The sequence below is a fragment of the Bos mutus genome, chromosome 3 (genome assembly GCF_027580195.1).
Source record: "Bos mutus isolate GX-2022 chromosome 3, NWIPB_WYAK_1.1, whole genome shotgun sequence".
Taxonomy (NCBI): Eukaryota; Metazoa; Chordata; class Mammalia; order Artiodactyla; family Bovidae; genus Bos; species Bos mutus.
Genome location: NC_091619.1, coordinates 112,288,897 through 112,432,128, shown reverse-complemented (window position 1 = coordinate 112,432,128; position 143,232 = coordinate 112,288,897). Strand labels below are relative to the sequence as shown.

General features: G+C 51.2%; 1 protein-coding gene across 7 annotated transcripts; it reads right to left on the bottom strand.

Annotated features, from left to right (window-relative positions):
- Nucleotides 1-28,457: 28,457 nt before the first annotated feature.
- Nucleotides 28,458-127,057, bottom strand: SH3BP4 (SH3 domain binding protein 4). 7 transcript variants are annotated; one of them, XM_070368533.1, is made up of 8 exons: nt 126,772-127,057; nt 85,133-85,207; nt 81,009-81,066; nt 53,156-53,198; nt 50,055-50,305; nt 41,906-44,265; nt 31,648-31,836; nt 28,458-30,403 (listed from the first exon to the last, which is right to left on the bottom strand). In XM_070368533.1, exons 5-8 carry the CDS (start codon nt 50,170-50,172, stop codon nt 30,179-30,181), a joined length of 2,892 nt encoding a protein of 963 aa, XP_070224634.1. In that variant the 5' UTR covers nt 50,173-50,305; nt 53,156-53,198; nt 81,009-81,066; nt 85,133-85,207; nt 126,772-127,057; the 3' UTR covers nt 28,458-30,178. The 7 variants fall into 7 exon arrangements, with proteins under 7 accessions (XP_070224634.1, XP_070224633.1, XP_070224632.1 ...); XM_070368532.1 differs by lacking the exon at nt 81,009-81,066 and adding an exon at nt 58,011-58,096; XM_070368531.1 differs by lacking the exon at nt 81,009-81,066 and adding an exon at nt 58,032-58,096.
- Nucleotides 127,058-143,232: the final 16,175 nt, after the last annotated feature.

The window sequence follows — 143,232 nt, the reverse complement described above, 5'->3', positions numbered from 1 at the left end:
TCATGCACTAAGAGGGAACAAGCATGCATCTCCAGACAGACGCTAGGGCCAGCCTGCTATGGAGGTGACAGCATGTTACCTGGAGAACACTTTTCCTTGTTTATGTCCCATCCCTCTGGGACCTGGCAGCTGAAGAATACCTGTTGTTATCCCCAGATCCCCATAGCATGGTTCTCAGGAAGGCTTCACGCTACAAGGAAATTCACATCTGATTAATGATCACTTTTTGCCTGAGACAGACAGCCCCTGCAGCCTGGCTGTAGTGGTCTGTACAGAAAATGACACATTTTCAAATGCTCGTTCACAAACATATTTCACTCGGAGCTCATAATCACCCCCAAGGGCAGATAAAAATATGTGTTGCATGTGAGAAAATAAGGCACTGTGACTAAATAAAAGCTTGCCCAAGGTCACTCTGCAGCTGAGACTAGCTCCTGAACATCCGACTTGGGGGCCAGGCTCCTCGACTGTCCTGGGGATTGCTCTGAATGTTTTCAGTCTGCCTGACCTTGACCTGACCAGGGCAAGAGCAGAAGCAATTGGAATTTGCTTGATCCACCACGGTCTTGCTGCTGGTTGAAAAGTATTTGCTGGAGGGGGTTGTGAATGGGAGATGGGGACGGTGAGGTGTTCATGGACACCATCAAAATTCTGTGTCTTTGCAAAGTTATGAAACCTGTGAGATTTACATGGCCTTCAGCAGATGAATATGGAGATCTGGCCCTTCCTCTGTCAACACAGGGTCCCAAGAAAACTTAAAAAATGGGGATGGGGTTTCTAAATTGGCCTGGAGGAAAGTCAGCCAAGGATTCCCAGGGCAGAGGCTTCATGTTCTCCTTCTGGGGCAAATGGGCCAGGGTCTGCCCCTGACCTTCTTTGGCCTTAAGCAGAGAGTTTAGAGTTGACTCCAGGCCCTGAGTGGTCCCCTATAAACCCGATTTTCTGTGCTTTTGACAGCTGAGCTTCATGGCTCAGTGGTAAAGAGTCTGCCTGCGATACATGAGACTCGGGTTGGATCCCTGGGTTGGGAAGATCCCCTGGAGGAGGAAAAGGCAACCCACTCCAGTATTCTTGCCCAGAGAATTTCATGGACGGAGGAGGCTGGCGGGCTACAGTCCACGGGGTCATGAAGAGTTGGACATGACTGAGCCACTGAGCATACACAGCACACGTCTTTGGTGAGTGCCCCTCCTACTGTTGCACGTGGGGAGGGATCAGTTCAGTTCAGTTCAGTCGCTCAGTCGTGTCCGACTCTTTGCGACCCTGTGGACTGCAGCACGCCAGGCCTCCCTGTCCATCACCAAGTCCCGGAGCTTACTCACTCATGTCCATTGAGTCGGTGATGCCATCCAACCATCTCATCCTCTGTTGTCCCCTTCTCCTGCCTTCAATCTTTCCCAGCATCAGGGTTTTTTCCAATGAAGCAGCTCTTCCCATCAGGTGGCCAGAGTATTGGAGTGTCAGCTTCAGCGGCAGCATCAGCATCACTACCAAAAGCCATCTATTAATAATTCCAATTTTTTCTGTGGCTCTTTTGTCCTCAAAATATATCCCACTGGAGGGTACACAGAGTAAACTTTTCAGAAATTACTTGAATTCCCTGTTACTTTTCTCTGTGGTTAAAGTATCAGTTTGATCTATTGTTAGAGTCATCTGTTTCTGCTTGCAGTCAACTGTATTTGATCCCAGTTACAAAAGCCCAGAAAAATAGAAGACAGTTACTTTATATAAGACATGTACACATAGAACAACCATGAAAAATATTACTCAGGAAATGAAAATCAGTTTCAATCAAACAGAAGATATTTCTTAAGAGATTTACTAACATAGGCTGACCAAACTTATGATATGTGCTTTTCCACCACTTTTTTAAAAATTTATTTGTTTATTTTGTTATTTTTTGGCCGTGATGGGTCTTCTTTGCGGCACCCAGGTTTCCTCTAGTTATAGTGAGCGGGGGCTACTCTTTCTCATCACGGTGGCTTCCTTGTCGCGGAGCACAGGCTCTAGGGACTATGGGCTTCCATAGCTGTGGCTCCCAGGCTCACAGTAGCAGTGTGCATGGGCTTAGTTGCTCCTTGGCATATGGGATCTTCCTGGACCAAGTATCGAACTGGTATCCCTTGTGTTGCAAGGCAGATTCTTAACCACTGGACGCCCAGAGAAGCCCCTCCATCACTGTTCTTTTGAGCTATCTTTGAAGATGTGGGAACTTCCTAAATAGTCACACAATAAACAAGGGCCAAGATGAATCTGAGATGTAGGGAAAGTCCTGAAAGGTGATCATGGACCAACCAAGCAAGGAAACATGCTGCCTGCAGAAGAAACACACACACTTAGCAGTCTCAGTGGATGCAGAATAACGTGGAATAAACCCAGGTGTGCACCGGACATTGACTGGCCAGACTTTTTTTTTTTACTTAATACCTTCTATACTAAGGTGTGGAAGTAACTGACAAAGCAGGGTCACAGCAAATATGCTGTTGCCTCGTTTCTTCTGGAGACGCTGCTGCCTTTGACTCAGAAATTGTTCTGATCAAAATTTGGCAGCTCAGTGACTTCTTAACATCTTTATTTTCCCAAAGTATAATACATAAGGTTAATTAAAATTCAATTCTAGAGTGATTCATACATTCCGTAATTTTCAAACTTTGTGATCCGAATCAGGCTGACCTCCCCCAAGGAGCTACTGTATGTACAACAAGGAAATTAAAATGTCAGATGTGAGTGAAATATGCTTTTCTGCCTTAATAAACAACTGAATACATGCACACTGTGAATTCAAATCTTTTCCCCTGTGTGTCTTCAAGTTACCTAGCAAGACCACGATTCATCATCCTGGGTTTCCCTGGAAACCATTGATAAGATTTCAAAACACTTCAAAACAATGTAACCCTTCTCTGGAGATGTTTCCTTGGTTGCCTAGGAAACCTGTCTCTTGTTTTGGCTCCAGAGTGGATGGAATGAGATTCCTATGCCAGGAGCAAAATGGTATCTGAAAATTCCTGAAAGGTGGGTTGGCCCCAAGCACCTTAGGTATTTCTGTCACTCCGCCTCCGGGATTCAGTCCGCTGTCCTGTTAGGGGCCCTCCCACCCAAGACAAGAGGGCTGCCTGCTCCGAAGTCCACCGCCCTCATTCCTCACCATCTTCCCGCACAGCTGGAGACGTCAACTTTGGAAAATGTGTAGGTGATTCAGTGTAGTGGTTTCCTGGCTTTCCTGCTGTTATCTTGGTTTCTTACTGTTATCCAGATAATTCACAGAAACTGAGTCTGCAAATCCAGGTCCCACCGTCCCCTCTTGCTCCAGCCCAGAAAGTTGTGGTTGTGGGCAGGGGTCTGGGGTGGGAGGCAGGAAGTGGTTAATGACACAGGGAGGAAGTGATCACCGGCATGGAGAGCAGAGACATCCATCAGAGCCTTGTAGGTCCCTTCCAGCCAGGGTTTGGAGCAGAGGGGGCATAGAGCCAAGGTGAAGGTCAGCTTCTTCCTGTGGTCTGATCAGAAGGTGCCTCTGGGCTGGGTGGTGGGTGGGGTGGGGTGGGTGTGGGGTGGGGGCAAGTGTCCCATGGGGATAAAGACAAGGGTGCAGATGGAAGGAACTGCATGGAGACCCAAATGGCCATGTGCATCCAGGAGTGGATGTGACCGGGCAATGGGCCAGGATGGGCTGAGACCAGAAGGACAGGAGTCCAACCCCTACTGACGGGAGGCTCCCTAGGGGAGGGGTGGGAGGAGGGGCCCAGGAGGAATGTTCCAGAAGGAGCTGGAAGCATCCGTGTCCAGCCACGGGGTGAAAAGCCTCCTCACAAACACATAAATCCACTTTTTAGAGAAAGCACAGTACTTCTTAGGAAAGTTGAACTGTGTCTCTCAGGCTCAGTTTGAATGATGAGTTTGACTCAGAGTGAGGCTTGACTCCCGGGCACCCCAGCCCTGTCTGGGGGCAGCAACAAGCCCACGGTGCCTGGGAGGGCAGAGGTCAGCTTTGGGAGCCTGGATGCCCCTGGGCACACAAGGTGACCGGACACTGTTGAGTCCTCAAGAGACACAGGCAGGTGGGTAGGGGACCTGGGGACACTCATGGGGCAGGAGGTGCTTGCATGAAGCCTGAGGTCAGGTGCCCTGTTTATGACCCTTGAGAAGGAAGGAAGACTGTCCAGGAGCGATGTGATGGGAGAGTTGGAGGCCCAGTGTCCGGAGCTCCGGTTTTCGAAAGGGGGAGATACAGGTGGGTCCCGGCAGGTATGGGAAGCCTCGGGGTCCCTCTGTGGACAGCTGACAGAGCCCACAAACCCATCGGTGGCTTCACAGCTGCTGAATATGCCCAGCTTGGAAACATGGGGGATTTTCCTACTCTCAGGAGAAGGGGGATGAAGGCAGGATTTGGAGGAACCGCAGGCCGGTGGTGGAAACAGCTGGCGTCTGGGGTTTTTCACATCCTGCAGATGGGCCAAGGCTGCTGTGTGCACAGGCTGGTGTGTAGGGGAGCCTCAGGGTCCCAGTGAATCCAGGCACTGCGCTCCTCTTACTGAGGACACAAGTTGTTGGGCCGGGACAAGGCTCCTTCACAGGCAGGGCTGATGGATGCTCAGCATGTGGAAGGAGATTCAGTTTGCTCCCTCAGCTCCCTCCCTCCTCCTCAGGGATGTCAGTTCCAAATCGCCCTTCATTCTGCATTATCAGTGTTTCCAGCTACGGGGTTATCCCCATTAGCGAATAAACTAAACACACACGCACACCAACAGCAAAGTGGTGACCTTACCTGCTCCTCCGACCACTCTCTTGTTTCCTCCTCTCCTTCGGCACTCAGCTTCCTGAAAGAGCTGCCTTGATTGCTTTCTGCCTCTTTTCTCCTCCCAGCTCCACACTTTCCCTCTGTGCTAGTTTGAGCCCCATATACACAGAGCTGGATTAATCACGGTCCTCGATTCCTGCTCTACCCTCACGGTGGATCCGTGGGTGAACCACACTGGCTTATCTACTCGTTAGTCACCCTTAAGCTCCTTTGGACTCACCGCCCAAAGTGAAAGCTGGCGCGCTGACAGCGACCCACCTGTTGCCACCTGCTTTTCTCTGCTTCGGAGAAGGCAATGGCACCCCCTCCAGTACTCTTGCCTGGAAAATCCCATGGATGGAAGAGCCTGGTGGGCTGCAGTCCATGGGGTCGCTGAGGTTTCTCCGCTTGCCCATCCTGCTCCCGGTTCCTGCTCCCAGAGGCTGATCATCACCCTGAACCTTGAGTCTGTCTTTCCCCAGCTTTCCTTCCTGTGTGGCTTTACCACCTGGCTGGGTGGCAATGAACAGGTCATCTCTCCCATTGACCAGCATGAGGTTGTTCCCACGTCTGTGCTAAGGCCCCAGGGCTGCAGTGAATGTTCCTGTACAAGTTTCCTGCTGCACAATCTCGAGGGCTCACCTCTTTTCTTTTTAAAACACTGTATCCAGAACTATCTTCAATGCACACATATCTTTCTTCCTCGGGAAATGCACACGACAGCATGTCCTGTTTCTACCGTCCTCATGTAACGTGGTCGCATGAAGTGGTCACAAAGTCCACTTCATGGATGTGGCCCTTTACCTCTAACTTCCTTACTGTATGACTCATGGCTGATGCAAATGATCCCACCTTGAGTGTACTGACGGCACAACTTCCTGTGAATTCAGATTTGTGTCCCCTTTCCTTTTATACCATCGACCCCATGGACTATATAGTCCATGGAATTCTCCAGGTCAGAATACTGGAGAGGGCAGCCTTTCCCTTCTCCAGGCAATCTTTCCAACCCAGGGATCGAACCCAGGTCTCCTGCATTGCAGGCAGATTCCTATCCCTTCTCCAGTGGATCTTCCCAACCCAGAAATCCACCTGAGGTCTCCTGCATTGCAGGCAGATTCTTTACCAACTGAGCTATCAGAGAAGCCCTCACAGATACTTAAAGAGTAGTAAGTGGAAGTTTAGCAAATAACTAAAGCAAATGGCTAAACCGGGACCTTTCAACCCCCTCGACTGTGTGGATCTTCAAACCCGCCATGGGTTTTCTCTTTGGCTTGTTTTCATAGATCTGTAGGGGCTGACTATGTTTTGTTAATAAATAATTGAAAGGCGCTCCCTTGGTTTCTTTAGGAAGGACAGGAAGCGTGCAGAACTCCTCCAGGCATAACAGATGTTGGGTGAGAGAGAGGGATGCATCAAGGAGATGAAAGACTCTCCACCCATGTGCGAGACTGAGGAGGAGAGCTACCAAGCAATGCCCTAGCTATTTTGCTATAGAACCAAACTCCCTGAAAAGTCGAGGTGGAAAACAACATCATCATTCGTGCGGATTTTGTGGGTCAGGAATTGAGGCAGGGTAATGGGGAAGGCTCATCGCTGTTCTACCATGTGACTAGGATCTGTGGAGGCTTCTGCACTCACATGTGCTTTGAAGGATGGAGTTTGACCAGAACTGTCCCCATGGCCTCTCATGTGATCTGGGCTTCTTACACAGGTGCAGCCTCGTAGGACTCCTTTTGTGGCGGTCAGGACATCAAGTGTCTTCTGGAAGTCGCAGACACTAGGGGGCCCTCCTGTCCTGGCTTCAGATGTCACATAGCATCACTTGGCCGCACTCTGCAGGGTGAGGCAGTCACAGTCCATGTAGCTTCAAGGGGAGGGTGCAGAGAATGCAGAGCAGGCTGGGAGGAGGGACCAGGTGTCATTTTTAAATTAGAGATAGCAAGGGAAGGAAACTTGGTCTCAAAGGGCAGCTCTGCTGTTCTGCGAGTCCCAGGAGAGAGCAGAGTGGGATAGAAGTGGGGGTGCTGGGAGCCCAGCCTGGGGAGCTCTGAAGACTTCGTGCCTTGATCACATTCTCCCAAAACATGAGAGCTGGGCGGCTCCATGGCATCCTTAATCCAGCCAGGCAGGGAGAAGGGCTGACTGTCCTGATTCGAAACTGCTGAATGGTCCATGATTTCTGCTCTTCAAATGTCCTCAGCACTGTGGTCCAGGCTTGGCAACCCCTTCCAGAGTAAGATAAAATGAGTTGAGAGTTCACTGGACTAAATGCATTCTAATGAGAAAGAAAGCCATGAAGTTAGAAGACACTTGCTCCTTGGGGGAAAAGCTATGACAAACCTAGACAGGATATTTAAAAGCAGAGACATCACTTTGCCAACAAAGGTCCATATAGTCAAAGCTATGGTTTTTCCAGTAGTCTTGTATGGATGTGAGAGTTGAACCATAAAGAAGGCCTAGGCCAAAGGATTAATGCTTTCAAACTGTGTTGCTGAAGAAGATTCTTGAGAGTCCCTTGGATTTTAAGGAGTTCAAACCAGTCCATCCTAAAGGAAATCAACCCTGAATATTCATTGGAAGGACTGATGCTGAAGCTTTAATAATATTTTGGCCACCTGATGCAAAGATCCAAGTCATTGGAAAAAATCGTGATGCTGGGAAATACTGAAGGCAAGAGAAGGGTGTGGCAGAGGGTGAAATGATTCAATAGCATCACCAACTCAATGGACATGAGTTTGAGCAAACTCTGGGAGATGATGAAGGACAGGGAAGCCTGGCAGGATGCAGTCCTTGGGATTGCGAAGAGTCAGACATGACTTAGCGACCAAACAGAATCAACAATGAGACAGAAGAGACTCTGACAACTCTAGTAAAAGAGTGTTTGGGATCCACGGTCTTTGTGGCAGGAGAGAAGAAAGAAGGCTGAGAACCTGGGAGGGGAAACAGGGAGGAAGGAGGCGTGCAGTGGCTTTGATGGAGCCAGGAGCTGAGCGGGCTGATAGTTTCTTAATAGTTAAGGTGGGAGTAAAGGGCTCTACGTGGATATCCTGAAGATTAAATAAGCATCTTATGTGAGTGATTAGTAAGAGACTTGTGTATCCTTCATTTTTCTGGTTTTTAAGATGTGGTTTACCCCTGGGGATCTTTTTAAGAGAAGTTCTGAGACCTGGAGCCACTCAGGGACCAGATCCTGCCTTCACAGCACTCTGGACTCAACCTTCTCTGTGCGTGTATAAGCGTCAGTGGTGCCCTGGTCACTAGCGGGGTCCATCCCTGTGTCCCTCATCATTCCAAAGGGGACTCTGCATTGGAATCCCCTCAACCAGTAGATGACAGAAACTGGTAAGACACACACACACACAAAATGCACTCAACTCCAAAAGATGTCCTTGATGAGGGCCTGTAGCTCAGGGGGGCCTCCAATGGAGGGAAATGGAGACTCTTGTCCTGGAGGGGTCTGACACACTCTGCAGGTGGGGGTCGGGGTGGCAACAGTCACAACAGGGTTTCTCAAGTTTTTCTTTCCTACAAAGTTCCTCAGGGGATTTTCAACATTTTTCACAAAGATGCCTGGATTACTAAAAAGAATTTTTGCATTGTTTTCCTTTGAAAAAATCTTCTGGAAAAACATTCTTTTGGTAGCAGCACATTGTACCTCTGAGAGTACTGACCCTGCTGTTTATTGGGGTCAGGGCTCCTGTGGGCCAGACTGACTTGTGCTCATCCCAAGATCCAGACAGACTTGGGCATGTGTCTGCAACCTCTGGGCTGACACCACCAAGGCCATATTTGCTGAGAGCCTTTGGAACTTCCTGCAAGGTAAGTCATCTGAAGAAGAAGGAGAGAGGAAGAGCACAGGGTGACCTACAGCTAACTCAGGAGGGGTGGGGCCGCTGTGATTCAGAACGGCGTGTTCCACAAACTGTCCACAGCCCAGGCCTGCATCTTAGGAAGAGGTTCTGGAAATGAAAAAGTGAGTAGGAATGAACAGACTTAGTGTTTCACTAAACTTCTCCCATTTTGCAGTGTGGACCATGGTAGGGAAAGGATGTGCGGTTTGGTGGCTTTGCAGGCTGTCCATTAGGAGCTGGAATCAGGGACTGACATCTCATATCTCCCTGTGACTCAGAATATGGAGACAGTTCCTAGGAGCTGTGCATGGAATGGTTTCTGCATCAAGTAGTCCTAAGGGCCTGAGGAGAAGGCCAAGACAAGAAGTAGACCAGAGATGGTCAAGACTCAGTGAGGAGACTTGAGGAGGTAGGGAGATGAATCACAGAGGAAACCCTTGACTTGAAAAATAAGCAACAAATAACACCAATTAAAACAGAAGGCTCCCATTTCTCAGCTATGACACTGGCAAGGGTTTTTAAAAATTATTATTCTAAGGGACATGTGAAACTGTTAGGTGAAAAGCTGGTAGGCTGACAAGGGCTGATCCCACTCATCTGTCTTAATGTTGCCAAAAGTGGGACTGCCAGACATCAACTACCCACTGAAGCTCTGCAGTAGGAGGGTTACAGCCCCACCGGTGAAGTATCATTATGGAGAGACTGAACCTGAACCCGATCGAGCCTCTAGACCTACGTGCCCATTCATAGCTAATGCGAGGCTGAGAAGAAATTTAAATGATGCCCAGTGAGTCAGCCGGCCAAAGCCAGAAGTGAGACATTCTGTTGGACAAATGACCTGGAAAATGATCAGATTGTTTCTAACAAATCACTGGCGTGGAAAAACCAGAAGAGGAGGCAAACTGCTAAGATTACAAAAGAATTAAGAGTCACATTATTTGAAAGCAGAGAGTAGAGCAAATGAAACCTAAAGGCACTTCTGAGACAATCAGGAAAAATTATAGATTGGTTTTCAGGCAACATAAAGAGATTATTGCTAATCTTTTGGGTGTAATATGGTGTTACATGTGTGTGTTTAAGCTTTGATCACTTATTTCTTAGAATGAACACTTGAATATTTATAAGTGAAATTATATGATATCTGAGATTTGTTCTCAGTACTCCAGATTTTTTTTTAAGTGTTCAGAGGCCAAATGAAACACAAAATAGAATCTGGGTAAATGCTGGAAATAAATGACAAGCACTGGAAGACCATCACCTTCTTTTCAACACTCTTGTGAATGTTTGCGATATTTTCATAAAGATAGAAAGAAATGGCTCCTCTGGATTGGCAAAGGTGTGGAGAATTTTCAATTTCAGATTTGTGTTATCCATCTTACTTATCAGTTTCCTTTGGTTTTATCTTCTATTTCTCTCTTCTTTATGTTCTTATTTTCCTTAATATGCTTAAGCATATTTATAATAAGGTTTAAAGTCCTTCTCTGCTAATTCCATCAATTCTCCATTATCTGCACCATTTCTGAGTCTGTGTCTGTGACTGAACTATCTCTTGGTGGTGTGGCACATTTTCTTTCACCATTGCTTATCTAGTAAAATTTGAGTGGATATTGGACATTATGACTATTATGTTATTGAATGTCCAGATTTTTTTTTTTTTTGCGGGGGCAGGGGGGTGGCTTCCTTTAAATAGTATTGCAGGGTTTTCTTTTTGGCAGGCAGTTAAATTATTTTTTAGTCAGATTGATATTTTTGAGTCTTGCTGTTAAGTGTTTAGTAGACAGGTTTACTCTTGGGCTGTTTTTATCTATGACTAATGCACAAACTTTCTGAGTTCTTTTCTGAATGTCTTGTACATTCAGTGAGTTCTCTCCACTTGAGTGGTTGGGACTATGTGATCTCTAGAAATGGTTAACCTTACAAATCCCCTAATATTGCTCTTTCCCTGACTTTGGAGAGTTGGTCATATGTATGCACAATATAATTTCCCTCACAGAGACTCAAGGACATTGAAGGAAAACTCTAAAAGACCTTTTTTTTTTTTTTTTTTCCTGTGTGGTTTATTCTACTCCAGTACTCTGCTCCATAAAATTTGGCTTCCTTGACCTCTCTGAATTCCAATTCCTAATGCTCAAGTCAATTAAACATCTATGACTTGCTTGGATTCCCCCTCTCTCTGCTGTGGTCCAGAAAGTGCCTCCCAGTGGAAATCTGGGGCCATGGTGGCAGTCACCTCATTTGTTTTCCCTGTCTCAAAATCATGCACTGACAATGCCATTCACCATTGCAATAAAAAGAGTTAAATATCTAGGAATAAACTTACCTAGGGAGACAAAATAACTGTACACAGAAAATTATAAGACACCAATGAAAGAAATCGAAGATGACATAAACAGATGGAGAGATATTCCATGTTCCTGGGTAGGAAGAATCAATATTGTGAAAATGACTATACTACCAAATACAATCTACAGATTCAACATGATCCCTATCAAATTACCAATGGCATTTTTCACAGAACTAAAACAAAAAATTTCACAGTTCATATGGAAACACAGAAGACCCCATATAGCCAAAGCAGTCTTGAGAAAGAAGAATGGAGGTGGAGGAATCAACCTTCCTGACTTCAGATTCTACTACAAAGCTACAGTCATCAAGACAGTATGGTACTGGCACAAAAACAGAAATACAGACCAATGGAACAAGATAGAAAGCCCAGAAATAAACCATGCACCTATGGGTACCTTGTTTTTGACAAAGGAGGCAAGAGTATACAACGGGACAAGACAGCCTCTTCAATAAATGGTGCTGGGAAAACTGGACAGCTACATGTAAAAGAATGAAGTTAGAACACTTCCTAACACCATACACAAAGATAAATTCAAAATGTATTAAAGACCTAAATGTAAGACCAGAAACTATAAGACTCTTAGAGGAAAACATAGGCAGAACACTTGATGACAAAAATCAAAGCAAAATCCTCTATGACCCGCCTCCTAGAGTAACGGAAATAAAAACAAAAGTAAACAAGTGGGACCTGATTAAACTTAAAAGCTTTTGCACAGCAAAGGAAACTATAAGCAAGGTGAAAAGACAACCCTCAGAATGGGAGAAAATAATAACAAATGAAACAACTGACAAAGGATTAATTTCCAAAATATACAAGCAGCTCATACAGCTCAATACCAGAGAAACAAACAACCCAATTGAAAAGTGGGTGAAAGACATAAATAGACATTTCTCCAAAGAAGACATACAGATGGCTAACAAACACATGAAAAGATGATCAACATCACTCATTATTCAGTTCAGTTCAGTCGCTCAGTCGTGTCCGACTCTTTGCGACCCCATGAATTACAGCACGCCAGGCCTCCCTGTCCATCACCAACTCCCAGAGTTCACTCAGACTCACGTCCATCGAGTCAGTGATGCCATCCAGCCATCTCATCCTCTGTCATCCCCTTCTCTTCCTGCCCCCAATCCCTCCCAGCATCAGTCTTTTCCAATGATTCTTTTTTCCAATAAAGTCTTTTCACTCATTATTAGAGAAATGCAAATCAAAACTACAATGAGATATCACCTCACACCAGTCAGAAAGGCCATCATCAAAAATCTACAAACAATAAATGCTGGAGAGGGTGTGGAGAAAAGGGAAGGCTCTTGCACTGTTGGTGGGAATGTAAATTGTTGGTGGGAATGTAAATTCCAGCCACCACGGAAGACAATATGGAGATTCCTTTAAAAACTAGGAATAACACTACCATATGACCCAGCAGTCCCACTCCCTGGCATATACCCTGAGGAAACCAAAATTGAAAGACACATGTATCCCATTGATCATTGCAGCGCTATTTACAATAGCTAGGACATGGAAGCCACCTAGATGTTTATTGACAGATGGATGGATAAAGAAGTTGTGGTACATATACACAGTGGAATATTACTCAGCCATAAAAAGGAATGCATTTGAGTCAGTTCTGATGAGGTGGATGAATCTAGAACCTATTAGACAGAGTGAAGGAGTCAGAAAGAGAAAGATAAATACTGTATTCTAACACACATATATGAAATCTAGAAAAATAGTACTGAAGAATTTATTTACAGGGCAGCAATGGAGAAACAGACATAGAGAATAGACTTTGGACATGGGGAGAGTGTGAGATGTATGGAGAGAGTAACATGGAAACTTACATTACCATATGCAAAATAGATAGCCAACGGGAATTTGCTGTATGGCTCAGGAAACTCAAACAGGGGCTCTGTATCAACCTAGAGGGGTGGGATGGGGAGGGAGATGGGAGGGAGGTTCAAAAGGGAGGGGATATATGTATACTTGTGGCTGATTCATGTTGAGGTTTGACAGAGAACAACAAAATTCTGTAAATCAATTATCCTTCAATAAAAGAAAAGAAAAAAAAAAAGAAAACCCATGCACTGACACATTGACTCTGGTCCAGTGTCTGAAAACTGCTGTTTCCAGTATTTTTGTCCCATTTTCTCATTGTTTATGGTGAGTAGGCAGGTTCAGACCTGGTTATACCTTGAGGCTAGAAACAAGTCCAACTTAAAAAAAAAATCATTTAATCAATTTAGAAGCTTCTTCTAGAAAATGAACCAAGGCAGAAATGAGGTCTAGACAATAATAGGTTCAGCACTGCGGGGAGGTGGGAGGGAGGTTCAAGAGGGAGGGGAGGCATGTATATGTATGGCTGAGTCACTTTGTTGTACAGCAGGAACTAACGCAACTAGTAAAGCAACTAAACGCCAATAAGAAAAATCATGAACGGTGTTTTATGGCCAGAATGAGGGCCCCTGAAGCGAAGAAGTGACCATGACTCATTATTTCTTCATTATCTTTGCAGGAAGGAAAAACAAGTGCAAACAGCCAGCAATAAACCAGAATAGGAGAGGGAACCAGTTTCTTTAGGCCTGAAAGACTTTTAAAGGAATTCGATCCTTAGAATGAATAATGAACAAGCTCCCTGGTTAAAAACAAAAACAGAAACAGGTGTATCCTTGTTCCCAGCCACAGACCAACAGTAAGTCCAGAGGACCTGATCTGCTGCCGCTAAGTCGCTTCAGTCGTGTCCAACTCTGTGCAACCCCACAGACGGCAGCCCACCAGGCTCCCCTGTCCCTGGGATTCTCCAGGCAAGAACACTGGAGTGGGGTTGCCATTTCCTTCTCCAATGCATGAAAGTGAAAAGTGAAAGTGAAGTCGCTCAGTCGTTTCCGACCCTTAGCAACCCCATGGACTGCAGCCCACCAGGCTCCTCCGTCCATGGGATTTTCCAGGCAGGAGTACTGGAGTGGGGTGCCATTGCCTTCTCCGCCTGATCTACTAGCCACACATAATAGTAATTGGATTCAATACATTGTAAACTTGCATTGATTTCCCTGGCACACACAGACAGCTTCTAATTTCTTATAACAGTACTTGAGTGGAGAGGTGTTGGTACGAAAACACTTTTATTAAGAGTGTGAATTCAAAACAAATGAGCCTGTTCAAGAGCAGTCAACAGGGGCAGAGAGGATGAGCGGTGATATCCCACACATTTTCTATTTAGGAAACTCTCCCCCATCCTCTCTCTCTCTCTCTCCCTCTCTCCCTCTAAGTCCTCAGGTCCAGGGCAATCCAGGCTTCTCTAAGAGCCGGGGGTGTGGTGGATGTGGCAGAGATCACTTCAGATCTTCCAGGATGGAAGTGGGGTTTTCTAGAATGCAGTTCAGCCCAGAAGGACACTGGCCAACTGCTGCCACTCAGTCAATGGATGTAGCTGTTTCTCCAGCACTCTGAGCCAACCTCCTCACGGATTTGCATTTTAACACGAAGAATCAAGTATCTTCCCCGATGCAAGGTTCAGGTCAACTTCACAGAGGTCATGTGTTGTGCGTTTCTTCCCTTCACACGGGATGTGTGTGTATTAATATAACTCAGGAGGCAAGAGCAGCAATAGAAAATATTTGCTGCAGAGCAATGATGAGTTATTGTCGTTTAGTCCCTAAGCGGTGTCCGACTCTTTGTGACCCCACAGACTGTAGCCAGCCAGGCTCTACAGGATTCTCTAGGCAAGAATACTGGAGCCAATTGCCATTTCCTTTTCCAGGGAATCTTCTCCAAATCAGAGATCAAACCCTTGTCCCCTGCATCGGCAGGTGGATTCTTCACCACTGAACCCCCAGGGAAGCCCAAGAAGGCTGGTAAGAGCACTTAAAGGTCCAAAGTTTGCATAGAAGACTGAAAGGAGCTTCAGTCAAGCTCCTATCTATAGGCAGCCCTTCATTTTGACAAAACCGAGCTATAAAGCCGCAGGTAATGGGATTCGAACCAGACGCCTGCAGGCAATTTTCAAAAACCTACCATACATTCAGATCTCTGAGTATAAAATGTTTTTTTTATAAAATAGGATGGCAGTTTTGTTCCTTTAAGCCACTGTAAGCACGGTGGGAGACGTAGCTTGAGAGTGACATTAAGCAAGGGGACGGCGCAGCAGCAAGGAAGCTGGCTGGAATCTAGCGCTCAGGCTGGCGTTGGCGGGCTGTCTGCCTCTGAATAGAATCAAAGCACCCAGCAAAGTTCATTCTGGGTTTGGCTCCAGTTTTGAGCTCCGTAGGGCTGTCAGACCAGAGCGTCCATGTGAGAATTTGGGGGGCTCATCAATGCGACGCACGCCTCCCCAGCATCCTTCCCTTCTCCCCTTCCTTCTTCCTCCACAAGTGCTTATGGTGCGGCCAGGGATGCAGTGGTGAGCAGAGCTCAGAGTCTCATAGGGCAGGCAGAGGTCAAGGAAGCAATCACATTAAAGATGATTGTTGAACTGAGCTTCCCCTATGGCTCAGTGGGTGAAGAATCTACCTGCAGTACAGGAGATGCTGGAGAGATGGGTTCGATCCCTGGGTCGGGAAGATCCCCTAGAGAAGGAAATGGCAATCCACTCCAGGATTCTTTAAAGGAACCGAGCAAGCCAGGATGGAAGAGCATCCCTAAGACATGCTGGGGAAGAAGCTCACTGGGGGCTGCGCAGGAGGGAGACGACGGAGGGAGCCGAAAGAGGGGACCACCCTCCCTGCTGTGTGTGTGCCTCCTCCCCAGGAGGCATCAGGGAACTGAAAGCAGCTTCCAGGTGTGATTTTTCGGGTCTCAGATGTGACCTTCCTGTTCATCTTTAACTCAAAGAGATTTCTTCTATGGTGTGGTCCTGTGCAGGCTGACAAGATGTTGTTCTGGGTCTCCCGAGCCTGTCCAGATAAGGGGATTCTGGCTGCTTATCAGGGTGACCCAAGCACCTTGAGGAGGGGCTGTGCCAGACACCGAGTACATATTTGTGGGCTGACTTCAAGACAGCCCTTACAGCTCCTACATTTTTTACGGAGTAACTTATTTTGTATGCAGCTCCTACAGGGACATTTTAAAAGATTCACAAGCTGTCGTCGCATGCTCCAAAATGCTCTAAAGAATCAGAGTACACGAAATCCACCTCTTTAAAATATTTTAGAGCTGTGATAAACAAAGAATTTTTATGTTAAAGAAACAAGGGTGATAGGTTTATCCTCAGGAACTAAAAGAAAAAACTGATATTTCCCCAAATTATAGGCTTTTGAATCACCTTACAGTTACTCCTTTGGGTGTATAGGAAACATAAATCAAAGGTACTTTTGGAAGACTTAAAAAAATACCATCATGTGTAACCAGGAAAGAGAAGCTATGATCTGAATTCCCTCTCAAATAATCTCTCTAAAACGTTGAGCAAATATCCATGTATTTTGAATTTTCTCTTTTGGAGGCAAAGAAAACGTTATTCTTTTTCTTAAGCTTTGGGTATTTCTGTAAGGATATTATACTCAGTGTTTTTTTCCTCGTGTATTAAATCTTGATCTAACTGATCTGCCATGTTCAGGACGACCCTTATATTGTCATAAACAGGAGGGGAAACTTGAAGATTATGCTTTCCGGTAGCCTCGCTTTAAAATATAAGGTTTTCACATTAGAACTTTGGAGTTCATGTGAAGAAAATGGAAGCTTTTTAAGGAAGAGAGTGCTTTTGAATTTATACCCATACTCTGTTTCTGCGGAGATGCTATCATTAAGTAGAGGGTGCTTGACCTTTGGGGAAATACCACACTGCAAACATTTCTTAGCAAACATTCTGAAAGGGAAGGCCGTGTAGCCAAGAGCTTTCCTGGCAGTTTGATGAGTGCAGCTTGGATTATTGGACTGTTTGGATCATAGGAGAGGGGGCTGGGCTGTGGTGGGTGTGATCGTAGGAGGCTGGCTCTTATCCTCCAGAGAGACTGCTCTTAGTTAGAATACACAATAATAATAATGTCAATGTGTTAGACACTCAGCCGTGTCTGACTCTTTGAGACCCCATGGTGTGTAGCCCGCCAGGCTCCTCTGTCCATGGGATTCTCCAGGCAAGAATACTGGAGTGGGTAGTCATGCCTTCCTCCAGGGGATCTCCCTGACCCAGGGATCGAATATGGGTCTCCCACCTTGCAGGCAGATTCTTTACAGTCTGAGCCACCAGGGAGGCCCCAGTAATGTCAATGTCACTTCCTTAAACTTGAATTCTATGTCATTATCTGGACAGTCACTCTCTGTGCATCTGGACCCCTGTTTGGCCATTTACATCTCATCACTTCTAGCTGCCCTTTTCTTCCAACCGAATGCTTCTCTGGTGACCCAGCTCACTGCCTGCTCCTGCCCCAGGCTTCGGGCCCCAGTTGGGAGAAACCCACCCTTGCTGGCTGGTAGCTGGTGGTGTATAGGATGAGAGCTCAGAGAAAAGGCTTCCTTGCTTATTTTTAAGAGTGAGGAATGTGAGCCAGGCTCATGGAATCTTTTGTTGATAATGGAGGTGCCCTGGAGAGTGTGCAGAATTGGAACTTAGGGTGAATTAGGCACAGGTGGCTGCTTTATTTATTCTTTTCTGGTAGGTCAGTTCAGTTCAGTCTCTCAGTCATGTCCGACTCTTTGCAACCCCATGGACTGCAGCACACCAGGCTTCCCTGTCCATCACTAACTCCTGGAGATTGCTCAAACTCATGTCCATCGAGTCAGTGATGCCATCCAACCATCTCATCTTCTGTCGTCCCCTTCTCCTGCCTTCAATCTTTCCCAGCATCAGGGACTCTTTTCCAATGAGTTAGTTCTTTGCATCACGTGGCCAAAGTATTGGAGTTTCAGCTTCAGCATCAGTCCTTCCAATGAATGTTCTGGACTGATTTCCTTTAGGACTGACTGGTTGGATCTCCTTGCAGTCCAAGGGACTCTCAAGAGTCTTTTCCAACACCACAGTTCAAAAGCATCAATTCTTTCATGTTCAGCTTTCTTTATAGTCCAACTCTTACATCCTGATCTGGTAGACCACAACTCATCTGGTAGGTCATTTTTATTAAAATGCATTTTCCATTCAACTTAAAAACTGGCTAAACTCATAAACCTTCAACTTACTGCTGTATGTCAATTATATCTCAATAAAGCTGAAGAAGAAACACAGTTTGCTCTATTTTTATAATTTTTATTTACTTTTGGCTGCTCTGGGTCTTTCTGCAGTTGCAGCAAGCGGGAGCTACTCTTGGTTACTGTGCGTGGCTTCTCGTGTTGCAGAGCACTGGCTGCACTGGCTTCAGTATTTGTGTCTCTTGGGCTTGGTTGCTCCAAGGCAGGTGGAATCTTCCCAGACCAGGGCTCGAACCCGTGTTCCTTGTATTGGCAGGCAGATGCTTAGCCACTGAACCACTAAGGAAGTCCCAGTTTGCTCTCGTCAGGAAGGTTTTACCATATCCCAGGTTGCGCCAGGCACTTTTATTGAAGTTATACTTGAATAGTTTAAAATCGTGTGATACTTGGCTTTGATTCTAATGGTACCAGTGGAAGCAGGTCTGTAATCACAGCTCTTGGCTATACTTTCACAGTGAAGGTTTTAAGCCAGCTTTCATGTCCAATTGACCAAATAATCCATGCTTGCCTGCGGGGAGCGAGCTCCGCCCCCGGCAAAGGTCATGAGGAAGGAGGCTTGGCATACGCAAAGGCGGGATCAAGCCTCAGGAGTCCCCCTGGAAATTCTCGAGCAATCTACCCCCAAAACCAGAGTCTGCCTACTTTCTGCTTTGTGCTTTCACCTACACCTCTGACTTTACGGGGGGCTGTCCCCCACTACCTCTCTGAAAAAAGGGTTAGCTTACAGCTCCAGTTAATAATTCCTGGGTGTGACAGTGTTTCAACCTACAAACTCCCTTGGAAGTCCTCTAGCCTGCCTGAATAGGTTTTTCCGGCCACATGTGATTGCTCAGAGCCTCCAAACTGTGAGAGGCATGAGATGTTCTAAACTGTCTAAATACAGATTCCTTTGAGCAGTTAAAAGATTGATTAGAAATTGTATTGGTGAAGGGTTTTTCACTTGTTGGGCCAATGTTTGCTGCTAAGTCTCCATATCCCTTACCTGCTGTGTCCTGGCAGTGTATTGATTAATATAATTGGTGTAAATAGTAGCTTTAATGTTTGTAACCTGGGACCCTTGAATTAATTCTTTTTCTTGTTATACCCCACCACACCTTTGCTCTGTAGGAATGCAACTTTATCTAATGCTTTTTGGAGGCTGGCGCCTGACCTTTAGAGAAAAAGGCCTCTGGGCCAGAAGATGATGCAAATCACCTAAGCTTTTGCATATGGTAAGTCTGCAGGAAGAAAGCCTAGCTTACTGCATGACTCTACCCCTTCCCCCATTATCCTCTATGCATAACTTAAGGTATAAAAACTATTTTGGAAAATAAAGTGCGGGCCTTGTTCACCGAAACTTGGTCTCACCATGTCATTCTTTCTCTTACCTTCTGGCTGAATTATTCAGCCTCTTTTCTCCACTGAATTTCCTCACTGAGCTATCCTCATTCTATTACTCTTTATATCCTTAATTAACGTTTAATTAAGCAATTGTTTCCTGATCCTCGCCGACGCCGTCCCCGCTTCGAATACCCTGGATCAGCCGGGGCTGGACCCCGGCACTTGCCAGCACATGGTGGAAAAATAGGTTCAGACACGTGTGTGCATGTGCGTGCGGGGCTTCCACTTGGGGCTGCACAGCTGGCACCGGCCCCCAGTTGTCCATCCTCACAGAACGTCTAGTTGGTTTATGGTTACAGGACAACCAGCTAGCCGACAGACTGCTCCCCTTATGGCTGGGGAGGGAGGTGTCACACAGATGCCCCGAAGCTGAGGATCGTGGTGGGGGGGGCAGTGAAGCACGATGGAGTTCTACGGAGTGCAGTTATCAGAAGGTTTTGCTTCCCTTACTAAAAGAGACAGACACCTGGTAGACCGCATGCCCTTTGCCCTCTCCCCCTCTTGCCGCCTGGAAAATGGACCTGGTACCCAGAGATGTGGCACAAAGCCACAGGGTAAGGATGACCGTGCGGGAGGTGGAAGGCCAGTTTTCTGAGCAAGTGCATCAGCCCTGGAATAAGCACTCAGCCTGGGCAACGGGTCAGATGAGATAAATAAACTCAGCTGGTCTCGCCCAGGTTTCTTTGCATTTGGCCCAATGCAGTCCTGGCAGACTGGTAGAATGATGGATGTCATGCATGTGAGACACACGAGATGCAGTTGTGAAAACCTCCAGGCAGGATGTGTGCTGGGCACTGGTGGGCTGCATTTGACCACGGCCAGTGCGTGGGGCCCTCCTGCTATGCGTCCCCCTAATACTTATGAATGCCCTGAATAGGAGAGTCTTTTATATGGACATCACCATGTTTTCATATCCTCTAGGGTAGTGGTTGTTCAACTTTGGGGGATCATGAACATGTATGAGTACTTAATAAAAAAAAATACTCTGGGACTTCACAGGTGGTCCGGTGGCTAAGACTCCATGCTCCCAATGCAGGGGGCCTGGGTTCGATCCCTGGTCAGGGAACTAAATCCCACATGCTGCAACTGAAAAAGATCCCACATGCCACAACCAAGATCCAAGGTCTTGAGTGTCCACCACTAAGATTCGGTGCAGCCAAATGAATAAATTAAAATGAATATTTAAAAAAGCAAGCTCTAGATGTCTTCCTTGGAAGATAAACAGACCAAAGTAAAGAAAAAATTAGCACACCTTTTGAGGGTTTCAGAGAAAGTCCTAAAACGCATCTGAGGGCGCTGGCTACAAGCATTCTGTTCCAACAGCCAAATCAATTTTGATGATCTCCCTCCACAGGCCCACTGTGCTAATTAACAGTATGCAAATTAGGTACTTGTATGATTTTTTTGATTTTGCAAATTGGAGTATTCGTTCTAATCCCTGGATGCCTACTAATTCTAAATTACTCTCATTTCATGAATCATTATCTGCAGCATATAGAATTATGAAAATATCACTGGTGCAGAGCCAGAAATCAAATGGCACAAAAAAGTGTGTGTTCCTACTTGTCACTTCAGTTGTGTCCAACTCTTTTTGACCCTATGGACTGTAGGCTCCTCTGTCCATGGGATTCTCCAGGCAAGCATACTGGAGTGGTTTACCTTCCCTTCTCTAGGGAATCTTCCTGACCCAGGGATCAAACCCACGTCTCTTTTGCCTCCTGCATTGGCAGGAGGGTTCTTTACTACTAGTGCCACCTGGGAACCTGGCACAAGAAGGTCCACAAGGAAAACGGAGCCCTTCCCCGAAGGCAGATGGCCAGGCCCCAGCAACCCGTGCCCATACTTCCCGAGTGGCGTGCCAGGAATGCTTCTTGTGTGAGTTCCATAAACGGGAGATTTTATAGTCACTGTTCAATTTGTTTTCTTTTCAACTTACTAGATCTTGGAGATCCTTTCACATCAATTACTATAGATCTTCCTGTTCCTTTTAGAGGTTGAAGAGTATTCCATCGTGTAAACATACTGTGACTTATTTAACCACCCCGGTATCAGTGGTCATTTCTGTAGAGGAAAATTTTTAAATCACTCTCACTTCAGCAGGCTCATTGCTGTCTCCACATCAGCCATTGAATACATAGAGGGAATATAAACTAATTACATCTCTTTAAGCAAAGGCAATTAAAACAACAAGCGAATTACAAAACCTCTCTCCACTTCTCATTGTCTTCATGTAAAACATGCTGAACTCAGAAATACAATGTTTGCTCTTTACCACGTTCAATCACGCAACTCCCCATTTCTTTCTCTTAGAAAAACATCACCTGGGTATGGCAGGAATGGGGTCCAGCAAGCACCTTGGAGCCAGACTGTCTGGGTTTGAATCTCAGCTCCACACTTCGTAGCTCTGTGACTTTGGGAAAAGTATTTAACCTCTCTGTGCCTCACGTTCTCTGTAAATGTGGGTAACAATTTTACCGATCTCACAGATGTGTCAAGAGGATCAAATGAGTTAAAATCTCTAAAGTTTTAGGGTGGTGACACACAGAGAAAGCGCCGAGTAAGTGTGCGCTCTCACTAGTCTGGGTGGCCTTGGAATAAAATGACGGTCAGTGGCTTCTGCCGTGGCATTGCTGCCCAACGTGAGGAATGCCTGGAGGCTGGCTCCGAAGCCTCTGGACCCCTGGTGCAGGGACCCTCACACACATGCTCACGCACTCAGGCATACTTGTGCACACACAAGAACACTCTGTGCACATAGCCCTGGCATACCTGAGGTCTGCTACATGTCACAAACAGAAAATGGAGTTGCTCTTTACTCGGGTATTAATGTTGGAATGCAAAACCAATTTATTTTTGTTTTGATGGTTTGAGATATACCGTGCCTGGCATCCTGACACTAACCATCAGGACATCGCTACATGTTTTGCACAAACCTAATATTTGAAAAATGATGACTGTCTCCCAGGTCCTGGGAAAAACACATAGATTTCCAAGGTCTGTGTAAATTATTTCTAACTAGGTCAAGTGCCCTGAGTCTCTCAGTACAGATTCAGCACCTTTTCTGACTTGAATTTCTCAACTCATCTGTCACATAGAAAAAGTGATAATTAGAAATATGTAAAGGTGTTTTGAGAAATGACTTGCAGAACTGGAACCTGATTTTCCAAGATTTTTGACACGTAATTGTTTTCCCACTAATTCACCAACTGCACAAAGAATACACATTCGTACGACACTTCCATACACACACGTGAGGTTGCATTTGTATGTTTCAATATTACATGTTGTTAAACTGACTTGTCAGCAGGGATTTTATTATAAGTTTTTCATTCTGCAGATGTGGATCTGAACCAGGCTCAGGGTCAAAAATGAAACTGACAGTTGTCCAGACCTTTTCTCTTCTAGACAAGGAGGACGCTCTGTGAGTCCCCAGAGTTGCTAGGCAGCCTCCTGCCTGCTCCGCTCAGGTGTCAGGTGGCGGCCCAGGGAGGCCTGTGACACCAGGACAGCTCACCCAGGGCTGCGGGTCTTCACTGAGTGTACCCTGGACTGCTAGTCTCCCCTAGGTGTGATCGTCCACACTGTGGGTGTGAACTGATTTTATACTTAGAGTGTAGAAAAACATGCCCGTGTGTGAAAAATAAAGCAAACACTTTTTTTTTTGCCCTAGTGTGAGCTTCAGCTGAGTTGAACATATGTAATGCGAGAAGACCAGTGAACTCAAACAAGTGGAGATAGAACTTTCCAGAAAGAAATCCCAAAGTGGACTCGCCACAATCTTCTATTTGTTTGATTTTTTAAAATCAGTACAATTGCACGCAAGGCTACTCGGACGCTGGTACCTGGCCTCCATTCTCCCAGGGGAATCGGTCGGCAGTGGTCATTGGAAGTTGTTCATTCAAAGGGGCATTCATCCAAGAATGTACAGAGTGTGAGTTGCTTGAGTGTGACCTGGGCGTGGGAGCATCTTGGTTGTCCAGTTTACAGTCTGGACACAACAAGCAAATGCGAAGCTCTAACAGACAGATTCGGGGTTTATTGTGGTAAGGCTGGAGGGCTGGCATGTGGGTTTGCATTTTCTGGGTTCCATGTACAGCAAGACTGTCCTCAAGAGGAGGACAAGCTGACCACCTGGAAAGCATGGTAAAGCCAAAGCACAGCGAGGAGGGTGGTCTCAGTAGAAACGGCCGTGAGAGTAGACAGCCACGGAAACAGTACACCTTGTTTGTCCCTGCTTCGACGGACGATCTGAGTCATGAGAGACGCGTGGGTGTTTGCCCCTGGTGGCTCAGATGGTAAAGCATCTGCCTACAATGTGGGAGACCCGGGTTTGATCCCTGGGTCGGGAAGATCCCCTGGAGAAGGAAATGGCAACCTACTCCAGAATTCTTGCCTGGAAAATCCTATGGGCGGAGGAGTCTGGCAGGCTACAGTCCATGGGGTCGCAAAGAGTCGGACACGACTGAGAGACTTCACTTTCACTTTCATCATCAGCCAGCACTGTACTTTGCCAAGAAAGACATTAAGACAACTACGATGGTTTACTAGGTCCATCAGTTACCAAAACGGCTCTTCAGTTAACATTAAAAAGGGACGGAGGGCTTCATCTCAGCAACAGAAAGGTGTTTGCTTTCTGTAAATCTGGCTTTCATGAAAGCCCTCTGAGCAGCGTCCCTGTTCCTCTCATTTCATGGGGACAGGTGGAAACTTATCAGGGCCAAAAGGGTCTGTGTATTTGGGAGGCCTCCATTCATCCGCAAGGTCAGGGTTAAGTAGGCAGGGGCACGCGTTTCTAGTCCACGTGGACCATGCTGGTGGCCACGTGGGCGATGCGCTGAGGAGGCAGGGCTGGGGTTGCAGGTATAGGGAAAGGTGACGTGGCCAGGATCAAGGTGGAGCCCCGTAGACAGGAGGAGAAATGGGGTGGGGGGTGACTCAGAAACCTCAGTGGTCAATGTAATGATCGTGGGAGTGGGGCGAGGCCCACCCAAGGACATGGAGGATGTCCTTCCAGGTTTCCATACCATCTGCACCAGCTTCTCACCGGCTTTTTTTTTTTTTGGTCTAAAATTTTCAGTGGTATCTTCCATCTTTCTGTTGCTTCCAAACAGAAAGAACTCACTGCTCTCCCCCGACATCCATGTCCATCGCCTGTAGCTTTCCTCCAGGACCATCCCCTCCCCACTTTCTGGTAAAGCTCTTCATCAATGCTTGGGACCCGTCATGACCCGCTATGTTCTCAGAGGCCACTAGCCCCTCTTGGTCTCACTGCTGCTGTCCAATCAGAAGCCACACTGAGTCCATCTTCCCCGTCTGTCACCCACACCCTTCTGCCCCTGACATCCAGGGCCTTTGGGACTCCTGCTTCTCCGCGGCTAATCACACCAACACCTCCTATCCGATCTGTCACCCCTCACTCCAGTCCCCCAAAGCCTTCCCCTCCCTCTGAGCCTAACCTGGCTTCCAGGCTGCTCCTCCCTGACCCCACCTTCTCGATCTGCTCTCTCTGCCCTTTGTAGAGCAGCATACACCCCAGCCTCTCTGAACCTATGCATGCGTGCATAGTCGCTCAGTCATGTCTGACTCTACAACCCTATGGACGCAGGCTCTTCCATCCATGGGGTTCTCCAGCCAAGAATACTGGAGTGGGTTGCCATTTCCTCCTCCTGCGGATCTTCCCGACCCAGGGATCAGACTCAAGTTTCCCATGTCTCCTGCACTGCAGGCAGACTCTTTACCCGCTGAGTCATTGGGGAAGCCCTCACTACTCCCAAACTGTGCCTCATCAGAGGCCTTCCAGGCTGTCCCGGTCTACACTCACTCCTTCCCCTAAGGTCACAGTTTTCTTAGTTCTCCTCACAGCCCTTACCTCCATCTGACCTGCAATGAACGCTGATCACGGTTATTGGCCCTTTCCCCACTAGCATGTGGGCTGCATGGGGACAGAGGCTACACTCCAGGCAGTATCTCTTAGTAACCCCTTTCCCCTGCCCTTCCAGAATCTTCTCAGGATTTCCCCTCCACCTTGGGGTCCCTTCTCAGAGCCCCCCATACACAACCATACTCGGAGTCCCATCACCCAACAGGCTCCATTCTCCTTTCTCCAATTCGTTCTTGGTCCACCTCGTGGCAGTGCAGGGCATGGCGTTAGGAATGGCTGGGGCTACTAGCGGCTGCAGGGACCTGCTGACCGACGGAGGGGAGGTGTCGGGGCTAAAACTAGTCTTGGTGGATGTGGACAGGTGACCTGAGACTACCCGGAGGAGTGGGGGCTCAGTGACTACGAAGTAAACAGCCTCGTTTGCTAGGACTGCATGACAGTCGGGTAGAGACCAAGGCAGGAATGGACCACAGACAAAATTGCCCTCTTCTTGGGAAATCGGAGCACGGCTGTTTCCGATGTAGTCTTTCTTCTGGGTGTTACATCCTCGAAGTGTTAGTCGCTCAGTTGTGTCCGACTCCTTGCAACCCCATGGACTGTAGCCCACCAGGCTCCTCTGTCCACGGGGGTTCTCCAGGCAAGAATACTGGAGTGGGTTGCCATTCCCTTTTCCAGGGGATCTTCCCCACCTGGGTCTCGCACACTGTGGGCAGATTCTATACCATCTGAGCCACCAGGGAAGTCCTAGGTCCTCAAAGACAACTACAAATACCATAACTTTCATGCCAACTATTACCATTCTCAATGTCAAAATCAACATCGTAAAGGACTGGAAATTTTATCTGAGCATCTTGGACCAGCTTAGAGAATATTCAGTAAAAACAGGATTAAGTCATTCATATTCAGACTAGTAGTGCTCAATTCTGGACATGGACAAGCAAAGAAAGAGCAGGACTAAGTTCTCCTCATTTGCGACCCCGTGGACTATACTGTCCATGGAATTCTCTAGGCCAGAATACTGGAGTGGGTAGCCATTCCCTTCTCCAGCGGATCTTCCTGACCCAGGAATCAAACCCAGGTCTCCTGCGTTGCAGGCAGGTTCTTTACCAGCTGAGCCATCAGGGAAACGACTTTCACTTACCTGATATAATCCAGGTGTGACAGGGATTTTTCCCTGTAAGAGCAAACCCCTCGTGCCTCCAGCTTTTCCACTAACAGTAGTTATCTGAGAATACGGGACCTAGAGGAATGCCGGCTGCCCTAACAGTGAACCCCACAGCCTCAGAGGCCAGGAGGTAAACTCTGGTTTGAAGGGGTCATTTGAGGACCTGTGTCCTCATTTAGGTCCCTGGAGTTCTTTCTGCTCAATTGGGAGAGCAGACGGGGTGCCCAGAAGGTTCGACAGGCCAGGCTGATGCCACCTATGGGTGGAGTCACTTGGCCACACCCACTTGAAGGGAGGCTGGGAAACACGAGATGGTGATATGGTTGGATGGCATCACTGACTCAGTGGACATGAGTTTGAGCAAACTCTGGGAGTTGGTAATGGACAGGGAGGCCTGGTGTACTGCAGTCCATGGGGTCGCAAAGAGTCGGACACGGCTGAGCGAACTGAACTGAACTGAGAAACACTTGAGCTGTTTGCTCAGGAAGGAAGTGGGTTTCAGTGAACCGAGTGGTCCTGTCCAGAGTAGCTTCCCATTGTAAAGATTCACCTCCCGCTGCCCCTCTGGCTTTTGCTTAAACTGAGCAGAGACCCTGCAGACAGATCCAGCTGGATTTCTTCCCCATCCTCCTAAGCAGACCACCGCCAAGGCCTCAGTATAGGGGGCCAGGCTGTGGGTTGAGCTGTTTTTCAAGGTCTGCTGGAAGTCCCATCCCCCAGCCTGTGAATGTGGCCTTGCTTGGAAATAAGGTCATTAAAGATCAGTGGCTCAGATGGTAAAGAATCTGCCTGCAATGCAGGAGACTTGAGTTTGTTACCTGAGTCGGGAAGTCACCCCGGAGAAGGGAATGGTTACCCATTCCAGTACGCTTGCCTGGAGAATCCCATGGTCAGAGGAGCCTGGCGGGCTACAGTCCATGGGGTCACAGAGTCGGACACGACTGAGCAACTAACACACACACACACACACACACAGAAGATCGAGTTAAGATGAGGTCACACTTGATTCGGGTGGGCCCTCTCCCATAACTGGGGTCCTTAAAGAGAGGTTTGGACAGGCACAGGGGGACGGCCATGGGACGTCCTGATCTTGGACTTCTGGCCTTGAGATCTGTGAGAAGACGGCACTCTGTGACAGCAGCTCCGGGCTAAAACCGCCACCTCTGCCGCTAGCCTGTGTATGTCAGGGGCCTCGCTGAGCCCCTTCTCAACTGCAAAATGGTGCAAGGTTCTGGCTGGCGGGGCTGGACTTGACAAACGCTGAGGGGTGATGAGGAGGGCAGAGGTGCGCTCAGAGGCTCTTGCCTGTTCAGCACACCCCAGGCCCAGGGAGGGGTCAGCCTCTGGTGGTCCCTGTGCCCCCTCAATGCTGCAGGCACCCTGTTCCCCTGGTCTGGCCTGGCTGGTGCCTGCTTACCCCTTGACCTTGGGCTCAAGTCACTTCTAAAGGAGGCTGGCCTCCTCCCCACCCTCCCCACCACCTCCAGGTGGGGCTGGGCTCCATCGCTTGCCCCCACCCCATTCCGTTCTCTCCCTGAGCTACATGGTATTCCGAAAGCGAGGTGAGGGCAGGGCCTCTGGGAGTCTGTCTTGCTCTAACCTGATGTCCACGCTCAGCTGTGTACGGTGGGTGTGGGATTGGCCAATTCCAGGTGCAAAAGACCGAGAAAAAGGCAAGCCATCTGCACCTTTGGGTACTCTGGGCCACACTTGATTCCCATTAGTCAGTAATGGCTGAGATTCCTATATTCCAAGAGCAATTAAATCAGCAGCAAGAAAACAAGAGCCTCACTAACCCAAATGTCACCCTGCCATCTATGTCATGTCCCCTTGACCATGGCGGGAGGCAGAGGGGGAAACGGGACATGGCTCTGTGCATAGATACACTAGGCTTTGTGCTTTATTTAAAGTCTGGTTGGGTACAGAAAAACACGCACACACAGTTAAGTTAAAATATCCAAAGAAAATTTACTGCAACTTTCATACAATTGAATTTGTGCTACAAGACACGTTGCATAGGAAACTATTTAAAGCCCCTGAGGAAAAAAATCTCCATATTTAAGGTGCGACTGGTTTTGTTTCTTCTTTGGGGAAAAGTGAGAGATGCTCTCTGGGAAGACTGAAGGCAGAGAGTGGAGCGCAGAATGTAAGATGATTTCGTGGGATGATGGGGAGGGGAATCGTGGGGTGTCTCGGTTTTTGCAGCATAAAATCTGTAATGTTTTTTGTTGTTGTTGTTGTTGTTGTTGTTTTCTAGCTGTGGGTTTTCTGAATTGGAATCAATAGCTGTAGAAGAATGTTTTAGCCCAAAAAGGGATTTACATGGATTATACTAAGTAATTAACGCGCTTCCAGCAAGCAGATTTAGAGAATGAGATTCCGGAATCCCAGATGGTGCATCGCTCCTGTAAGCACGGCGCGTGTCCCGGCACCTTCCCGGGCATCGACTCTATTGATCTTCCAGATGTTTCTTCTCGCCCATCCCTCACTTTCTTCCGAGATGATGTAACCACATGCGACTGCAGAATTCAGCCCAGCAAGGTGATCTCCAGCTATCAAGCCATCAAGGCAACCGTCAGCCAAGGCTCAGATTTTACGTGAGAACATTTTCAGACAATGGTCACCCTGCTCAGATAATCTTCATGCTCTTTTTGTCTTTAAAGATTTCCCTATGCTCTTTATTTCCAAGGAAAGGAGAGACAGACAGACAAGGAGGGGAGAAGGGCTCCATTTCAGGTGAAGTGGAGTTTGGCAAATGCCAGCAGGCGTCTCTGGACATCAGCATAGGGTGTGCTTGTGGTGATGTGCTCTCTGTGCCCAGAAGAGAGGCTGTAAGCTCTGCAGCAAGCATTCCCTGCCCCCGGGAGAGGCTGGGCGAGGCCTCTCAGAGCTGCAGGGACCACTTGGCTCCGGGTGGCGAAGGGCACACAGGCAGGGGCTCAGAAAGTCTTCCCCTGTGTCATGGCCGATACTTCCTGCAACACAAGGCCAGGGTTGGAAGGTAATAAAAACAGGAGGGAAGAGTAGGACCAGGACAGCCTCAGAAAGAACGGGCGGGCACCGACTGGACTCGTTTACTGAGACACCACGTTTCTATTTGATTTCTTTTTCACAAGTACACAGCCAAGAAGGTCTGGCACTTGAGCAAGTGTCTTCCCGTGCTCAGTGGTGAAATTCAAAGTGTGTCCGACAACCAGAAACGCTCCCACAACCCTTAAATACATATATACATCTGTCACATAATTTAAAAAGGTCTTCATAGAACATAAAAACCTCAACACTATCTGATCCTAAGAAGTGTTTTCTTCTTTTAATTTAGGGTCCAGTAAAAAATTAGATAACCACCTTTCTGGTACGCCCTACCCCCATACTTTAAAAAAAAAACAAAAACTGATTTTAAATTTAAATTTATACTTAACAAATAGAAACCTATTTGATTGGCAACTACCTGCAGTAGAAATTCCCTTCGGGCCTCCCCCACGATGGAGAAGGCAGGTGGAACATCATATGTGTGCTTGGTCCTGGGTGAGGGTCCAGTGGGGAGGGCCCCTGGGTCTGTCTGAGCAGCTGACCCTCCCTCCCTCCCCAGTGCCATATGCCCGCCCGGGCATCTGGGGCAGACGGAGGGTCCGTGCCCCAGAGCAGCAGGAGGTCGGGGACCTGTTCAAATCACGAAGTCATCATGGTCCACGGGACTGAAGGCGGAGGCCCGCAGGATGTCCAGGGAGTTCACCAGGATCAGGGTCCCCGTGAGGTGCTTCCAGCGCTTGGTGATGGGGTTCTTCATCTTGTCCAGGCCGATGTGCAGTTCCTGGATGACATCCCGGTAGCTGTCCCCAATCTGGTGGCTCCAGGTGAGGAGAAAGTCGTAGGCGGGCTTCCACATGGCCTGGATGGTGCGGTCGTCCAAAACCAAGAGAGAGAGCAGAGATTAGGAGACAGTGAGAGAGCTGGTCCGAGTTACCTCTCCTAGTACCAGCATCATGAACCCCAAAGCAGTCGACCCTGTCCTGGGCTAGCACATTTCAGAGGGAAGAAGGCACTTTGCGTGAGAGCAGGTGGGCAGTGCTGAGAGTCAATTCCTAGGTAGGTTGATAAGAAGTCCAGGGTCCCCGAGAAAGAGAGAGGGGTCTGAGGCTCTCTAGGAGAAAAGGACAAACTTTTTTTTTCCTACTTTGCTTTGTCTTAGTCAATATAACAAAGTATCCTGCTCAAGTTCATGTTTCTTCCTAACAAGAACCCTCTGACTAATCTTGTTATCTTAAGATGTTTATTGTGGGAGTGGGTCTGGTTAAGGCCTTGCTGTTGTCAGCTCTCGTCTTAACCTGGGAGTGGGTCTGGTAAAAGTATATATGGCCTTGGTAAGACTAGTGAGTGGGGGACGCTCTTCGTCCCCCTTCTGAAGTCTATGTCAGAAGATTCCTCTGTCCTTTTCATACTTTAATAAAACTTTGCTATACAAAAGCTCCTGAGTGATCAAGCCTGGTGCCTGGTCCCTAAATCTTCTTCTTCGGAGATCATGAATCCAACACCGTTCACTGTAAGCTATCAGTACCACGTACTGGCCAAGCCAACAGAAGGGGCCTCTTTCCTTCCAACCCCATAGCACTTTCCATTTATTTAGAAACTCGCCACGTCAATAAAGGATGCCCTTATCCTGGGGACTTCCTGCTTCCTAGGTCTTGAGAGCCTTTCTGTCTTTCCAGAAGCTTAAAGTGACCTCCACAAAACAAGTGAGAAAACAGACTCTCTGAGCAGGGACCCAACCAGCCTTGGCTGAAGCCGGCAACATACAAGGATCTGTCCACCCCTCCCTGTGTGGGGCAGAGCCCCATCATCCTGCGTCCTCCAATCGGGCCAAAGGTAATTTAAGATCAGGATCAGCAAGGGACTGGCAGTTCCGAGGATGCCGTTCCAATGTCCCACCTGAGAGCAGAGCAGCCTCACCACCACCCAGGGCCTGGCTGCCAACTAAGGATCCCGATAAGGATGGACATGCTCCCTCTCATCGAGAGCCTCCTCTGCATTGAGCACTTGCCTTCACACTTCATCATCTGTCCTCCTAAAAATGCTCTAATGTAGACGCTGTCACCACTGCATTTGACAGGTGGAGGGAAGGGCAGCCGGGCTCACCTCGCTGTCCACCACCCCGTTCCTGTCCCGGTGGGGAGACTCGTACGCGTCCATCTGCTGCTTGGACACCTTGGCGAGCTTCTCGGCCAGCTCCCGCCAGCGCTGCGCCACCTCGACCGCCGTGGTCAGGAGCACGAAGTCTTGGATGAGTCTGACCACCAGGCCCTGGCAGTCCATCTTCAGTAAGGCCTGAGGAGGAAGGGGCGGGGATGAGGCAGGGCTGAGGGCAGGCTCTGGGATCCCAGGAAGCTGGCCCTGCAGAGACCACGTGCTGGCTCCCTGGATGCTGTGTGGCCTGAGCAAACCCTCTGCTGGAACCCACGATCGCAGGATGTACTGGGCCCCCCGCCTGCACATCCTCGCCCTCCTGTAAATCACGCAGGGTCTTTGCAGATGGAACCAGATATCCTGTGGCCCTGGTGGAATGGGGTGCCTGCCCCTCTTCCAGTGACTGGTGTCCTTATGCGGAGAGAAACAGACACGCAGAGAAAGAGGGAAGACTGGAGGTAGGGACAGGGTGATGCAACCGCAGCACTGGAGCCCCCAGGAGCTGGGAGAGCGGCACGACAGACCCCCGCAGAGCCCCCAGAGAAGCCAGCCCTGCGACAGCCCCAGAACAGAGGCAGGATGAACCTCAACTGCTTGGAGCCTCCCAGCCTGCGGTCCTTCCACTCGGTAGCCCGGGACACGGACGGGTGGGGTGGGTGAGATGACGGCTGTTCGTGTATTCCCACTGCCACTGGGGAAACTGGAGAAGTGATGCGCTTGACCCAGACGGCCAGTGCAGGACGGCCAGGGCGCAGAGCAGGACAAGCTGCCGTCAGCGGGTGGGGAGCCTGACTCACAGAAGAGGCGCGAGCAGGGGGTTCAGATTGGGACCTGGCGTGCAGAGCAAGATCTGGGACCCTTGGGTTCTGGAGACACACGAAAGGCTGGGATACAGGGAGGCTGAGAGAGGCCAAACCATCAAGAGTCTCCAGAATCGATGGGACCCCCACCCTTGTCACAACTGTGAGAGATGAGCAACGTGTCTCTGCACAGGGCTAACTAACCGTGGAGGGACTGGGGGGTCAGGAGGAGAGAAGTGTTGTCAGCTGGGAAGGAGGCAACGGGCAGATTCCCAGGCCACGTCCCCGCGTGACCCGGACAGCATGTGGCCCCACCTTGGATGTCATCCCCCACCCAGGTGAGGGGCTGGCCCATCGGGGCAGGCTTTTAACACAGGGCTTGCTGCTCTGGGGTTCTGTGCAGCCCAGGCTGGAGGCGCGGTTCACACTAATGTTTCTGGCTTAAAGAAATGAAGCCACATCAGTATCACAAACCCACAGGTCTACTGTCCCCACACGTCACCCCAAGCCACACGGACGTCTGCTGGGTGTCGGGCTGTGGGCCCCACGGAGCCGGCACAGAGTGTGTGACTGTGGGCGGCCAGGATGCAGCCCTGGCAGGAGGAGAAGACTCGGTGAGGACCAGACCCACCTGGGCCATGGAGCCAAGGCTCACCCCAACCTCATTCACCCAGCAGATCCCTAGATTACAGCCTAACAGCTGCAGAAGGGAGCCTCCGGGGCCCCAGCGATGGGGTCTGAGATGCCCTGGTGCCCTCGGACATCGAGGATGCGACTGAAGAGACGCTGAGACCAGGCCCTGCCTCCTTTCTGTCCCTGAACGCTCTGTCCAAGCACCTGAGGCTGTAACTTCAAGGCTCCACAGAAAAAGTGCTAAAAACATCAAGACACCTACCAGCCAACCCCTCCCCAGCTGAGCCAAACACATCTTTCTCTTCAAACATTTTGTGAAGCTGCAGGCAGCCTGGCATCCGAGCAAGGTCAGTCTGCTGGGCTGCTACTTGAAAAAACGCAGCTATTTTAGACTGAGCGTTCTCATTGAAGTACATTTATTTGGGGGAACTTAACAAAATGAATGGATGGTGACTTTGGGCAAAGGGGCTCCCTGAATGTATAAGCATCTCAATCTTTACCTTTAAAACACAAGCTCATTCTGAGGCTGTCCAGGGTCCAAAGGCTTAGCAACTGGCTTTAAGGTGGGAAACCAGAAGGGAGGACCATGTGGTCCTTTTCTGATTTTTGTCTTTATAAACAAACTGCCATCACTGAGTCCTTCCGGTGAGCTGGGCACGGGGCTCATCTACTCCCCAGAAGCCCCATGGAGAGAAGCCAAGCTCACCCCAGTTTGCAGATAAAGTTGAGAGGACAGGGGTCCAGTGTTGGAGCTGGTCTGGCCTCCAGGCAGCCTGTGCCCGGCTCCCACTCACTGTGTGGGCTGCGTGGTGTCTGATTTATAGACCCCGTAGACACTGGGTGACTTGTCCAGGATCCCATAGCTCGAGGGGACAGGAGTGCTGCGTGGTGTCTGATTTATAGACCTCGTAGACGCTGGGTGGCCTGTCCAGGGCCCCACAGCTTGAGGGGAGGCAAGTAAGACTTCCCGGCGCTCAGGCCAATGACTTGCCAGCTCTGTGGGCACCACGTGACTTCAGGACCCGTGCATGAGGCTTCAGCGCGATGATTCAGACATTTCAGAAACTGGTCTCTTTGAACTTAGATATCTTCAAGTGACATTGTTTGAAGAAAATTAAATGTTTACTAGATTTGTACTGCAGAACCTGGTATGGGGAGGATGTGTGATATATTGGTAGAATTCAGGATTTAAATTCTTTTGCTTGAATAATAATAATAATAATAATAATAAAAAAAACAAGGTCCTACTGTACAGCTCAGGGAACTAGAGCAAATACTCTCTGATAAACCATAAGAAATATGAAAAAGAATGTCTCTCTATATATGTATAACTGAATCACTTTGCTGTGCAGCAGAAATTAACACAACACTGTAAATCAACTATATTTGAATAATAAAAAAAGTAAAAAAAAAACTTTTGGCGTGGTGTGGTTTGAGCCCAGATGCACAGCGGAGGCAGGGCCCCTGCTAGCCAAGCCTGCTGTTCTGAGAAGGAGCCGGCCGACCCCCCGTGACAACGGTCCCTCCCAGGCTTCCGCATAGCGTCCCGGCAGCGCGTGTGTGCTCAGCTGCCTGGCTCCGCAAGCGGCCTGTTTTCCAGGTAACAGAACACCCAGAGTCCCCTGCTTCTGCTTCGGGGATCCCTGGTGGGGGTGATCAAAGCTGCTCTCTCCTCAGGGTACAGCGCACAGGGACAAAGGTCCTGAGAAGCTCAGCCCCTCTCTCTGGCCTCTGAGCAGCTACAGCTGCCCACACCATCTTCAAGGGGTAGTTCTTACATTTTCCCCCCACCCCGAAGGATGCATTTTGGGTGCTCACCAAATCTCAGAAATAAAATTTTCTCAGCTGCAGGGGTCTGGTTCTGGAACCTTTTCCCTGTGGCACCTCTTTAATTTCTGCACACACAAGTTAACACAGGTAATAGCAGAGAACAGAACACACCCAATGAAACAAAGCACAAAACCGGCCCCAGCTTGACTCTCAGTAGCTGGAGTGACCGTGCCTTAGGTCAGGGTGGCCAAGCTTGCTCTGTAGGGCCAGACAGGATCTGTTTTTGGCTCTGCAGGCAGGGGGTCTCTGCCTTGGCTGCGTGACTGCGGTGGGGCGAGAGAGTAGCACAGACAGCACTTGAACGAGTGGACAGGGCTGCGTTCCAGTAAAACTTCCCTTAGGAAAACAGGTGGCCCTCGGGCCAGGGTGCCAATCCCCGTTTGAAAAGACATTCTTATGAGAATACGACAAAGCATCATTCTGCGGTATGCTCATTCCAAGCTTCCATTCCAGAGGTTCAAACACCAGAAGGGCGGTCACCATGGCAACCCTGCTCCTCCCTGTGTCAGTGCCCTTGGGGCTTCGGGACCACCTGGCAGGAAAGAGCCCAGAAACCTCCATAAGTGCACAGCTGGTAGGTAGCTGCATCCGCTTCTCGGGGAGAAGGTGGTTTTGCTCCCTTTTCAGAGAATTCCTTCATCCCAACCTTTCCAGCCCCAACTCTCCCTGATCTCAACACTCCCCTCATTTCCATTCGCTTCTCCAGGTTCTCAGTGTTGATTTCCCCTACAACCTTACTCCTAAAACCACCACCTGCCTAGACTTGTATTCTTACAGCAACTTTCTCTTTTTTCAGAGAAACTCCAAGAGCCCACAGCATCCTTCCCTCTAGCTCCTGGACTCCCACCGCCACCACCCGTGACTCCTGGTCACCCACCCTGACGGCTTCGCTCCTGGTGGCCCCAGGACCAGTTCTGATTGCTGGCTTAGGCCCCTTCAGGGGAGGCCGCCCTGCCCACAGCCTGGTTCCTCCTGTAGTTCCAGCCAACTCTCGCTCCTTCCCTCCCAGCCCGGAGGACAGACTTGCCGCTCCCTCAGGGTGTAACCCCCAGAGTCAAGAATAATCTCTTACACTGAAAGAGTGTTGCTAAATGAAGACACTTCCAGTTCTTACAGAGCTAGGTTCCTGAGGGTTCTGTCTGCCACCCTCCATACACACGCACACACACACACACGAGATGGCCATCACCCAAATCTTCACAGTCCTCGAGTATGAGCCAAACCCTTCCCTCCACTCACTGTAGTCGCCACGTCCTGGAACAAATACACAGCAGTGTTTCCCACCTGGATTTTCAACCACACTCAGAAAACTCTTCCCCAGACCCACAAAGTGTGTCAAAAGCAGCATTAATGCCTTAAAAACAGAAGGACACACTCTGTCATTTCTTACTCTCACGCGTGCTGCATGTTCAGTCACTCAGACGTGTCCAACTCTTTCGCGACCTCCTGGATTGTAGCCTGCCAGTCTCCTCTGTCCATGGGATTTCCCAGGCAAGAATAGTGCAGTGGGTTGTCATTTCCTTCTCCAGGGGATCTTCTTGACCCAGGGATCGAATTCATATCTCCTGCATTGGCAGGTGGGTTCTTTACCCCTGAGCCACCTGTGGAAGCCCTCTCACCCTCAAAAAACAAAACTAAATCCCAGATGTGGGAACCCAAGGGTCAAAAAGGCGAGAAGGGTGCACACCCATCAGCAGGGGCCATTCAGTCCGGTCACTGCAGAGACAGAGATGGACACCAGTGGGCTTTTAAATCATCCCCCGTCACTCTCAGGCCTTGCTCGCCTCAATGTGACCCCGCTGCCATGGCCAACGCTGGCTCCTCCTTCTCTGCAGGGTGCCTGCAGCTGGCAGAATGTTGTCACGAAATGGAAGGGACAAGCCTGCAGAGTCACGGGGCTGGGACTTTCCTCGGAGCAGTGTTGGTAATGGTGAGATCAGGCACCACCGCCTTCTTGGAGATAGAGGACCAGAGCATCTGCCCAGCTGGGGGTGGCAGCTCCGCACAGACCCAGAGCCGCCTGCTCACGTGCTCCAGGGGGAGGAGCTGACCACAGACAGTGCAGGGCAAACCCAGGGAACGGAGGAAGACCCATGGTGTCTACCCTGCAGACCGCTAACACAGGCTGCTTTGGAAGACGGGCCCGGAGTGGGGGCTTTCTGCTGCTGTTTCTCAGGACTGGCAAATAACAATGCAAGAAGAGCATCCGCCGTCTTCACAAACAGAAATGCCAATGAGGACTATCTTCATTTTGGAAAAAAACCAAACCTGGGATGAGCCACAGCAGCGGGCCAGGCCCAGGACCCCGGGGGACTCTGAAGGTCGGCATGGCTGTGCAGGTGGCCTGGGAACTGCCCCTCTGGGCCACAGCACAGACCCGGGGCCATCCGACCCCCACGCAGCATGGCAGGATGGAGAGAAAGCCCAGGGCTGCCTCGCTGGCTGCCCGCCTTCTTGCCAAGGTGGGCCAGGTCTGAAGGCTAAGAGTGGGGCAGGGGTGGGGGGGGCACTGACTGTCAGCCATGTGGCTCGGAGGCTGGGAGGTGACAAGGCACAACAACACACCTGGGTGGGTCCCCAAGGAGAAGCACACACCTGGGTCCCCTTCCCGTCCCCTGAAACACTTACCCCATCCCCTGGCCCAATGCTCAAGGAAGAAAGCACGAGCGTCATCCAGCCTGGGCCAGCCCCACCGTCAGCACGTGGCCATCTAGACTCAGCCCAGCCTCTGGCCTCCCCTGGCCTCTGGTGCTACCCCACTCCCTCCCCCCCTGCACCCAACAGCCCCTCTCTGCTGGGTGGGCCGCGGCCCATCCCCCGTGTCAGCCCCTCTCTGCTGGGTGGGCCACGGCCCACCCCCCGTGTCAGCCCTCCCCCCACACTTGCCTTTCCCTGGCCCACTCACGTCAAGGGGATCTTTTCTTCAGGGCCCATCACTGATCTGTCCTGCACTCCTGTGGGTGTTCACTCCGCATCTCCCTCAAGGAAAGGTGCAACACCCTACCCTCAAATAAGGGCACAGCAGACACCAGAGACATGTTTCAGGAACATGGAGTACCAACTCCCGCCCTGGACGGGGCAGCTCTTCCCAGCTCTGTTAGAAGCTGCGGCCATACGCCTGCCACCAGCTCCCCCTGGCCTGTTTCTGACAACAGAACTTGACTTCAGAAGCTCTTCAAGTATGTGGTGCCTATTCCAGGATCTTCCTAAGCCACAAGTTCCGCCAGCCAAAGCGATCGTCCGGGGGGTTCATTCAATGCTCTCTCATGCCTGGGGATGCTCCGCGAGCTCCATCCGTCCTGGCTACCCTCCTCGGGGTCAGCGTCTCACCTCCCCCCAGGGGGGTTCACTCAATGCTCTCTCATGCCTGGGGATGCTCCGTGAGCCCCGTCCGTCCTGGCTACCCTCCTCGGGGTCAGCGTCTCACCTCCCCCCACTCTATTGATGGTCGGGGGTGGCGGTAGCATCACCGTGTTGGACAGCCATCGTTTGTCACAGACAGGCAGGGCCTCTGCTGGAGAGCTGGGCAGGCCGGGGACAGAGGGGTGCTTTCCACGGTGGTCACACCGTGCGGGTGAGACAGGGCTGCAGAAACAGCCGGAGACCGTAGTTACATAAGGTGCTGCTGGGCCAGCTCTGATATTGAACAGATGCACGAAAATGGCGAAAGAGCAAGTGGAACCAGAGAACAGAAACACACCTGACCTCAGGAGACTGCGTCCAGGTCAGATCCTCAGCCTGCGTGACTCATTCATTCGCTCACTCCTCATTCACTCACGTATTCACTCATTCATCGAATGTCTGGGTGTTTCCTGCGTGCCAGCATGGCTTCCCTCGTGGAGTTCATATCCAATTAGCCTAATGATAAGGACCGTGAATACGAGTGAACAAGAGCATTCCGGATTTGAGAAAGCACCATGAGGACGAAGCCACAATAACCCAGGGAGCCTGGCGCAGGGACCCAGAGGCGCCAGGTCGCTTCATCGAGGGCGGCAGGAAAGGTCTGGCAAGGACATCTGAGCCGGGACCTGAAGGACATAAAACGCAGCCACGTGAAACTGGAGTGGAGAGAATTCCAGGCAGAGGGAACAGCACATGCAGAGGCCCGGGCAGGGGCAGCCAGGTGTATCCAAGACACGGAGAAACGGCCACCGGTACAGCTGGTGTGCAGCGGCAGGTACGACCCCCAGCGGTGGGCCCCGCGGGGCCGGACAACTCAGTCCTTGGTTCCTTTATCCTTCTCATCTGCCTGCAAATTTACTGTCTGAAAACCTTCACCACTTTTAATTCATTCAATCACTGCTTCCAAACCAAGGAGTCATAACTGAACAGAAAGCTACCTTCAAAACGAGAGGGGTGGGGAAGAGGTGGTCTGCCTGGGACAGGGCTGGAGAGAGGGGGGTGGGTGAAATCAGCCACCGAGGCCACAGGAAGCCTGACCGCCCAGTGATTTGTTAAGTCCCTGGAAATAAAACACCTGGTTTCCAGCGACTCCCCAGACACGCTGGGATAAATCAGCCTGTAGTTTCTAGAAGTTTGGCCAACCATTCAAACCTGCCAGCCCACAAGATGAGGCGATAGGAGAGGAGCCGGGGAGGGGCGGGAGAGGGGAAACACTGCTAAACCAGTTCCACTGCGGCACCACAAATCCAACCTTGTCCCGGCGCCACGCTCCTGCGAAGGTCAGGTTTCATTTCCTCCTTGCCTGGGAGTCCTGGTGGGTGTGGGGCTGGCAGGGGATGGGGGGAGGACCGAGTTGCACACGGAACCCCTCTCCCCTCCCGACTAACCCAAGGAAGCTTCCCGAAAAACCCGCTCTCAGGGCAAGCTCCCCAAGTTGAACAAAAAGATGAAAAGAAATGAAATGGAAGTTGGAAGTTGAGCGCCACCTCCTCAGTCCGCCCAGGTTCATTCATCCTGCCCCATTCAAGGTGAGCGATTTCCAGCTGTGAGGAAGGAACAATTAAATACCCTTCATGGTTCATGAATGCACATCATTCCACCATCATGGAGAATCCCTGCTGGTGGCTCTCTCCCGCCCCCCTGTACGGGGTCCATCCACGAGGGCACCATGAAACTCAGGCTGGACACAAACTGCGAGAATTGATCTCACAGGTGGGCTGGCAGGATGAGCCCTGAAGGGGGGCCCTGGCTCCTTGCTGTGCAGGACCCCCATCCAGGGCCTGGGCAGGTTCCTCTGTTGCCCATCCCCCTCACCTCGTCCCCACCCCTGTTGCCATGACAACGGGCTTCCTCCCCACTGAAGCTGCCATCAGTGATGGATGCCCTCAGTGACCTCCTGGTTGCCACCTCCAGGTCTGGTGTCCCTCCCGTGGGCAAAGTCAGGCTCTTATCCCGTTCCGTGTGTCTGGCACTTTGTATTACTGTGGGGCTACTGTCAAGGGGTCTTTCTTGATGCCTTGCTTCCTGTTAGGCTGCCGTTCACGCTCCCTGCAGCAGGGGCCATGCCCCCGAGGACATACCCCTTCTGCGTCCCCCAGCCCCAGAGGGCAGCACGGGATGTGAATGCAACACTTCCATCCACGCACACACCCTCACACCCACACAAACAGGCCGGGCCCATCCATTCCAACAGGCACACACTCAGAATGGCAGGTGCTGGGGGAAGGAGGGGAGTTGAGGTGGCAGAAATGCAGGGGCGCTGGGAGTCATACCTTACAGGGCTTAGGAGGTGAAAAGGGCTGAGTGGAATGGGCAGAACGAGGGGGAAAAAAAGGCTATGACCGAGTCACGGGCTTCCCACGGGAACAAAAACCAGTGGCGTGTTCGTATCGGGGGACGGGCAAGGGAACTGAGTCGGCTTCTGTTACACAAAGAATCAACAGAATGTCTGCTGGCATTAATTCAATCAGCAATGCCCAAAAGGCATCAAGCTTCTCCCAGGTAACTGCACTGGCAGTTAGAGTGACCAGTGCAGAGCCCGGGCCTGTTGGAAGCTGTGAATGGGTAAGGAAGGTGCTTTCCGGTTGGTTTATAAGCTCTAACCAGCAGGGGGGGCTCTAACTGCCCCCCCTCTTTACTTAGGATTCCAGTTCCCAGCTGTGCTGGCAAAACAGAGGCGGTCCTCACTTGTTTCCTGAAGGAAATCAACCCTGAATGTTCACTGGAAGGACTGATGTTGAAGCCCCAAGAATACTTTGGCCACCTGATGTGAAGAGCCGGCTCACTGGAAAAGACCCTGATGCTAGGAAAGATTAAGGGCAGGAGAAGAACGGGACGACAGAGGATGTGATGGTTGGATGGCATCATCGACTCGATGGACATGAGTTTGAGCAAGCTCCGGGAGATAGTGAAGAACGAGGAAGCCTGGGGTGCTGCAGTCCATGGGAGTGGCAGACAGTTGGGAGTGGCAGACAGTTGGACGTGACAACCACTGAACAACAACAATAACAACCACAACGTCACCCCAAATCAAACAGAAGCAAAAAGGAGGAAGAGGAAATGATACTGAGGAGGGCAGAACCTTCAGGTAAGGCCCAGAGAGAAAAATTCACATTGTGATCAAGTCAGACTTTGGGGCAGTGGTTCACCAAACCTTCACGTCACAGGTCCCACTGGATCTGACGAAAGGATGGATCTCCTCCCAGGAGATCTAAACAGGAGCGGGTGGACACAGGGCCCCCTTGTGCCCCAACCCCCGCAGCGGCAGGGGGAGATGCATTCTGGACCTCCCAGCTCACAAATTCAGCGGGAGGAGCCCTGAACGACCCTCACGCCCCGGTGGTGCTGAGCTGCTTGGGGCTCCCCTCCCCGAGGCCCAAGTAAATGCCTGTCCCCCAGGTGCATGTGAGTGTCCGGGAGCAGAGAGGGACCCCAGACGCCGGGCCCACCGACTGAGGAGACCACGCCCGTGCCCGCGCGTGCCAGGGCTCTAAGGCCAGGCTGGGCCCCCAGCCCCCGCGAAGCCGCGCCCACCGGCCACTCACCATCATGAGCTCCTTCTGGAAGGACTTCCGGTCTTTGTTGTCTGTGTTATTGCAGTCTTCCTTCAGCTTCTCCAGGACGGACGCTACCCGCTCAGGCTCGCTGTCCAGCTCAGCCCGGCAGAAGAAGGTGAGCGGCAGGTCCCCGTAGCCCAGCGCGTCAGCGAAGGAGCGCCAGCTGCTGACGTTCTCCATAAGCAGCGTGCGGACGGAGGCGTAGATGTAGGTGAGGAACTTGCAGGGCCGCAGGATCTGCTCCAGCAGCACCGACGTGCTCAGCTCGGGCCCCGCGAGCAGGCTGGGCCGCGCCTTGCCCACCACCAGCACGTTCTTGGCGTGCACCAGGCCCACCCTGCCCTGGTGGTAGCCGATGTACCACTCCTTCGTCCACAGCTGCCCCTTGAGCCGGATCTTCTCCTCGCTGAGCAGGGCGATGGCGTCGCCCTTCTTGTACTCCAGCAGGTAGTGGTTCTTGCTCTGCCGCACCACCGTCTTGAGTAACTTGCCGAACTTGAGGCTGGACACGGGGCGGTCCTGAAACGTCGGGTACTTGGTGGTGGCGGCCAGCGGGGACAGGATAATCTTCCCCACCTCGTTCTTCTTGAGGAAGCGTCTCTGCCCGGATGGCTTGATGGCGCTTTTGGGGGGTGGCTGGGGGGTCTGCACGCAAAACTGGGTGAGGATGGCCTCCTGGTCATCTTTTACCTGAACCCGCAGGGTGAAGTCAGAGAGCTCGCTGGGGTTCTGGCAAGTGATGGGGAAGATGAGGCGGCTGACCTTGCCCAGCTTCACCTGGAACCCTCTCACGGCCTTGGCCTGCTCGCTGGCTTTGACCTCGTAGTTGGTCATGTTGGAAAACACACAGACTTGGAGATCCTGGGGTCTGGACAGAACGAACTGGTGCTTGCCCCAGAGCTGCAGGGCCACTGGGGCTGGGGTAGGGGCCTGGCGGGTGACCTCGCTGACCAGGAGGGTCTTTGGGGCGCAGTCATGCCCGAAAATGGTCACCACTGTCTTGAAGGACGGGTGGATGTGTTTGGGGCCGTAGAGACCCACGGTGACTTTTTTATTGATGAAGTCCCAGACCGTGGAAGGGTAGAGGATGTTCGGGCCGTGGGCGACGATGGCCAGGTACATACAGGGCTCCAGGTTGTCCAGCTGGACCTGGACTGTGTCCCCGTAGCTGTAGGCGAGAGGGATGGGGACGTAGGGCCCCTCTTTGGAGTCGCTCCTCAGGCACTGGAGGCCCACCGTGCTTTTGCTGAAAATGTCACTCTTCACCTCGGCTGATACCTTCATTTCCAGGATGAGGTGGGTCTTCACCTCCAGGGTGCTCAGCTTCACCTCCAGCACTGGGCTGATGGAGCTGCACCGGTCACTGTTGAGCTCCAGCGGGGGATCCAGCAGAGCCTTCATGGAGATCTGCTGCATCTCCCCGGGAGCCACGTGGCCCTCGGGCACGTGGATGCTGATGTTGGCGTCCGGGAGCTGTACGGCGCCCCCCGAGCTGTCCAGCTTGCACACGATGTTCGTCTCCACCGCCTGGGTCTGGCCCCACCCAGGGCTCTGGCCCAGCAGGTCCAGGTCGTGGCAAGACCGGGCCAGCTTCCGGTGGCTCAGCCAGGCAGCCCGGAAGTCCTCGCGGCTCTGGAACTGCTCGGGGGCAGGCGATTTCAAGCCCGTGAAAAACCCCGAGGACGCGGGCGCGTCAGACTTGGCCTGGAGCACGGAGAGCTCCGAAAGGCTGTAGGAACGCTTGCTTCGGAAGAAAGGGTTGTCCCGCTTGACGGGTGGCTCCGTGGGGAGGCGGCCGGCGGCCGGCAGCTCGTCGAAGATGTTGCCGGTGCTGTTGGTGGTCGCCGAGCTGGACTCGGTGAAGGAGGATGTCCCTGTGTCGAAGAGGAGCAAGTCCACGGCGCTTCTGGGCATCAGCTCGTCCACGCTGGGCATCGCTGGGACATTCCCATTAAGAAACGGGTTCGTCTGGACCCCGTTCCAGAAAGGATTATTACTGTAGGGTTTGCTGGATTCCTTCTTGGCATCCGTCCATCCCCCGAGCAAATCGAGCTCCTTGGCGACTTCGTCCGGGCTGTCTGGAAGATTGTCGATCATCCCACTGTCGCTGAGGGTGGAGTTCCGGTAGTTTAAGGGCTGCACGTAGGAGGAGGGGATGTAGCCCATCTCCGTGGTGTTGTGGGCATACCACCACTCCCCGCCCGAGGTGTCCAGGACATACAGGTGGTCGCCCTTGGAGAACTTGAGGGTGGTGAAGTTGGTTGGGCAGTAGTCCTTGATTGCAATCACCTCCTTTGCATTTCCAAAGGGTGTGGGATTGTCGACGAGCAAGGCACTGGGAGAAGGCACTGTGCAAAACAAAGAACAGGAGGTGAGGGTGGGCTCCCAAGAAGAGGCAGAATGTTGTCCTAAGCCATGGAGAAAAGAGGCCTGGGAAACCATCACCCCCGACATGGAGACAACAAGCCAGGCATAACCGACAGAAACCAATCAGTGAAATCTGGGGTCTGCTTCACCTGGCTGAATTCTCCCCAAATTCCATCACATCCCAATCAAAGTCTAAGTCAGGTAGAAAGCCTCTCCACCATCCACAGAAACACAAATCAGCATGATAGAATTATCAGATGTCCCGGGTTTTACCATAAAGAAGGCTGAGTGCCGAAGTATTGATACTTTTGAACTGTGGTGCTGGAGAAGACTCTTGAGAGTCCCTGGGACTGCAAGGAGATCAAACCAGTCAGTCCTAAAGGAGATCAACCCTGAATATTCTTTGGAAGGACTGATGCTGAAGCTGAAGTTACAAAAATACTTTGGCCCCCTGATGCAAAAAGATGACTCATTGGAAAAGACCCTGATGCTGGGAAAGTCTGAAGGCAGGAGGAGAAGGAGGCGGCAGACAATAAGATGGTTGGACGGCATCACAGACTCAATGGACATGAGTTTGAGCAAACTCCGGGAGATGGTGAAGGACAGAGAAGCCTGCAGTGCTGCAGTCCACGGGGTCACAAAGAGTCAGACAGGACTTACTGACTGAACAGCAACAACTGGGGTTTTAAACATCTCCTTTTAACTGGACTTTTCTTGATTTAACTAACTTATTGGGACTGCTGCTAGGTCAAAAGAGAAGTTGAAAGTGATTTAGAAAAACAGTGTTAAATGACCCAGTGCATGTAACCAAAGACCAGAAAAGCCCTCCAGCAGAAATCTCTGTGTCTAAGAACCAATTCCACTCTCTCCCTTCAGAATGAAATACATACACCGAGGGGAACGTACCCTTGATAATCAGACCCGTTTCCTGGTTCCCAAGTTGAACCCATTTTTCATCAAACTATTTATATGAAATAAGATTTTTGAGTCGGGTCTCTTTCAGCCTCTTTTAAACAATCGTTCAGAAGAACACCATGAAATCATTTCTCTCTTATCCCCTGAAAATTAAAGGTTGAGGTTCAGTCATAATTCACGTTCTTTTGAACAACTCTTGAAGCAATCTGAAAAAATGCCAACACTTTAAACAGCGGACTTAAGCTAATTTATGGCTCTTGGTGTCCAACTATGTGTTACCAATGTAGACAGCAATTAGAACAGCAGAGAAAAAAGTCATCTAAACAAGTAGGATGTGTTTTGAAAAATAACGGATAATTAAAAACCTCCCATAGGTGACCAAGTACATATACGTAGAGGATTAGGGTTAAGAGGATGAAGACATTTCTTTCTGATGGAAATAACCCCATATATTGGCCCCCTTCTTAGCCCAGCTGTGCCTTGTTTTACAGAGTTTGCTGCCTTCCTGTTACGGAAAAATGAAAGCAAATGTTCTTAGTTGTCTTAAATGAACAAGCAAAGAAAGGACATTTTTAGTGGAATTACACTTTCATCTTGTCTAATGTATGACTAAGTCAACAGATAAACTAGTCTATCAAATCGGCCCTCCTGCAAAAAAAACTCACCTGCCCATTTCCCTTTCCTAAAGGAAATAATAATAAATTGTATAAAGGAAATGATAATAAAGTATATTGTATTTCTACAGCAAAGTCTCAGGAAATAAGGTAGGAAGTTTCTATTTATTTACACTAACTAAATTACAGAGATATGCTTGGCAGGGTGTGTACCTGGGCCTTGGGGAGGCTGTCACCTACCACCAAGTCTGGGGTGTCAGAGAAAATCTGGCTCTGGGATCATCAGATCTGGACTTTTAATCTATACCCTTAGGGCTTCCCTGGTGGCTCAGCTGGTAAGAGAATCCACCTGCAATGAGGGACACCTGGGTTCGCTCCCTGGGTTGGGAAGATCCCCTGGAGAGGGGAACGGCTACACACTCCAGTATTCTGGCCTGGAGAATTCCATCGACTGTGTAGTCCAGGAGGTCACAAAGAGTCGGATTACGACTGAGCAACTTCTTTCACTTGAGCTGCTGTGGGATCTCTGGAGTCTGCGATTGTTCATGATGGATAAACCATCTATCCTCAGTGGGCTCTGGTGGGGATTAAATGAGATGATGCTGATGAAGTGATGAATATAATGATACTTAGTCCAAGCAAAGGACTCACAAAACCAACGAACTTATGGTTACTGCAGGGAAGGGATAGGGAGTTTGGGATGGACACGTCCCTGTTGCTATGTTTAAAATGGATAACCAGCAAGGACCTACTGTATAGCACAGAGAACTCTGCTCCATGTTATGTGGCAGCCTGGACAGGAGGGGAGTTCAGGGCAGAGTGGATGCACGTATGTGTCTAGCTGAGTCCCTTCACTGTTCACCTGGAACTATCACATTGTCAATCAGCTATACCCAATACAAAACAAAAAGTTTAAAAAATAAATAAAGCCCCCTCCTCCTCGAGCCCCCTCCTAATTTAATTTTTCTCCATAGCATTTATCGTTAACTGATACAAAATGTCCTTACATATTTATTTTGGTTTTGCGGGGGAGGGTTCCACTGCCCCACTAGGCTGTTTGCTCTGTTAGGGTACGTCTTGCTCACAGCAAGTTGCTTACAGCAGAGAAGCAACATCCATGTTATTGAAACAAGGTGTTGGCCGAAGTCAAAGTTAGTATTCCCCTGGCTTTGCCCTTTTTCTGTAAAATCACACCGGAGAGAAATCACTTAAGACAGAAAGGAGGGAGTGAATAAAAACAGCCAAGCCAAGATAACAGCTTTGGGGGGGTGGGGAGTGAAGAAGGGAGCTGGGTCAGCTGAGGTCCAAGGATAGGATAAGATCTTCCCTCCTACTTTTTTTTCCAGTCACAGGCTCCAGGAATACAAACAATTTTTTGTTTCCTTGACACGTCTCATGAAAGTGTCACATAAAAATTAAAACCAAATGATAATTAAAGAAAGCTGGCCGGCTATTAAAATCTTGTTAGACTTCCTCAAAAGTTATATCCCTATTACATTCCTCCAGAATAATTCCCTTACAGTAATATTTTTTTAAATTAAAAACCAAAGCTATTAAGCAGGATGTAGCCTGAGAAAATGTATCAGTGCAAATGAAGAATAAAATGGTTTTTCTTAATATTCCAAGCTTTCTTCTTAGGAGAGGAGTGGCTAAAGACTTCACTTAAGGATGAGGCTCATTTGATGGGAGACCGCACCCCTTCCAGTCGGGACCCTGTGGAGGTGGACCGCGGGGTGAGCTCCCTTCTAAGACCTGCCTCTTTATCAGTCGAGTGCTACAGACACCTGGGGACAAGAGGCTGGGACTTCCATTAAGTCCGATGCAGGAAAATCCCTATCGAATTCCATCTTAATGAATTCTGGAGAGTGCTGCCCAGATTCACAGGTACCTTGATTTTTAATACAAAAAAATATCCCTGGGTGTCAGGAGGTTCAACTTACTGAATAATACATTTCCTACCCTTCTGCCTTGGTTCTTATATAGGAAAAACATTTATCAGGTGTGGAAGACATTGCGCTGGATATTTTGCCTGAAATAAGACCCCACCTTGAAGCTGGCTTTATCATCAGGATGTGCAGGGAGCTGCTGGGCTGAAATGCTGCCTGGGCCACAGGTCGCCCCCTCCGGAGTGTGGTCCAGGGGTCTCTCCCCACTCCATCGCCCTAAGCTAACCGGCCCTGCCTCACAGCCCTGGCTGTCTCGCCTGCCTTCCTTCCCAGCTTCAGCATTCTTTTAGGATCAGCGTCATCATCTTTCAACGTTCCGCTCTCTGCCCCACATTTCAACATCCCTAGCCCAAACCCCATAACTTAAGTTCCCAGTTTCCCGCTTCAACTGTGAGTAGCTGGGTTATAAGGAAAACAGTGCCCAGTACCTAACTACAAAAAATAAATGGTTCGATTATTTATAGCAACACCCAATAGGTCCGCTGCTCTTATTAATAAAGCCTCCTGACTTCCCTGGTGGCTCAGATGGTTAAGTGTCTGTCTACAATGCGGGAGACCCAGGTCCAATCCCTGGGTTGGGAAGATCCCCTGGAGAAAGAAATGGCAATCCACTCCAGTACTATTGCCTGGAAAATCCCATGGACAGAGGAGCCTGGTAGGTTACAGTCCATGGGGTCGCAAAGAGTTGGACACGACTGAGCGACTTCACTTTCTTTCACTTTCCTGATTCCTTGGGGCTTCACTTCAGGAGATGTAACAGATGTGGGTTCAGTCCTTGGGTCAGGAAGATCCCCTGGAGAAGGACAAGGCAACCCACTCCAGTATTCTTGCTTGGAGAATCCCATGGACAGAGGAGCCTGGCAGGCTACAGTCCATAGGGTTGCAAAGAGTCAGACACAAATGAAGCGACTTAGCACACACGCATGATTCCTTGGCTAGTCTTTTCTTTAGAAGAAAATTTAAAGCGATACTCAGGGCCACAAGAATAAAGCACAGACAGGAAGAGGCAGAAGTTGAGGATTAACGGAAGAGAAAAGGCAGAAACGTGCACATATGTTTACTACATCAGGGTGAAGTGTCATGATTTTATCTGGGAGAGAGCAGTTTAGCTCAAGAAATATTTATTTAGCACTGACTTTGTGCCAGGGACTAACGATATAAAGGTACAGAGAAAGCTTTTGCTGTTGAGCTGTCTGTAGGCAGCACAGTGGATCATTTCAACAGAATTCACCGGCAGAGTCGACTGATGATGGTGGTGATGATGATGACGAAATGTAAGATGCCAGGAACCTCACAGGAGACACACCATGATGGCTAATGAGGGCAGGATGAACTCTAGGATAAAAATGACCCACCAGCATCCTCTTTAGTGTCTAAGAATAGACTTCACCACCAGCCCAGTTTTATGGAGCTGTTAGGAAAACCCGGACTCAGTGATTAAACCCTGGGTCCACCTCTAAACCTTCCCTGGTGGCTCAGATGGTAAATCGTCTGCCTACAATGTGGGAGACCCGGTTTCGATCCCTGGGTCGGGAATATCCCCTGGAGAAGGAAATGGCAACCCACTCCAGTATTCTTGCCTGGAAAATCCCATGGACGGAGGAGCTTGGTTGGCTACTGTCCATGGGGTCGCAAAGGGTTGGACACGACTGAGCGACTTCACTATCACTATCTATCCACCTCTAAACCAGGGGTGGGCAAACTCTGGCCCCTGGGTTTGTCAGCTGTTTTGTGATCCAGGTGGTGGTTTTCATCAAGTTTTGTTGGAACACAGCTATGCCTACTTGTTTACTCTCTTCTGTGACTGCTTTCTCGGCCCAATCGCAGAGCCGAACAGCTGTGACAGAGGCCATGTGGCCTGCAAGGATTCGAGTACTTACCCTGTGGCCTCCTGCAGAGAAGGGATGCTGACCCCTGTCCCAGACCACCCTTCCCTTCCCCAGTGGCTCTCAGGACCTCATTGGCTCACCACACTCTCCTTCCCTTGGTTCTGTGTTCCACCACGCTCTTGTCTTAATGTCATAAAAACTCACACAAAGAGAAAGAATATTCTTCGTTAAGAAGCTGTTTCATTACTAAGGGGAAAATTCAAAACAACCTCCCCACACATCAAAACCAAACCAAACACGAGGCTGTCGTTCCAGGGCTGAATTTATAACCTGACGAACTTTAGGCAGCTCAGATTCAGTTATCTGAATGTGAAACCTGGCAGCCTATAAGTAGGAGAGTCTCTGGGTCTTGAGTGCTCACATGCTGCATTTTCTCCCTAAGCCAGTGCTGTTCCCGGGAGCTCACCTTTGACATCATTAAAGCTCGATTCTGAAAACCCTTCGCTGAGGTCAATCAGGGTCCCCTCGGACTTGCACCGCGGGAGGCCGCTGGAGTTGGCAGCCCGGATGCGCTGAGCCGCCATCCTGAAACGCTTTTCCCCGGGCGGATGGGCTAAGGTTTCATATTTCTCCCTCCAGTTATTCCAGTGAGTGCGGAAGCTGCTGTCTCAGGCAACCATGCTGCACGACGGCATCAGCTTGGCAATGTGCTTCTTCCTGTGAGGGGTGGAAGAAAAAGAGAAATTTCCTTGGAGCAAGTGAAAAGACACGGGTTAAAGAGAAAATCAACGGCAAGAGGGAATCCTCGCTCTTCCAGAGCCCGTGCCATTTTTCCTGGCCCAAGAGAACATAGCAGGGCTCAGGCTCCAGCTTCTATGCCCCTCTTATGCCTGTCTCATGGGTCTCTGGGTGCACACAGTCCCAGCAGTGTTCCCTGGCCTGCTGTGTGCACCCCCTCTTGCTGGGGGGTCATAATGAGGTTTGTGAAATCTGCTCGAGCACCTGGCCAACCCATTCATTATAGCCAAAGAGGAGGACAAAACAGCATCTGTCCCGCTGCTAGTTCCAGGGCTCGGAGAAGGGGGACTAGAGCTCAGTGTGTACAGAAAGTGGCTGGTCCCCTTGACTCCAGCCCGGGGCGGGCCGTGCTTTGCATGTCTGCAGTGGGTGTGAAGGGCCTGCTCCCTGCCCACACACTCCCCTAGATCCTCCCTGGACCCCCGAATAAACACAACACACACGTGACCACCTGTGCATGCAAGGTGTTCTCATGTGACTTCTGCAGACGGAATTCGGTACATTCACTGAGTCACCGTGCTGATAGCACACAGGGAGAGGAAGATTTTGTGGGAAAGAACACAGCTTCCCTTCTGAAGCCTCGGTTTTCCTGGGAAGGGGCACCCAGGTATGTGTATGTGTGTGTGTGTGTGGCAGGGGAGGGGGTAGTGGTTGGAGATGAACAAGGTAACTGACTGTGAGCAGACCCCTCACCAGGGCCAACGGACAGAAAAGGACCATCCAGGAGTCAATTTCAGAGCAGGGAAGGTCACACGCTTTCCCAGAGCAGACCTGGGCCGACGTTGCTCCACCTGGCCACAGGTGACCACAGCACTCAGCTCAGCGGGCAACTGAGGGCAAGCGAATTTCACCCAGTAGAGCCGGGTTCATGAACCCTGGCCGCAGGGCCCCTGTTCCTGGATTGTTCCATCCACAGACAGTAGGAGATGCATCGTTTTAATGCAGGAGGATCACCTTTACTCATGAGCGAGACCTGGAGCCCCAGCACCGCCCTGTGCAGGGATGGACGCCCTGTGCAGAGTGGGCAGGACGGAGCCCGCCCCAGGCTGTGTGTGCAGCAGGCAGACCAGATTGCATGCGTGCTGTCTGCTGGGGAGGAGCCTGTATTGAGCACCTTACATGAGGTTCGCTTTCATGTTGGTAACATGGGACAGTGAGAGCACCATCCTGATTTGTCTGAAGGAGAGAGAGATAATAACAACGGGAAGGTGCTGAGAACAAGGGGCCGGACCCCGTGACTCCTGGACCCCCCCCCCCTCCCCCGCCTCGGCCTCCATAGCCCCCATCAGCAGCCCCAGTCCTGGCTCTGAGTGACCCGCGGGCAGTGGCTCAAGGGCAGAGTTTGGGCCGTCTGTCTCAAAGGATGCCACATTCCTGCACCTGAGCACCCTGGGGAGAAGGCTGGCTGTGGGCCGAATGCATCTCCTTTGGCAGAGCTCTGACACCCTGCAGGGATATCTGGAGATGAGGAAGGGGTGGGGTGAGGTTAGATGAAGCGGGTGGCATCAGTGCCCTTACAGGAGGAGACCCCAGAGAGCTTGCCTCTCTCTCTGCTGCTTGCCAGGTGAGGTGAGGACACAGTGGGAAGACAGCCAGGAATGGGGCCCTTAACCCAAGATCTGGGGGTGGGGCACGCATGTGCACAAGGGGCAGGTCAGGAGTGGCAGGCTCCCTTGGAGGACACTTTCCCTAAAAGCAGGCCCAACCTGAGCCCAGACTGTGGTCCCTCCCACCCGTCTCCCATCCTGGAGTCCTGCAGCCCATCTGGAGTTGCCCCATCACACACACACACACACACACACACACAAGCACTCACAGGCATGCCAGATATTTGAAGGATGATGGGGTGAAGCACCTGGATGGTTTCCCCGATCGAGTGGCTCCCACATGACTTCCATTCCTTCCCTGTGAGGTTGTGACTGACCAGGTGCTCAGACCCCCCTGCCCCACGCCCGGGTTCCTCTCTGCAGAGAACTGAGCTGGGCCTCCAGGAGAGAGGACAGTGGCAGGGACCTGGACTGGAAGCAGGAGGGCCTAAAGCCAGTCCCGGGATTCCCTGCCCCCAACCCAGAGCCCACCCTCCAGGTGGGGACACAGCCCCACTTCCCCATCAGCCACGGCGGCCACATGACTGTGCAGAGGCCATCGGAGCCGGACCAGATGACTGGTGACCAGGCCAGAGGCTCTGGCCCGACCAGGCAGCCTAGGGCCCTGAGAAGAGAGGATGTGAAAACATTTTGGATCCAAAAGTCGAAGCCTCATTTCCTGGAGGGAATCAACGCAGAGGATGAAATGGGATTTGTGGGCGGGCAGATCGGTGCAGGAAGAACTCTGTGATGGTTCTGCGCCCATAACCTGCATTTGACAGGTGGGCTTTTTTCAAACTAAGGACAATTTCTACCTGGGATTCCCGGCCTCTTGGGGAGGCAGCAACAGGGAAAGGAGGTGGGGGTTGGTTAAAGCCAGGAGATGCCATCAGCTGTGGAACCTGCCAGCCCTCCCCTCCAGGCCAGGTTGCTCCCAGGACTCACCAGCACAGGGACGGTGCTCGGAGTCACGCTCATAGTCGGACGCACTTCCTGCCCCACACCCCCCAGTCCAACTGCCCCCTGACCCACAGGCTCCCGGTCAGGACTCAGGAACCCCAGCAGCAGTGTGCTCACGGAAACAGGATCCCTGGGGCTCCCCAGGGCAGTTCACCCTGACCAAGCTTTGAGAGATCAAGATGCAAGAGGAGCTGCCCCCACTCCCTGCCTCCCCTTTACTCACTTTTGAAGTATCACTGAGCTGCCGCTCACATCTGGGGAAGCATCTAGCGGAGGGAATAAATAAAAGTGAGGATGGGCTCAGTCATGAGGCCTTACTGCCCCCGAGGACCCCAGGGCCTGCGGGACCGGTGAGGGTCCCCAGAGGCGGGCCGGCAGCCCAGAGCAGGGAAAGGGGCCCAGGGTTATAAAGTGCGAGGAATCAGTGCCAGGCAGAGCAGGGCCTGTGAGTCTGGGGGCACGGTGGTTGAGCACCGCAGGAGAGGCGGGGCAGGGGCCAGTCTCGGCCCTGGACGCCACGGGAGAGCCACCGAAGCTTTCTGATTCAGAAAGATGACTTTGGCTGCTGATGACACCGCTGGAAGCACCAATGCTGTTTTGTCTTTCAGGACTACTGACACAGTTTAGGAGAAGCCAGGGACAGACGCAAGTGGAATTGGCAACGGAGAGGGGATATCAGGCAAGCCCCACCCACTCAGAACTCTGCACAGACGCCCATGTCCTCGACAGAGGAGCTGGATGAAGTCTGGATGGGCTTTTACGCAGGGCTGGGAGACTGGTGGCCAAAAAGTCAGCTGAGGCCCAAGATAGGACACAGACGGCTTCGTGGGAGCAGCCAAGAAAAGCAGAGATTTAAGAGCGATCGGATTCCCGCCGCCCCTGCCGCTGCCAAGAAGGCAGTTGATGGGGAACCAGGGCCTCAGGGTGGGCAGGAGAACAAACCACAGAACACCGCTGGGAGCTGGGGAGACTGATTCCCGTTTCTGTTGTGTTATCGATGGCAGATACAACCATGACCCTGAGCCAGTGCAGGCAGAAAGTGTGCTGGCAGTTACAGTAAGAGATCTGTGGTCCTTGTAAAGCACAGACACCCCTCTCTGAGGCTGCCGTGCAAGGAACCTGGAAGCCACCAACTGTGGTCCTGACATCGCCGCCACTTACCAGCCGGAGCTGAGGACTGAGGTCTGATTCCCCAACGACCGGGAGCCTCGTTCACAGGAGCATGAACGCGGTCATTCACACCCTTCCCTGGGACCGGGGCCCTTTGGTCCGTGCTGCTCAATGCCCCGTGGAAAGCCTGGAACGGCTACTTTCCTCAGGGCAGGCCTGACATCCACCCCAGACACTAGCCTTCCCCTCGGGGATGTTACTTCACAGCAGAGAAAGAGCCAGGCCGGGCCACGCCTGTTGGGTGTGCTCCTCCGGCACCTCCCGACCTGACACCGCCAGGGTGAGGGTTCACGGTGAGGCTCTGTAACTCCTCCTCCAGAGATGCCTGGAGGGACCCCACTGCCCCGCCCAGCCGGGAGGGCTCCAGGAGGTGCGGCTGCAAAAACGCTCCCTGCTTCCCGGCTGGCTGACACTAGAGCTCACTTTATTGCTCCTGGCTGTCAGACCCCCGATTCCCGCCCTGGTCCAATCCATGAAAATGAAATGAAATGGAAATGAGCTCGGTCGTGTCCCACTCTTTGCGACCCCATGGACTGTAGCCTGCCAGGCTCCTCTGTCAGTGGGATTCTCCAGGCAAGAATACTGGAGTGGGTTGCCATGCCCTTTCTCCAGAGGATCTTCCCGATCCAGGAATTGGACCCAGCTCTCCTGCATTATGAGGGGATTCTTGACCCTCTGAGCCACCAGGGAAGCCCATGCCCTTAATTTTCTCAAAGGTCCCTCCAGCTCAAACCGCCCCACCCGCACCCCGCTGGGTGTGGTTTGCTGCTTTTAAACCATCAAAGGTGGACTCCCCGCCCTGGTACTCAGAGCCCCACCGTCGTGCAGCTCCCCTGGGCTCACCTGGGCATCCGGGTTGACTCACCTCCACCCCGCGTGAACCGGGACCACTCGTCCGCCCACCCTGCATGTCCATTGCACCTTCTGCCCCTGGAGCCCGCTCGCTGCCCTCCCCTGTGTCTCCGGGAAACTGTCTTCTCTCTCCCCACCCTCCTAGGGCTCCACCCTCCTCCCCACGGCCCTGCGAGCTCCAGATGACTCAGGGGCTGGCCTCAGCCCTGCAACCAGCAGAGGAGTTCTGCGCCTCTCTCCTGGAGGAGCCTCCGATTCAAGAGGCCCAAGGTCAAGAGCCACGCCCCGTGAATTAGTCCTTGCTTTATTCAAATAATAATAATAATAATGTGGGGGTAAATGACCTGATGCTCTGATCTGCTTGGCAGTGAGTTCACCAAGGTTCATCAACACTGTATTTTACCATCTGTTATACTATTCCTAGGACATCCCTGGTGGCTCAGCTGGTAAAGAATCCGCCTGCAATGTGGGAGACCTGGGTTTAATCCCTGGGTCGGGAAGATCCCCTGGAGAAGGGAATGGCTGCCCACTTCAATATTCTGGCCTGGAGAATTTCATGGACTATATAGTCCATGGGGTCACAAAGAGTTGGACATGACTGAGCGATTTTCACTTTTCATACTATTACTATATATTACTATACATTATGCTTTCTCTACTTTTTTTTTTCACCATTTCTCTATTTTATTATTTTTTATCATTATTACTTTCCTTATATATTCCTTCTACTATTATCTTATTTATGCATGTGTTTGAAAATGTCCCAAATGAAACATTTTATAAAATTAGGAAACCTCCATCATTCGCCTCTCCAGGAGGGATGTGTCAGGAATGAAGTTATGAATATATGTGTGTATGTGTCTCTTTGAAAGAGAAAACCTCTAAGGAGCGCTAAATACAAATGCCCAGGTGGTCTCACAGCACAGCTGGACATGGCAGGGTTCCCGCTCGGTTGACAAATGACCAAAACTCCAGACGTGGTCACCGGGGGCTCCCCTCAGGGCTAGCGGGCATCCTGTACCTCCCGGTCCAAACCCAACTCCGGGTTTGCCCCAAACCTCCTCCCCAAAGTTGCTACCTTTAGTCAACAGGCGAAGGGCTCACTCGACCAGGCCCAAAGCCCCCTGTCCCTCCTCTGGCTCTCCATGGTGGGTGTGCACGGCGTGTGTGCGTGTGTGCCCACACCCCACCCCACCCCCGGCAGCTCTGGCTGAGCTCCCCTCAGCACCACTGGCCACCATCCCCCTTCAACTCAATACAGTGGTTGGCTCCTTTCCATCAGGTCTAACACGTCCAGCTCTGCCCTCCCGTAATCCACCCCGCCATCAGCAGTCAGGACTTCCTTCAAAACAGTCAGTTGGGCCTCTGCTCAAAACCCTCCAAAGCTTCTCAGGCCTTCCTTCATGCTCGCAATGCCCTCGTGGGCCCTGCTGGCTTTCTGGTCCTTTTCCTGTTCTCTCCCTCCCACCCCAGGGCCTGTGCACATGCTGTTCCCGCATCCTGGGAAGCCCCTGCCAAGTATTTGCCAGGCTGGACCCCTCACTGCAGTCAGGGGTCTGCGACACCCCACTCTACTTTCCTTATCAACACCAGATAAAGCCCATGCTCTTCCGTTTCCAGCCTGATTTCTCTAAGAGAATGTAAGCTCTCTGAGGCCTCTTGGGTTGTGATAAGCCAGTACAGAGCAAGCTCTCAAATATAAATGGGTGAATGAATTCTATTTAAATAAAGAATACAGCGTTGGAGCTCTCTGGCAGGTAAAGAACCTGCCTGCCAATGCAGGAGAAGCAGGTTTGATCCCTGGGTCGTGAAGATCCCCTGGAGGGGGAAATGGCAACCCACTCCAGTACTCTTGCCTGGAGGATTCCATGGACGGAGGAGCCTTTCGGGCTATGATCCACGGGGTCGCAACGAGTCGGAAAGAACTGAGCAAGTAAGCACACAACCTGGGCTAGTACCCTGTAAAAGCCCCAAACCCAACAAGGGTTACGTGTCTCCCGGCATGTATGTCAAAGTCAAAGTCGCTCTGTGTCCGACTCTTTGTGACCCCAGGGACTGTAGCCCACCAGGCTCCTCTGTCCATGGGATTCTCCAGGCAAGAATACTGGAGTGGGTTGCCATTCCCTTCTCCATGGGATCTTCCTGACCCAGGGATCACCCCCACATGGCAGAAGTCAGGTCTCAGAGTCAGGAGGGAGCATTAAAATTTACTAATGTCTGACTCACAATTAATGAAGTTTTCTTTTCTTTAGTATACAGGCCAATTCATTCAGAGAGAAAGGAGCCCGCTGCCAGCTCCCTCCCTGGTTAACTAGGGGGCTGGCCTCTGGATGGCCGACACCTTCGTACAAGGACACAATTATTTACAGATGCTGGTGGCACAGTCAGGAACCCACACACAGCTGCTCAGCTACCCCTGGGGACTCGTCACTCCCAAGATCCTGGAATCCCAGAATACTACTGTGGGGGCCTATGTGCCAACATTCTGCCCGATGAACAATTTAAAAGCAAAACAAACTGGGCTTCCCTGGTGGCTCCATGGTAAAGACTTCGCCTGCCAATGCAGGAGACACAGGTTTAATTCCTGATCAAGAAAGATCCCCTAAGCAGTGGAGCAACTAAGCCCAGAACGACAGAGCCTGGGCTCTAGAGCCCGGGAACTGCAACTGCTGAGCCTACGTGCCTTGTCTACTGAAGTCCCCAAGGCCTAGAGCCTGTGCTCTGCAACAAGAAAAGCCACAGTGAGAAATCTGGGCACTGCAACCAGAGAAAAGCCCATGCAGCAACAAAGACCCAGCACAGCCAAAAAATAAATCAATAAAATAAAATTATACAGAAACGCAACAAAAACCAAGCAGGAAAAAGGACAGAAGCATCTGTGGGGTGGAGACACCCTACAGCCAGGACCCCAGTGTGTGCACCAGCCAAGCCCGGGCCCTCCAGGTGACCCGCCCCAGGATAGCACAGGAGGCAGGCGCCGGGCCTGGACCGCTGCTGCGGGAGGCCCCGGGCGCCGAGACGGCCCTCAGCCTCCCCTGGGTGGATTCCGGTCGTGCCTGGTTTTTAAGATGACTCACTCTCCACGTTGGATTTTAATTTCTGGAGTAGGAGTATCATGTGGATTTCATCAGATTTCCTCCGGCTGAAAGAGAAAGCACGAGTTTCAACCGGCTCCGGGGCGCCTCGGTCAGCAGGCTCTGTGGACACACACTTCATCCTGTCTGCCACCGCCCCCCCACCCCCCGACTCTCTGCCCAAGAAAGAGCATGATCCCGAGGACTAAAGTCAACCAGAGCTATGCTCCCTCCCTCCCCCAGGAGATCCACTTCACTTCCAGCGAGCAGCCAGAAGAAACCCAAAGCCCGGGGCTCCTGAGCCTCTGCGACGCTGCCTCAGAGAGGCCCACATGCCCGGCCAAGGCTGCGGGGAGGAACCTGGCTTTACGGACACCTCCCCGGGATCGAGGAGGAGCCCTGAGGAAGGCGGGCTGGGAGTGACCCAGCGGGCGAGTGTGAGCCCGTCTGCATGCCTGGAAACGTCTACAACAACCTCAATACCCTCTTCCCTCCAACGCCAACAGCCAGAGAGGGAGACGCATCCCCCAGCCTAAACAGCACCCTATCTTCCTCTGCCTCCTGACCTCCTGACCCTGACCTTGACCGGTCTGGGCAACTGGCCCAAGTGAAAAGGCAGCGCGTGACTCGTGCCTCTTTCCAGGTTCTGCTCTCTTGGCTGGGAACGCATGGGCTCCAGTTAGGAGAGCTCCGTCCTGCACAGGGAAATCTGAGCCTTCCCGCCACCTTCAGAACCTTTCTGTGTCCTGGGTCCACCTGGAGCAGAGATGAAGGACCATGATGCTGCCCTCTGGTGTGGCCTGGAGAAGGGCCGCCTCCTTTCGGGGTAAAGCCCATGGTCCCATCAGAGAATCGGGACCATGGGGAACCCAGCTGCTTTTTCCAGTGTCTGTCTGCGATGTATTTTGCTTTGGTTCAACGAGGACCTTAACATAGAAGATAAGTATTGGGAGGTATCAGAGCACCCCACAGCCGGCTTTCTGTGCGGAGTAATGAGGTTCGTGGGCAGAATCATCGTTCTGGCCCCTGGGCACCTCCTGAGCAGGGGACCACATCTCCTGGGTGAACAGCTGCTGAGAGCTGCACCTGCTTCTTGGAACAGGCTCTGTGTACACAGGGCTGGCAATGTGTCCATGTTCAAGGCCTAACTCTGTTCACCCAAAGCTGGTGATCAAGTTCAACCCCCCATGGTCTCTACGTGGTGCACAGGAGGGACCCTGCCATTGTGGGCACCACTTCTCAACTGCTGCTTTTATGGTGCCAAGTGTGATGGCTGGAAGGACCCAGCCTAAGGACCCAGCGTTTCACCTAGTGCTCAGTCGTGTCCGACTCTTTGTGACCCCAGGGACTGTAGCCCACCAGGCTCCTCCGTCCCTGGGATTTTCCAAGCAAGAATACTGGAGTGGGTTGCCATTTCCTCCTCCAGGGGATCCTCCTGGCCCAGGGATCAAGCCTGTGCCTCCTGCATTGGCAGGCGGATTCTTTACCACTGAGCTATGGGGGAAGCCCCAGTGTTTTCATTGGCCAGTGACAAAATAAAATCTGAGTCTGGAGAATTGCGGGGTCGTGGGCAATGGTCAGGGTGGGGCCAAGAGCCCTCCACTGCCTCTGTGTGGCCTGAGCTTCTCACTCCGTGGCCTCCTGCCTCCAGGATGCCCAGCTGTGGAATTTTTCCTTGGGGCGGGCTGGACCAATCCCACCATTTCCTTGAGTCAAAACAACAATCTCAATCCCTTCAGGGGCTCCTACAGTCTGTAAAAGACAATTGACACCTGGCTTGTCTTTCCAGACCCTCTATACACTAAGCTACCCTCCATGTCCGTATCACACTTGCCTTTGTCTGCCCTGAGCTCACCAAGCAGTGACCGATTCTCCCACTTGGCTCTAAACGTCCCTTGACCACCTTGAAATCTCAAGCTTCCATCTCTCTTTCCACCCCATGGACTTAAAAGACCCAAGAGGGCTCCCAATTTCTGCTGTTAAAACCTACCCATCTGAGAGGACCCTCGTCATATGGTGCTTTTGAAGACAGAATTCCACCTTTTCTCTGAGCGCTCTTGGGCTTTATCCATCATCTTGTCTGGGCACTTACTGCTTTCACTCTGGGCATCAGAGCTGTAATCCTGCACACGATTTCATAGTTTCCAGACAGCTACCCACATGTCCTCAGAAGCCAACTGAATACCTGGCTCCTCTGTAATCGTCCAGCACCAAGCACATGGGCCTGGCCCCAGCTGGGGTTTGGTCCATCTGCTGAACAAACAAATGCTTCATTCAAACATTCGTTCAGCATCACGGTGCATCGGGGGACCAGCAAAGACACAAGCAGATGGAGATGCAGTCTCTTCCCTTGACTGCTCCTCACTTAGCTGGCGCGACAACGTGCATGAAACTGACACCGAGGGGAGGGGAGGGCTGAGGTCTGCCCCACGCCTTCTGAGCCTGCACGGGACGAGAAGCCTACATGCCTTGGATTGCCCAGCACACTGTGTGTGCCACACGGACACCCTCTACCTGCCCGCCCTCCTGCGCCATCACCCCACTGCTGATGACAGCAGGGAGTTCAAAGATGGCCCGACCTGTGCATGTCGAGTGCTCCCCAGGCATGGGGTTTAGCCAGTCTGGTGGGGTGGGGTTGCCCCCACTGAGTCACACGGGAAGAGCTGCGGCAGACAGGCTGGGAAATAAAATCTTGTGATCAGCCCACACTAAAAAAACTTCCCCACTCTGGTCCCCAGCCAGTGACAAGAAAGAAAAGGCATGATTATCTCTGAAGATGTTATAACAGAGATGAGAAGAGAGGCCCATTCACTTGATGGGCTGGAAGGAGGGAGACTCAGATTCTTGACTCTCATCTGACACAGTCAATCAAACTGCAAAACAACAGCACTGGGAGGACTTGTGGTTTCCAAGCATTAGTCTCTGATTTACTGTTTTCCTTTAAAAAAAAAAAATCAAATTATTTAACACTTCTCTTTAAACCAACCTACTTTCTAACAACGTAAGCTCATTCAAAAAAGTTATTTTAAAGGCAGCTTTCTATAGCTTTAAAAAGGAAGTTTCTAGTTTTTTTTTCCTTAAAAAAAAAAAAACAAAAAAACTCTTCCTTCGACTGATAAATCTTTTCTAGTATATATTAACTTAAAACATTTTTTAAAAGTTCATCTTAGCTACCACTTTGGGAGACACAAGAGTAGCTGGTGGCACTCATTTTACAGATGAGGAAACTGAGGCTTGTTTGGTTTTGATTGAAAGAGGTTTTCCCTGGGGTTCATTTCTGAGACTCATGAAAATACCAAATTCAGACAAGCTTGCTTGCCTGGGAAGGCATCATCTAAGGCTACATGCTACTCCTGAATCTATGGATGATTCTCATTAATGACAGACACGTGCCACATCTGAGGTTCAAGTTCAAGTGAAGACAGGGGAGGACTGAAGAAACCAAAGGGATGGGGATGGGAGGACGGTCATGCGCAGGCAGAGAACAGAGCCACACCCACTACGAGGCACCGCTGAAAACAACCAGCAAATGCAGTGTGTGGCCGGCATTAACCCCAGAGAGCCTGCCCCTGAGCCTGGGAAGACAGCGCTGCTCGAGGACGGACTCCTGAGGACAAGAAACTTACTGCCGCCCCTCAGCCAGGCCCTCCCCAGCATCAAAGGGAACTGTGTCAGTTTCATCCACCCGTTTATCAAAGACCCAGCATCTGGCATAGTAAGCAACAGATGAAACTCAAGGAATAAATGAATTTTTTTACAGAAAACCTACCGTGTCCATGGCTAGTTGAGATATCCTGGGCAATAAACCAAGCACCAATCTCGACACTTCATCAGTATTTGTTAAGGGAAGGAGAGAGGACAGGACTCTTATTCCTGCTCCCGTTCCACTGCCCCTCAGCCTCTCTGTCCTGAGGAGAGCAAAGCTGCCGGCCCAGCGACCTCCACACAGCACTGTTTGAGTGAGACAGGAGTGCTGCTGTGTTCAGCCGCTCGCTCAGCGTGTCCGAGCCCCTGCGACCCCGTGGACTGCAGCGCGCCAGGCCTTCCTGCCCATCACCAACTCCCGGAGTCGGTGGTGCCATCCAACCATCTCATCCTCTGCCACCCCCTTCTCCTTTGGCAGGTATGGGAACAATTATTTAACATGTGGCCTGAGGGTGTTCTAACTCCAGCCTGGGTTTATGCAGCTGTTAAAATTAATGTTCTAATACTCAAAAGAATGGAAAATCCACACAACAGAACTCTTGAGAAAAATGAAACCCACAAATATTACAATAATGTGTTCTTAGAAATGTGTATTTGCTAGAAAAAGAAGAGTCAATTTCACACTGAACGCCGACGGTGATTATGTCCATGTGGCAAGCGTATGGATCATTTAGTTCTTTATTTTTCTCTAAATTTTCTACTTTTTGTAATTAAAACATACACACACATTTTACAAAATAAATTTCCATCCTCCTTCCCAAACACCATGATTCCAGCAGGTCATTTCCAGCCTTGCAAGACCGTTTTCTAAGTATGTATAACAGTATGCCATCTGCCAAGCTGATTACACTTTCAAACACTTGACTGAGCATCTAGAATGATGCATCCATTAATCCCCGTGGATCTAAAGCCAGCCTTCCCAATTCTAGCTCCATGAATTCCTATTCCTTCTGGCCTCATGATTCTACTAACTAGGAAACACAGGCTATCTGATTTGTGATAATGTGATTTATTTTATATACATATGGGCTTCCCTGGTGACTCAGTGGGAAGGAATCTGCCTGCCAATGCAGGAGATGCAGGTTTGATCCCTGAGTCGGGAAGATCCCCTGGAGAGGGGAATGGCAGCCCACTCTAGTATTCTTGCCTGGAGAATCCCATGGACAGAGGATTCTGGTGGGCTACAGTCCCTGGGGTCACAAAGAGTCGGACATGACTGAGCGACTAACACTTTCCTTTTCTCCATAAGCTCTCTGTAAAAACCCAAGGCTGGAGTTCTGGAGGCTTCAGGGCTGGTGACCACATGGAGATGTGGGGAGGAGAGGGGGTGCTAGGAGAGGAAGTGGAAGCCCTGCCCCCTTTTCCATACCTTGCTTTAGGCAGCTCTTCTGTCTGGATGTTCCTGAATTACATCCTATTTACCCTGTTAGTAAAATGTTTGAGTTCCCTGAGCCTCTCTAGCAAATTAATCAGACCCAAGGAGGGGATCATGGGAAACTGAAATCTGCAGCCAGCTGGTCAGAAGCACACGTGACAACCTGGACCTGTGATGGGCATCTGCAGTGGGGCGGTGGCAGCCGTCTTGTGGGACCAAGCCCTCTACGTGGGGGACCTGAGCTCATCTCCAGGCAGAGAGTTGAGCTGCACTGGACCCCCAGCCCGAGTCTGGGGACTGGTGGTGGGTGGTGGAGTCCCCACAGGTATTGGAACCACTCATTCCCCACGGAGAGTCATCACCAAAGATACTGCACAAAGGAGCTTGGGCTGCACAGTGTCCCTGGGCACAAAGGACTCGCCAGGCTTGTTTCCAGGTCTGTGGAGCAGGGAACACCCTGACCTGCGGTTGCCCGCAGGCTCCCCGCTTTCTGCGGCTATGCATGGCAGGGTGGTGACCGTCTTTATCCCTAATCTCCAAACTTTGGATCATTTTCTTAAGATGAATTTCTAGTAGAGTACGAAGCGTTGCCAAACGCTTTTCCTGGAAAGCTGTAGTCACCCTCCCAACAGCAGCAGACATTCCTTCCCTCCCTTGTGACGGAAGTTCAAGAAAAGCTTCGCTTATCTGACAACTGGGCAATGAAATACCAAGTTTAACTCCACATTCCTTCGAAACCATCAGTCAGAAAATTTTCAAGTTCATTACATCTTGTTTGCTGCTTCACGACTATCATTATGCATCCTTTGCTTGATTAGACTGTAAAATTTCATTTGTTGTCGCCCAGTTGCATAGGAATCTTTGTGACCCCAGGGACAGTAGCCCTGCAGGCTCCTCTGTCCATGGGATTTCCCAGGCAAGAATACTGGAGTGCATCGCCAGTTCCTTCTCCAGGAAATGTCCTATCAGTTACAAATATCCCCCCTGCTGTTGCTCGCACACAGGAATCCATTTGCTAGCTGAATGAAGTCTCAATTATCTAACCCCATCAATCTTTCCTTTGTGATTTCACACTGAAGCACAGAAAAGCCTCCTCCATTAAAAAACTTGATAAACATTCACATCTATTTTCCCCTATTTAAAAAAAAAATGGCGTGTGGACTGACATTAATGTACAAAGAATTTATTTGGCTGCTCAGAGAAGAACTTCGCCAAATTAATTAGCAAACAGCTAGGCAATTACTCGTTCATCAGTCCCTGCACAATCTGTCCCCTCCGTGATGTCACTTGGTGCTTTTTAAGTGTGTATAGATACCAGGGTTTGAATCTGCCTGATTCTGCGTCGTGAGTCTGCCTATTTTTATCACAACACCAGTCCTTATGTAACTCCGGGAGTTCTACCACAGTTGGCCATCTGGGAGGACTAGCCTCCACGACTCGTTCTATTTCAAAGCCTCCTATCAGTTATTTTTACCTATTTTTGTTTTCTTCCAAATGAACTGCAGAATAATTTAGTAATATGTCTTTCCCACCTTTTCATTCCTTCAAAAAAATTAACCCCACTGGGTTTTGGTTTTTGCTGGCATGGCACTGGTGAGAACTGACACCTTTTTACTATTTTATCTTTTCCTCCAGAAATATGGTGGGTCTGTTTATTTAAAAACGAGTGCCAGAACAGTGTGTGTGTGTGAGTGTGTATATGTGTGTGTGTGTGTGCAGTTGCTCAGTCGTGTCTGGCTGTTTCTCACCCCATGGACTGTAGCCCACCAGACTCCTCCATCCATGGGGTTCTCCAGGTAAGAACACTGGAGTGGGTTGCCATTTTCTTCTACAGGGGATCTTCCCGACCCAGGGATCAAACCCAGGTTTCCCGCACTGCAGGCAGATTTTTTACCATCTGAGCCACCAGGGAAGCCCAAGGAAGCCCAGCTGGTTTATAGCTGCTGCTGCTACTGCTAAGTCACTTCAGTCGTGTTGGACTCTGTGCGACCCCATAGATGGCAGCCCACCAGGCTCCCCGGTCCCTGGGATTCTCCAGGCAAGAACACTGGAGTGGGTTGCCATTTCCTTCTTCAATGCATCCTTAGCGACCCCATGGACTGCAGCCTATCAGGCTCCTCCGTCCATGGGATTTTCCAGGCAAGAGTACTGGAGTGGGGTGCCATTGCCTTCTCCACTGGTTTATAGAGGCTTTATTAAATGAGGACATATACTTTCTTTATAAATTACTGATCACTTCATAAATCCTACCTCCATTGCTATTACAACCGTGGGTTGTGTGTAGTGAGGGTTTAATATCACTGCACCTTACTTCCATTACCTTGAGCTATTTAAGGCCCAGCCACGGGGTTGAGGTCAGGCACTTGAGCAAGCATCTCTTAGCTAAAACCTAAAAACCACCAGGCCGGGAAGAGCAGTCCTGAGCAGTCACACATGTTCACGCCTTTCTCCTACCCTCATATTATGAACTGAACTGTGTCCCCTGCCGACGATGCTGAAGTCCCAACCTCCGCTACCTGCCAACATAAACTTTTCTGGAAACAAGGTCTTTGCAGATGACCAAGTTCAGATAAAGCGATGAGGGCGGGCCCCCATGCAATATGACAAGCATCCTTACAAAACGGGGAAGCTGGGCACAGAGGGAAGGTGACGTGGAGACACAGGGAGGAGGTGGCCATCCAGAAGCCCAGGAGAGGGGCCCAGGATGCTTCTCCCTTGGGCCTCAGAAGGAGCTAGCCCTGCCGCCACCGCAGCCTGAGTCTCAGGCCTCCGGAGCCACGAGAGATGGAAGCTCTGCTGTGCTGAGCCCAGTCCTCGGCAGTGTGCTCTGGGGGCCCCAGGAAGGTCACACAGCCTCCTGGGGGTGTGGACACAGATCCGCCGTCTCAGCCCCTCGTGCTCCTCAGCCGGCGTGGCCTCCCACCTCCCAGGAATTCCTCTTTTCCAGCCCCCTCTTTGTCCCAGCTGACACAACCGGAACTCAAGAAGCAAATGAGTGTCCAGTCCCAGAACACACGCCTGGCCTCTGCAAAGTGTGGTCTTACCTCCACATTTCTGGAACGTTCTTTCCTAAGATCCCAAACTCCCAGGCCATCGACTGAAGTGCTGAATGTGGGGTGACCCACATTTCCGAAGTCAGAGTTGGACGTCGGCAGAGAATGGAACCCACGGACCCAGAGTGCTTCTGCAGAAAACCTTGCCACCTCATGGGCCCTGCAGAGGCATTTCTTTGCAGCAACCAAGTACGTGGGGGTTGGAAAACAAGCAAGTTTCACCACGATTCTGGAGCTCTCTGAACTTTTCCATTCACTGAGAACACAACGGAACCACCAGAAAATAGGGGTCGGGTGGAGGACAAAGTAGATCGGTGTCCCCTAAGCTACGGGGAGACCCTCCCTGCCAGAGGGCTCCATCTCCATGATGTCAGGCTCCCCGTGGGGGAGTCCAGCCCGTCTGCAGCAGGACACGCACAAAATGAGCAAATCCTTAGCAACACAAAAGACACCTTATGTAGTCACAGCACAGAAGCAAAACCTTGGCTAGAAATTTCCTGCAGCTGGTGGAAGCCGAGTGGGAAAGCAGCTGAGGGCAAGCAATTAGTCTTCAGGGGGCCCTGGGATCCCCCAGAGACACAGAGACAGAACGGGCAAGACGGCACAGCTCAAAATACAACAAAGGTGCGAGGGACCCGCTGTCGAGAAGAAAGGCCGGCGAGAATGACAGGCCCGTGGGAACAGCAGCCGTCTGGAGGCCAGACAGCCCGGAGGACCAGCATTTAGGGGAGTGCTGTGTCTCCTGGCTCCCCTTGTAGCTCAGTTGGTAAAGAATCTGCCTGCAGCACAGGAGACCCGGGTTTGATCTGGGTTTAGAAGATCCCCAGAGAAGGAAATGGCAAGCCATTCCAGTATCCTTGCCTGAAAAATCTCATGGACACAGGAGCCTGGTGGGCTGCAGTCCATGCGGTTGCAAAGAGTCAGGCACGACTGAGCAGTGAACTTATACTTGTGTCTCCTGGCACAAACCGAACCACAGCTTCACTGATTCCTCAAGATGCAATCATTCTGGAAAAGACCAGGGCAGGGAAAAAGCTGTTCTGGAAACATCTGTTTCCAGACAAAAGCTCATTTTCTCCCGCGGGCCAACCCTCTCTGTAGCCTGGGAGATAAGGAGGTCGTTTCCGGCGGCCTCACAAAGGTAAAGACACTGCAGTCTGCACGCTCAGCACCCTGCCTCCAGCCCAGCTCTGTTCCGAGGCTCTGCTCGCTCGTTTAGCATGTGGTTTCCTCACCTGATCCTTTTATCACCATCTTCCTCCTCCTCCTGGCCTGCAGCCGGGACTAAACTAAGGTGATGCCACCATACAAAGAAGGGAACACGAGGCTTTGGAGTCAGGCTGGAATGTGACCAGCAGCTCTAGCTGTGTGCTCTTGGATACGTTGCTTAAGCTCTCTGAGCCTCTATTTGTATCACCTTCAGCAGAAAGATAGTAAAATCTGGCTTGACATGTGAGCACATAGTAGATGCTCAATGAGGGCCATTCCTAGTCATCACCGTGCCTGGAGATGAAGGCCAGCTGGCCCAGCATGGATGTCCCCAGACAGCGACGTGCCAGGGGCTCAAACCCGCTCAGGAATTCTCTGCGTTTGCACTCAGAGGCACTGGCATGTACTCGAAACCAAAGCCACTACATTCTCACCTTGATGAGCTCTCTTTACTCCGCTGTGTCACCTGGCTCCGGGCAGGGAAGCCCTCTGGCGAGCAGAATTCAACTGCTTGGCGCCTCCCCCTCTCCATCTATAATATGGGGTGACGCGCTCTCTGCCTCTTCCAAGTGTGTGGATAAAGTCGGCTGGTTCATGCTGAGCGCTTAGTAAGACCCAGCAGGCGCTCTGTCCCCAAGTCAGGGCTTCCTGCTCTTGATGCTAGAAACACTTTGGATGGGACCACTCTGTGTGTGTGTGGTTGGGTGGGGCCTGGCGGGGGTGGGGTGCCCTGCGGGACTTCTGGCAGCATCCTTGGGCCCCCACCCCCAGAAGCCGGGAGCATCTCCCCTAGACAACCCAACTCCAGGCACCACCACGTGTCCCCCGATATCACCCCTCTGAGAACCACCGTCCCTGCTGAGGGCTACTGTTATTAACGTTATTTATCCTCTTCCTTTACCTTTAAAACCGAGCTGCCGGGTCGTGTGTTTCCGCCTCTCCTCTCTGGCTCCTGCCCTTGCATTTCAGTCTCAACCTCCACCCCATGGCCACGCCTGGCACCCCTGGGCCCCAAGGAGCTCCCCCTGACAGTTTTCCCACCCTGGATGTCAATGACAACCACCTGGGGAGGCGCTGGACTAACACGGTCCCACCCGGAGATTCAGCAGCACATTTTCAAAGCTCACGCACTCCCAACGCACACGCAGGGCAGAGGGTCTCTGTGCAGCCCAGACTCACCTCTCAGTCAAAGAGTCTACAACAGTCCTTCCTTTAGAACCCAGACCCCGATCGCTCAGCCTTCGCTGTGAATGGCAGTCCAAGGTCACCCCCACCAACCCCACATCCTGGCCTCCTCAAGCCCCAACCAAGCTCTCTCTCCCTATTCAGGACCTAGCCTTCTCCAAGGTCCTCCAGATCCCTCAATATCTGTACGGCCTTACTACTCAGAAGAAAGCCCACTTGCTCAATCCCCGAGATACCACTGGCTTCATGCCCCTCAACCCCAAACCCCGAGCTGCAGGTCCTAACGACCAGCTAACAGGCCCCCTCCCCAAACTCTGCACGCTCAGCCAGGCGCGCCGCTCACCTTACCTGGAAGATGCTCTCTGACTCTTTTAAGCCTGACCAAACCCACCTACCCTTTAACAAATCCTCCCTGGACCTCTGCTGTCACTGACCCTAACCCCAACTCCATCATAAAAGCACCCAGGGGCAGCGGCAGTTTCTGGGTGTTACTCACAAGGTCCTGAGTGTACACACTCACGGCACTAAGTCCTGGAGGCGAGTTCTGCAGGTGCACACAAGCTGCACACAGGACCCTCAAGTGACTCCTTCCACGCGAGGCACAAGCCCGCAGGGCAGGTGATAGCAGGTCTGCGAATCCACCGGCCACTGTGCCCAAAAGAGCATTTTGACCTTGAAAGGATCAAGGTGCATTTTAACAGGTAAGTAACAAAGGCCAGAGAGACGGCCCATTAAGGAGCAGACTGAAGCGGCCCCAGGAATTCCAGCACCTTCGCGTAGCCTTCAACCCCGACTCCCGGTGTGGCTATTGCTGCCTGCAGAACAGATGCAACCAAATGTCTCTGGGCCTGAGTCTGAAGTGAAGCGGATCACAGAAACACAAGGCCAAGCACTGGGGAGAACTCCCTGTAACAGGAGGGCCCCAGGGGCAGGCAAGGTTTTATTTTTAGAAGCAGGACACATTCTTCAAAGGAAATCTTTGCAGAAACCTTGAGCCAAAACCTCACCCAGGTGTCCTGGGGTCAGCGAGGCCCAGATGCGCGGGTTCCCAGGGCTGGTGTAAAAAATAACCACAAACTGGGCGGCTTAAAACCAAGAAACCATCCTCCCCCAGTCCTGGACGCTGAAGGTCTGAAATCAGAGTCTCTGTGGGCATGCTCCCAGAGGCTCTGGGATGAGCGTGTTCTAGGCTCCCTCTTGGCTTGTGGCTTCATGGGCAAGCCTGGTCTTTCCTCGGCTCGTAGATGCCCCTGCAATCTGCCTCTATCGTCCCGTGGCCCTCTTTCCTGTGTGTCCACACGGCTGTCTTCTGAGGACACCAGTCACGGGATTAGGGCCTACCCCTGGTGGCTCAGTGGCCAAGCATCTGCCTATCAGTGCAGCTGCCATGGAAGATTCAGGTTTGACCCTTGGGTTGGGAAGATCCCCTGGAGAAGGGCATGGCAACCCACTCCAGTATTCTTGTCGAGACTCCCACGGGCAGAGGAGCCTGATGGGCTACAGTCCCTGGGATTGCAAAGAATCAGACGTGACTGAGCGATTGAGCATACACACAGACTTCAAGTCAATTACATCTGCAAAGACCCTACTTCTAGATAAAGTCATACTCTGAGCTTTTGGTAGATGTGACTTTCTGGGGACACTCAGACCCTGGACATCGAGGAACAAGGGACAGGGTAGGGGCAGCAGGCCAGGGGAGTGGGAGGAGGCAGGCTGGCTCCTGGCTAGAGCAGACGGGAGCCGCCAGAAGTCCGAGGGGTGTCCAAAGTCCATAAGCCAGCAGGCTGCGTTCTGAGTCAACACCACGTCTGTGGTCACCAGCCCCTGCGCCCCACGCTCCCCTACGATAGGACTGATCACTTCACGCGATAGCTCTTTTAACTGCCTGCATCTCCAGCCAGGCCAAGAGCTCGGTGTCAGCAAGCACCTTCAGCCTCCTTGGCAGATAGCATCACTCAGTAAGTAGTCCTTTCACCAACCAAGGGTTTGTGGGTTGCTCCCATCTCACAGTGCATAGTGGGCTGCCTCTCCAACCGAGACGTCTCGTGTTCCCAGCCTTCTTCACCTCTGTCTAGTGCAGATTTCTGTCCTGAAAACGGGAAGGTTATCAGGAGCGGCATCCTCCCTAGTGTCAGTCACTGACGGCAGGGGCACTGAGCCTTGCCCTGCACTATGCGAGCTGCTACATTAGAACACAGAGAGGAGCAAGACCAGCCTGCCGTAGAGGGCTCGCAGAAATGAGGAAGACACTGAACTACAACAGAAACCACGATACAGGTTAAAACAGCCAACCACGCCCACTACAGGCAGTTGAATGGTGTCCCCCCAAAAAGGGGCGCTAGAATCCTAAACCATAGTACCTGTGAATTTGACGTTTGGAAGCTGGGTCTCTGCGGACATGATCAAGTTAAAATGAGGTTACACTGGTTTAGGGCAGGCCCTACATCCAATCTCTGGTGTCCCTGTAAGAAGAGGGACGTTGGGATAAGGAGACACAGACACATGAGGGGAAGATGGGACAGAGACTGCAGTGATGAAGCTCAAGCTGCTGGGCATGGAGATGGGGAGTGAATGTCCAGAGCTATGAGGAGGAGTCCTCAGAGGAAATCTGGCCCTGTAGACGTCTCATCTCAGACCTGCGGCCTCCAGGCTTGAGAGAACCCACTTCTGTTGTTCTAAGCCAGGACGCTTATGGTCACTTGTTATGCAGCCTTGAGAAAGGGGCAGACCCCTGAGACACGCAGGTTCGGTGCAAGACCTCGGCAATAAAGCCAGCGGCAGGACAAACAGAGGCGGGCTTCCCTGCTGGCTCAGCGGTATACAGTCCGCCTGCCAATGCAGGAGATGTGGGTTCAACCCCTGATCCAGGAAGATCGCACATGCCGCAGGGCAATTAAGCCCGTGTGCCACAACTCTAGAGCCTGTGTTCTGGGGCCCGGGAACCGGAGCCACTGAAGCCCGCGCATCCTAGGGCCCGTGAAGCCACCACAATGAGAAAACCACGCACCGCAGCTAGAGAGTAGCCCCGCCTGCTGCAGCTAGAGAGAAGCACATGCAGCAATGCAGACCCAGCACAGCCAGAATAAACAAATAAAATTTTTTTAAAAGAGAAACTTAAAAAAAAAGATGCAGTAAGTCACATGAATAAGGGCTCAGTTCAGTTTAGTCGCTCAGTCATGTCCGACCCATGAACTGCAGCACGCCAGGCCTCCTTGTCCATCACCAACTCCAGAAGTAGGTACCCCACCCCCAAAGTTGTACCGCTCTGGTCCACGGCCTGTTAGGAACCAGGCTGCACAGCTGGTGAGTGGCAGACAAGTGAGCAAAGCTTCATCTGTATTTATAACTGTCCTCCATCACTCGCATTACCGCCTGAACGCTGCCTCCTGTCACATCAGTGGCCACGTTAGATTCTCGCAGGAGCTTGAACCCTCTTGTGAACTGCGTGTGAGGGATCTAGGTGGCTTGCTTCTTGTGAGACTCTAATGCCTGATGGACTCTAATGCCTTGGACTGCAAGGATATCCAACAGTCCATCCTAAAGGAGATCAGTCCTGAATATTCATTGGAAGGACTGATGCCGAAGCTGAAGCTCCAATACTTTGGCCACCTGATGCGAAGAACTGACTCCTTGGAAAAGACCCTGATGCTGGGAAAGATTGAGGGCAGGAGGAGAAGGGGATGACAGAGGATGAGATGGTTGGATGGCATCACCGACTCAATGGACATGAGTTTAAGTAAACTCTGGGAGTTGGTGATGGACAGGGAGGCCTGCTGTGTTGCAGTCCATGGGATCACAAAGAGTTGGACACGACTGAGCAACTGAACTGAACTGAACTGAATGCCTGATGATCTAAGGTGGAACTGTAATGTGCTTGAAAGTGAAATGAAGTTGCTCAGTCGTGTGCGACTCTGTGCGATCCCATGGACCGTAGCCTGCCACGCTCCTCTGTCCATGGGATTCTCTGGGCAAGAATACTGGAATGGTTTGCCATTCCATTCTTCAGGGGACGTTCCCAACCCAGGTCTCCTGCACTGCAGGCAGATGCTTTACCATCTGAGCCACCAGCGAAGCCCTTGGATCATCCCCAAACCATCCACCACCCACCCCCCAACCCTGCCAATGCCAGATCCAGGGAAAAACCGTCTTCCATGAAACCGGTCCCTGGTAAGAAAAAGGCTGGGGACCGCTGATGTGAGTTTTTTGGTTTCCCAGCGCATCTAAGTTGGTTTTACACTACACCACAGTCTATTGTGCCATACAGTTTATGAAGCTCTGATACGACCGTCTCTCTCCCATCCCTCTCCACCACCCCACTAAGACTCAGAGCTGAAAGTGAAAGTGTTAATCGCTCAGTCGTGTGCAGCTCTTTGTGACCCCATGGACTGTGGTCTGCTAGGGTCCTCTGTCCATTGGATTCTCCAGGCAAGAATACTGGAGTGGATTGCCATCCCCTTCTCCAGGGGACGTTCCCAACCCAGGGATCGAACCCGAGTGAGTATATGATAGTACTGTCAAAAAAAAAGTGCATGCCTTAATTTAAAAAGATTTTTTATTGCTACAAAATGCTAACCATCACCTGAGCCTTCCCTGAACTGTCTTTTTGCCAAAGTCACATCAAAGATCATAGATCACAGACGCTTAGAACAAATATAGTAGCTATTATTTGAAATATTTAATTTAAAAAGTAATAAAAAGTTAGAAATCAAGCATCACCGAAACGTAACAGAGACACAAAGTGAGGACCTGTTGCTGGAAAAAAGATGCCAGGAGACTTGGCTTGATGCAAGGTTGCCACAAATCGCTGTCAATCTGTAAAAACTTGCCTGTCACCCCCCAACCCCGCCGCTCTGAGGGCATTTGTTGGGTGCGTGTCAGGCGTTATCATTCTCAGTGCTTCTGTGCTCACTGATTTACATGTTATAGCCACCTCATGACACAGACATTATTCCCCCATCGAACGGTTGGGAAAACCGAGGTCTCTGGTCCAAGGATCCCAGCTGGGTGGCTGAAGGGGGAGCCCATGAACCCGAGGCTGGTGTGAGCCCAACACAAGGATGGCTGAGCTGGAGAAGCCCTTTTCTAGACAATTCCAGGACCACCAGCTGTTCCTCCCCGCTGCCCACTGGGCCGACAGCAGCCTGGCTCCTGGAGACCAGAGCAGGACCCTCAAGCTGGGCTTCTGGGGCAGAGCTGACAGGACAGCCCAAATGTCCACTTGGTGCGTTTCTTTTTTTTTAAATTAATGCATACATTAGCAGGGGCTTCCCTAGTGACTCAGATGGTAAAGAATCTACCTGCAATGCAGGAGACCAGGGTTCCAACCCTGGGTCAGAAAGATCCCCTGGAGAAGGAAATGGCAACCCACTTTAGTATTCTTGCCTGGAGAACCCCATGGACAGAGGAGCCTGGCGGGCTACAGTCCATGGGGTCGCAGAGAGTTGGACACAACTGAGCCACTAACCACACACATTAGCAAGACTGGTGTGAAACCACCCTGTTTGTCCGCTGAGCTTCTGCTACCCGTCTGCACCAGGCAGGGATGAAACAGAACCCGACCGACCCAGCAGCTTTCCTGCTCGGAGACTGAGTGCCCCAGAGGCCTTGGAAGCCAGGCCCCTGGCCTTTAGATCATCGGCTAATTTCCTTCCAGTTCTGAGGGTGACGCAAGAGCTTGGCCGGTGGGGGGAAGACTGTGACCTGGAGCCAGAGGGCAGTCGGGGAGGAGCTTTCCTTTCGCCTCCCAGAGGGTGATTATTTTATACAGAAGGTCAGAAAAAGCATCGAGTGGAGAAAAGAATCACCCATGGGAAGAAGGGGCACCGCCTCGGTAGTTCCCATCCTCTGCTTTCTCTGCTCAGCGCTCGCACTCAGCCGTCTAGAGGATTCTCAGCAGCACCTTCGCCCTGCTGCCCCGCCCCATCCTTCCCCCTCCCCTGGTCCACGTGAGGTCTCTGTGCTCCGTCCTGCCGGGCCTGGGCTTGGACCGGAGCCCCAGGCAGCTTCGGGCCCCCTCGCCTACAGCACCAACTGCTGGCCTGAGCCCAGGGCTCCTGGCTGGCTGGCTGGTGCCAGCGCCTTTCTGCTCACAAACACCCTCCCTGACTGCCCCCTCACTGCCCCCAAAGCCGCTCCCGCCTCAAAGCCTGGACGCCCTGTTCTCATTGGAGTTGATAAGGCCACGGGAGCACCAGGTCCCGAGGGCGTTTGCCCACATGCGTATCCCCGGGTGGCTTTTGCACGCTGACTGCTATCCCTGCTCTGAGCCAGCCTGCGAGGCCTGTCCCGCAGGTCTCCTCTCGCACCTCCAAGGCTGGTCCTCCCCCATCCTTCCATGCTTTCTCCTCCTCTGCCGGCCCCTAGAGTGCCCACTGTCCCCAATGTCCATCCCTGCCCTTCTGCTTCATCACTAGGCACATTCTCCTTGGGGGCTGGCCACTGCCAGGCCACCCCTGGGGACAGGGTGGGGTGGGACCGCCTAGTCTCTGCTGATGTCTGAAGCCTGGTCTCTGCAGTACCTGCCCATGCCCTCAGGATGGCCACCACAGGGCCAGACAGCCAGGTCCTTCCCCCGCTGGTCTGAGACCACTGCCCCCTCTCCTGCATCCCTATCCTAGCAGAGGGCACCACTCATCACCCCCAGCCGGTCAGTTCTGGAGTTGAAACAGAAATGCTCTTCTGGATGGCAGTGTTTCTCAACCTTGGTCCTACCAACATTTGGGGAGGAATCATTTTTCGTCATGGGGCCCATCCAAGTGCATCCCAGCAGCACGCCCACCTCTACCCACTGGATGCCAGGAGCCCCTCACCACCGCCTCAGCTGTGATGACAGAAGCGTCTCCAGACGCTGCCAGATGGTCCCTGGTGACACCCTTGCTGGAAAGGGCCAGGCGGGGAAGACCGCAGGCTCTGTGGGCCACGTGGTCTCCACTCGAACCATTCAGCTCCGCCCTGCAAAGGCAGACACGGCCACAGACAATGAGTGTGCGCGGCTGGGCTCCGAGGAAACCTGATTTGCAGAGGCAGGGGGCACACCGGATTTGGTCCACTCGGTCCTGAGACCGCAGCCTCCTGGTCCTTCTCTGGACGCACCTGCTCTCTGGTGGGCTCCCCTCCGCATCCATCCCCTCCTGTTTCCTCTTTTGGGAATTTCCCACGCATCACCTCAATATACTGCCTGTGGTCTGGACCCCCTACTCAATTTCTCAGGTATGAGTCCTCCTTGACCCTAGGAAAACAGAAATCGTTTGAATCCTAACTAGGAAGATAACGCCCTTTACCATGGGCCAGGCCCTGGGCTACAGGCTTTACCAACTAATTTAAACCTTTAGAACGGGTTCGGTCAGTAGAGGGAATGAAAGAGATTTGGGGAACCAACTTGTCCACAGAATCTGTGTGGGCCCCAAACCTTCATCCTATCCCGGGGATATCACGTGGACCACTTGCTGCTATCCCTGCCCGCTCCCCCGGCACCTTCCTCCTCCACCGTCCCCTTCGGTCTCAGACCCTCTGAGACCACAGGCAGGGCCATGGGACGAAGAGGTGGCGCTGGAGGCTCGCGGCAACCTGGACCAACACCGCCATCCCTGGACGGGCTTGCGTCTCTGTGGGCACACTGGCCAGGCGGAAATCCGGGCCAGCAGCCCTGGGTGGCGCCTCAGTGTGAGACCCACGGTTCTGAACACCCCACAGTCCTGGCTGCCTCCAGCCTGCTGGTTTCTTTTCTGGAAGGTTTTTGCATCACAGTTAAAAATCATTAAAAATGAAAGAGAATATACTTTGTTTCTCATAAAGATGCTATGCCAGAGATTTCTGGTTGATCTCTCCTTTATCAAACCCCAGAAACGTCAGGTATGATATCCTTGAAGCAGCAGGTAGCCCTTACGAGGTTTTCTGAACGTGCCCAAGAGCATAGGAAAAGGAAAAACAAAAGAGAAAGGAAGGCAGCAGCAGCAGCATCAGTAGGAACAGAGCAGGGAGAGATGGGGAGGGTGAGGCCATGCCCCCCTCCACCACCTGCCGCCTGTCCTCTGCTTTGGATCGCAGAGTTAGACACGACTGAACGACCGAACTGAACTGAACTGAATGACAGTGAGATGAGGGGGAGGGGGCAGCAAGTGTAGGGAGACCCCAGAGTAATGACAGTAGGAAGGAAGGGATGGGGAGGCAGGTACTGGGGATCCAGGGAGCGACCACCCCGATCTCCCCTGACCTCCTGTCCAGCCTGGTCTTTCTACTGGAGGCAAGCGAGCCCACCCGATGCAGTGGTTCCAGATGAACCCCCGGCCGACCTCCCAGCAGGTACAGAAAGGACACGAGGGGAGTCAGCACACAGGAGCCTGTCCACGGGAGCTCATTCATGAGTGGTACCCTGAAGACTTCCTGCAGAAACTGAGCATCCCAACTGAGACAGGAAGCGGGCAGGGTTTAGGAAAATGACGTAGTCCAAGGACACAACATACACTGATTGGAACCAACGAGGTCCAAGACGGCAGACAAGTGGCCCTCCACTAGACCTCGAGCCACAGTATACGCTCGCTGTAGCACACCAGCAACCTAAACCACACACCCCCACCCACAGGCGTCACGAGAGCGCCAAGGCCGAGCATAAAAGGTCAGAAAGTCGGGGAGTCGACTTTGATGTCTTTCATCAGAGTCATAGTTTTCTGTATGCAGCTCTTTCGTCTCCTTAGGTAGGTTTATTCCTAGGCATTTTCTTCTTTTCCTTGCAATGGTAAATGGGATTGATTCCTGAATTTCTCTTTCTGATTTTTCATTGTTAGTGTATAGGAAAGCAAGTGATTTCTGTGTATTGATTTTGTATCCTGTAACTTTACCAAATTCACTGATCAGCGCTAGTAATTTTCTGATAGGATCTTTAGGGTTTTCTATGTATAGTATCAAGTCATCTGCAAACAGATGAGAGTTTTACTTCTTTTCCAATGTGGATTCTTTTTATTTCTTTTTTTTCTCTGACTGCCATAGCTAGGACTTCAGAACTATGTTGAGGAATAGTGATGAGCCTATCTGAAAGGCAGCAGTGGAGATACAGACATAGAGAACAGACTTGTAGACACGTGGGGGGTTGGGGAGGGAGGAAAGGGTGGGATGTATAGAGACAGGAACATGGAAACGCATACATTACCATATGCAAAACAGATAGCCAGCGGAAACTGGCTGTGTGGCTCCAGGACCCAAACCAGGGCTCCAGAACCCAGACGGGCGGGAAGGAGAGGGAGGTGGGACGGAGGTTCAAGGGGGAGGGGGCATATGCGTACCCATGGCTGACGCATGTTGCTGTATGGCAGAAACCATCACAATATTGTAGAGCAATTATCCTTCAATTAAAAATAAAGAAATTTAATCATAAAAAGGTGGGGTGGCTCAATTCCTGGAAATCTCCACCCCTTCCCCCAAACAGCTATAATAGTCCTCCCACTCATTAGCCTACGAAATTACCACCCCTTGAGAGTTCCTTGGACTCTCAAGGAGATCAAACCCATCAATCCTAAAGGAAATCAACCCTGAATATTCACTGGATGGACTGATGCTGAAGCTGAAGCTCCAATACTTTGGCCACCTGAAGTGAAGAGCTGACTCACTGGAAAAGATCCTGATGCTGGGAAAGACTGAAGACAGGAGTATAAGGGGGCAACAGAGGATGAGATGGCTGGATGGCATCATCAACTCAACGGACATAAGTCTGAGCAAGCTCCGGGAGATGGTGAAGGACAGGGAAGCTTGGAATGCTGCAGTCCAGGGGGTCGAAAAGAGTCGGACACAACTTAGCGACTGAACAACAACAACAACACATAACTGACAACCCTATACCTTGGATGCCCCTCACCTTCTGAGACGGCCCACCCTCTGTCTATGGAGTGTGCATCTCCCTGGATAAACCTTTTTCCTCTTTACCATGGCTCACTCTTGATTTCTTTCCCACAAGAAGCCAAGATCCCACATCCAGCGGCCGTCCCAAGGACTCAGACGTGACCTGGGATGTGACCATCCTCTCGGGCTCCACTCTCTTTCCTGCAACACAGGGAGGGCAAACTATTTCCTAGCGATGCATGCCAACCTGCCTCCCGACAAATACAGATGACTGGTTCTCGAGTTACGTTACGTCCTTTGGAAATGTAGAGATCCCAGGTAGAAGCAGTGTCCATCCTGGCCTTACTTGGACTCTGGGATGTGTCCCGCTGATGGACAGTTCAAGAACCCTGCCTAGCCTCCCACCATCCGATCCCAGCTCTTGTCGCTGTGGGGAGCTGTGTACTGGCGTTGGGGTCAGAGGCTGCTCTAAGCTCCCATTAATCATGGTTGGGCTTCCGAAGCACCACCTCCCTCATCGGTAAGAGGAGGCCATGGAGCCCTACCTGGCCTGGCATCACCTCTGGGAGAAGGTCAAAAGGTCAAGAACAAATCCGAGAGCTCTGCAAACTGTAAAGCACTCTGCAAAATTTCAACAGTGAACCTATGGAAGAGCTCTTCGAGCACTGCGCAATACCGTCTCCTCCCTGAAACCTCCTCGGCCAAATCCACAACAGGCCCAGACCGCACACACCGTGCATCAGAAGCCCAAATCCACAACAGGCCCAGACCGCACACACCGTGCATCAGAAGCCCAAATCCACAACAGGCCCAGACCGCACACACCGTGCATCAGAAGCCCAAATCCACAACAGGCCCAGACTGCACACACCGTGCATCAGAAGCCCACCTCCCCTGAGAGCCCATTCCCAAATTCCTCTTCCCACGGCCCTCAAACCTGAGCACCATGCAGACTGACAGTTCAGGAGGGCCCCCTCTCTCCAGCCACCAACCCACGGACAGCCTGCTGGTGGCCCGGACCCTGGCTTCCCGTCAAACACCCGCAGAGCATCTGATTTTCAGGGGTGGGAAAGAGGAATCTGACAAGGGCTGTGGGCTTTCTCTTTAGAAAACCAGCTATATCTGTAAAGTTTTGCTTGACATGTTGGGACCTCAAGGACCCTCTCAATAGGCTGCTAGAAGTCCCATGGGGACACGCCTGCTATTGATGAAGATGATGTTCAAGGGGCCGAGGCTCAGACCACGGTGACACCCCAAGCACACCTACAGCATCAATCAATGCTTTTCACAATTACTTTAAAAAAAAACCAAAGGCAGAGATGAGGCTCTATGTTCACACAGAAAAACAGCAAATGTAAACAGGATTGATGGTGGGCAATGATGAAGCGGGAAGAATCAGGTTTATGGAACCCAAAGTCCAGGGCTGCCCAGGAATTGGGGGTGGGGGGTGTCCTGTCCTCTAGGAGCCAGGGCGAAGGGCTTGAGAAACTGTGTGAAGTGTCTGGGGCAGGGCAGCCCTGGGGCCACATCAGTGACATGTTCAGTGACTGATGCTCGGGGGCCCCTAGATACAGACACACGCCAAGGGAGTCCCTGGGAGGTTAAATGGCTTACCCATCTGGTGGGGTGGCAACCTCAGAAGGAGGGAGGCAAAAGGGAAGGAAACAAGGAGGATGGGAGGGAGAGAAAGAGGGAAGGAGGGAGGGGAGGTACATTTGCATAAAGGCCCGGGGGAGGGTGAAAGCTCGCCTCTCCTCACTCTGCTGGGCGCTTCACTGCCTGGTCCAGGCGCTCCTCCAGCCTGGACACCCCATGGCCTTGTCCCCTCCCTCTGATGGACCAGCAACGGACCCCACTTGCAGGTCAGCCAATCCACCATCTGCCTCCAGACCCAGCAACTGACGACCTGCTCCAAAGGGTCAGCGGGCCCCAGCCCACTTCCAAGAGCAGGGAGCTGAGAAGGGCAAAAGCACCCCAGGGCAGGTCCTGCTCACAGACTGCCGGACCGTGGCTGGCGGCCATTCCTCTGCACGCTGGCTGAGCGACAGAGGCCGGGGAACACGCCACACAATTCCTGAAAAGCGGTTTCATTTCTCCAACCCTGGTTCCCAGGTCCTCTGCGATCTGGGGGCTTGACCTCTGATCTGGGGGCTTGACGTCTGGATGTTTCTAACAACCCTCCCGCTGTTTCTCTTGAGCAAGCTGGAGTGCCTATTCCATTCCTTTTTATCTGAGAACCTTCTGACCTGGGCTCCGTCTTTACAGGTGAGGAAACCGAGTTTCAAGGAAATTAGTTTATGCAAAATGCTTGTGCTCATTATTGAAATCTGTCTCTGCCTGGAAAAGATTAAAGCTGTAAGTTTTTGGCAGAGATGTTTTTCTGACTCCAAATAGACATTTTTCTGACCCAGGAATGAAACACATTCACTCTGTCCTTCCTGAGTTGCAGCTGGCCCAGTCAACTTCAAAAAACAGATGAACGAAAGGGGAAAACTCCAGCCAGGGATGGGGACCCGGGGGGTTTCTGATTAGATTGGAAAGTGCTTTGTAGCCTACGCAGGTTTCAGCAGGAGACTGGAAGGCTCTGGAAATAAACAACTGCGGGGTCTTTCTTCCACTCACCTTTTATCTCCATGGCCTCAAGTATGTCAAAAATGTCTCAGCGGTCCCCATGCCACGCCTGCTTTAAGAAGAGTGAAAACGCAGGCTGGTGATGAAACTAAAACACAAGGCCTGTAAGACCACAGAGGCTGTTTTCCGTTTAGTGTCTCTGCCCAAGCACTCAGGGTTCTCACCCACCCGCATTCCCCGGACTTCACTCTGGTGGCCCCTGACCTCACGGTCAATATGAGGTTTTTAATTTTTATTTAATATAAAATTTAAATTTATTTTAATAAATATTTTTAATTTAATGAGGCAGCCCCGACGTGACTGAGGCTCACTCATGCAGAGCTTCCTGAAAGAGGCTGAGTACCGCTTCACATTCAAGCGATGTGTGGCCAGGTCCCTGCAGTGGTCCAGCTGCTGATCCCCTGTGATGACAGGCCTCACCTCCAGGGGGCGGCCTGCAGGCCTGGGTGTCTGCAGTTAAGGATGCTGGCCTTGGCTGCGGGAAAACCGTCCAATTCAAACCTCAAGAGTTAACCCCTTAGTGGCAGGACAGGAGGGCAGGGGGCAACAGGAGTAGGCCCTGAGGGGGAGCGGGGGTCTTCTTCTGAGGTGATGGAAAGGTTCTGAGACCAGAGAGGTGCTGGTCACACGACACTGTGCACTAAATGCCAACTGAACTGTATACTTTCAAATGGTTAGTTGAATGCTATGCAAATTTCATGTCCCAAAACCCAAGCTCACCTAATCAGAAAATCTGGCGATACACAGTCTGAAAAGTAACCCCTGAAGAGCAAGAATCTGTCTGAGTGTCCACGTGGACGAGACCTTGGCCAAGGCACTCCCTACAGGGAGGGTGGACAGGTCCATGCAGCTAGACAGCACCGATCTTTGAGACCACCCAACTCACTTCCTAACTGCAGCCTTGATTTTTAAGTAAATTTACAGTTTTAAGAGAAAAACTTTAACCTGTTTGATTCACAAGTGATTTCTACTGGCCAGAGGGGGACTTGGGGATACTGGCCCCATAGCTCATGTGTCCTCCCAGTAAGGAAGGATGACTTGGTACACACAAATAAGCTTATTAATAACCCTCTGAACCTGAACTTGAATGGGGCACTCTCTGAGCCTGGCTTCTTGTCTGTAAAATGGACAGGACGTGTTCCTGGGCGGCAGGAGACCGAACATGCAGACAACAGGTGAGCGAGGCTGGAGCTCCCGCCTCCATGGCCATTGGCAGGATCATGGGAACTGGCCTTGACCCTGGTCTCCCGCTGAGCCCCTCTTTGGTTGGCACACTCCCCAAGTTCTGCTATTTGCCGGTTACGCTGGTCCTTCACACGAGTCTTAAAGTGAAGGGAACTGGAATCAGGCATCATTCCTGCTCCCTCACCTGCTCCATCACCTTTGAACAGCAGCATCCACTGGCCTTTTAATAAATGATTTCTGGTGGCGGTAACAGGGGATCAGTAACAGGTAAAGAACCTGACGCCACGTGAGTGGAGAGTGAAGTACTAAGTCGCTTCAGTTGTGCCCGACTCTGTGCGACCCCACGGACTGTAGCCCGTTGGGCTCCGCTATCCATGGGATTCTCCAGGCGAGAATATTAGAGTGGGTTGCCATGCCCTTCTCTAGGGGATCTTCGACCTAAGGATCAAACCAGCGTCTCTTAAGTCTCCTGCATTGGCAGGCGGGTTCTTTACCACTATCGCCACCTGAGAAACCCAATGTGTATGTAATTCCACGTGGGTGGAACTACATGCAAATCACAAAATTAGGCACTGGTGGCTCAGACAGTAAAGAATCATCCGGCAATGCGGGAGACCTGGGCTGGATCCCTGGGTCGGGAACATCCCCTAGAGAAGGGGATGGCTACCCACTCCGGTATTCTTGCCTGGGGAATTCCATGGACAGAGGAGCCTGGTGGGCTACAGTCCATGGGGTCGCAAAGAGTCAGACACGACTGAGTGACTAGCACTTTCACAAAAACCCTTGATGCCCCTCCTCACAATGAACTTAGGACAAATCAGATCTTGAACATTAAGAAGCAAAGAGAAAACACTTCATTTGTGTGTTTTCTGTAGGGGGGAAAAAAGCCACAAAAATTGGCCAAATGTGTGAGGATCCCCTTCTGGCCATGGCCAGTGGGTGGTCTCTTTAAATGCTGGGAGACACACATCCACTCCCTAAAGCCCCCACGGCTGTCTGCCATCTCCATGGCCAGGAGAGGTGTGAGCCCCTCTCTGGGAGCCCTTAACGACAGGATGGAGACCCCGGGGGCAAGGCCCACCCACCCTGCTTCCTCTTCCCAGGGGTCCTGATGCCCTGGGTACCCTGGCTCACTCCCAGAAAAAGCAAACCACATAAATGACACCCAGGAAACTGTTGGAGCTGAAAAAGGGTCCTAAGTAGAGCTCCCTGTTGACCTCCTGCTTTGCTCGAGGGGTCCACCCCGGCCAAGCTTTGTCCTCAATTCAAACCCAGAGGGGGTAACCTGGGGAGGGGGGCCACAGGGCAGGGAGCCCAGCCACACCATCCCTGGTATCTACCAGGGTTATCTCCAGAGAAGAGCCAAGCCACATGCTTGCTGTTTGAGTTCAGAAACCCCAGCTTTCCGGCCAATGCCAGTCCAAAAGAATGCGAGGAATGTGGATGCCTTTCACTGGGTTTCACTGCAAACCCAAACAGATCGCAACCTCCAGGGCAAAGGCTTGCTGACAGCCACTTCCTGGGCAGAGGTATTTTAAGTCCCTAAGACCTCAGTGGGGACCAGAACACTCCTGAATTCCTCACCCACTATTAAAAGCCCCAGGGTCATAACCTGCAAACCTCCTGCAACATTCTTTCTTTATAGCAAAGGCTGATACTGGAAAACAAAAAGATATGATATAAAAGGTGTGGGGGGGCGGGCGGTGAAAGCTGAAACAAAATCCAATCAGCTGCCTCCCAGGGAACAGAAGACATACAGGATTTAAGGATAACCTGCACTTATTCAGATACTTTATCCGGAACAGCTTTTATTATTCAACTGGGTCCTGCAAGGATTTCCTGGCTTCCCTGGTGGCTCAAATGGTAAAGAATCTGCCTGCAATGCAGAAGTTCTGGGTTCAATCTCTGGGTCAGGAAGATCCCCTTGAGAAAGGAATGGGAACCCACTCCAGTCTTCTTGCATGGAGCATTCCAGGGACAGAGGAGTCTGGTGGGCTACAGTCCATGGGGTCACAAAGAGTTGGACATGACTGAGCAACTAACATTTGACTCTACAAGGCAGCAGGGTCTGGGCTCTTCCATCTCAACCCCCTTCTTCAACTTGTGTCTGCAAATGACCCCCTTTCATTATATCTGATCCTTTTCACCCCGAGTTGGAAAGTCTCCTTTGTTTTTAAACATGAAGTCTGCACCATGTTACCTAGATAATCTGACCCAGCTGATTGTACAATAGATGGTTTTTCCTACTATTATTGCAGGTCATGGGGATAAAGATCAAGAACAGCGGAGAAAATATCTGAGAACGTTCTACCCGGCCACCATTCACTCTCCCTTCTTTCTGCCAACTCCTTCCTCCTGAGCAGTGGCTAAAGCTTCCTGCTCACGTTTTCTGCCAACCTCACACTCCTTTCCCAGGACACACCTGTCCCGGGGCCACACAGAGCCAAAGGCATCGCATCTCATCACTGGTGGCCATTGTTTGGGAAGCTCGGAACCTCTTCAGCTCTAAGAATAAAGCTTCTTTGTGCAAACACACAGGACAGCCAACCTGGGCTCCGTCCCCCCGCTGTCAGGGAGGCAGACAAGCTGCCCGGCTGGTTTCTGGGCAGAGAGAGAACGTGTCATCGGTGGACACAGAGGGAAGTCACCGAGGTAAACAGAAACCCGAAGCTGTTCCGGGAACTTGCCCGTGCCAGGAATGCCGGTGACCTCTGACCTCCTGCAGGCACGTGGAGCGCTGACGAGGAGGAGGTGAAGACAGGCCTGTGCGGGGGGATGGACGGTACTGCAGGGTCTCGGGGAAGCAACTTCTCCCTCCTGAGCGGCTCGCAGGAACTCCGGGCACACCCTCTCCAGAGGGTGACGCCACCCACTCCGCGGGACAGGCCCTGGTGGGGGGCAAACTCAGGCGCCCTGCCCGCATCGCTTACCTGCCACCGGCCCCAGCTCCCTGACGTCAGAGCACCAGCCCCAGGATGCAGCCTTCTGTCCAGAGAAGGAAGACGCTGCAAGACAAAAGGGGAACCGAGACTGAGAGCCAGAGTCTTGTGCTGCTGAAGAACTCATTTCCACCTCTTTCCTCCAAGGCTCTTCCACATCTGGAGCCGATTACGCTGGCCACTGCGTTTACCAGGGAAGATGAGGGTGGCGGTGGATGCTGGAATCTGCCCTGGAACCCTTTCCATTCTGGCTGCCAGGTGCGTGGCCGGCTTTCTAGAACCCCCTCCCAGAAAGAGGCCCTCCTCCACCAGGTCACGGCCCCGCTGGGGCAGCCACTCTGCCGTAAAAGGATGCCCCCCACCTCCTACCCAACCCGGACAAGTGGGAAAGGGCTGTCCAGGGCTGAAGCATCTGTGGGGTCTCAAGGGTTACCCTCTGCATCCCCAACCTCAGGTCCCTTCCAAAGGGTCTGACCCCAAGAGTGCACCCCAGTAACCTGCACCACAGTTGGCTTCCGGGAGCCCAGGCACCACGAGGGCATTTTGGGCTTGTTTCTTCTCAAGGCTGTATTGTCTTCCCTCACCTGCTATTACTTCTGCAGAGATAGGCAGTGCAGACTCAACAGAATAATCTTATCAGCTAGACCCAAGAGATGGATTCCTCAATGGCTTGCCAGCAGTGGGGTTTCCTCCCCACTTGCTGGTCACTTAGGAGGCGGTGACTAACAGTAACCAAGGAGCCCACGTCCGCAACAGGTTCCTTAAACAAGGGTGATGATGGACGGTGGGATCGAAGGTACCACTGTGGCACGACACCCAGGCCTTCTGGACAGGAGTAACAGAGCTGCTCCAGGATTTACAGGAGCCCCGCATCCGGCCAGCCTGTGAAACAGGAGGAGGAAATCCCATCCTGGGCACCTTCCCTAAATCACTGACCTCCCCTGGAACAGACCCTCAGCCACGTTATCAGTCCACATGCAAGCATGTCCACAAGGAGCATCACAGGAGGGCAAGAATTATCCCGAGATGCTGGGGCAGCTGGCTGGTCTCCATAGCACTGTTTCCTCCGGGGCTTCCATGGCGAAATGAATTCCAGACGCACAGAAAGGTGAGAGGACGGGCTGGGAGGCGTGGAAGGAAATCAACCAGAAGGAAAGAGAAAACCCAGCACTTGTACACTTAACTCTTAAGGTAGAGACAGACCTAATGCACAAGGAACGTAGGACACACAAAGGCAAAAGGAAAAACCCCAGTGAAATCAACGAATGCTACAAAGAGGCAGCAACAACCTGAGGAAACATATCTGAACGTGACTAAAGATTCAGACCCTGAGAAGTTCAGAAAATGCAGGTGGGGTAGGACGTTCAAGGCTCAGGATGCACAGGCCGCTGTCCACCCATCACCTGGATTCTGGGTGCATCTGCAGACCTTGGCGTGCCATCGAGTTGCTCGTGGGACCCCAAAGACAGTCTAGACAGGGCAGATGAGAACCTCGTCACTTTGAAAGGAGTGGAAGTACTGAAAAGGCCTGGGGGGAATGAAACACTGCAGGGGTGGCCTCTCAGAAGTAGGTTTTTGGTATTTTAATGCTTGTTCCCTGGTGGCTCAGTTAGTAAAGAATCCGCCTGCAATGCAGGAGACCCTGGTTCGATTCCTGGGTCGGGAAGATCTGCTGGAGAAGGGATAGGCTACCCACCCTAGTATTCTTGGGCTTCCCTTGTGGATCAGCTGGTAAAGAATCAGCCTGCAATGTGGGAGACCTGGGTTCAATCCCTGGGTTGGGAAGATATTCTGGCCTGGAGAATTCCATGGACTGTATAGTCCATGGGGGTGGCAAAGAGTCGGACACGACTGAGCAACTTTCAGTTTCACTTTTGATGCTTGTTCAGACTTCTCTAATCTTTCCAATTTGCTCTATGGTGTGAATAGCATACATCTCTTTTTTTTTTTAAGTCACTGTATCAGCCTGAGGGGCTTCCCAGGTGGCACTAGTGGTAAAGAACCCGCCTGCCAACGCTCGAGATGCAGGAGAGGCAGAATTGATCCCTGGGTTGGGAAGATCCCCTAGAGGAGGTAAATGGCAACCCACTCCAGTATTCTTGCCTGGAGAATCCCATGGACAGAGGAGCCTGGTGGGCTACAGTCCCTGGGGTCACAAAGAGTCGGACATGACTGAAGCGACTTAGCACGCACACATGCACCGGTCTAAGAACTTGGGTGTCTCCTTTGCTTTATAAACCATCCCCTCCCCGGCATCTAGGCTGGGGGGACAGGACTTTCTACCCTCCCTCCTGTCCAGGTGCCCACTCTGCTGAGCCTCTTACCTCTGCACGGGTCCACCTGCAGGTCCTTCAGGAAGGGCGAGAAGGGGTCGGGGGTTGGCAAGGCCACAGAGTCTCATGCAAAGAGCATCCCTAGTAATAAACAGCCTCTACTTCCCACATCTACATCACGGCTCTCCCTAAAGCCCATTTCCCAGATGCAAAATAGCTGTGTGCTCTGCGCAACCAGAGGAGACCACCACCAAGTCTTTTATGAGAAGGGGAGGACTTTATGAAGAGGGGAGGAATGCGTTTCCTCTCCCATTCCAATTACAGCATCCTCAGTCAATGCAGCTTTAAGTGCTGGATCACTCAGCATTTTGGGCAAGAGCCTAGGAAACCACTGGGCTTTTCTCTTGCTCACTGCAGCAGGCTCCTGAAGCTCTGTTCCCTCATAGGGATCCCTGGAAGGTTCCTAGATAGATTTGTGGCAGGACAGGAGCACACCCGGAGCCCTCTGCCCACTCAGCGTTCACGACTCTGGCTGTGAACCGGTGAGTCTGTGAGGTCCAGGGTACGGGGACTAGGTGAACAGGATCAGCACCTTCTCACCTCCCCAGCTGCAGGCTCTACCTCTCTGGAAGCCCCAGGTCTCTGCACAAGGACCCGCTGACCTGAGAGGAGAGGGGTGTGGTCCTTCAGCCAAGGAGGGAGCAGCCAGAAGCCAGGGGCTCATCAGTCCCCACAGCCCCCAAAGAAAATACAGGACTTAGTGTATGTGGATCAAGTTAGCCCCAAACCCTGGAGTCTAGAAGATGTCTGATGTCCTGATTTCATGGTTTGTTTCCAGACACATCAATGCTGTTACTGCTGAAGTTCGGGGGGAATCTCCAAGAACCACAGAGCTGTCATAAAGCAATGCTGAGAAGGCTCTGTTGTCTTCAGGAGGCTTCAAACACGACCACAGTCCAGTGAGGACACCATTGACATCACTGGCCTGCATCACTCTGCAGCTGCTTCATCTGCAGCTTACCATCTTGGCTGGTGATAGGATGACAGGGCTTATCCTACCTGAGGACATCTGGAAAGCTCAGCAGGTAAACTTAGAGGCTCAAGAAACTTAAGACGAGAAACTATTCAAACAAAGACAGAGCCTCATCCTAAAGTCTCACCCCAGGACAGGTCCCAACAAGACACTCAGCCATTCTCTCCCTGTGTCTGAAGTTATGGCCAAAATCATGCCCCCTGTCCCATGCACACAGGCATCCCAGGTGGCACTAATGGGAAAAAGAACCCACCTGTCAATGCAGGAGACATAAGAGACTCAGGTTCCATCCCTGGGTTGAGAAGATCCCCTGCAGAAGGAAACGGTAACCCACTCCAGCATTCTTGCCTGAAGAGTTCCATGGACAGAGGAGCCTGGTGGGCTACAGTCCATGGGGTCGCAAGGAGTCAGACACGCCTGAAGCAGCTTAGCACGCCACACGCACCCCATGGATACGCTGAAGCCCTAGCCCCCAGACCCTCAGAATGTGACCATATTTGAAGAAAGGGTCTTTATAGAGGTAATTAAGTGAAAACGAGGTCATGAGAGGGAATCCAAACCCAGTTCGACAGGTGTTTTCACACAGGAGGAAATCTGGAGGCAGATACACAGATAGGGAGAACTTCACGTGAGGATGAAAGCGAGGGTCAGGACTATGCGTCTACAAGTCAAGGTTGCCAGCAAACCACCACAAGCTGGGGGAAGCCTGGGACCATGTCTCCCGCAGAGCCTCACAAGGAACTGACCCTGCAGACACTCCATGTTGGACTTCCAGCCTCCTCTGTACCGGGAGACGATACATTTCTATTGTTTAAGCACCCAAGCTTGGGGCTCTTTGTTACGGCACCCAAGCCAACTCATACAACCAATCTCATACAACATACAACAAACCAGGAGAAGGAATCCTCGGGAGGCCACCTGTCTCAAGAGCTGAAAGTGACAGGTTCAAAATACTCTGAAACGTTCCCTTTACTCGATGTATAGCTTGGTTCGTGTTAACCCCACAAGAGCTGGCCATCCTGCAGTGCCAAGCCTCTCAGAGCAGGGCCTACGTGGCCCTCTGATGTCATGGAATACCCAAACCTCCGTACTTTGCTCCTACAACTCCAGCATGTGCTCAGTGGCCTGGGATCTATGCAGTCACCCAGCACAGTTCTTCCCAGCTGGAGGAAAAGCATTTCTAGGGTGGCTCTGGGGAAACTGGCCTATTACCTGGGTTTCTAACCATCACGATGGACACGTATGGATCCACTGGCCAGAGGGTCCTTTACATCGGGCACCTGCCAGTATCTAGACTGGGATCTCTCTAGGGCAAGATTCGGTCTCACCCACTCTTGTGCCCACCACACCTGAAAAACCAAAGTAGCAGCACTAAAGCACAAAACAGAGCCAAGCCCAGCCCAACAGCTGTCTCCGCCCATGAATGAAGAGCATGTATCAGTAGGGAAAGCACATAACAACACATAAAAATTATACGAAATGTTTTACAAATATGAAATTCAGACCGCAGTGTGCAGAAGTACAGTTTTATTGAACACAGGCACCCTGTCCCTTTATGGATTTGTCTGTGGTTCTTCTGTGTGCTGACGGCACACAAAGGTAACTGCCACAGACCCCTGGGGGCTGCAAAGCTGGAACACTGCCTGGCCTGGCCTTCTACAGTGAAAGTGCGCTGACCCCGGTCTACACCAGCCCCATACAGGCTGCAGGGCAGAGGCCAGCCTGGGGTAGGCTCAAATCACAGAGGTGGGCAGCACCCACGGGGCGTGGCCAATGCCCGAGGGCTGGCCAGGTAGCAGGCAGCATCTGAGATGGCAAGAGGAAGGGAAGGGCAACAATGGGAGGTGTGGCTTGAAAAGGAAGCAGGAATGACCCAGAGGTAAATTTTATCAACCAGAAACTGCTTCCTGGAGCCCGATCCAACCTTCAGGGGGAGAGCTCGGGCCCCTCTGGGGCACAGGTTAGCACCCCGAGTCCCTCTGCAAGACATGCTCAAGGCACATGAGCATCGGGGTCCCAGGCCTGGTGGTGGACTTCACTCTTGGTTCTCCATTGTTTATGGAAGAAAGGACAAGGCAACCAATTTATAAAACTGAGAAAAATCATGCTTCTGCAGACAGACCTTGGTATTTAACGCTAACAAAATAAACACCAGTGAAACAACAGTACTTAGGTGTGTGGTGGGTGAGGCACCAAGTGAAAGGAACACCTGGTCTCTGGGGAAACCTTTCTTACACAGAATACAGAACTGCTTCACCTACCTCTCCTAAAATTTCATAATATTTCAAATTTTATAGATTGGGGGGCAAGGAACAGCCTTTCCTCTCTCGTGGAGGAAGCCTAGATTGACTGTGAAGCACAGAAGGTGGGTTACTGAGACACAGGTCGACCAGATGCCCACGGCAGCTTCACCCTATACACCTGTGCGTTCCCACCTGGCGCCTGGCACAGTATCAAGTTGGTGGTTTGGTTCATGGTTTGTGGCCGGCATTCCGCGCATCCTTCCTCCCCAGCAGGGTGGGGGCGAGGGTGGAGGCTCCCGTGTGTGGGGGTGACCTGTGCCCACTCCCTCTCAGGTATGTGGACGCCCACACCTGTGGCCACAAGGCTGCCTTCTCCTCCTCCTTTGGGCTTCTGCTCCCGCTGGATGGAGCTGATGGGCTTTGCTACGGATATTTTAATGGATCTAATTATCACATAAATCATCACGGGAGATGAGCAGCTTCCAGGACCAGTCAAGTGGAATATTTTGTAAAGACCTGATAGAGGGGAATCACTTAAAACGGGCTGGCAAGCTAGACCACATTAACACTTAAGAAAATAAAATAAAATAAAATAACTCCAGAACTCTTGACTCAGGCTGCTTTGCCAGCCTTTGTGTCATCCCTTGACTCTAAACAGGGAATCGGGACTTCCCTGGGGGCACAGTGGGTAAGAATCTCTCCACCAGTGCAGGGGACAGAGGTTTGATTCCTTATCCAGGAAGGGTCCACAGGCAGCAGATCATCTAAGCCCGTGTGTTGCAACTACCGAAACCTGTGCCCTAGAGTCTGTGCTCGCCAACAAGGAGCCATCACGATGAGATGTCCGCACACGCAACTAGAGAAGCCCCTGCCCCCCGCAACCAGAGGAAGCCCGCGTGCAGCATCAAAGACCCAGTGCAGCCAAAAACAACAAATAAATATAATAACTGTAAAAAAGTAAACAAATGGGGAATCGTGAGGCTGTACTAGGCTGGGGTCCATGCATGCCAGATACAGTCATCAAACACACACTCAGAGAAAGACCTTCACCCAATGGAGGAAGACTTGAAGATCCAGGGACACTGGTTTTTTCCATTAAAAAAAAATCTAATTCTTCCAGGCTTTGACTAACTTTTTCCACTCACTGACTAATTACTTAGGACCTTTACAGTCTGACCGGGGTCACAGATCTGGGCTCCCAGGAGGGCTGGAGGTTTAAATCCAACATCATGACAATCCCCACTGCAAAGCTGATGAAGGAGCTTCCAAAGTCTGAGGTTTTCCATCCTGACCGTAGCCTCCTCCTCTGAATAAGTGGGGAGGTGGCTCCAGCCAGGGGCTGGGTGTGTGAGATGCCATATGGATGGGGAGAGCCTGGACACGGAGGTTTCTGAGATGACCCCATGAGATCTGAAGACTTGCATTCCAGCTCTGCCCTTCATGGGCCTGATAACCTCTGCCAGCTTACCTAACTTGACTCTAGGTCTGGGCTTCCTCAAGTGTAAAATGGGGCTTTCCACGTCATGCTGGAGATTACTCTTTAGTTTTTGTTTTTTCTACTCTACCATCTTTTTTTTCTCCTATCATGTAGAGTAGACACTTCCCATCTTTTCTGTTAGTCTATGTACTGCAAGAAGATCAAACCAGTCAATCCTGATGGAAATCAACCCTGAATATTCACTGGAAGGACTGATGCTGAAGTTAAAGCTCCAACATTTTTGCCACCTGATGTGAAGAACTGACTCATTGGAAAAGACCCTGATGCTGGGAAAGATTGAGGGCGGGAGGAGAAGGGGGTGACAGAGGATGAGATGGTTGGATGGCCTCATCGGCTTGATGGACATGAGTTTGAGCAAGCTCCGGGACATAGGGAAGTGTCTGGAAGGACAGGGGAACCTGGCGTGTTGCAGTCCCTGGGGTCACAAAGAGTCGGACACGACTTAGCAACTGAACAACAGCAACATGGGCCACCTTAAGGGCAGAGACCCTGCCTTTCTCTTCTTTGAAACACAAAAGTCCAGGGATATAGCCAAATGCAAAATAGAAACCTCGCGATTATGCTTATGGTATGAATGGCTGAGAACTAAACTTCTTCTGTATGAATAAGGCGGTGAGTCTCAAACAAGGGCATGTACCAGGCTCACCTGGAGGGTTTGTTAAAACACAGCCTGCCGGTCTCCACCGCGAGGCCTGGGCTGGGCCTGAATGTGCATTCCCAACTTGCTCCCAGGTGATGCTGGTGCCTCCGGTCCCTGGACCACACTGATACTACGTGGGGTAACTGACAACAATGTGCTTCTCCACCTGGCTCCTGGAGGTTGGAGGGGGGCAGCGTCAGCACCACTGTGTCCTCAGCAGACTCAGTAAGTGAGGTTCAATGGGGTTTCAATGACTGACTGAGGTCAACAAATGGGAAGCTGAGATCATAACCCACCGGTCCAAAGCCGCCCCCAGGACCTCGATGAACAGAACAACGGTCAAGCACAAAGAGAACAGAGGCGGGCAAAGCAGGCTGCAGGCAGACCCAATGTCTCCGCCTGAGGGCATCAAATGCCAGCCCGGGTTCCAGTGCTACCCTGCCTTCCTTCTGTCCTTCTTCCAAGACAGAAATTATAACCTCCCCCGTCTCAAGTCTCCTAAAGTAAGAAGAAGTACACCATCCTGCCTGGTGTTTATGAGCTGCAGGAAGGGGGGCTTCTGTGCCAAGCCTGGGAGCCTCCCGACAAATCCAGAGGAGGCGGAAATACTGGGACAAGTCAGCGTGTGCCAAGCGCAGACCCTATTTGAACAGAGCCTCAAATCTGGTTTCAGCCGCTGAATCTGAGACCTGGGATGCGCACCCTTGCTCCTTGGCGCCCAGCAGGTGGGGTGGGGAACTGCCCAGCCTCGAGTGTGTGCTGGCAGGGCCTGGCACATGTGGGCTCCAGCACAGTCCCTTTTCTGTCAGGACCCCAGCAGCCACCTCCTTCCCCAGAAGTGCCCTTCTGTGGGTCACCCCTCCCTGAATGGGGCTGGAGGGGAAGACCTGTCAAGGCAAGGACCACCCACCCTCTGACCTCGCAGATTCTTCCTGGAGGTCACGTCTTCACCCTGGCAACCTCTCACCTTGGCAACAGTGAAAGAGGAGGGAGATGGAGCCTGAGCCCTCCCCCCGCTAACAGCGGGCCTTTTCCAGCTGACCCCAAATCCCCTCCATGCTGGGCTCACCTCCCAAGAGCCCCCTTCCCCTCTCAGTTCTGCAGAGTGGACTGGGGGTCCTCCGCCTGCCTTGCCGTTGGACTGGGGTACCATAGTTGCGGGAAAAGGGTGGAATCCCTTCTCTAGGAGAACATGGACTGCTTTGTCATTTGTTAATCTGCTATGTACCCCAGCCCAATCCCACTTTTAGATAACATGCCCTACCCTCACAGATATGCAGAAATGGGTCAGAAACAAGACTCACTGCAACATTTTCTGAAGCCCAAGACCCACCAGGTTATAAGAGGACAGTGTGTTTTTATTCATTTCCCCCAAAATAAATCCCCAGTTTCTAAATCTCTCTGTTGAGATAAGTATACTGTTATCCAGAAATGCAAGGGAGTTCCCAACCCCTGGAACAGCCTACTTTTGTAACAAGACTTAAAAAAAAAAAAAAAAAAGCAATCTTCAATACACATAGATAAAGAAAATGCTAACTTGAAGCTATTTCAATAGACGCCTGTGTGCTGGAGAGGTGGGCATTGGGGAGACACTCGTATTGGTGGACACATGCTTGGGTGACCATTACCCGCCACCCACCAGCAAGGCTGGGCCAAGGGCACAGCTCCATGGGGTCACTTCCCTCTCTGACCCCACAGCTCTAACTACAGGCTGGAATAGGTGTGTGGAGCCAGGTCATGTCAGAACACCCCGGCCCAGGTGGCTATTATGGGACAAGAATGGTGGATTCCACTGGCCATCCTTCACTCCCCGCCAGGGCCACGTGAGCCTCTCTGATGAGTCTCTCCACCCAGCGGCTGTTCTACACAGTAAGACCTCTGTCATCAGCAACCACCAATCAGGCGTGAAAGGTTAACACAACTGTGAACACAGCTCAAGCCGTCCTGGCTGGTGCTCATTCGGCTCTGAGGGACAGGAGGTTAAGTGTCAACAGATCGCTCCGCCATCTCCCAAATCTGCACTTGGGCTCTGTTCCCTGCAAGGTACAGACGGACCGGCAAGATAAATAAAACCAATGGGTCCTGCACTCTAGACAGGAAATAAGAGACAGCAGGGATCTAAGTATAAGACAAGGCTGGGGGCTTCCCTGGTGGCTCAGTGGTAAGAATCTGCCTGCCAACACAGGAGACGTGGGTTCAATACCTGGTCCGGGAAGATGCTACATGCGGAGAAGCAGCTAAGCCTGGGAGGCACGACTTCTGGGCCCTCGAGCCCTAGAGCACGTGCTCAGACAGACAAGAGAAGTCACTGAAATGAGAAGCTCGTGTGCCTCAACTAGAGAGTAGCCCCTGCTCTCTGCAACTAGAGAAAAGCCCGTGCAGCACGAAGACCCAGCACAGCCAAAAATAAAATAAAATAAACTAAAAAAAAAAAAAAAAACCAAGGCTGAAAATGGAAGATGCCAAGACACAAAGCTGCTGGTGTGAGTCCAGAACTAGATGGAGAGAAAACTCCTGAATGGAGGAGGGGCTTCTGGGAGACGGGGAAGGTACCACCTGCGCTGACCGGGTTCCAAACAGGTACCAAGAGAGGATGCTACACACAGGGTCAAAAGTCCCTCTGCGGGCGAGGTGCTTGGCGCCTCTGTGTTCCCATCACTCCTCACACATGCATCTGAACTTTCTCCAAGCCTCACCCAAACACCGTCTGCTTCACCGACCGTGGACAGGCATGAAGACATGCCTGGGAGGCTGTCTCAGCTCTTGCTGGAGGGCGGCGGCTGACATAGCTGCCTTTCTCAGGACCCACAGGGATCGTGAGTCTGGATTTTGCGGAGGCCACACTGTATCGGATTTGTGTACAATGAGTCACCCCTCACTGTGCTGTCAAGATGCCCTCCAGGACTTCCCTGGTGGTCCAGTGGTTAAGAATCCACCTGCCAATGCAGGGGACATGAGTTCGATTCCTGGTCTGGGAAGATTCCACATGTCACAAGGCAACTAACAGGACAGCTGCAACCACTGAAGCCCTGCACCGAGAGCCCATGCTTTGCAACGAGAAGCCGCCCAGTGAGAGGGCCATGCCCTGCATCTAGAGAAAGCCCACAAGCAGCGAAGACCCAGCACAGCCAAAAAAGGAAAAAGACCATACCCTCCAAATGGGTGGGTGTGACCCCCCATCACAGCACCCCAGGCCCCCAGCCCTCGCTCAGCCTTCAGGGCACACTCCTGTGGCTGCCCCATCCCCCAGAGGGACCATTCTAAGGTTCTTCGGGAGGGTCCCCAGCAGTCACAGTGACCATGAGCTCACGGACTCACCTTGTACTTGCCTCCCTCACTTCCTCATGTCGCCCTCCTGTGTCCCCACTCCTGCTTCTGAGGACCACCTCTCCCCATAATGTCAATTCCAAAGTCCTCACCCGGGGCTCCACACTTGGGGATCCCAAACAAGAACAGATGGCAAATGTCAAGCTGGCACTTGGCCACTAGGCCTTTTTTGGCCAAGACACAAGCTGAGTGACATGGGTGCGTTATTTCTGGCTAGTTCTGGTCAAAGCCAGTGTGCTATTTTGTATTGCTAGAAACTCCCAATTTAGAAAGCCAAGGAAATATTGTGTTCCATTAATAAGATACACGTACACACAGCTAAATCTGGAGAAAAGCAGTTGACATTTTTACATTCAGTTCAGTTCAGTTCAGTCGCTCAGTCGTATCCAACTCTTTGCGACCCCATGAACCGCAGCACACCAGGCCTCCCTGGCCATCACCAACTCCTGGAGTCCACCCAAACCCATGTCCATTGAGTCGGTGATGCCATCCAACCATCTCATCCTCTGTCATCCCCTTCTCCTCCTGCCCTCAATCTTTCCCAGCATCAGGATCTTTTCAAGTGAGTCAGCTCTTCACATCAGGTAGCCAAAGTATTGGAGTTTCAGCTTCATCATCAGTCCCTCCAATGAACACCCAGGACTGATCTCCTTTAGGATGGACTGGTTGGATCTCCTTGCAGTCCAAGGGACTCTCAAGAGTCTTCTCCAACACCACAGTTCAAAAGCATCAATTCTTTGGCACTCAGCTTTCTTCACAGTCCGACTCTCACATCCATACATGACCATTGGAAAAACCATAACCTTGACTAGACAGACCTTTGTTGGCAAAGTAATGTTTCTGCTTTTTAATATGTTATCTAGTACTCTTGCCTGGAAAATCCCATGGACGGAGCAGCCTGGTGGGCTACAGTCCATGGGGTCGCTAAGAGTCAGACACGACTGAGTGACTTCACTTTCACTTTTCACTTTCATGCATTGGAGAAGGAAATGGCAACCCACTCCAGAGTTCTTGCCTGCAGAATCCCAGGGACGGGGGAGCCTGGTGGGTTGCCGTCTATGGGGTCGCACAGAGGCGGACACGACTGAAGCGACGCAGCAGCAGCAGCAGGTTGGCCATAACTTTGACTGTGTGGATCACAATAAACTGGAAAATTCTGAGCTTTAGCTCAACATTCAGAAAACTAAGATCATGGCATCTGGTCCCATCACTTCATGGGAAATAGATGGGGAAACAGTGGAAACAGTGTCCAGACTTTAGTTTTCTGGGCTCCAAAATCACTGCAGATGGTGATTGCAGCCATGAAATTCTTCCATTAAAAATGTATAAATTCACTGCAGATCATGTCCAGGCTGAGGGCCATCAGGGCTCACAGTTCCCAAGGAAATCTCTGACTCGAAGCTGGGACTGGATCCCAGGGCAGGCCCCACGGTCCCAGCCCACAGGTCAGCCGGGGAGCCCACCCTCACATTCTGAAAGCATCGTGAGCTATGTTTCCCACCCCTTATACCTGAAATAAGCGAAAGTGAAGGTGTTAGGCACTCAGTCGTGTCTGACTCTTTGTGACCCCATGGACAGAACCCACCAGCCTCCTCTGTCCATGGGATTCTCCAGGCAAGAATATTGGAGTGGGCTGCCATTCCCTTCTCTAGGGGATCTTCCCGATCCAGGGATTGAACTCGGGTCTCCTGCATTGCAGGCAGATTCTTTATCTTCTGAGCCACCAGGGAAAGTTTTTTATTCACACCTGGGCGTGGCTTAAACATCACCTCCTCAATCTCCGGGCTTCCATGTTCCTTTCTTAGGGAAAGCATGTGACAGCCCTAGGAACTGTCACAAACTGCCACAAACCTGGCGCCTTAAAACCAATTTATTCTTACCATCTGGAGAGCACAAATGTGAAACCAGTTTCACTGGGCGAACATCAAGTATTGCTGGGCCTGCTGCCTTGTGGAGGCTCTACTGGGAGAACCTGTGGCCTTGCGTTTCCCACCTGCTGGCATTCCTGGTTTACGGTCCCTTCCTCCAACTTCAGAGCCCACTCACTCCATCTCTGACTCCACCACCTCCTGCTCTGCAGTCACATCTCCCTCTGCCTCTCTTACAACGAGGCTGGTCACTACAGGACATTCAGGGCCCCTCCGGGTAGGCAGGGTCATCTCAGGATCTTCAGTTATCACACCCACCAAGTCCTTTTTACTCTATGAAGTACCATTCACAGGTGCTGGGAATTACCACGTGACGATCCCTGGGGGAGGTGGGAAGGGACAGTCAGCCTTCTACGGGAGTGTGTGCTAAGTCGATTCAGTCATACTCGACTCTTTGCAACTCTATGGGCTATAGTCCGCCAGGCAACTCTGTCCATGAGATTTCCCAGGAGAAGAATACTGGAGTGGGTTGCCATGCCCTCCTCCAGGGGATCTTCTCGACCCAGGGATGGAACCCACGTCTCTTGTGTCTCCTAAATTGGCAGGTGGGTTCTTTACCACTAGCGCCACCTGGGAAGCCCCTGAGCCTACTACACTCCCTCTTTAAACAGCACAGTTTGTCTGCCCATCCCGCTACCCGGCTTCAGTGATCACTCCCAACACTCTTTATCATCTGTTTATTTCCTTTCTCTCCCACCAGAGGAAAGACTCCTGGAAGGCAAAGACCTCACCCGGTCCACCTGGAACACAGCAAGCACTCAGTGAACTGCTATAGAATCCCCCCAAGGAATCAGCCCTGGATGTCTCACAAGCGTATCTGTATGGCACACAGGGCAGGAGAACACCTGTTGTGCTCAGCTCTGCATCCAGCCCCTAGGCCTGCTTCACGGAGCACACAGTAAGACGCTCCACCAGTGGTTCCTGGTGCCTGCACATAAAAGGAAGCCCCCCCACCCCCCTCCATCTATAATCTGCTGGCCATCTTGGAGCAAACGATCAGCTGTTTCCCAGATGGTCCCAGCTGCATCTCCACCAAATCCATCCTCTGGCTCCCTCACCTTCAGCGACTGTTCCCCTGCCCGTGCACAAAAAGTGCCCTTCTCCCTCCTAACACCAGCCCACCTGAGGCCAGGTGTCCCTGCCCCAGCTCAGGGCTCTCCCCAGCTTGGCCCCATCCCACCAGCCTCCTTAGCACCCACGCCAACTCCCTTCACTTTGGTCAGGCGAGCCACCCACCAGAAAACTCCTACCTACACATCTCCCCTCTTCCTTCGAGGTCCAGTGCTGGCCCACGACTCCCACCAAGAGATCTGTAACTCCGGGTCTGGGTGACAAGCTTGCCGCCCACCTCCGCTAAAGGGATGGCACTCCTGGGCAGGCCAGTGAAGTGGGCTGGTGATGCCCCTGGTTCCGTGAACATGAGCTTCTGATGAGCACGTCTGTTCTCCAAGGAAGATGACGGGCCAGCCCCCCCGTGCCCTCCAGCTTCTGGGCATGGAGTGACGAGGTGGAAGGACCCTGATGTGCGTGAGCGACTGGAGACCTCCTGCGTGTTCTCCATCCTCGGAACGGGGGCAGCACGCGCCATGACTGCCTGACTGCAAGCCCGACGCAGCAGGTGAAGAGCGGCCGGCCCAGCGCCGGCAGGAGGAAGTGTCCGAGCCCCTAGGGACAAACCTGGAGAAGCCACGGGGCCCACCAGCCAGCAAGGAGCAGGCGATGTCCCTTCCTCACCTGGCAGGGCCTCAGGCACCATGAGAGCAAGACCGAGGACCACAGAGGAAAGTCAGAGGTGCTCTCCGGGTGTTAGGACACCCTGTTAAAACTGTATTTCAGATACGCAACAAAATTTTATTACCCTAAGTAAGTCCCAAATAGTCAACCACGCCAGGGTGACATTTTATTTTTATTTGCTAAACCTGGAGGTGGGGTGGGAGGATGCCCCCTCCCTGCCTACCCCAGTCAGAGGGGGCTCCCCCAGTCACAGGGGGCTCCCCAAGAAGTCCCAGCCTCCCCACCAGGAGAGGTGGCCTCCCCGCGAGGGGGCGGGGCGATGGGGATCCAAGCCCCCGCAAGGGCCCAGGTCCACTCCTTCCAGGGTTCACCCACAAACAGATGCACTCCACGGTATCAACTTCCCATTCAAGAGCTTTCGCAAAAAAATAAAATCTTTTTTGCTAGCCATAGAAAGGAGCTGTTTCAAGACTATTTTTCCATGCTGGCACAATTCTCCGAGAATTCACAAACAAAGCAGTGACTTCAACCACAAAGATCGCCATGGAAACGGACCACCTCCATCCCGCAAACCATGACTTCACCGTCATATTCCACCAGAAACCGACCGCAGATTGTTACCAGAAGAATCCTTGTGCAAACAAACACCAGCCAACTGCGGCTGAATGGCAGGAAATGTAACTGCTTTTTCTAATTTTAACTTCCTCCAGGAATGCATTCCTTCTAAACAGGCTGCATCCAGGCTCCCCAGACCCCACATTCCTTTAGTAAAGCTCCCACCTCCAGGGGCCACAAAGAAACGCAGCTTTAATCTGCCGGGCCAGGTGGGGCTGTGCCCCAGGCCCAAGGTCCAGGGCTGACTCACTAATTTTCCCCCAAATGACTAAGAGACCAAAACGATTTGTGCAGGAAAGCACTCCCAGACCCCGGGGTGGGGCGGATCCATGAAGGGGAACAGAAAGTGAGAGAAGGCAGTGACGGATCATTACAATAAGCTGGACCTATGACCTCCCAGGCACGATGCCTTGGCCGAGACCAAGGACACACCGGCCAGAACTAGGAACGCCTGGAAAACAGTTCTGTAAATTATCTCCCAGGACAGATTTGGAACGTGCCTCATTGGATTTTTAAAGCACGTGTGGGCAAGTAAACTAGGAGGCAATATTTGCAGTGCTCACAGCCAAGAAAGACTTATTTTCCAGAAAATTCAAAGAACTCCTACAATCCAGCAAGAAAAAATGGGGAAGACCATGGAAAAAGGGAGAAGCTATACCAGTCTTATGAGTGGTCACTGTTTCTGCCATCTTCTATTCATCCCAGATATTTAAGTGTTATTTGTATCTACAGGCTTCCCAGGTGGTGTTAATGGTAAGGGACACGCCTGCTAATGCAGGAGACATAAGAGAAGCAGGTTCAATCCCCGGGTTGGGAAGATCCCCTGGAGGAGGGTGTGGCAACCCACTACAGTATTCTTGCCTGGAGAATCCCATGGACAGAGGAGCCTGGCGGGCTGCAGTCCATTGGGTTGCAGAGAGTCGACACAACCGCGCACTCACCCATGCATTCAAGATTTAGGAACCAATTGGCCTGGCCCCCTGATAACCCAGTGGAGTGGTAAGGACAGGCACTGCAGGCCTGGGGAAAAGGTGGCTCCCTCCCCGATCTCCTTGCTCTGCAGAGAAGCGGCCCAGCTGTGACCTGGAAATAGGGCCCCACCTAGAAACCCTCCTCCCAAACCAAATTCACAGGCCTCCAGCCTCACCTGGAAGCCGTCTCCCCCTGGGCTGGGTTATGACTGTAAGAAATCGCCCCACCTCTCCCCCTCCCTCCCATGCAATTAAAGATGCTGGCCCCAGACGCTGCCGGGCTGGGCTCTTCATTAACCCAGGGCTCCCCCCAGGGCCCCCGAAGCGCCCTGTGGTTACGGGGTTTGTCCTTCTCCAGGCAGTGGAAAACAAGAACCTTCGATTGCTGGAAGCTGGGAGTCACCCAGACCACATCCTGTTTGGCAGCAGCCATGGATTCAATCATGCCAATAGCACCGAACAAAAGAAACCTTCTACGCGGGCTGACGGGCAAGACTGCGGCTGGCAGCAGCGCAGGGGCCCAGCCAGAGTTCAGTGCTCAGGGCGGCCCTGGTCGGTGAGCACACGGCCCAGTGCACACCAGCTCGGCCTGGGGCCCAGGGAAAGGGTATCTGGTCCCTGCTGCCCACGGATGGGGAGTGGGCTGTGCCTGGGACTCTGTCCTTGGCCCCCTCCATACTCCCAGGTGCAGCAGGCTCTCAAATACTTGTTGACTGAGTGATAAAGCACTTCCAGAGGGAGTGACAGAAGGCAAAAGTTGCAAACCATCAACATCACCTGAAGGGGACGAAGCTGCCCTTGGCTACAGGAGCAAAGCCCCCAGGGCCATGGCAAGGCGGCCGCCCTGCTGTTGGGGCTCCGGTCCCATGGCCAGGAGAGACACGGGGAATGTCCAGGACCTAAAGATCAGGCCAGCTGTAGAAAACCCCCCCACAAGCTGCACAGCCTTCTTGCATGGGAGAGCTGAAAAGGACCAGAAAACTTAAACACACCTTGAGCACGTTAGGAATCTGGAGAGGTTTCTTCCCAGGGTGGCTGGGGAACGCGGTGGTGCTAACTCAAACGTGCGGACTCTCAGATCTGTGCATCTGAGCGGGAAGAGTGGCGAAGGGAGAAGCTTCTGGAAAGCTCCGACAGCAGGGAAGTGGTCCCTGGGTGTGGGGCGTGGGGCTGGTCACCAAAGCAGCCATCCCCGCTGTGTGTCCACCGTGGGAGTCTCTGGTCCAGAGGTTGTCAAGAGAAGGGCGACCCCAGAAGCTCCCAACACCCTGAGCTCTCCTAGTGCAGGGACCCTAAGCTCTAGGATGATGCCTGTCTGTGTAAACACACTGGCTGGGAAACTCCAGCTGTCCCACCCGAGGAGGTGCCAGGCAGGGTGGGCTGCCTGGGGCCCAGCAGCATCATTCCCATGCCCTCCCACTGGCAGGACCTTGAGCTGGGAGCAGACCTGCCTTCATCTCTAAAAAAGGGCACCCAACCTACAAGCTATTGTGGGGAGTTTATGTGTGAAGCGTTTAAAGAGCTCGGCGCCTACAGTCGGCACTACATAAGTGCTCCAGGATTTACCCTGTGATGAGGAACCAATGTGTGCACACAAGGGCCACCCAGGACGACTGCCATCTCTGCTCCTCCCACCTGACGCCCCCTTGTCTCTTTCCAGCTGAATCTCAGCCCAGACCAAGGCCCCCTGCCACTCAGCATGCGGTCCCCACATCAGTAACCTCCTCCCGTCACCAGGAGCTGCTCAGAACTGCCCCCGTCCCAGGTGATCCCTGGGCACAGAAGACTGGCCAGAGGACGGCGGGGTCCAGCTGGAGACAGACATTTGTCCCCATGCTGTTCCGGAGTCGGGTCCCCTAAGAAAGCCTTCTGGCCTAAGAAGATTACAAGCTCAAGTGCAGGGGCCGGAGCCTCCATGCCTGTGTGTGCGCTCACTTTCCCGGTGCGGGGCGCGTCACAGCGCTTGCTCCCCCAGCCCTGACTCAGGGGATCAGCAGAAAATGCCTGAAGGAGCAAACGCCTCAATGCAGCCATGCATGCTGCTATCAGCCCTCTTCAGAGGAGAGACAACTTCACCAAATCATCCCCTCTTCCGCGCATCACCCCTCGAGCTGCTAACAGGATTAGTGGGGCCCTCGGCCACCCCGACCACCCCTTCTAATGCTCCACCACCAGCCTAATGCTCCAGACTCGGAATTGCAGGGCAGTTTATACACAGCCCCACTGTTCCCGCTGTTCGGCTGCCTTTCTCAAGTTCAAGTTCACCTGACAGAGCTGACCTGTGCTTTGTGTTTGGAAGCTGGCTTCCTTGCTGACCTGGAGAGCAGCTCACTGTTAAAAGTCCAGTCCAGGAGAGAACAAAGAACCTGCTGACTGGAGGAGACAGGCCAGCGCCTGACCTGGAGGGGGTGGGCACCATGCTTGGCAGAAGGTGAGGAGGCCTGGGCTCCCCCCTGGAGGGGGCCGCCCAAAACCAAGGGCCCGCACTGCAGGGCACCCTCTGGACTCCAGCCACGGTTACCGCCAACGGCAGATACCAACCAGAGCCAAGGGCCTGAGAGCCGAGCCCTGGCACCCCTGCCTCCCAGCGGCCCTCCCTGCCATCGTTTTGTCTCTGTTCTAAAACAAACTTCCTTTTAAAGTGGATTTGGATGTATAGAAAAGTCGTCAATATAACACAAGGTATCCCCATATGCCAGCCAACACCTGACTTCCCTGTTATTAAAATCTCCCATTAGGATGGCCCATTTGCCAATGAATGATGACGGCACTTTAGTTCAGTTATATGAACTGAAGTCCACTCTCTGATTCCCTTTTTGTTGTTTAGTGGCTCAGTCACGTCCAACCCTTTACTACCCCGGAGACTGTAGCCCACCAGGCTCCTCCGTCCATGGGTTTTCCCAGGCAAGAATACTGGAGTGAGTTGTCATTTCCTTCTGCAGGGGATCTTCCAGACCCAGGGATCGAACCCTCATCTCCTGCATCGGTAGGTGGATTCTTTACCACTGAGGCACCAGGGAAGCCCTGAGATTCCCTGAGTTTTTCTCTCTCATGTCCTTTCTCCATCCCAGGATCCGTGCCAGGTATCACACGACATTCAGCCCCGTCTCCTGAGACTCCTCTGGACCGTGACAGTTCCATAGGCACCCTTTGTCTTCAGTGACCTTGATGGTTCTGAGCAAGACCAGGCAGGTACCGGGTAACTGCCCTTCAGCTGGGGTGTGTCTGCTTCTTTTCAGGGTGAAGACTGGGGCTGTGGATCCTGGGGAGGAAGGCGGCAGGGGAGGTGCCCTCTTCACCCCGCACAAGGGCATATACTGTCCACAGGACTTGGTACTGTTGATGTTGACCTTGGTCACCTGGCCTGACGTCTACTAACCCTCTTCTCCAGGCCACTCCCTCCCTCTTTGCTGAAAGACACACCCCCTCCCATGCACTGCCAGTGGGAAGGGCATAAATACAAGCTCCTCTATTACAAAACAAGCAACAGTCAAAGAGCACCACACGGGTGCAGGCAGCTGTATGTAAAAGCTGCTCGGTCACACACTCTGCCCTCCACCCTCCTAAGGACTCAGGGTAGATTCAGAACTGTCCACTGACTAGAACATCAATAGGAAGTTACAGCCTGAGAGGCTGGAAAACAGGTGATAACCTGGCCTGTATTTATAAAAAAACAATTTATAGAAGGGCCCAGACACCACTTGCTCTGCTCAGGCCTTTATGCAATACCTGGCCAGGTGAGCAGGGGGGCCCCCTGTGCAGGGATGGATGGGTTACCTGAGGAGGTCCCCTGGGTCTGCAGGCATCCTTCAGAGGGGTCTCTGGGTGAGAGATCGGCCCCCAGCCTCGGAGACGCCAGCCCGTATGGAGGACACGCAGCGTCCCTGATGCCGAACTCAGCCCTGGACTCCGGTGCTCTGGGGTTATCAATCAATTTGGAGAATCGATTACCATCTGCACAGGACTTGGAAACGCTGGGCTGGAGGGCACCCGAGGATGACACAGGAGGAAAGAAACCCATCCCCTTTTAGCTTCGTTCAGGACGAGAAGCGGGGAGGTGGTCGGGGGAAGCAGGGGTGCTCCAAGTCAAACCACATTTAGTTTGATTTCTGACCCTCAGAGTTCAGGGGAATTGCTCCGTGCCCCCGGGTTTCCCCTAACGCTGAGTGCTCACAGTGCCTGCTTCACAGGTAGGATTCTAGAGGCAGGCATGAGTCTCCAGGCAAGGGCAGATGACAGCTGTTCCAGGGCAGTTCCAGGATGGAATTCAGGCCGTGATGGGAGCCCCAGGCTCAGGGGCAGGCCACGTCTGGGAGGAAGGCGGCCACGGTGGGCCCTGGGATGTGGCTCAGCTTCCCCGGGGGAAGCTTCTCCATCTGTGAAAAGTGGGAAGGGGCAGCAGCCGTGGGCAGAGGGGCCCGGCACGGCACAGCCCTACTGCTCACAGGCAGGAAGGACTCTGTTTAGGGGAAAGCAACTCAACCCAAACCAAACTCCTTTCCCTGGGCAGAGCATTCCAGCACGAAGCTGCTGGATGCCGTCCGGCCAACTCTGCACCATGCCGATCCCGATCCCGAGAGATCCACCACGCCCCAGTCACCGCCCGCCCCATCCCTGACCCCTCGGGCTGCAGGCAGCTGCCGGCTAGGCCAGCTCGACTGCTCCCCGGGCGGGGCTGAGCCGTGAGTCAGGCAGGCTCCACACGCGCCTCTAATCGGGCAAGTTATACAATTATCCCCATCACAAATCGCCACGCGTCACGGGCGGCGGGCCTGCACGGTTGAGGATGAGCTCCTTTCCCAGCGTGGGTGCAGAGACCGGCTCAGAGCCACCTAATTCCTGCCCCTCCTCCCCGCCAGCAGCCAAAAGGGACCCCAACACCTGCCAGTGAACAGGGAAGGTGAGGGGCAGAGAGAAGTCAGAGCGGCTGCGCTGGGCTTGAACCCCTCGCCCTTTCTCAGCTAAGGCAGCTGGACCTTGCAGTGTGGGAACAGAGCTCCTGCCTCCCGGAGCAGCAGATGGGCCTACCCTCAAAGCAAGAGCCTCAAGGCCAAGTCCAGCTAAAGATTCCAGGAGCTCCTGGGCTCCCAGGGGGACTGGCAAACCCCGAGTTGCATTTCAGGATAACTGTCAGCCAAGGGTGCGTGTCCACAGGCCCACCCACTACACCCACCCCACACACCGTGCGTTTTCAGTTCAGTTCGGTCACTCAGTCGTGTCCAACTCTTTGCGACCCCATGGACTGCAGCATGCCAGGCCTCCCTGTCCATCACCAACTCCTAGAGCTTATTCAAACTCACGTCCATTCAGTTGGTGATGCCATCTAACCATCTCATCCTCTGTTTTTCCCTTATCTTCCCACCTTCAATCTTTCCCAGCATCAGGGTCTTTTCAAATGAGTCAGCTCTTCGCATCAGGTGGCCCAAGTATTGGAGTTTCAGCTTCAGCATCAGTCCTTCCAATGATTATTCAGGACTCATTTCCTTTAGGATGGACTGGTTGAATCTCCTTGCAGTCCAAGGGACTCTCAAGAGTCTTCTCCAACACCACAGGTGAAAAGCATCAATCTTCATTGCTCAGCTTTCTTTATTGTCCAACTCACACATCCATACATGGCTACTGGAAAAACCATAGCTTTGACTAGATGGACGTTTGTTGGCAAAGTAATGTCTCTGCTTTTTAATATGCTGTCTAGGTTGGTCATAACTCTTCTTCCAAGGAGCAAGCGTCTTTTAATTTCATGGCTGCAGTCACCATCTGCAGTGGTTTTGCAGCTCAAAAAAATAAAGGGCAGCAAAGTGGAATCAAGTTCACGACTTTCCTGAATTTCTAAAGGACCTTCCCTCAGGCAGGTAAGGAGCTGATCCACTGAGATAAGTGTAAATATTTCTTCTGCAAGGATGAGCCTAACTTTCTAAATCACATCTATCAAACCAGACTGGGGAAAACACTTTGAGAATGGCTCATACTCTGTGCGGGCAGGTTTCTCTGGTGGCTCGAATGGTAAAGATTCTGCCTGTAAAGCAGGAGACCTGGGTGTGATCCCTGGGTTGGGAAGATCCCCTGGAGAAGGGAATGGTTACCCACTTCAGTATTCTTGCCTGGAAAATTCCAGTGACAGAGGAGCCAGGCGAGCCCATGGGGTCACAAAGAGTCGGACACGACTGAGTGACTAACACGTTCACTTTTCACTTAGAAACGAACAGAAAAGACAACTGACCTCCACTCCTTAGAGGCACTACTACGTCATCTTAGTTACTCACTTGTGTCTGACTCTTTTCGACCCCAAGGATTGTAGCCTGCCAGGCTCCTCTGTCCATGGGATTTCCCAGGCAAGGATACTGGAGTGAGTGGCCATTCCCTTCTCCAGAGGATGTTCCCAACTCAGGGATCGAACCCGGGTCTCCCGCATTGCAGGCAGATTCTTGACTGCCTGAGCCACAGGGAAGCCCTAGTGAGAGGCACTGGTTGGCTTCAGTTCTTACGTTTCAAATTGACAGGGTGACGATCGTGTTCTACAGGTGTCATTCATCAGAACGCGCTTGAACCCTTTGAACAGCCTGCAAAGGGGAAAGTGGCTTTCTGGGGTGAAGGCAGGGGATGGGGGGCAGTGAAGGAGGCGATCCCCCTTTTCACAAGGAGCTCCTCCTTCTAAACGGTCTATTCAGAAATAAGTTCCCCCAGCACACCTGCATGGGACAAAGCATGAAATCTGTATCAATTCACTTGAGTTTTCATCTTACCAGGAGTATGAAGAAAAAGCCTCCTCAAAAACACTTTATAGAAAAATCTAAGTAAATGAATGCCATTTAAAAAGGGCAGGCTAGCCAATAAGCATATGAAAAGATGCTCAATACCACTAATCAGAAGGGAATGCAAGTCAAAACCAGGAGATGTCACCTCACACCCTTTAGGCTGGCTGTGTATAAAAATCATAAAGTCACAAGAGTGGATGAGGATGGAGAGGCTGGAACCCTTGTGCAGAGTCTGTGGGGATGCAAACTGGTACCACCGCCGTGGAACAGAGTATGGAGGTTTCTCAAAATATTAAAAAAAAAAAAATTTTTTTTTAGTGACTTAGTAGCTGCTAAGTCACTTCAGTCGTGTCTGACTCTGTGCAACTCCATAGACGGCAGCCCACCAGGCTCCCCGGTCCCTGGGATTCTCCAGGCAAGAACACTGGAGTGGGTTGCCATTTCCTTCTCCAATGTATGAAGGTGAAAAGTGAAAGTGAAGTCATTCAGTCGTGTCCGACTCTTAGTCTACCCTATGATAAAGAAATTCCACCTCTGGGTATCTATCCAAACGTGAAAGCAGCTTCCCAAAGAGATATTTGCCCACACCTATGTTCACAGCAGCATCATTCACAGTCTCCAAGAGGTGCAAACCAAAGGTCCAGGAATGGATGGGTGGGTAACAAAATGTGGTCCAACCATCTGATGCAACATCCTTCAGCCTTGAAAAGGAAGGCGTTCTGTCACAGGCTACCACCTGGATGAAACCTGAGCAATATTCTAAGTAAGATAAATACCAGTCACAAAAAAAGACAAGTACTATATGATTCTACTTATATGGGCTATGTGAAAGAGTCAAATTCACAGAAATGGAAAGTAGAATGATGGTTAGTTCTCAGCTGGTGCTAGAGGAGAAGGCGAAACGGGGAAAGGTTTAATGGGTAAGTTTCAGTTTGGGAAACTGGAAAAGTTTTGAAGACCAGCTGCACAACCATGTGGACGCACTTTACACTGTTCAACTGTATGATTTTAAAAACTGTCAAAATGGTAAATTTTATATTATGTGTTGTTTTTAAAAAACCACAATTTGAAAAATAAATAAAATTTCTAAAAAGAGAGGGAGGTCCTATACGGTGGCCTGTTTTGTTTTCTTCACAGAGTTTCTGAAATTGGTGTCTGGCAGCGCCCTGCAGCAACACACAATGTAAGTCCTTGCCACTTCCACCGATTCCCCTCAGGATAAGTCTAAAGCAGTTTCTTAAAAAAAAAAAGAGGCAAAAAGTGATCTTGATCCCCAAGCTGATAAACAAAAAGGGAAATTATACCTAAACCCCACGTGGGGATACAGAAGCGGAACCCTGAGTGATACAGGTCGGCAGAAAAATCCACAACCTGATGGAATTCGCCCCAGGAAAGTTGTCAGAAGCAGAGATACAGCCGGCCCCAGTGAGGGAGAGTGACTCACTTTTCACTCTCCAGGCAATATTTGGAATGATTACAAAACCACGTACTTTTCTTACAACAAAACAATGTAAAGCACACTGACGTTTTTGAAAAACCATCATCTGAGGAACAACACTGTTCAATACGTGGATTCCAAAGGGGTGACTTGAAGCTGGGCAGAGGGTCATTTAGGATGCCTCCTTTTCTTTCAAGGAGCAAGTTTATGGCTGCAGTCAGCATCTGCAGTGATTTTGGAGCCCAAGAAAATAGTCTGTCACTGTTTCCATTGTTTCTCCATCTATTTGCCATAAAGTGATTGGACCAGATGCCATGATCCTAGTTCTTTGAATCTTGAGTTTTAAGCCATGATGTTAGTTTTTTTGAATGTTTAAGTTTCAGTTCACCAGTATGTCTAACCAATGTAGCTGGAACTAAACAGGAAGACGTTCAGGGCCACCGTGTGTGACTGTCTGTGAGGGACATTTATCCCCAAGGCCTGTGGAGAAGGGTCCATACACATCACACTGGGGCATCACCATGCGGCATCTCAGGGACCAGCGGGCCAGTGCAGAGAAGGGCATGCCGGAGTCAGAAAGCTCAAGGACAGCCTGCCAGACCCAGTGCTGGGCTGAAAAGGCCAGACTTGCTCTGTGAAACCAGGAAGGCGTCGAAAGTGTGCAGGCCTATAAACACGGTCAGCTCCTGCTCTCAGTTCTTGGCAAAGGGGAAGTGTCACCGCCGAACCGCGTCTAGCACACTAAAGCCACCAGGCGTGTCTGCGAAGCGCACTGATGAGCAGGTGAGCGGGAAGAACAGGAGGGGGTCGGCCTCCCAGGCAGACGCGGGCCAGAGAGCCACACCAGGCACAGCTGAGGCCAGTGCCTGGCGTCACGTGACTGCAGGGTCCCATCGAAACCCACAGTCCACGTGACACACACGACCGCCCAGGCACACAGAAGGGGCTGCACGCTCAAGAGGGGGACCCCGAAAGTCCTTAAGCATCAAGGCACACCAAACCAAACCACACACTCAAGGCTGCAAACCCCGACTGATTAGAGAACCCTTGCCACAGAGAACACAGCAGCATCACAGACGCCACATCACCAGGGGAACACAGCGCCCCGGGACCCTGGGAAGAGGGAACCCAGGGAGGAATCCAGGTTGAAACACTCGCTCTGCCCGGGGAGCAGCAGAGTGCCTGAGTCCTGATACAGCTCTCGACATGCACCAAGCACTTTCCGTCAAAATGTCTTCCTTTTCAACGAAGGTAACTAGAGCCACGGTCTTGGGTAGTTTAACTTCCAAACCACGCTCAAAGGGCGGATAGAAGGAGCAAACCCTTCATGGGAAAGGCAGTGATGGAACCAAGCGTATGATTGTTACCAACATAAGACGTCCAGGAAGGAGCACTGACCGAGGGAGAGAAAAGCTTACATTCCACATGACGCACATCTGAAAATGACCCAGGAGGGAAGACAGTAAAGCACGATGAGAAAGGTACAACTCAGGCCACAAACACTGAATACACACGGGAGAGGATTTTCTGATTGATCCAAAGATCCAGTCAGCTGCCAGAACAGCTCATGAATACAGAGAAGCTGTTAGAGTTGATCCAGGGAACACGACAAAACCACAGTCCTGTCGGGAAACGGGAGCCTGACCCTTGAATCTGACAGCACAGTGAACAGAGCGTGTTCTGGTCACCATGTGAAACGTGATGTAATCAATGAACGTAATTTAATTGATCCACATTCGCCTGCATGTCCTGGAGAAAATGCAACTGCCGCTTGAGTATCCAAGGAACGTTTGCAAACATGAGAAGCAACCTGGAAATCCCAAAACCCTCTAAAGAAGAAAGCTGCACAGGGCATCGCTGACTCCAGTTGAGTGGAAAGTAAGAGGAAGGAAAAGGAGGAAAGAGACAAGGAAAAAAATTAAATACTTAAGAAAAGAACTCTTGGGTTAAAGAGTATTAAAATTAAAATTAGAAGAGATGCCTTAGAAAAAAACAAGGATGGCATTGGGGTCCACCTTGCTCCAGGCACTCGGGTGGCTCCTTGGGATGTCCCATCCCAGAAATACAACTGTAACCCCACCACCACCAGTGGTACTACAGATGTTGCTACTTTCAAAAATTCCCTCTTGAGATCAAGCACTGAAAAAGGCAAGACCCGGGACATTCCATCAGTCATCACCAAGATAACCGGAGCCGCAGACCTCCTGGTGGACCGCAGCCCACCTTCCCTTCCATCAGCTGAGCTCGGATGGGTCACCCGGGACCAGGTGGTGCCCTCACCTGAGGGAGGGAAGTCTGGTGGGGCTCCTCCGTGGGTGGCAGGTGGGAAAACCGGGGGCACCAAGCCCGTAAGTGAGAGCTTCTCACACTGCACTAGTTCTTAGCTGAACATATAGGGGCTAATCAGATTCTTGGATTCAGTTGCTAAGTCGTGTCAGACTCTGTGACCCCAGGGACTGCAGCACGCCAGGGGTCCTCTGTCCATGGGATTTCCAGCACTACTTGCCATCAACGAAAAGAACTTATTTCTGAAGTTTCTGAGTATTCTTGTAATTCAAAGGAAGCTAAGAGGGGGTCAAGGCACAGGCATCCTCAAATGCAGGATGTGGGGAAAGAGTCGCTATTACATTAAAACACGATGCCAGGGTCTAAGGTGAGTTCAAGCGGGTGGGAAGCGAGCAGCGTGCCACGTGGGGCCCGGGTGAGAACGCTAGTGCGGCTCTGATCTGACAGGTGCTGGTGAATGAATGTCCTCCAGGGCAATGTCTGGTTTGGGGTCATTCTCAATGCACTTGATCCTTCCACTCTAACAGTGTATGTTTTCACAATTGAACAGCTGCACGCGGAGCCTGGCATTCATGCTTTGGGTAAATAACCCTCTCGCTTAATATCCAGGCATAAGGGCCACATACAACAGCTTACTCCCTGGGGTTTCTGGATACTCCCTGGGTCCAGGGACACAATAATTACCCTTTTTGGCTCTGGTTTCATCATTGGAAGATGTGAACAAAGCCACCTACCCTGCTGGCTTTTAGAAGAAGTGAAGTCGCTCCGTCGTGTCCGACTCTTTGCGACCCCATGGACTGTAGCCAGCCAGATCTCTCTATCCGTGGAATTTTCCAGGCAAGAGCACTGGAGTGGGTTGCCATTTCCTTTTCCAGGGGATCTTCCCAACCCAGGGATTGAACCCAGATCTCCTGCATTGCGGACAGATGCTTTACCATCTGAGCCACCAGAGAAATCCACTGGCTTTTAGAAGGATCTTATATATTAAAAGTGAGAGCACCTGTTATACTGAATGCCTGTATCTGTTTGACAAATATTAGCTACCTTTTCTCCTCTTTCTCCCCCAAACATGTTAAATTTACAGTTTACTTTTTTTGTTAAGGACAACAGAGGGGGTCTTAGGTGAATGGGGAGATGACCACTCCGGACCAGCCCAACAGTTTTCACACCAAAACCACTTTTGTACACTCCCGCTAGCCTGGTGTGCAAGCTCTAACGAGCTGTCTATTCGCAATTCCCAGCAGTAAAACCTGAAGGCAAAGGACAACTGCAAGCAACCTGACATATTCAAAGTCACACTCGCTCAAGATTTTCCCATAATGCCTAATTTACAGTGGTCTGCTAAGCCGTAAATCAACACTGTGCTGAATGTCTTGCACACCTGTTACTCACAGCCTTCCAACACCCAGTCCCCATGGGAGTCACCCAGGGCTCTACATGTTCCTGCTCATCAAAATAGCCCTGCTTCTTCCCAGAATAATCATCAGACCCTCCATTTAGCAAGCGGCCAATTTCTTGACAATTTCACTAATGACAAAAAAAAAAAAGTGGTATTTATGACATCATTGTCCAGCTTTTAGTTCTGTCCCTTTTAACCTTGATAAAGGAATGGCTTTCCTCCGAGAGCATGATGAACAGTGGGTTGTCTGACGGGTGCAGAAGGTGGGACTGAAGTTTTTCCCCAGAAGTAGACACAGGATTAGCCAGGTGAACGTGGGTTAAACACAGAAATCTTCTGGAAGGCCAGCAAAGCCGCACCTTTGCGGCTACCAACTCAAGGTAGCCATATCATAGAAGAAGGGGGCCATGGGAGGGGAATGACTGCCAGGCCTGGTGAGAACCCGACAAGGAAAATCAGGACTCACCCTGCCTGCGCCCCTGAGCGCGGGGTTGAGGGGGACAGCCATGCTCAGAAACGGCCAGGGACTCCACTGACCAGGGCAAGGCACTCAGATCTGTCTCACCGGGTCCCTCCCACGTCGTTTTATCCAAGAAGCCTTTGCATCTTGATCCACACCTTCTCCTTTCTGGAATACGAGATGCTATAACTTGATAATCCGACAGCTGGCCCAGTTGCTAAATGTCATTTGGGTAATGAAGGTCACTCTTAAAACTGTCCAGGGTGGTCGTTTAAACATTTGAATGATTCTATGATGCTCTCACAGTAGGTCAGAAGGGCGTGGCTCCCCACGTGGGTTGCAGAGTGGGGCGACAGGAGGGGACCCCAAGGTAGCTGCAGGGGATCACAGATGTGAGCAGGGAGGCATGGTCATCTGCTCAACTTCTGGACCCCTTGCAAGTCAGGTTCCTTGTCATCATCCTTCTGGTGGCCTGAGATAAAAGTTCAATGCTGACTAACGACCAGAAGGACCCACCCTTCCAGACACCTGCCACCCAAGTTTCCTATCCCCTCCACGTGCTCCCAGAAAACTAGTACCTCTATTAGTTCCAGGCATTCCCCCAACCGCCCGCCACGCCTAAGTCCCCCCATGGGCTCCCACTCAATTCCTTCGGGGCCCCCACTTGGCAGGGCTTCTCTGGGGAGCCAGTCCTGACCCCCAGCACCCCTGGGGAGCCCTGACCTTGTTTCCTGGGACACTAGCGGCTGATTCCTGGCACAGAGGCTGTCCCTGGTGGATTTTCCATCCCTCCAACCCCACCCCCCCACCAATCTGGCTCACAGTGAGGGAGGAAATGCATGAGTCCAAGTGAAACACGAGCTAACGAGTAGGGGAAGGCACCAGGACAGAGAGTTACAAGAGGGCCTGGCTCTCAAGCCCGATCTAGAGGCTCCCCATCCCCTCAAACTCCATGAGGTGGGCCTGGCAGCCAGGACAAATAACCAGTACGAAAGAGCGGTCCTCCTGCCTCCCGGGCAGCCTGAAAAGTGCCGCCTCATCTTACGCTGAGTGGACGATGACTCAAGGGAACCCTGGTGCCAAGACAGAGGAGGCAGCCAGGTCCCCCGCAAACCACGCTCAGGACATGGGCCAACCAATATTCCGCCCATAACTCAGCTTCCCCCTCCTGCCAGAAGGAAGAAGTCCTGTGATGCCAGACCGCAGCTAGAAATCAAAATTATGGCCTTACCATCAGTGGAAGGTATTAAGTACTTTCTGCCCTTAATGAACCCACAGGTCTCAGAAATCAAGTCTGCGCCATCACCGTGGGCTAGATCAAAGTGCAGTCTGTCAGGCCACAGCTCCCCAAGGGACACAGACAGCCCCAGGGGTCACTCTCGAAGCCCATAGCGACAGGAGCCTGGGGAGCTCCAATGGCAGTTCCTGAAGCCGCATGCACGGACATCAGCCGCTTCCCTTTCCAGCAGGGAGAGGGCCCCGAAGATGTCCAACAGAAACATTTCCCAGGCTTCAGGACACACGACATCCCCATATGGTCCTGTTTTTGAAACTGGCACATGTGTACACTCCCTAAAACCGTGATGAACACTTCCAGCCCCTGCCTGCCAAAACTCACGAGGTAGAGCACACTAGCACCCGGACGGTCAGAAACCAATTCCCCAGGAATTCCCCGGGGCTCCAGTGGCTAAGGATCTGGGCTCCCGATGCAGAGGACCAGGGTTCAATTCCTGGTCAGGGAACTGGGTCCCACATGCTGAAACTCAAGATCCTGAGTACTGCAACTAAGACCTGGTGCAGCCAAATAAATAATTACATTAATTTAAAAAAAAATAAGAAATCAATTCCCTGCAAAGGAATGCCAGAGAGGCTGAGACTGATCTCAAAGTTCACCAAGTTTCACTCAACATATAGAGGAACTCTCCTGGATGTCACTCCCTTCGGACATGCTTTTCTGAGCACCGATTATGTATTTGTGTGTGCTCAGTAGCTAAGTTGTGTCTGACTCTTTGTGACCCCATAAACTGTAGCCCACCAATCTCTGTCCATGGGATTCTCCAGGCAAGAATACTGGAGTGGGTTGCCATGCCCTCCTCCAGGGGATCTTCCTGACCCAGGGACCAAACCCAGGTCTCTTGTGTTGCAGGCAGATTCTTTACCATCTGAGCCACGCCAGGGTGTGAGAGGGGTGAGGGAAGCTTGCCTAATTATTCTCGGATCTCTAGCTAGGAGCGGGTGAGAGAGCTCCTACATCCTGACACCGGTCTTGTTTCTATTCTGTTTTGGACAGAGCAGCATCTGTCATCCAGATGCCCTTGGGACCAGCCTGCAGAAGAACCAGCCCCATAAGCTGAGACACGTCATCCTTTCAGTAATCATGTCTCCCCTGATGGACGGAGAAAGCAGCACTGGGTCTATACATCAGTCGCTGTGAGTCTAGTTAACTTGTGTCTGTCTCAGCAGTAACTAAATCAGGTTCTGGAAACAAGAACTGGAAACCAAGCACAGAGAATCCACTGAGGTCAGAGCCCCCCAGGGACACCTGCTTGTAAGGCCAGCTCTACAGCCCCAGAGGCCGACTCACTAGCCCCAGAAGCTCAGTGTATGTGATCACTGAAGAATCATTTTTTTAACATTGCCAATTCTTTTTTGTAAATATCTGTGCTTTTCCTTTGCTTCCTGTGTCTGTTTTCTCTCTTATTTTTGCTGTAAGCACAAGTAAATGCTCAATAAATGCTGATTTAATACACGGATGGGTGAGTAATAGCCTCAGTATTTTTGACTGAAAACGAATAAATATTTCTGAGAGCAAAGGCAGACAGTATGTGAAAGCATTTAGGAGGAGTGCACTTTATAAATACAGGAGGGTTGTAAGTGACCAGTGGGCTTCCACTGTAACACTTGACCACACAAGGGATTCACGTCAAAAAGATCTCCAGGTCTGCTGAGGGCTGTGTTGTTATAGTTCCTCATGTATATGTGCTAAGTTGCTAAGCTGTGTCTGACTCTGTGACGCCATAAACTGTAGCCCACCAGGCTCGTCTGTCCATGGGATTCTCCAGGCAAGAATACTGGAGTGGGTTGCCGTCTCCTCCTCCAATTATACATTCACCTGATCAATAATAAAGTTAGAAGTTCTTTGTAGAAGTTGAGAACAAAAGAAAAGAAAATCATTGGAAGAAAACACTTACATGTGTTGAAAGATGTTCACTGCAGTACTGTCTATAATTTCAAAGTCACTGGAAACTGTCTATGAACAAGAACTTGTTAAGGGGGTGCATCCCCTAAGAGATCGACAGTAAAACTGAGGATGCAAATCTGTACTTATTGATCTGAAGGCATATCAACAATTTTTTTGGTAAAAAGCGTAGTATTCATTCAACAGGGAAGGACTGACTGAAGGATAACTATGCGTCAGGCATCTAGTGAACAGAAAACCAAGTTCCCACTCCACCGTCTTGTTCCTTTTGCAAGGATCGAGATTTACATGTGAAATTATCTGAAAGACACAAAAATGCCCAGAGCAGTTACCCTGAGTGGCAGAATTCCACTGTGAACTTTTTTCTTCTCTTGCATTTTCTAATGTTTCTAAAGGGGCTCCATGATGGCTCAGATGGTAAAGAATCTGCCTGACCCAGGTTTGATCTCTGGGTCGGCAAGATCCCTTGGAAAACAGAATGGCAACTCACTCCAGAATTCTTACCTGGGAAATCCCATGGTCAGAGGAGCCTGCTGAAGTATAGTGTATGGAGTCAAAAAGAGTTCGACACAATCGAGTGACTACCACACGCACACACACTTTTCTAAAATGAACACATAATTACCTGAGGAAGGGAAAAAAAAACTTAAGCGGACACGGTTTTTTTAAGAATGAAAAATCACAAAAAACCCTTCCCAAAACAATTCATATATCTAGAAAAGATGTCTGTTGAACACTAGATGCTTCACCTCCCTCCCTGGACATGTCAGGCCTTCTTGCAAGAGGCACAGAGCAGCCACTGGCTGCTGGGGCCCCCAGTCTACAAGCCAGGACCATTCTCCACCCCAGGTCTCAGACTGGAGTGAAACTTACCAACCCCACCTCTCACCTCTCTTCCTGCACCAGGAATTTCAGAGACAGAGCAAAGACTGGCAATTCTAATCCTTAGCCACTTACCATCATCTTTAATGGAAACACTTACATTCTTTAAACATCAGACTGAATACCTAAATAATATAAAACCCCTGCACTCCTGTTTAATTCACATGTGAGGCATCACACAAAATCTCTACTTAACATTTTTAAAAAAATCTACAAGTGTGCACAAGGCCCCAAAGGCTACAATCACGAAAACCTCCCCAGGACAGGTACGGGGCTCAAAGCACGAGAGAGGGTGATGCAGTAAGGTCCATTTCTCCACATGAAAATCTCCCACCCAGGGAAGTTCAGTCCCACCAACACCGCTTTACAGGTAAGAAAGCTCAGCTTCAAAGAAGTCAAACAATTTGTCCAAGGTCAAAGCCAGAAGCAAACAGAAGTCAAAGATGCAAACACAGACAGGTGTGTGGGATTTGGAAGCCCATGACATCACCCAAAATAAAACAGATCTCAACAAAGGCCACTGATGACACACCGGAGGAAAGGAACTTGTCACATTCCAGTCTGCCCCGACAGTGGCCTCAGGTACAAAAACCAGTGTTTAGAAGAACATGATGGATGGTCAGTCACTTAATTTTTGAATCTCCTCTGATGACTTTCAGTTGTGTAAATCAGACTGTTTCATATTTGGCTGACTGAAAAGAAACATGTGATCAAAATCTGAAACTTTGGCCTCCTAATCCAGGACAGAAAGGTGAAATAGCTTAATGGCTGTGGACCAGCACAAAGCCAGAATAAAGCTTCCCTCCTTAAGATGTCATAAACACTGATTTCTGAAGCCACAAGGGCGAAAAAAACCACGACTTCTGCCAGAGGGTTATTTGGGTCAGGATGACAGGGAGGGAAAGTGCGAGCAGACCGTAGCAGCTGACTGTTTCTACTACCATTGCCATCACCACCACCTGCTGCGGTGAGAGGCCCTGGCTCACAGGCCTGGCCCAGAGCTTGACATGAATTATTATATGCAGAATAGCGACTCCAGCCAGCACCCCCAGTTAAATTCAAACACGAGGCCTTATTTTCCACTTCTCTAAGGAACACACAACAAACATCTGACACCACTTGTCAGAACGACAATTCTTAGGGTAATTTTCAAATGTTTAAATGAAGCTGCATTTTCCACATATTCCATTTACAGATGGTCCCTGACTTATTGGATGTTATTGCCGACTCACTGGACATAAGTGTGAGCAAACTCCGGGAGACAGTGAAGGACAGGGCAGCCTGGCAGGCTGCAGTCCATGGGGTCACAAAGAGTCAGACACGACTTAGTGACTGAACAACAAGCTGGATCAGTGGTAACGAATCTGCCTACCAGTGCAGGAGAGAGGAGTTGATCCCTGGGTCGGGAAGATCCCCTGGAGAAGGGAATGGCAAACCCCTCCAGTATTCTCGCCGGGAAATCCCATGGATAGAGGAGCCTGGCAGGCTACAGTTTATGATCCCAAAGAGTCTGATGTGACTCAGTGACTAAGCACAGGCATGCACACCTGACTCACATCTCTTGACTTTGCCAGACTCTCTTTACATCTCTTCACTTTATCATGTGAAAGCAACATCCACTCAGTAGAAACAGGACTTCAGATTTTCAATTCTACTCTTTTCTGAGGCTAGCGTATGTGGGTCTCACACTCTTCTGTGATGCTGGGCAGGGCAGAGAGTTACCGCTGGGGCCAAGAACAGACACAAAACCATTCTGCGCCCAGACAATCATCCTGTCTTTCGTTCAGTACAATATTCAATCAATTATGTGAGCTATTCAACACTTCATTACCCAAGAGGCTTTGTGTTTGATGACTCTGCCCAACTGTGGGCTAACAGTGTTCAGAGCACGCTAAAGTTGGGGAAGGTTAAGCTACGATGCTGGGGAGCTTAGATGTATTAAATGCATTTTCAATATATTCAGCATACAATGGATTTATTAGTACATAACCTCATCTGAAGTCAAGGAAGAGCTGTACCTTCCTGTATCCTAAAGTTATAAAAATTAAAATCCTTTCCAAAAGGGTGATAGCTCAAACAGGTAAACAAAGGCAGGAAGTTGGGGTAAGTGACACGGCAAAGGGCAGAGCTGCAAGGGGACTGCTGGGCAGCATTTCAAGTCCGTTGGTTATTATTCATAGGCATTGCTTTCCTCCTCTGGCATAATTTTTAGCTGTGAAGATAAGAAGAGACCATCAGCATCGTTGCTTCGTGGTTACAGGGCAGTCACTGCCCTGGTCTCCACCCTGCTCCCTCCTGGTTCACAGGATGCGCTGTTTGTACAGCAAGGATGCAAAGAATAAGAAAATGCAGCCCCTTGCCCACCAGAGCCCTGCCCAGGGGGATGACAGCAAGGAAGCCGCGGTCAGTTCCTGACCTCAGCAGTCAGGAAAGGCTTTCCTGAGGAGACTCAGGGAGCTGGGTCTTGGGGACAAATGAAGACCGCCCCCCTCACCCCAGAAAAGGCTGGTAAAAACAAGCTGCAGATGTACAACATGAAAAGGCATGGAGGAGGGGGTGAGGGGGAGTCTTTTAAAGAGTTGATCCCCATGACAACCTCTCACACCCACCTCTTGCCCTCACATCCCCGGGGCCACTCACCCCCTCACTGGACCTCCATCACTCTGTGCTGATCCTACGCCCCCTCCCTTCAGCCCCCCACCAGGCCTCCACAGCCCTAGCATCCCAGCCCCTCTGACATAATTCCGGGTCCTTCCTGCCTTGACACCCTCAAATGACACTAACACTCAGTGTCCGTGGGCTACGTGTCCCGTCCTTGGTTTTCTAGAAGCTTCCCCAGGAGCACAATCACACGGTCCTAACAAACAAACCCAGGGGCCCCTGGTCTTCCAGGTGACTTCTCTGATCATTCACGACCCAGAATTGTCCTGTTTGTATTGGGCTCCCAGACCCCTTCCTCCACATCCCAACCTCCTCCTGGGTGCCTTGTCATCATGGAGTGACTGAGAAGGGTGTTCCCAGGCTTGTTCCTCACTTAAGTCTGCAGTGACCTCTTCTGGGGTGATGGTTCGACTCTAAGGAAGTGAGCCCCCAGCCAGCCCCTCTCACAGAGCCGCTCCCTGACCCTGCATGTGTATCACACGAGACAGATGCCTCCTTGAGCCTGCATCCCAGGCCTGGTGGCCCCTTCCTGGTCCCAAGCTGCTCACAAGCCTGGCTCAGCCCATCTCCTTCCCACGCACTTGCTGCCTCTCAAGGAAGCACTTACATTTTAAATAATTTGATTGCTAATTATGATAGCGAAAAAGTACTCAGCTTATGTGCAACCAAGCTCAGACTCTTAAAGGACCCTCAGCCATCGAGTTTCTCCCTTCTCCCCTTGTACGATCCTAGGAAGGCCCTGTGGATGCCGGCTCTGTCTCCCTCACTCCACACGGTTCAACTCCTTGGTTTCAAAAACAGAGTTGACCACTCCTAGTCCCTAGTTTCCTTCTTATACAAATTCCCTACCTTGGTGGAGTTCAACCCTGGACACACATCAGAGTGCTGATTCCACTGCTGCTGCTGCTGCTGCTAAGTCACTTCAGTCGTTTCGACTCTGGGCGACCCCATAGATGGCAGCCCACCAGGCTCCCCCGCCCCTGGGATTCTCCAGGCAAGAACACTGGAGTGGGTTGCCATCTCCTTCTCAAATACATGGAAGTGTACAGTGAAAGTGAAGGCGCTCAGTTGTGTCTAACCCCCTGGACTGCAGCCCACCAGGCTCCTCCGTCCATGGGATTTTCCAGGCAAGAGTACTGGAGTGGGGTGCCATTGCCTTCTCCAGCTGATTCCACGAGGGAGCTTTTAAAGTTTCCAAGGTGGTGCTAGAGGTAAAGAATCCGCCTGCCAATGGAGGAGATATGGGTTTGATCCCTGGGTCAGGAAGATCCCCTGGAAATGGCAACCCATTCCAGTATTCTTGCCTGGAGAACTGCCATGGACAGAGGAGCCTGGTAGGCGACAGACCACAGGGACATGACTGAGCACACACGCATACACACATAGGAGCCTTGAGTTTTGAAGCATTCATCTCTTGCTGGCCAAATTAGGCTACTCAGCGACATCCAAATCCTTTCAGAACATACAGCTCCCGGGCAGCTGTGGTCCAAACAGAAGCCAGGCAACCTTTTCACCTGTTCTACAAGGGGGCTGAGCTGGTGAGCTCAGTGCAATGAAAGGCAAGCTGGAGCCCACTCTTACTGGCTACACAGATCTTCAGATGCTTCATAATAATATTGCCAGACCCAACTGGCAGCTTGAACTCAGCCATGGGGGCAGGATGTACACCAGGGCAGCTTGCATCAAGGCTCTTTGTTTTTTCCCTGAGAGCAGGTTGACCAGCACACTTCAGGCTCAGAGACCAAGGAAACATTTAAATTCCTTTTATGCCTGCAGACCTTAGCAAGCTTCCCTGTTTCATGAGAATAGGGCAGCGTTTTCCTCAGTGAAGCAGGCTGGGAGAACAGGGAAGGGGCGGGAGAGGGGAGAGGGTGATTTAATAAGAATTTGGAACCACAAAAACTCTTTCACAGAAAGGATTCTTTTCAATTGGTTCAGAAGAGCTGGGCTACCAGGCATCAGCTCAGAGTTCCCTGAAGACGAGGCTTCATGGAGCAGATAAGAATAATCTCATTAGTATGTCCTTTATTTGATTGTACAGTGGAAGGTGGACCTTATCTTACATTTACTTAACAGCCTTCCTATAATCTTAATCTTATTCTAGTGACCTCATCTGCCCAGAATACCCTCTTTTCATGGCACAAGGACAAACTTCAGAGCAGATTCCGAGCTGTCCCCAACTTCAAAATCACCATCTTCCAAATACATCAAACTTTACCTTGTAGATAGGGTGCAAGGGCATGGCCCTCTGGGGGACAAAGGTGCAAACAGACTGCCTTCCATTTAGGCTGCAAAGATTTCTCAGGTTTGGAAGATTTCACCACCTTTTTGTTATCACTGTGTAAAGGAGGTAGGCACTCTGCTATTTCCATGCCTGTGTCTTCACGCTCCCAAAGGTGTGACTTGTTTCTTTTATTTAGGCACACGGGGAGATGTGATGAAGAGCTCTGGGTTCAGGCAGGTCCAAGTTTAAATCCCAGCTCGAGCACTTACTGGACAATAAGGCTGGAGGAGCGACTTCAGTTCTGGTAGTTGTCCTGTAAAAGGGAAACCCTCACGGTTTTTGTGAGGATTTTAAAGTCTGCACGCTGGATCAGGTCCATCACAAACCCTTAGCAAGCAATCCCCGTTTGTGCTCAGCTGTGTCCGACTCTTTGTGATCCTATGGACTGTAGCTTGCCAGGCTTCTCTGTCCACGCAATCTCCCAGGTGAGAATATTGGAGTGGGTTGCCGTTTCCTCCTCCAGGGGAATCTTCCTGACCCAGAGATGGCACCCAGGGATCGAACCCGTGTCTCCTGCATTGGCAGGCAGATTCTTTACCACTGTGCCATTTGGGAAGCCCAAGGGATCCTCATTACAACACCCCAAATCTCAACTCACAAGTCCATACTTGCTTACCAGTGCTTTGGGAAGGTATTTTGTACACTTGGTGGATGGGAGGCAGTGAAGAACTATAAAGAATCTCACCCTTCCTGGAATCACATCACACACTCTTGTGTCAACATCCTTCCCCCAGACTCTGGTCCTGAGTGCATCAGATGCTGTCCAGTAACACACGATGCCTGCAGGGCCCACGGAGAAGCAGGCTCAGGCTCCCTGGAAGACCCTGGTAAGTAGTTGGGTGTTTAGGGGCTTGCTGAATTATTTTTTCTGTCACTCTCTGGAGGGTGAAGGCAGAATGTGGGGCTTCCACTGTGCAAGCAGTGGGGAGGCAGGATCCAGCTTGCAGAAAGCTGAGTGTCAACACTGGACTGCCCCGGGCTCCCCTCCTGGCCCTGAGGTCAGGGTAAAGTCTATTTAGGTGCTCAGTGACCCTCCCCAGTTCCCGGCTGTCAGGTGGTGCCCTCAGGACAAAGCAGTCCCAGTGCTCATCTCCAGGACCTTAGGAAACACATCTCAGGGGACTGACTCCAATTCTCAGAAGAAAAATTGCAACGTGGCCCAATTCAGGTGTCAAATTTGAAAATAACCAAGCTAAAGAAAACCCACATGGCTGGCCCCAAGCCCACAAGGCACACACAAGCCTGGTTCCTCAAACAGAGAGCTACGGTGGTTTGCCCTCAGCTGGGGTAAGGTCAGCCAGGGCCCAGTGAAGTGGCTTCTAACCTTGTCTGGGCCCAGGGCTCCCCCAAGAAGCTGAGGGAAGCCAGGTGGCCTCCTGCCTTGCAAGAAGGAAGCGCACACATCCTTCCCACACTTAACCGGCCCGGAAGCAGGATTTAAACATGGGAGCGGCCTCCCAGGACCCAGGGGCGTCAACCTTGTTCCTATTAGCATATCTTATTATCACACCAGTACCATTAGAATGAGAAAAAAGTCCGTTGAAGCAGCCTGCAGGGAAACAATTCCAGGCTGCTGGGTGACTAGAAATTGAGTTAGCAAACAGCAGAGGAGAAAATCCAGGACTCCCCCTTCCTCCCAACTCAGAGAACATTCTGGGCACAACACTAAGAGCCCAGGAGCCTGGAAGGATTTATCAGTAACTCGTCCAGCCCACTTTCTGGGTCCTTCCGAAAAGCCCCCTGTGTCTGGACTGTGCTCAGCTCCTAGCCCTTGGGCAGAACAAAGTGCTGGTGGGAGTGACAATTAAAAAAAAATGAAACTATCAAATGACAGGAACCCTCCAGACCTACTACAGAAAGAGGCGCTTCCGTCACGGCTGCTTTGCCAGGGGAACAAAAGGCAACCTGTGTGGCACCTCAGATGGCTCTGGCTCCAGCTTTTAGTATCCGAAATTAACAAATGATCCGAGTCCCTCCCAATTGCTTTCAAAGGCTCCTTAAAGCATGGTGCCAGAGTCTTGGGACAACAGGAAAAAAATTAAAGCTCACAGAAGCTTCCCAGGCACCACAGATCTGAGCGGGTCATTGTTCATTTGGTAAACAAGAGTGCCGTAAAACAAATGCCTGGGAAGCCAGGGTTGTTCACTGTCTGAGTCCTTCTCCCAGAACTGTTCCCCCTCAGATCAGCGTGGCCTCGGCATCAGGCCTGTGAACGCTGGGGCTTTAATGTCAAAGCCCCCTTTCACTCTGGGCATTTGCCCATGTGCACAAAGCAGATAGGGAAGGGATAAGGGGGTTCTGTCTCCTTCCAAGCCTAGCACCGCCCCCCCCCCATTTCCTGAGGGACTCGGCCTGGAAAGACAGTGCTGAGCAGGGAGCCGGGAACCTTCTCCAGACTCCACTGGACACTCCCGTTTCCTAGTCAGGATGACCAGGTGGCAGGTAGACTGTTTTATTTGATGATGAAAGCAAAGGACACGAATGAAATGCTTCCTAGCCCCTAAAAGTACAGCCGCTGTCCATGCAAGGATGTAGAAATGCTTTGCAAACCACCCATTAATTTTTATGGTGCACTGAGAAGCAGATTGAGAATCATTACCTTCATTTTTACAAGGCATGGAACCCAAACCACAGCCAATCCCCTCTGAGCCAGTGGTCTAGCTGACTGCCGGCTTCTCTCTCCATCTCGGCCCTGCAGAAGGCATGCAAAACACCACCCACTGGAAAGGGGACCCCCGGGGCCTGAGAAGGCAGCCAGGTCCAGACACCCAAACTTTGGTGCTCAGAGACAATCAGGTTTAGAAGTGGGGAGGGGAAGAGCTTCACAAAGGGATTGCTTTCATTTAGTCAAGAGAGGTTCAACGTCTAAACTTACCGATTAGATGAGCAAGCGGGTGCAATATGAATATCAAAGAAGGAAAATACTGAAGCCGGTAGGAACTGTGGGATCAATGATGGTTTCTGTTCTACTGTTTATATTTCTACGCTTTCCACCCAGAAAATACAGTGTTGCTGTGATCCGAACAAAAGTTATGTGTGAACTTCTTACTACTAATAAAGCACACGGTACCCATCTAGTTGCACTAACTTGGAAAGAAAAGCGCGGATAACATCCTGCCCGGGTTCCCTTTTTGAATCGCATTGACCGGTTAGGCTCCACCGGCCTCTCCGCACGCAGGAAACCCGGCCGCCGTCCCCCTGGCGGTACCGGGGGCAGCCCAACACCCCCGGGAGAAGGGCCAGAGCGGCCTGGTCCCCCCGGCTACCCGGCCGGCCCGGACTGGGAGCCGCCGGCCTCCAGGGCTAGGGTCCTACAGACCACCAATACGCACCGCGGAGCCGGCTTCCCGCGAAACACCACTTAGCAACGTGCGTCTCTGCCAGTCTTCCCCGCCCGCCCGCCCGCCGCCGCCGCTGTCACCTCGCGGCTGTGGGTCACCGGACGGCGAAGCCAGAAATCGGGGTTCTCATTTCCATCCTAAAATGAGGGGATCTCCGAAGAAGCTGAAACACGCATTGTCACTAAGTTTAACCCCGGACTGCGCGCCCTTCCCTTTGCCCGGGACCCGCGCCAGAGAAAGCCCCGGCGCCTCCAGACCTCGGAGCACCCACGGCCCCCCGAGCCGAGCGCCCCGAGGACGCGAACAGTCGCCGAGGAGGGTCACCTCTCAGGGCCGGCCTCGCTAGGACCAGGGAAGGGGGATCTGCCGGGCTTACGCGGGAGCCGTAAGTGCGGCTCGGCTCCCGGAACCCCGAGCCAGGCCAGCCTGCGCCGAGGTGACAGAGTCCCCGGGGAGCACGAGGGGCACGCACGGCTTCCCGAAGCCGTCCGGCGCCAGCCGCGCCCGGGCACCCCGGAGCCCCGAACTCGGGCGGCGGAAGGGAACGATCGGCACCCGCGAGGCGTGCAAAGCCGCCGAGCCCCAGAAGGCGCCGCGGGAGCGCGGCCGGGCGCGGGGCTGGAGCGGCCCGCAGGGGCCGGCCCGGGCGCGCAGCCTGCCTACCTGGCTCGCATTGCGTCCCGCGGGCTCCTGCGATTCTCCCCGCGGTCTGGGAGCGCGCCCAGGCCGGCACCGCGCGCCGATCCGCGGGAACCACCGCGCGGCGGCAGCTAGTTGCCGGGACCGCCGAGAGTGCCGGGAGCGCTCGGCCCCCGCCGGGGAGGGCTGAGGGTGGTCCCCGCTCCGGGGCGGGGCGTGCGAGGCGGGGCGCGGGGCGCGCGAGGAGGAGCGCGGGAGGCGGGGACCAGCGCGCGGGCAGCCGTGGTGGGGCGGGGGTGTCTCCTGGCCCGGGCGAGGTCAAGAGGGCGGGGCCTTGGGGCGGGATCGCGGGGTAAGGGTGTTCCTGCGCTGGAGCGGGGCGCCTTGGGAGGTAGGGGACAGAGACTGAGCCGAGAGCCTTGAGGAGACAGGGGTGGGACGACGCCCAGGACGAGTAGGCGAGCGGGTCCTAGCCCGGGCCTCCGGGAGCCAGGGGCGGAGCGCGGGCGGGCAGGGGGCGGGGCGAGCTCGAAGGGGGCGGGGCCCAGAAAGCAGTCAAAAGGGGGGCGGGGTGGGAATGAGTGGTGGGCGTGGTCACGGCGGAGGGCGGGGCCTGCCTGGGGCGATGGAGAGGAGGGCGTGGGGCTGGAAGAAGCAGAGGGCGGGGCCGAGCCCATGTGGCCTGGGGCCTGGGGGAGGGGCGAGCGGCGGGGGCCGGGAGGCGGAGCGGGGTGCGGACAGGCAGGGGGCGGGGCCTAGAAAGCAGCCGAAAGGCGAAGGCGGGGGTGGGATTGATTAATGGGCGTGGTCACGTATGAGGGCGGGGCCTGCGTTGGGTGGAAAAAGGAGGGGCGGGGCCGAGCCGAAGTGGCTTGGGGCCTGGGGGAGGGGCGAGCGGCGGGGGCCGGGAGGCGGGGGCGGGGTGTGGGCGGAGGGGCGGGGCCGAGCCCGAGTGCAGAGAGGCCGGGAGGGGGAGCGCTCGCAGGTGAGGGTCTGGCGCCCGGTCTCCCGGAGCCCTGGCGAGGATCCGGCCTCGGCGTCTCCTCCTCTTCCTCCTTTAGTCCGGGGGCCCCGGAGCGAGGTCCAGGAGGCCGGGCCCCTCCGGAACCGTGGTGATTGGTACCGAGCAGATCTAGAGGTGGCGGTCGTCTCGAGACGTTTTGGCCGCGCTCGCAAGCCCCTGGCATCTTCCTCCGCCCGCCCCTTCTCTAGGAGCCCCAAGCAGAGACCCCTGGGTGATGTTCGGATCCGCACACTGGCCGGCGTCGGCCAGATCGCGGACATGGGCACCTGATTCTCAAAACCTTTCTTACACTCGTCTAGGACCGTAGAGAAAGAAAAAACAGCATGTGGGGACCAGCGCAAAGTTTAAAAAGTAAGAACAAGAAAAAAGTCAGTCACGTGGAAAATTACAAAGAATTTCCTGCTGAGCAGATCGCAAATGGAATACACATCATCTGGCCGTGTACACGTTTTCTGGTCAGCACACCGCTGGGTCATCAGTGCCTGGAATATGCCTGGCACGTAGTAGATACTCAATAAATGCTCAGTGAATGAACGCACCACTTACTGTGTGGCAAGCAGTTTCCATGGACTGGAGCATTTAATCTCCCCCAAATCCCACACTTGGCTACCCTCATTAGTCCATTTCACGCCTGAGTTCACTGAACCTTGGAGAATTAATTTGACAGCAGGAAAGTGGTAGAACCAGAATTTGACCTGAAGGCACTTGGGAGGTTGGGCTCTAGCCATTTCGAGGACCACTGGTTACCATACTGAAGGACTGGGTGCCCCATGCAATGCAGAAACCAGGAGGAAGAACGGGTTTTTAGGGGGAAACAAGCTAACATGTGTTGTTCTGTGCCCAGAAATATTGTGGCTCAGCTGGTAAAGAATTTGCCTGCAATGCGGGAGACCTGGGTTCGGTCCCTGGGTTGGGAAGATCCCCTGGAGAAGAGAAAGGCTACCTACTCCAGTATTCTGGCCTAGAGAATTCCATGGACTGTGGGTCACAAAGAGTCGGACACGACTGAGTGACTTTCGCTTTCGCTTGACTCGCTTGAGTCATTCCTCACCGTTACCTAGCGAAGTCGATATTATTACTATTCTCATTGTGTAGATGACTTTAAACCTTAGGTTACTGCTGTCATGAGCCCTTGGGGCATGAGTCTAAATTCAAATCTTTGATTTTCTGGATCCCAAGCCCTTGCAACCTCATTGGTCTTTGAGACCTCCCTTTAACTTAGGGATCTGTTTACTGCCACTTCAATTTTAAGTTTCTGATGAATTTTTGGAAGGAGACATAGGAAGACAGATACATGGACCTAGAAGGGTGGACACTGGTGTTCTGATTTGGCTATCATCTGTGTGTCAGTCACTCAGTCATGTCTGACTCTTTGTGATCCATGGACTGTAGCCCGCCAGGCTCCTCTGTCCATGAAATTCTCCAGGCAAGAATACTGGAGTGGGTTGCCATATCCTCCTCCAGGGGATCTTCCCATCCCAGGTATCAATCCTGCGTCTTCTGCAGCATTTGCACTGGAAGGGAATTCTACATCATCTATGTGTTAGGACAACTGAATTCCTGAAAATAGATACAATTAGCCTTAAAATGTATGCTATGGATTTCAAAAGGAAGCTGTCACCCTGAAAAGACCTCAGAAGAAGGGTGCAAAGGAATGTGGGAGGCCTAGGGGGTCCTTAGTAGTATAAGTACACGTTTGGAGCACCGGCCTGGAAGCCAGCCTGCTAGACTTGCCTCTCTGTGACTCGGTTTCCTAAATGAGAATGAAAATTCAGTGCAGCGTGTAAGGTGCTTAGCAAAGAGCCTGGCACAGAGTAGCATTCAGTTTGCTTTATCTACTATTATTACTGCTATTCCCAGTGCCTAATATCCTTACTGTGTAAAAATGCCTGTAAAGCATTGAACAAGACAAGCCAGTGGAAAATGGACAAAAGCTATGAAAAGACAATTCCCAGAAGCACACAAACGGCCAAACACGAGGAAAAGCTCAGCAGCCATACCGAGGAAGGGAGCTAGGGCAGAGCACAAAAACAATCAAATAAGAAAGCCAAGGACAAGTCTGGGAAAAGCTGAGTTCACTAAGCAGTGAGGGAAGAAGAAGCATTAAAGTGCACAAACAACAAAGTGATGTGGAAACGCAAGATACAGCGCTGATAGCAGAGTGCCTGCTGCGTTCCCCTTTGGGGGCAAAGAGCTGGTCTCATGGTGTCCACAGCTATACCAGCCCAGTACTTGGTGCCATAGGCATCTTCAAAGCAGCCTGCATCCTAGGAGAGGAATTTATGGAGGTCAGAATGTTTAAAGAAAATTGAAAAAAAAAGGAAAACCCGTGAACAGATTCTCTTGTACTCTCCTGTATTTCATGGATTTGATGTGGGAATGAGCTGGGAGAGACAGCGCCTCATGGGCAGGTGTAAGTTGTCTGTGGACTTTTCTGTCTTTGAAGTTCTGAAAAGCAAGACGGTCTCAAGATGTTGTTCCCCATTAACTGTATGCTTTCTCATTCTACCAAGTTTTCCTAGCTCTCTTTCCAAAGGCAAAAGAGAAAAAAAATGAGCTACTTATAACATTCAATGACTAAATAAGCATTTCTAGTGGAAACACATTCAGCAAATTCAATAACTTGTTTTTTTAAGTGCCAGAGTAATACTTGTTTGTCTCAAAGGATTCAAATGATTAGAAGAGTGTGTTCAAAATCACTGTGGATGGTGACTGCAGCCATAAAACTAAGACACTTGCTCCATGGAAGAAAAGCTATGACAAACCTAGACAGCATATTAAAAAGCAGAAACATCAGTTTGCTGACAAAGGTCCATATAGTGAAAGCTATGGTTTCTCCACTAGTCATGTATGGATGTGAGAGTTGGACCATAAAGAAGGCTGAGAGTCAAAGAATTGATGCTTTCGAACTGTGGTGCTGGAGAAGACTCTTGAGAGTCTCTTGGACAGCAAGGTGATCAAACCCATCAATCCTAAAGGAAATCAACCTTGAATATTCACTGGAAGGACTGATGCTGAAGCTAAGCTCCAATACTTTGGCCACCTGATATGAAGAGCCAAACTCATTGGTAAAGCCCCCAATGCTGGGAAAGATTGAGGGCAGGAAGAGAAGGGGGAGACAGAGGAGGAGATGGTTGGATGGCATCATTGACACAATGGACATAAGTCTGAGCAGACTCTGGGAGATAGTGAAGAATAGGGAAGCCTGGCATGCTGCGGTCCATCGGGTCGTAAAGAGTCAGACATGACTTAGCGACTGAACAATGAACAACAAGAGTAACAGGTAGGCATTGACCACAATTTCACACCCTCTGCCAAGATCCTGTGGTTAACAAAGTATTGTTACGTGTCTATCCAGAAACCTTTTCTTAAGCATTTACAATGCACCCCACTCCAGTACTCTTGCCTGGAAAATCCCATGGATGGAGGAGCCTGGTGGGCTGCAGTCCATGCGGTCACTAAGAGTCGGACACGACTGAGCGACTTCACTTTCACTTTTCACTTTCATGCATTGGAGGAGGAAATGGCAACCCACTCCAGTATTCTTGCCTGGAGAATCCTAGGGACGGGGGAGCCTGGTGGGCTGCTATCTATGGGGTTGCACAGAGTCAGACATGACTGAAGCAACTTAGCAGCAGCAGCAGCAGCAGCAGCAGCAGAGTGTATGAATGTATATATGATACATGTGTGTGTTGTAGGGGTGTGTGTGTGTGTGTGTGTATACAAGTGTGCATATTGGGTACTGAAATCAGGCTGGGGTTAAATGCCAGTCCCATCACTTAACAGCTGGGTGTTTTCTCATCTGGAGCTGGGCATAATATTTGCAAGGATTAAATGAAATAATGTGTGCAGATTGCTCAGCATGGAGCTTACAGTGTTTATAAATATAAACTACTGTCATTTTGTATACACACACATACTTACAAGTTAATCTTTCATTCCTGGTTTTATACCAGCTGTACATAGAAATACCTTTTGCAAGCCTCTGTAGTTCAAGGAGTTGACCACATTGCCCTGGCAGAAAAGCGTTGATGAGGGAATCCAAGAAAGTGACCTTCAGACTTCACAAAAGGATTTCACCTGCCAAATTTCTCTATGAGTGTAGGCTCCTTTGTAATGGCATGCACTCAGTGTATTAGGGGGGGAAATGCCATCTTAGGAAGCCTCATGTGTTGGAAAGTAAGATGCCCAAGAAGTTAGAGGAGGCTGGCACAGATTTGGACATCAACATGGAATCACTGTTATTTAAACCAGCAATAGCATGAGCTTAATCCATGCTGACCAACACTGCCTGTCATTCATTCTGGCAGCTTCTTAAAGCACATGCAGCACTGCTGGAAACAGCAGCTCAAGCAAGAATAAGTAATATATACTGCCCTGAGCTCTACCAAAGCTTGCCAATGTTGTGGCATTCTGGCCACTTGTAAAATACACTTCACATTAGGGAGTAACTTCTCAGAAATCGCACGTGGGCTTATCGTAAAAAAGTCTCTTTTTAGGAACAAGGGCGTTCTCTACAAGGAAATAAAAATAATGTTCTTTTGGAGACGTGAGATCAGTTATGATCAAAATGCCCATGTCAAGGGGAAAATAGAATTAAAAAAATACAAAAAGGGGGAAAAGACAAATGTAAGGCATTAAGGTATTTATCCAATGGGATCTATAAAATAGAAATTATATCATCCACATGGTCGAACAGAATTTCAAACTTGCTATCTCTGACTCAGAGTGTGAAGAGGGGGCTTCTGGGAAAACCCTAGCCCGGCTGAGTACCCTCTGTGGATTTCAACTGAGGGAGAAGATGCTCCTGACATGAATCACAAGCCTGAAGAGTGACAGTTGTGCAATTCGACATACACATTGAACACATGTATGCCAGGCCCTGGGTTCAGCCCTGAGCATTGAGGATGGGTGAGACAGCATCAGCTCTGCCTTCCTGGTGCTGAGGGTCCAGCGATGACTTGAAACAGAAGGAAGCGGACAGCCCGTGGGTGGTACGAGCTGGAAAGGAAATCACCCAAAGCAGGAGACAAGAGACTTCCCCTTAGGTAGGACAGCTAGAGAGGGCCGTCAGGGGAGGGGACATCCGTGCCAAAGAGAAAGGAGCCAGGGAGGGGCCTGCAGGCGGACAGCACAGCAAATGCCAAGTCTTTGAGGAGTCGACCAAAAAAAAAAAGTAGGGGGCACACCTAAGAGTTGAGAGTTGTGTTTGATTTGGCGGATGTCCTGAGAATGTCAAGCCCTGGACACAGCATCTCAGATGACACTGAGAAACTGCTCTGAAGAGGCAAGGGTGAGGGCAGCCAGGATATAGAGGAGTTTTTACAACAAAAGGCCTTGTCAGAACATCAAAGATTACTGTTAATAAAAGAAAACCAGATGTCTCAAGTTAAGGAGTGTAGTGTTTTTCTGTGCACGGGAAGACGCAAGAGTCTGGGCTCACTGAAATCATTCCTTTGACACGCTGCTCAGCTCTCTGGGGCCAGTATCCTGTGCTTTCTCCTCCTGAGTCTCCTCAGGGTACATGGTGGGTGGCTGGGGTGGGTGGCTGCAGTCTGATGATTCAAAGAGGGGGAGCATCTTGCCTCCACTCAGAATTCCCTTGGAGCTTGCTCTTGGGGCCGCTGTGATGTGATGGCTGGATGTCTGCAACGCCATTTGTTTACTGGTTCAGTTCAGTTCAGTTCAGTGGCTCAGTCATGTCTGACTCTTTGCAACCACATGGACTGCAGCATGCCAGGCCTCCCTGTCCATCACCAACTCCCAGAGTTTGCTCAAACTCACGTCCATTGAGTCGGTAATGCCATCCAACCATCTCATCCTCTGTTGTCCCCTTCTCCTCCCGCCTTCAATCTTTCCCATAATCGGGGTCTTTTCCAATGAGTCCATTCTTCGCATCAGGTGGCCAAAGTATTGGAGGTTCAGCTTCAGTATCAGTCCTTTCAATGAATATTCAGGACTAATTGCCTTTAGGATGGACTGGTTGGATCTCCTTGCAGTCCAAGGGACTCTCAAGAGTCTTCTCCAACACCACAGTTCAAGAGCATCAATTCTTTGGCACTCAGCTTTCTTTATAGTCCAACTCTCACATCCATACATGACTACTGGAAAAACCATATCCTTGACTAGACAGACCTTTGTTGGCAAAGTAATGTCTCTGCTTGTTAATATTATCTCTAGGTTGATCATAGCTTTTCTCCCAAGTAGTAAGCATCTTTTAATTTCATGGCTGCAGTCACCATCTGCAGTGATTTTGGAGCCCCCCAAAATAAAGTCTGTCAGACTGTCAGACAGACTGTTTACTGGTATGGCAGCAATATTCTAGTTCTCAGAGGCTAGAGAAAGCTTCGTGCCCTTTTGGAGCTGACATGATGGCAGTGTGGCTAGAGTGAAAGGGTGAGGTGGAGAATGCAGAGGGGTGAGGGTGGAGAGGTTGGCAGGTGCTGGGTCACCACACCCAGTAACTGTGCAGGGATGTGGGGAATCAGATGTTCTTCCATCCTCAGCTTTTCCCACCCTCTGCCCCCTCACCCACCACTGTAGATCAGAAAAACTTGCTCTGCCAATAACTCAACATGAGCTATAAGAGAGTCCCTGTTTCATGAGAAAGTGTTGGACAACCTGTTTGCTGTTTGTGGAAAGCTCTGTCCTTCCCCCACTACGCTGCTGTGACACTGAGCCCTCCACCCTGCTGGGTGCCCTTAGTTCATTCATACACACAGGAGAGTGGCTAGAATGTCACAGGTACAAGTGCGGAATCCAGAAGGGAGATAGATAAAAAATTCAGCTGAAAGGAGTTCTGCAGCTCTCAGGAAACTTCTAGAAATACTTCTAAATAAATATTCATTTCTCTCCTCAAGTATCCAGTTATTCATTTAACAAAAATATCTAGAATGCTCATATATGCCAGTCAGTGTGCCGGGAGCTAGGGATAGAAAGGTTAAATACATCCTGTGCTGTGCTTAGTCACTCTGTCCTGTCCGACTCTTTGCCACCCCATGGACTGTAGCCCAACAGGCTCCTCTATCCATGGGGATTCTCCAGGCAAGAATACTGGAGTGGGTTGCCATGCCCTCCTCCAGGGATCTTCCCAACCCAGCGATTGAACTCAGGTCTCCTGCATTGCAGGTGGATTCTCTATGGTCTGAGCCACCAGGGAAGCCCTAAGTACATCCTACATCCTCCTATTGAAGAGTCAGACGGCTGTGGGAATAAACAGTTACTCTGTAAGGTGTTAAGTAGTGAGTGTCAGGGCGCACACAGGACAGCCACCTGGCCCAGCCTGCACGCAGGTGGCAGGTGGGCATCCTCAGGGCCGGATGGCAAAGGCCCTGAGGGTGTAATTTGTCCGAGGTTAGAAGCAGGTGGCACTCCACTCCAGTACTCTTGCCTGGAAAATCCCATGGATGGAGGAGCCTGGTGGGCTGCAGTCCATGGGGTCGCTAAGAGTCAGACACGACTGAGCGACTTCCCTTTCACTTTTCACTTTCATGCATTGGAGAAGAAAATGGCAACCCACTCCAGTGTTCTTGCCTGGAGAATCCCAGGGACAGGGGAGCCTGGTGGGCTTCCGTCTCTGGGGTCGCACAGAGTTGGACGCGACTGAAGCGACTTAGCAGCAGCAGCAGAAGCAGGGAGGAGGGGCGACATCCCAGGCTGAGCCTGCTCTGAGAAGGAGCAGGCTGCTCCCTGTGTGTGGTGCCAGGTGGGATGTGTGACCCTGGGGATGATGTGGCTGGACAGACTAGATTAGCTGCAACCTGGGATGTCCCAGCACAGCACACCCCAGCTACGTAAGGCTGGGCCTCATCACAGTGACTATTTCAATGTCAAACTGTGAGAATTTAATAAAACTTGGTCAGTTTGGGAATTTAAGGGTGAGGTTATACTTTTGCAGCTGGATTTTAGGAAGCAGCAGAAAGAGCAGAAAAGTCTACTCAGAGCTCTAAGATTTGCCTGAACTTGCTCCTATTATGTGCACACTGCTTTCCATGTGTCCAGGAACATGCAGCTTTCTTCTTTTTTTCCAAAAATATCAGTTACTACTGACCACATCAACATTTGTTTAAATCGGGCTTAAATATGGATTTTGGAGAAGGCAATGGCACCACACTGCAGTACTCTTGCCTGGAAAATCCCATAGATGAAGGAGCCTGGTAGGCTGCAGTCCATGCGGTTGCTAAGAGTTGGACACGACTGAGCAACTTCACTTTCACTTTTCATTTTTCATGCATTGGAGAAGGAAATGGCAACCCACTCCAATGTTCTTGCCTGGAGAATCCCAAGGACAGGGGAGCCTGGTGGGCTGCCGTCTATGGGGTCACACAGAGTCGGACACTACTGAAGTGACTTAGAAGCAAATATGGATTTAAGTTGGGCTTCTCTGGTGGCTCAGATGGTAAAGAATCTGCCTGCCAAGCAGGAGACCTGGGTTTGATCCCTGGGTCAGGAAGATTCCCTGGTGAAGGGAATGGATACCCACTCTAGTATTCTTGCTTGGAGAATTCCATGGACAGAGGATCCTGGTGGGCTAGAGTCCATGAGATTGCAGAGTCAGACAAGACTGAGTGATATATATATATATATATATATATATATATAATATTATACATATTTTTTTTTATCATATCACAGTTTCCTAGAAACAGGAGGTGAGGCACACTGGGCCACCTGGAGAGGCACCAGGGTTCCATGGGAGACATAGGGAGCCAGGGGATGAGGGTAAGAAACCTGTCCTGTGGATTCCAAGGAAAGTACTGGGCATGGCTGGGAAGCAGCTTGGGACTGGCTGTTTTGAATAATTGCAGCAGGTTCCGGGGCATAAGTCACTTCATTCATGTCTGATTCTCTGTCCCTAGCTGTCTGCTAGCAGGCCCCAGTGTAATTAGGGCAGGTGGATAGTGGTCTGGAGTGCGGGGCCCAATAAGTGAAGTGGTATGGTGTGAACCCTGGATTGGTTGCTTTGCAACTGAGAGACAAGCGTGAGCGCAAGTTGTTTACTATGTTCAGGAACTGGACACAGATGTCAGTTCACCATGAAATGTAAGATACGGTTAATACAGAAATTGAGGCTCAGAGAATTTGAATGACTCAGCAAAGATCACAGCTAGAATCAAGATAAAATTTGTCTCTGGGTCTGCCCTGCTCCAAAATCTGACCTCCAGCCCCTGAGCAGTGCACAGGATCTATTTTGCCAGGCCACTTGGCATTCAGAGGTGGTCATGTTCTTCGGGTCTCCATGACAGTATCAGTCTTGACCTCGTGATTCATTCTTCCCAGCCACCAAGAGATTTCACGGCTTATCTGAAAATCCTGGAGATGAATCTGGAAGCTGCCAGGCTGGCCTTCCCTCTGGTCAGCAGACTCAAGCATCCTTGGAAACACTACATGGGGGATAGGGACCATATTGGGAGGTGGCCTGCTCTCACCTTGGCCCTGGGAGAACCCTCTCCAGTCTTTGAGCTGATTGTTCTGTGTATCAGCCTGAGGGGCTCCAGCCACTGTGCCCCAGATGAGGCTAAACGGGGGTTTGGGTAGGGCAGAGAGCAGGTGGCAGCCAACCTAGCCTCTTTCCAGATAGCCAGATATGTTCAGAGAACCACCGTGAAGAGGCAACCAGACAGACTCTCTGTCCACACACACTTGGAAAGAAGGCTCATGGGGCTAGGGGTCCACGTGGCAACCAAAGAGGAGGGAAAACACAGGAAATAATGAAAAAGTGAGTTATTCATTAACAAGAATTTTATCACATCATCCAGGGAAACCAATTTTTTTTTTTACATCAAACGTGCAGAGATGTAATATCTTATGGATATATATTTTTCTCTCTGTTGGTGTACTTAGAAACTTCTCTAAGTACCTCTTCTGTTTCCAGCTTGTGAAAGTTCTTGAGCTCTCTCTTGGTATTTTTCATCTATTTTGATTTATGATGGATAATTTAACAGCCCTTTCAATCTGAAAACACATATCTTTAAAATGTGAGAAAATTTCCTGATGTTTTTCTATGAAAAACCTAGAAATAAATGGTCACTCTGTTTTCTCTTTCTGGAGCTCCTGTTATTCAGCTGTTTGACACCCTGTATTGAAGCTCTATTTTTCTTATATTTTCCCCCCACCTACTTCCTATCCCTTTATCCTTTTGCTCTGGTTTTAAAAGATATCACTACCGTTTTAATTTTCAAAATATTCTACCAAATTATCTTTACTTCTGCTATTGTATTTCTAATAATCTCCCCCCCACACACAAATAATAGCATCCTGTGAACAGTATTCTGCAGCTTATTTTGTTGTATAAACAGAAATATCCTACAGATGCTTCTGAAGACGTTCACAGAGCTCTGCCTCTTTCTTTCTAATGAATATAGTGTTTCTCTCTATAGATGTGCCAGCATTTACTGGGGTTGTATTTTGAAGAATGATAGGCATAAATTAATTGAAGAGGTTCTAGGCATGTAAGCAGAGGAGCAAGCAGGAAGGAAGGCATGGAGGCACAAAACAGCCAGAGACATTGCCAGGTCTAGCTGATGACTGAGGGCTGGGATGGGAGTGTGTGTGTGTGTGTGTGTGTGCGTGTGTGTGTTGGGGAGGAATGCATTTAAGAATAAGGGACTTCCCTGGTGGTCCAGAGGCTAAGGCTCCCGCTTCCAATGCAGGAGGCCCTGGTTCGATCCTTGGTCAGGGAACTAGATCTCACATGCTGCAATTAAAGATCTCTTATGCCATAACTAAGACCCAGAACAACCCCCCCAAAAAATAAATACATAAAATTTTTTTACCTTTCCAAGGGATTTGAACTAAGAACTCTAGACTTGAAACAGGGTAGGAATATAGTGATATCTGCTCTTCAAATGTCCCCTCTGTCAGGAATATGCAGGATGGACCCAAAGAGGATCAGACTTAGGTCATAGAGAACAGTTAACTGGTTGTTACATTTGTGGCAAGAAGTGCTGAGAATCCAGACCAGGACAGTGAAAATGTAACAAAAGCCGAGGGCAGAGAGAGAAGATATTATGGAGCAGAAACTGTAGTTTGGTGGCTGTGTGGGGGATGAGGGGGAAGGGGTCTCGAAAGATGCCTCTGAAAGAGTTCAGCCTGCTGACTTCAGTGGACCATGACTCCACTAGGTGAATCCCAGAGGGTGAGACGTTCCAGAGGAAATGACGTGATCAGGTTTGGACACGTGAGGAGTAGAGCTGCCTTGACTAGAGAGTGTGTGTGAGCGACATGTCCGACTCTTTGCGACCCCATGGACCACAGCCCAGCAGGCTCCTCTGTCCACGGAATTCTCCAGCCAAGAATACTGGAGTGGGTTGCCATTTCCTTCTGTAGTACCTGATTGCTCTTAAATATAGAGAGGCTTGAAGCCACTCGTGTTTCTTTCTTTTTAAAAAAAAAAATTTTATTTATTTACTTTTGGCCAGGCTGGGCCTTTGTTGCTGGGTGGGCTTTTCTGTGGCTGTGGCGAGCGGGAGTCGCTCTCTAGTTGCAGTGTACCGGCTTCTCATTGCGGTGGCTTCTCTCATGGAGTGCAGACACCAGGGTGCGTGGGCATTAGGAATTGCAGCACATGGGCTCAGCAGTTGTGGCACACGGGCTTAGCTGCTCCCTGGCATGTGGGATCTTCCTGGATCGGGGATTGAACCCATGTCCCCTGTTTTAACAGGCGGACTCTTTCCTACGGAGCCACCAGGGAAGCCCTAGGACCTGGTGCTTAACTGAGAAGTTCGAGCTGAAGTAGACTTGGCTTCACGGGGATGAAGGTGGCCATGGAGGCTCTGGGTTTGGGCGAGGTCCTTCTCTGAAAGTATTCAGAGAGAGAAAACTAAGGCCACTGCCTGGAGAACGATGGCCTCCTCCCCTTTGGTGTGCAGAGGCCTTTGTCACTTACCACGGGCACTTTGGCTTTCAGTTTCCCTCTCCGTTTCCCTCTCCCACCATATTCCCCCGGTTATTCTTGGAACACCCCTGATAGCCACCTGCTTCAGCTTCTTTGGACTTGCCGTTCTATTTTGCACACGCACGCGCCCCAGCTCTCCACATCAGTCCCTCTCTCACATTGTTCCAGCTCTGATGTACTGTCTCCTTCTCAGAGAGCTGATTTCTGATCACCTTCATCCAGTGAGATTCCCCACTCCACTGTCACTCTCTATCGGCTTTGCCTTGCTTTACTTTGCTGCCCAGGACTTATGACCCTTTGACATCGTCTGACACACTTCTTCATTTACTCATTTATGGTTCACTCCTTGCTCTTCCTCCCTCCTTCTGTGCTGGGTTGTAAGTTCCATGAAACGAGAGATTATTGTCACTCCTGTATCTACTGGCAAATAGTTGGTGCTCCACAAATGCTTGTTTAGTGAATAAATGAGTATCAAAGAGGAGTTGAGGAAAGCTTAAGAAGGGACAGACAGAGACCTAGAAAGGAAGACAGGATAGACAGGGATGAAAATATTTCCAGTAGGAGTAAAGGGATCAGTAGGGTTGGGTGTCAGCATGATGGCTAAAAAGATGCAGGCCAGGGAACATCCATTGGCTTGGCCATGGTGGGTCACTTAGGCGATGGCAGAGGGGCATGGGGCAGACTGCAAGGGATTGGGCAGACACTGGAGGTGAAGGTGGATGACCAGTGCTTAGGAGTTTCTCAAGAAATCTGGACGGCATGGATGAGGACAAGGAGGACAATAACTAGAGAGTGACCAGCTTTTCCCCTCAACTTGCTGCTTGTTGGTTTCAGGGGCAGCAGCCAGAGAGGTGAGAGGGTGCAGTCTGAATGGAGTCTGGGGAACAGCGTTTCCGAGCATTTTGGGTGGCAGTCACAAATGTGGGTGATGGGAGGGACCTCAGGGGCGCTTCATCTCCTTTCTTCAATATCCACCTGACTAAGGTCAAGTCAGGATTAGATTCTCCTCCTGCCTCATCTCTTCTGCTGCTCTTGATTTCCTTTCACGTGGTATTCTGACAAAACTGGCTTTGGTAAATATCTGTTTTCTGCAGGGAGAATGCTGCTAAAAGCAAATAGAGGAATCACAGTCCATTGGGTTATAGAGGGGGATGTAAGTGTGTGCTTGTGATCCCCTCCCCAGATTCATATCTTGAAACTCTAATCCAAGAAGTGATGGTATTTGAAGATGAGGTCTTCAGGAGATCATTAGGTTGTGAGGGTGGAGCCCTCATTGTGGGACTGAATGTTAGTCGTGTCCCACTCTTTATAACCCCCTGGACTGCCACCCTCTAGGCTCCTCTGTCCATGGAATTCTCCAGGCAAGAATACTGGAGTGAGTTGCCATTCCCTTCTCCAGGGGATCTTCCCAACCCAGGGATCAAACCCTCGTCTTCTGCATTGCAGGCATATTCTTTACCGTCTGAACCACCAGGGAAGCCCATTGTGGGATTGGTGCTCTGGTAAGACAGACCCAGGAAGCGTGTTCTCACCCAGCTCAACTGACTGGCTCCCTGATAGCAGACTTCCAGCCCCCAGACCTGTGAGACATTCTATTGTTTAAGCCTCCTTGCCTGTGGTATTTGTCAGAGCAGCCCAAGCTGACTAAATCAAGACCAAAAGAAAAAGTATGTGAAGGACAGAGCTAAGGATTACAGATAATAACATTTCAGAGAGTACAGAATGGAGATGAGGGCAAAACCAATAATTACATAAATAATGGAATTAAAGAAATTAAAAAATAGTGGAATAAAATACCTATGAACCCTAAAACAGAACTCGAAATTGAGGAAATCAAGACTGGAAAGAGCAGGGGATGTGCAGAGTTAAATATTGAAATTGGGGTAGCAATTTTTAGAACAAACCCACCATCTTCCTCAAAGGATATTACAAAGTCTACTTTCCTGCTGACTCTGATGACTGGTTTCCCTTCAGGTGAAGAATACATTTTAAGTGCATTTGAAAAATCTGTGATGTAGCAATTAACAGAATTAAAAGGCTGTTTGCCCTACAGATCACAATGAAGTCTAGCATCATAAAAGAAAAAACAGAGAAACAAAAACCTATCCGAACAAAACAGACTAGAAAGCAAGCAATTAGAAAAAAACATTTAAAAAGATGACAGAAGCAAAACTGACTATAAATGATCACAATGAGTATAAATGGGTTATTCCTCTGAGTTAAAGGAGAAAGTTGAATGAAAAATCCCCCAAACCCAACGATAGGCTCCTTATAAAACTCAGGCTTAAAACATGATGATGATATAAGAGATAAATTGAGGCTAACACGTATCAGGTAAACGAGAACTAAAAAGGAAGTGAAGGAGAAAATGTTAGTATCTGTCAACAGATTCAAAGTGAGAAGCCTTCCCAGGAAAGTGGAGCTCAGCTCACTTTGATGACAAAGGTCTCACCCTCTCTCCCTGGGGGAGGAGCACTCAGTTCATCATCAGCCATATGGTAGCTGCTCCAATTTACACTTCAAGCCCAGATCCATCCAATCAACTCCGCACAATTGTCTGCTCATCATCCCTTCCCAGCAGGGGCCATTCCTACCTGCTAAGTGACTAATCAATTTCCAGTTTGCCCAGGACTGAGTGGGTTTCCAGGGAATTTTGCCACCAAACTGAGACAGTCCCAGGCAAACCAAGGTGGTTGGTCAGCCTGAGTCCCTCTTGCACAGAGAAGGGAGATATCTTGCCACTTTCCTTGGGGATGCTCACCACAGATTGCTTTAATTCCAGGCTTATTTCTGTTTCCTTAGCCTCCAAGTACAGAAGGCCAAAGCTTGTGGGTGTTTGCCTTTGTCTTCTGCCCTCTCTCACAGGGTCTGACACTCAGTCATTCCCGGCTGAATGAGAGAATAAATGAAAGACGGTGTAATAGTCGGGAGGAGAAAGGGGTGGCAGAGGATGAGATATTGAGAGAGCATCACCAACCCAAGGAACGTGAATTTGAGCAAACTCCAGGAGATAGGGGAGCATAGAGGAGCTTGGTGTGCGTTGCAGTCCATGGGGTCACAGCAAGTCGGGCACGCCTTGGCAAATGAACCACGACAACATAATAGTCTGGGATCTACTTCTGCTATATAACAGCATCAGAACATGCAAGGCAACTTCCAAATAATCTGTTCATTTAAATACAATATTTAAAAAAGCATAAAATGATAGAACATAACTGTATATACATAACTGTATAAACATAACTGTGTGCGTGTGCAGCATTTGGCCGCCTTCTCTCAGAGATCATTCTGGAACACCCCTATAACCTCAAAACCCACCCACTGTCATTCAGTTGTCTGCACCTCTTTGTTGTGTTTCCCCAAAGCTTAACTTCTGCAGGCATTTTAGTTTCCTAATATTTTGGAGTTTCTTCCACTTTGCTAAGTACGTTTGGATCCCCCAAATCAAGACCTAAAATAGACTCCCCACTTATTACCAACCAAAGATTGTCCCCTTGATGTTAAGGATTGTTCATCTTGGTATTATTTACAGAAACACTTCCACTTCCCTAAATGTTTATTAATG

Excerpts from the sequence above, each read along its gene's own strand:
- SH3BP4 (XM_070368533.1), bottom strand. The coding sequence starts at position 50,172 with ATGGCGGCTCAGCGCATCCGGGCTGCCAACTCCAGCGGCCTCCCGCGG. Across the intron at positions 44,266-50,054 it reads GAGCTTTAATGATGTCAAAG|TGCCTTCTCCCAGTGCCTTG; the intron begins GTGAGCTCCCGG and ends TGTTTTGCACAG. Across the intron at positions 30,404-31,647 it reads ACGGGGTGGTGGACAGCGAG|GCCATGTGGAAGCCCGCCTA; the intron begins GTGAGCCCGGCT and ends CGCACCATCCAG.